Source organism: Ovis canadensis, chromosome 12, assembly GCF_042477335.2.
Source record: "Ovis canadensis isolate MfBH-ARS-UI-01 breed Bighorn chromosome 12, ARS-UI_OviCan_v2, whole genome shotgun sequence".
Lineage (NCBI taxonomy): Eukaryota > Metazoa > Chordata > Mammalia > Artiodactyla > Bovidae > Ovis > Ovis canadensis.
Window position 1 is genome coordinate 19,996,513 of NC_091256.1, and position 144,179 is coordinate 20,140,691.

Genomic DNA, 144,179 nt, shown 5'->3' on the forward strand with positions numbered 1-144,179 from the left:
CCAAATATTAATATATGGAAATATTGTTTTATGATAAATCGCTTTTGTCATTTCTTTGCTGTATTAGTTATGATTTTACATTTATGCTCAAAAATGTGTTGGGGGATTATGTCGTCTATGCCTTTCATTTCAGAGTCATTCTAACTTGATCTGATATAGCTGATATAGTTGAGGACTGATGGCTGCAGATTCTCCCACTCTGTTCTCTCCATTAACATATTTACGCAATGCTTCACCAAGACGTTCCCTCCCTAACTTTACTTTAGCCTGAAGTTATTGTATTTGGCCCATTTTTATCTCAGTTTGAGTTCAGGAGGTGTGGCAAGTGATTCAAGATCACAGAAAGAGAAAACTGTAATTCAGAAAGATACACGCACCCCAGTGTTTTGTAGCAGCACCATTTACAACAGCCAAGACATAGAAGCCGCCTAGATGTCGTTTACAGATGAACGGATAAAGATGTGGCGCATATATATAATGGAATATTAGTCACAGAAAAGAACAAAATAATGTCGTTTGCAGCAACATGGATGAACCTAGAGATTATACTAAGTAAAGCAAGTCAGAAAGAGAAAGACGAATGTCATATGATATCACATACATGGAATCTAAAATATCATGCAAATGAATGTACTTACAAAACATAAATGGACTCACTCACAAATATAGAAAATGAATGCATGGGCACCAGAAGGGATGTGGAGGGATAGATTAGGAGTTTGGGATTAACAAATACACACTACTATAGATAAAATATCTAACAAGGACCTACCATACAACAGAAGGAACTATACTCAACATTTTGTAATAATCAATAAGAGAAAAGAATCTGAAAAAGAATACATATGTATATATTTACAATTTATATATACATAATAATGAATCACTTTCCTCTATACCTGAAAACGAACACATTGTAAATAAATTCTACTTCAATAAAAAATTAAATAAATATTTTCAAAGAATTGAAAAATAAAATATAACCGCAAAACAGTGATGGCACAATGAGAATGGTGAAGTAAGAAGAGTTGAATAGAGGGTCTTTCTGCACAAGGTAAAATATTTCAACAAGGGAGATACAATACCCCAGGAGCAAGGTTAGGTAGTCATAACACCTGATTCTTATGCGTGAACTCCTGACCTATGATGGGTGGGCTAGACTCAAGGGTTCAAGCTGATTTTTGTTGTTTTTTCCCATATATATGATGCTTGGTGGCTATATTAGTTTCCTAGCTCTGTTGTAACAAAGGACTACAAACAGAGAAGCTTAAAATGACAGAAATGTATTTAAAGAAGGCTAGGAGTCTGACAGGGCCATACTTTCTTTGAAATATGTAGAGGAGAATCCTTCTTTGCCTCTTACAGGTTCTGGTGCTTGCTGTCAATCATTTGCCTTCTTGGTTTGCCGATACATTATTCCAATCTATGCCTCCTTTGTCGCATGAATGCATGGATGTTTCCTCCTGTTTCTTCATATCACATTGTCTTCCTATAAGGATAGCAGTCATATTGGAATAAGGGCCTACCCACTCCAGTAAGATCTTACCTATTTACATCTGCATCTGCTGCTAAGTCACTTCAGTTGTGTCCGACTCTGTGCAACCTCATAGATGGCAGCCCAACAGGCTCCCCCGTCCCTGGGATTCTCCAGGCAAGAACACTGGAGTGGGTTGCCATTTCCTTCTCCAATGCATGAAAGTGAAAATTGAAAGTGAAGTCGCTCAGTTGTATCCTACTCTTAGCGACCCATGGACTGCAGCCTACTACACTGATCCTATTTTCACGTAAGCTTGCATTCTGAGATGCTTAGAGTTAGAATTTCAACATATTTTTTTGGAGGAAGGACTCAATTTAATTCATAACTATGAGGATGGTTGGAAGCATGGGCTTAGTTGGACTATTTACATTTTCGGCACTCTCAGCGTGGCCAGACTTATTACATCTGAGCTGGATTCCTCCAGAGTAAGTGTTCTAAGAGACAGGAGGTGGAAAATGCCAGGCTTTCAAAGTCTAAGTTCAGACTGGTGCTATATTTCACCCAGCGTCTATTGATCAAAGTTGTTAATATCTCCAACTGATTCAAAGGAAAGGCAATTTCTAGTCAAAGGCATAAGTGAAAAGTAATTTAAAGTCATCTTATTTTACTACAGACCTCAGTTAATCTAACCCAAATTTTCATTCCTGGGTCCAAGATCACAGTGGTCTTATTCTTAATGGACTACCACAGATTACATAGACCAGTATTACTGAGCAAGGGAATGCTAAGAAGTGCTGATGGGAAGCCTCTAGAAACTTCAGAGATAGAACTTCTTATTCTATGAGGCATCAATTCAAATTATTCTTTGTAAGTGGAATCAAGCAACCGATTGATGAGTCAACTCTTCTGACCACTGGGCAAGGTGAGTGAAGAATTCAGAATAACTTTGTGCCGTGTTAGCTCTAAATCAATGCAGTCGTCACTGTGTTCTCTGGTATAATCATCCCCTGCTTTGATTCTAGGCCATTGAAACCTATTGATTCTAAGTTCACTCTAACGGCAAACATAATATCCTCAAAGGAATCACTGGGCATGGTCATGAAAGTGGACACTACTTGCCTCTCCCTTGTTCTCTAAAAAAGTCATGCAGAAGATTCCAATCATATCAGTCAATGGTTAAGGGAAAATATATTTACATCCTATAGGAAATAACTCTAATCTCAAACACATTGCATTTCACCTGGCATGCTATTCCACTATTCCACCAAGTCAGTTACTTCTTGTTGATAGGCACATATTAATCTTTATAAATTCTGTATGGTTATACTTTGTCATAAAAATGAGTTTGTTGGTCAGAAGTACTATTATGTAGAATATGAAACAAGCAAGGTAACAGAGTGCAAGAAAATTGATATATAAAAATGTTCTTTGCCACTTGAATATATATTGCTTCTGATTACTTTTGGTGATATAAACGGAAAAGAATCCATTTACTAGCTTAAGATGTACATACCAGATGTCTGGGTTTATTGTGATTTGCTACTGCAAATATACCCCATATGGAACTATGATTGGAATCAGAGTCAATTCCAGATTTATGATATAATAATACACAGTTATTTTCCACAACCTGTTTGACTTTTGCACAGGCAAAAGGTGAAGAGATATGAAGTAAAACTTGTTAATCCTGCATTTTTAAAATCATTGATTTTTGCATTAATTTCTGAACTCCCCTCAGAAATCTCTCATGGATACTGTAGTGCTTCCCCCACTTCCACCCTTTTGAATATAAGGGGATATAGATGAGAAGATTTCAATGAACATTAATTTGAGTAAACTTGGGGGAGATAGTGAAGGACAGGAAAACCTGGCGTGTTGCAGGGCATGGGGTCACAAAAGTCAGACTTGACTTAGTGGCTGAACAACAGCAACAGAGATGATAGGCACTTCCAAGGATTTACTATTTGGTTCTTCCTTTCATAATATCACTCTATGGATCAGGGATCATTGTTGGAGATTTTCCAGTTTTTAAATTAGACCATTTTTTTATTGTATGGGTTGGAACTAAAGAAACACTCTTAGTAGTAGTATGGGTCATGGCCCCCACTGAGCCATCTGGGAAGCGGGCTCAGAACCACACTCCATAAATCATGAAACTTCGTGTGTGACTGGTGTTACGGTTTTCAGGAACTGGCATCAAAGATACTTTTTAACTGAGTGGAAATTCAAAATATGTCCCTTTTCTTAATAACTAGTCACTATATAAATCACTACAGGTCCTACTGTAAGACACTTGAAAAGACACATTGTGGTTACATTACAGAGTCCTCCAAAGAAATTTTCTAGCCTCTCAGTCAAGAGGATGCAGGTACAAATTAACTTCAACTTGGCAATGGAATAAGAAAATATGAAATGCCTGTATAGACAACTGAACCAATTCACCCCAACAGATCTAGAATATTTTTCTGTTTATGTATGTGACATAGCACTTTAATATACTACCCTGTGATATATGGACTCCATGACAAATCATACACAAGAGTCCATTAATAGTACCCAGCCCATCAATGTCTCTTATTAGTAACCAAGTTCACTCCTCTTATTCCCTCAGACACCCAGTGGTCACATTGACCAAACCAGCCAGAAGGTACAGAAATCAGCTTGACACAGAATAAAGAGATTTGTTTCTCAGGCTAAATAACATTGAATAGTGAAATACAAAAATGCAAAAATAATAATAATGATAATAATATCCAGCTCAGATGTAAGAATTATCTCGACAACTACATTTTCCATTTTAATTAAAACAACTTTTCAGTGATTATTTTATATTGTATTCACAATGCTTTGGCTATAGTAGAAAAGGTAAAATTATATCTTTTGTTTCATATTCTATACTGAGAAGTCTAATCAGGTAAAAATACATTTGTTTTATGCTCTATACTGAGAAGTATTATCAGATCTGTTTGATAGGAATGAATACCACACAAAATACCAACATCATAGTTAGATATCCTGTCCTGGATATGATTTTAAATTGCATAGGGGTAGCAAGATATTTTTTGACTCAACTCCTAGAGTTATGAAAATGAAAACAAAAATAAATAAATGGGACCTAATTAAACTTAAAACTTTTACACATCAAAGGAAACCATATGTGTTCATTTGTGTCCAACTCTTTACAGCCTCATGGACTAAAGCCCACCAGGCTCCTCTGCCCAAGGAATTCTTCAGGCATGAATACTTGAGTGGAGTGCCATTTCCTACTCGAAGGGGATCTTTCCAATCCAGATACCGAAACTGAATGTCTTACATCTCTGGCATTGGCAGGTAGATTCTTTATCGCTAGTGTCACCTGGGAAGCCCACAAGAAAACCATAGCTAAGATGAAAAGAAAACCTTCAGAATGGGAGAACATGTCTGCAAATGAAACCACTAACAAAGAATTAATCTCCAAAATATACACAAAGAAGACAAATAGCTCATGCAGGTCAGTATAAAAAATTTTAAAAAAAAGGGGCAGAATTTGTAAATAGACATTTCTCCAAAGAATACATACAGATGACCAACAAACACATGAAAATATACTCAACATCACTAATTATTAGAGAAATGCAAATCAAAACTACAATAAGGTATCACCTCATACCTGTCAGAATGGCCATCATCAGAAAAATCTACAAAGAATAAATTCTAGAGATTGTGTGTAGAATAGGGAGGGAATCCTCCTACACTGTTAATGGGAATGTAAATTTATACAAAATTGACAAATTCTGTACCAGTGTAAATTGATACAGAACAATATGGAGCTTCCTTTCTAAAAAAAAAAGAAAAAACTAAAAATAGAATTACCAGCAATCCCACTTCCAGACATATACCCAGAAAAGAACATAGTTCAAAAAGTTACATGCACCCCAATGTGCATTCCAGCACTCTCAGAAGCCAAGACATGAAAAAAACCTAAATGTCCATCAACAAATGAAAGGATAAAGATGTGGTAAATGTATACAATGGAATATTACTCAGCCAAACAATATATGAACAAAATTTTGTCATTTACAGAGACATGGATCTACCTAGAGACTATCATACAGAGTGAACTAAGTCAGAAAGAGAAAAATATCATATATTAATGCATATATATAAGGAATATAGAAAAATAGTCTGGATAATATTATATGCAAATCAAAAATAGAGCCACAGATGTAGAGAATAAATGAACTGATACAAAGAGGGAAAGAAGGAATGAATTAAGAACTTGGGATTCACTATATACATATATATATATATATATATATATATATATATATAAACTGACACTAAATATAAAATAGATAATGAGAACCTACTGTTTAGCAGGAACTCTACTCAACACTTTGTGGTGACCTAAATGGCAAGGAAATCCAAGAGAGACAATATACGTAAACATATAGCTGATTCACTTTTCTGTGGAGCAGAAACCCAACATTTTAGAGCAACTATACTCTAATAAAAATAAGAAAGATAAATTGCATAGAGGATAATTGAACTTGACTATGTGGGACATTTTCAAAATTGAATTTGAGAAGGAAATAAATGCATGGGAATGCATATTTCTATGCATAAATGTGTATATATATATGAATAAGCAAAGGGTAAATAGAGATAGACATCTCTAATTTAATTGTTTTTTTAAAATGTAAATGTAAAAGAAAAATAAATAAATAAAAATTTAAATGTATACAAAATGGAAACTGCTGACCTAATGATAATAACATGGAAATATGGGCCTAAGCACTATATAGTGAAAGTCGCTCAGTCTTGTCCTACTCTTTGTGACCCCATGGAATATATAGTCCATGAAATTTTCTAGGCCAGAATATTGGAGTGGGCAGCTATTCCCTTCTCCAGGGGAAATACTGTATGATTTCTACCATATTGAGATTACCAGTTGAGGAAGTGAATGAAGCCACAATATAAATGGGGAAAATACAAAAGATGGAGATAATTTGTTTCTTTATTTTTCTCCCAAGTGCCTGCTTCCAGTAATCACTGTGGCCAAATGATCCCATGCAGTTGTCTGGAATAAATATTCATTCTAATTAAATCTCCTGTTCAACTGAGCTAAATATGAACATGTGCCACTTACATATAGAGAGCAACAAGTAATTTTTAGGAGGTAATTTAATCAATACTCCTAATTGCAATTGCTCAACATTATTTCCACAGTTCTAGGGAACTCACAAATATAATCTATTCCTTCTAATAGATCTCCAAAGAGAAGTGACAATTAATAAGACTTTGCCTCTGATTCTTAAATAAGTATTTTTAATCTTTGATTTGGTGCATTTTGTTAACTGCTACTTCTAATTAAAGTGAAAGATTATAGCACTTTAAGTTAATACTGAGTAATCAAAAAATGTATTTACAGAGAAACTAAATTAGTCTCTACAGGACTGAGTTTCACAAAAAGCCTTTTTTCTTTTCTTAAATTACATTAATATATGCTATATTAGTTTCAGTAATCTTCACAATAGGAACACAGATATAGCAGAAGGAAAAGTACTACTTCTGGCACTTCTGTATGTAGAAATTGATTTGTTTATCTCATTAGTAAAATCAACTGAGTGAAACCAAACTGGATGTGCCTGAAAGATTCTGTTGGTGCAATGCTCATGGACAGTACATACATGGCAGTGCAGTAGATGAAACAATTAAATATTTCACTTGTATGAGATTTTCTTAACGTGTCTTAAGAACTGTATATAGATCTAAACTGTATCATTCATTTGGGCCTCATGAAATCCTTCCTAAGTTGTAAAACTATATTAAAATATATTATTGATTCTACCGGGAAACTAAAAAGACTGTATCTGTGAAATAAAAAGTAATATCTTCATTAAACAAAGTGTCGTAGGGAGATAAATCTTGAATCTTTACATATTTTGCAAATTTTAACAATTTTATCTACTTTTAAATTAGTATTAGGTAACAGAATTGCTATGTCTTCCATAATTAAATGGGATTTAATGTTTATATATATAGTTTTTATATTGATGAAACTGCTATAAATTAGGATAAAGGTACTTATGTATTTATATACACATATGTTTACATGTTTATATTATACAGGTTGATATATGTGTATGTGTTTGCTTATAGTAATTTAATTAATAATTATATAATTAAAATTACTTTTGTAACTTTTACATCTAGATAGGAATATCTTGTATTACAAAACTTCTAATGAATGCAAGAAAAACCAAAACTAATACCCTGATTTTTAAAATTTCTATAGGGAACATCCTCAGAGATAACTGTGAAATCAATTTGCCTAAAGTCCATAAGTGCTGTCCAGGGGGCAGGAGGTGGCATGGATGTGGGAGGGGCCAGGATATGATCTCTGTCACAGTTATAACTATTATCATTATTAAATATCTACATATTATTTTTGAAATTGAATAATTAAATTCCAGCAAAGAAACACCAGTCATCCCTACTGACAGTAGTACAGGTGACAATGGATTCATGATTGTGAAACTTTGAGCATTTCTGACATAACTTAGAGACTTATTTTAAAAGGGGAGAAGATACTTAAAGACTTGGTAAGACAATAGTTATTGGATTTTAGATGAAATATTGGTTATGAAGTGATGATGAGTCACATAAGGGCTTAGGTGTATTCCAAAGCATGTATGTTGAAAATGCAGAACTAACAAAAAGGGGTCACATTTAGAAACTGTCATATACAATTTTATAAAAAATGCAGAGATTAACCACAGATTAAGAATAAAGTAGATGTCCACATATAAGTAAAGCCAAAGGAGAGAGATTCAAGGAGCACTGAAATAATATAAACATTTCTAGAAAAATTTTAAAAATAGATATTACTTTTAGGAAGTGTCACATAAATTGGGGGAGATTTGGACTTTTTCCCTGTAAAATTATAATGGTTGTGGTTATAACTCAGTATCTTGTGTAGTTTTGTGACTGAAGTGTAGAGGCAACAGATACGTAGAATGAGGTACTAGAGAAAAGAAAGAGTCTATAGAAATCTCACACCAAAATCTTGCTTTAGAGATAACCTGGGGATATGTGATGCAGAGAACACATAGGTAACTGTGTGTGGAGAAAGTAACTGAATGTAAGGAAAGAGGATTGAAAATGTGATCCTTGTCCCAGAGCACTAGAAAGAAACAGAACATTAAGGAAGTTTACATACGAGAAATCAGATTGTTCCAACTGATAACTGAAACATCAATGGGAAATGTGCTATTAGGTCATTTTCAGAATATAAGATGAGCATTAGGAAATTCACATAACAACAAGATTTAAGAAACAGAGGTAGATATCAGGGTTTAGATCTGAGGGCTCAGCATCTAGCAAAGACACAGTCCTGAAAAACTAATATTGCACACTAAATAATACATATACAAATAGACATCTGGTTACATAATGTCAACTATAGAACACGCATCCAAACATAAATAAATAAATAAATAACCCTGTTTGTTAGAACGAAGTTGCCAGAACAAAACTGAAAGGTAAGATTTTGCTCTTTCCAGCCCCAATTCTTCCTGTCTATAATCTATTTCCCCCAACATCAAAGTCTCACTGTCTGAAAACAGGATTAGGATTGGCTGAGCCTGGAGGCCCACAGGGAATGCCTTAGGGTGAATAAGAGGGTAGCATCAGGTCTGCTATCAAGTTACAGAGCATGAACTTGAAGTGAGCCAGCTTTTAAAAGTCCTCTTTGTTCTTGTTATTTGTTTGTAACTTAAGATCTGGGTTGAGAGGCCAGATGCATGTTTATTCACTTACTTTGGAATTAATTACTTCATTTTAATTGGAGGATAATCACTTTACAATATTGTGGTGGGTTTTGCCATACATTGACATGAATCAGCCATGGTACACATGTGTCCCCTCATCCTGAAACCCTCAACTCCATCCCCACCGCATCCCTCTGGATTGTCCCAGTGCACCAGCTTTGAGTGCATTGCTTCATGCATCGAACTTGCACTGGTCATCTATTTTATACATGGTAATATACATGTTTCACTGTTATCCTCTCAAATCATCCTTCTCTCACCTTCTCCTACAGAGTTCAAAAGTCTGTTCTTTACATCTGTGTCTCTTTTGTTGTTGTGCATATAGGGTCATCACTAACATCTTTCTAAGTTCCATATATATACATTAATATACAGTATTGGTGTTTCTCTTTCTGACTTAATTCATTCTGTATAATAGGCTCCAGTTTCATTGACCTCATTAGAACTGACTCAAATGCATTCTTCTTCTTCTTTTTTCTTTTTTTAAACAGCTGAGTAATGTCCCGTTGTGTATATATACCACAACTTTCTTACCTGTTCATCTGCTTATGGACATCTAAGTTGCTTCCATGTCCTAGCTGTTGTAAACAGTGCTTCAGTGAACACTGGAGTACATGTGTCTCTTTCAATTCTGGTTTCCTCGGTGTGTATGCCCAGCAGTGGGATTGTTGGCTCATCAGTTCAGTTCAGTTCAGTCACTCAGTCATGTCCAACTCTTTGCGACCCCATGAACCACAGCACACCAGGCCTCCCTGTCCATTGCCGGAGTCCAGCTCCAGCAGCCAGGGATTCAACCTGAAGGGGTGGGTGGTGTCAGCGAGAAGCCGAGGAAAGCCTCTCATTTTTCTTGGACTGCCTGTTTATTTCAAGCTTATGATTCTCTTTTATACTTTTACAAAAGCATTAGGTCAGAGGTTTGATATTTTTAGTTCCCATTGACCCAGATTTATTTTTTTCCAAAAATCATTGTTGCCCCTCAAAAGGAGTTCCTTCCTCAGCGATTCTTTTATCTACTTTTTCTCATGTGTCCTTGTGAATACACTGTAACTCATGCTAATGTCTGGGCTGCATACCACATTCCTCAGTTTAATTCTTATCTTTCTAAGTTCTGTTTGCCCCTAGTATCCTAAGCTCACTATTTCTTAGAAAGGGCTTCTAGCTAATAATATCTCTAAAGTCCCTAATTTCTATAAGCTAGAGTAGAATATTGTAATTATAGCAATACTTAAATCTTTAGCTTCTAACTATTTTAATTATTCCTAAGCCCTAAATTCAGCAAACTCCTTTGCCATAAACACTTTTCTCACAAATGGGCTTTGGATAGCAATCCCTCCCATGGCCTCAAGCTGCAGCCTGTGTGCTCACCCTGGAACGCTTTTTTGTAAAAGTCCTTGAGCAAACGTCAGTGATTAACTTTATGTATTATTCTTTGAGCACAGCTGCAGAAAGCTTTATGCCTTCTCATGCTCCTCTGAAAAACAATAAGTACCTTAATATTCTCTTCAGTCAACTCAACTGAGGAAAGGAAAAGACAAGTCAGAATCACAAAGCCTAACTCCCTCATTCCGGGTCTGTGCCTATGGAACAAAGGGAGGGGGTATAGGGCTGTGCCTCTATTTTGTCAGTAACACCTAATGCGTCTCCTGACAGTCCATCACCAACTCCTGGAGTTCACCCAAACCCATGTCCATTGAGTTGGTAATGCTATCCAACCATCTCATCCTCTGTCATCCCCTTCTCCTCCTGCCCACACTCTTTCCCAGCATCAGGGTCTTTTCAAATGAGTCAGCTCTTTGCATCAGGTGGCCAAAGTATTGGAGTTTCAGCTTCACCATCAGTCCTTCCAATGAATATTCAGGACTGATTTCCTTGAGGATGGACTGGTTGGATCTCCCTGCAGTCCAAGGGACTCTCAAGAGTCTTCTCCAACACCACAGTTCAAAAGCATCAATTCTTCAGCACTCAGCTTTCTTTATAGTTCAACTGTCACATCCCTGCATAACCACTGGAAAAACCATAGCCTTGTCTAGATGGACTTTTATTGACAAAGTTATGTCTCTGCTTTTCAATATGCTATCTAGGTTGGTCATAACTTTCCTTCCAGGAGTAAGTGTCTTTTAATTTCTTGGCTGCAATCACCATCTACAGTGACTTTGGAGGCCAGAAAAATAAAGTCAGCCACTGTTTCCACTGTTTCCCCATCTATTTGTCATGAAGTGATGGGACTGGATGTCATGATCTTAGTTTTCTGAATGTTGAGCTTTAAGCCAACTTTTTCACTCTCCTCTTTCACCTTCACCAAGAGGCTCTTTAGTTCTTCTTTCTGCCATAAGGGTGGTGTTATCTGCATATCTGAGGTTATTGATATCTCTCCCAGCAATATTGATTCTTGCCTGTGTTTTCTCCAGCCCAGCCTTTCTCAGGACATACTCTGTATATAAGTTAAATAAGCGCGGTGACAATATACAGTCTTGACGTACTCCTTTTCCTATTTGGAACCAGTCTGTTGTTCCATGTCCAGTTCTAACTGTTGCTTCCTGACCTGCATATGGTAGTTCTATTTCCAGATTTTTAAGGAATCTCCACACTGTTCCCCATAGTAGCTGTAACAGATTGCAATCCTACCAACAGGGGATGTTTAAAGAGCTAAGGTAGGGAGTTTCCTTTGTCCAGTAGCTAAATCTCCACACTCTTGCTGGGGACCCAATTTTATCCCTGGTCAGGAAGCTAGATCCTACATACTTCAAGTAAAAGATCTCACATGACACAACTAAGAAACAATACAGCCAAATAAATAAATATTTTAAAAAATAATAATAAACACTTAAGGGAGGGTATTTCTGGAAGAATGCAATAGTCCTAGTAACAGTTTTAGGTTTTTCTGATTATCACATTAAAATAGGCAAACAATTAGGTAGAAAAATCAAAACCTCCTGGACAGCATCTATAATAACCATTAATATCCAGGAGACCAGCGTAATATTCATGTTGGTTTGGTGAAAGCAGACAGAAATGATGGGGTATCTGATGAGAATTGTTGTTATTCAGCCATTAAGTCATGTCTGGCTCTTTCTGATCCCATGGACTGCAGCACATTGGGTTTCCCTGTCCTTTGCTATCTCCTAGAGTTTGTTCAAACTCATATCCATTGAGTCAGTGTTGCCATTCAGCTCTTTTATCTTCTGTTACCCCTTCTCTTGCTCTCAATCTTTCCTAGCATCAGGGCCTTTTCCAATGAGTTGGCTCTTCACATCAGGTGGCCAAAGTATTGGAGCTTGGGCATCTGTCCTTCCAATGAATATATATGGTTGATTTCCTGTAGGAGTGACTGGTAGAATAGGCAAACAATAAAATAGCTTAAAGATAATCACAGGAAGGCACTATGGTCTCAAGGAAAATAGTCTGAAATCAGAACGCACTTCGCCTGCTCTGATAGTAGAGTTTAGTGCACTTGCAGTGAGAACTCATGAGCTGGAATAGTCTAGCTATCATGAACTTCCAGGGCTCAGACCTCCTATCTGCCAGTGGGCCTCAGAGAAAAAAAGTAAAACTCTTGTGAGTGCAAACAAAATTGTGTGCCATCGAGGGAATAGAGTCAATTTTTAAAAATAGTCCAGATAAAAGTGATAAAGAGATGCTTTCACATCTCAGAAAGAAATTTACCTAAGAATGACTGACTAAATTCATTTAAGAATGAGAAACCTAAGAGCATCAAGGTCAAATCCATTTGAAAAATTATCAAAATAAAACAAGAATAGAAAACACCTCTACAAAGAACTTGTGTTTGAAAAACATACTAAAAGAGGGGATTAATTTTGAAATAAAATATTAAATTACTCAAAATATACCAAAGTTTTTTCAGAATTGTATCCTGTCAATTACATACTTTTATTTTGATTAAATGAATGAGATAAAATTCAATATGATAAGTGAATAGTTTCAACATTTCTTTATATCTCATTTAAAAAAATACTGATAATTCATGGGGAAGACAATATGCTAATCTCATTTTGTCTGGCTGTCTTTTTCGTCAGTAGCTAAGAGTATGGAGATATTGAGTTAAATTTCCAGCCATTAAAAAGAATTCATTTGAATCAGTTCTGATGAGATGGATGAAACTGGAGCCGATTATACAGAGTGAAGTAAGCCAGAAAGAAAAACACCAATACAGTATACTAACACATATATATGGAATTTAGGAAGATGGCAATGATGACCCTATATGCAAGACAGGGAAAGAGACACAGATGTGTATAACGGACTTTTGGACTCAGAGGGAGAGGGAGAGGGTGGGACGATTTGGGAGAATGACATTCTAACATGTATACTATCATGTAAGAATTGAATCGCCAGTCTATGTCTGACGCAGGATGCAGCATGCTTGTGGCTGGTGCATGGGGATGACCCAGAGAGATGTCATGGGGAGGGAGGTGGGAGGGGGGTTCATGTTTGGGAACGCATGTTAGAATTAAAGATTGTAAAATTTAAAAAAAAAAGAAAAAAAAATAAATTTCCCTAGTACAGTGAGAATAGTAGATGCTTCTTTTTTTGTGTCTGATGCTAATTTTAACTTTGTGTATGACACAGAGACATGACAACCTTATAGTATGTTCAAACAACATTTAAATTATTTGTTATATTATGGAAGTACAAAAGTAGTTAAATGCCCCAAAGTTAAGAATCAAGAAGGAAAATGAACAGGAAATTATTTCACTTATTTTAAAATTACACAAGCAGCATTTCTATACGAGCCTGAAGTATTACTGCATATTAGCAAGTGACATCTCATCTTTAAAGAGGAAGATTTACACTAAGCTAGAAATCTTTTTCTTGTAATAAAACCTGCAATTGCTTAAATAAGTTACAAAGTGCAATTCTAAGCCTTACATGGTATCAGACCATTGTGCTGGCTTGAAAATATTCGTCATAATCTTAGGTTTTAGAAGTAGAATTTATATGATGATCTCTATCACATTTAAGAGTATTGTATCTTTTGTTCTCAAAATTAAGTATTTTTTAATTGCATTGTCACTGTATTTTCTCACCAATAAAATAAAGCTCTTCACTTTTATGAGGATTTTCCCTCTCTCATTAGTAAGTACTTTGTATACCTCTTAAGATAATAAACAAATATGCATCATTTTCTCTATCTTTGAAACATTTTAATGACAAAGTTAGTGCAGACTGCAGAAATCATATATATAATTTCATATGTGTATGATTATATATATATGTATATGTATGTATGCCATGACTACAATTGCAAAGCTTATTTTAACTTTCATTTTGTGTGATTTAAGAATGACTTCATAAAGATAATTCACCTAAACACACAGGAATGCACTGGGATATCTGAATCACTAAAATGGATTAGGATTATTTATTGTGTGAATATAGTAATATCCGTAAAAGAGTGGGACATAGTTTAATAGTTTTCCATGCTTCCAAAATTCTCCAGAGTGGTTGCAGAAAGTGTATCTTTGAAGAATAGAGGAAATATACCTTGTCTCATAGAATGACAAAGGAAAGAAAAATCACTGCCTAGCCTGCTGATTTTCTCATTCTGGCTCTGGAGTAAACAACCACAGGAACAAAGAAATTGCATGGTTTGACAATTTAGTAGAGCTGATTCATCAATAAACACCTTGACAAAAGTATAACTGCAGATTTTTTAACTCAGTCATAGGCAGTGATTTTCTTCCCTTCAGAAAATCTGAGATATCAAAGAAAGCAGCATCTGTCTTCTTTTAGAAAACACTGCTGTGATCGTCTCTCTCAATGAACCCACAGGACAAAAATATTCCGAAAAGCATTTGGTTAAAACTAATGCAAACATATTTTGTAAAGTTTTTGGAAAATCGGTAAATTATCAAAATGACATAGGAGATGGTTAAATCATTACTTTTGCCAAATAATGTATATTCATATTTCTAAGTATGTTCAAGATATAAATTCATGATAGTTTTGTCCTTTCTGAGTATTCTCTTCATGTTAACTTTGACAATATACTTCATGATAACTTTTGGATACATTAGTGCTAACCAAATGCTTTTTGGAATATGTTTCTCCTGTGAGTTCATTTGGAAAGAAAATCATAGCAGTGTTTTCCAATCTTCTTTTTCATTTGTCCTTTCTTTTAAATTTTTTTGTAGATTCTCCTGATCCAATCGCTCATCATGTCTAACTGTTGAGAATTTCATTGTGACTTCAACGATATACTTTCTCATTTGCAATCCATATATTTCAATAAAAATTATCGGTTATATACAATTTGGGTATAAATCCTCATTTACAGGTTCACACCTCTTGTCCAGGCACAATTACTAATAGTGCCATATTTCATTCGGAAAGTATCCCAGTTTCATGGGTAAATTATATGGTCAACCTCATTCAAAATCAAGTATATCACTCCCAGACTAAATTTCTGAAATTCCACCACGTTTTTTCCAAGTGCAAAATCTACAATTATATTCAATAGTTTGAATGGGTTTTTCTTTTGTATACTGCATTATATATAAGAGAGATATTTAAATCATTCTGATTTTAAAGTATCTTCCCATTCTCTAGTATTTGTTCGTGGTAACGCAATAAAACTAGACTAAGCTTCCACATATTTAAAGGACTATTTATTCACTAAACAATGCTTAAATCTTTCCTCATTTATAGCTTTGATTCTCTGAAGCAGACATACAAATATGTGGTTTTCAGGAACTCATCTGAAATCTTTATACCACTTTCCACCATGATAGTGATTTTATTTAAGCCTGTGCCACTATGATGCTTATATCTGTGCTTCTGATTTCTTTTAGAGTATTTATTTTCTCTTAAATTTTATTTAGACAAAAAATTTTAAATATAAGAAATGAATCACCAGTCCAGGTTCGATGCAGGATACAGGATGCTTGGGGCTGGTGCACTGGGATGACCCAGAGGGATGGTACAGGGAGGGAGGTGGGAGGGGGTTCAGGATGGGGAACACGTGTACACCCATGTCGGATTCATGTTGATGTATGGCAAAACCAATACAATATTGTAAAGTAAAAAAAAAAAAAAAAAAGAAAAAGAAAAGAAAAGAAAAGAGGATACCAAATAGAAATAACCATATTCCTATCATCCAGAATTGAAAAGCTTAATAATACTTGTTTCCTTCAAGTAACTATTTAAGTCAATAAGGTAAAATATTATAGAAACATTTGAAGTAAACTTTGACCAATTTTTAATTATTTTTACTTCATCCTCAAATGATCTTTAATATTTTTCTCAAAAAAAAGAAAAACTAAAATAAATCTGGGGTATAAACTCATTTTTAATATATGTGTATCTAGATAGAATATATAACATTATGTAACTGAGATTTTTTAAGATTTTTTTTAATGAGGACATTTTGAAACTCCTTTTGAATTTGTTACAATATTGCTTCTGTTTTATGTTTTGGTTTCTTGGCCACGAGACATGTGGGATCCTAGCTTCTCAACCAGGGGTCGAATCTGCACCCCCTACATTGGAAGATCAACTGAGCTTTTATGACTCTTTCCAAAATACAGTTGAGGAAATGTGCCCTTTTTACTCACAATGTACTTTTGAGCTGTATCTTTAGTTGATGGATGCTGGAGCTGGCTAGTGTTGGCTTGAAAAAGCTCATTGATTCATTTTCACATCAGTAGCCTGAAATCAGCCAAAGCTTATTTACAGCGTGGTAATGGCAAAACACTATGAACCAGGACTTTATTTTTTTTATGAACTGACTATATTTCTCATGTATCTCATTTTTCATTTGACTATTATGCTTTTTATAAACTTGCTAAGTTCAATGAGCTGCTGCTTTATACATGGAATTGTTTTCTTTCTTTCATCTCTCTCTTTCTCTCCCTCTCTCATTTGGCATCATACATAATGTCACCTTGTATATACTCCTGGAAACTTGAACAGAAAGTGAAACTGCTGAATTCCTGAGTGTGCTTCTTGGGTTTCAACCTGACTGCAGCTAAAGCAGCATGGGTACACTGGTTCTCATTTCTCCTCTCCTTGACAAAGCCTGACAGTTTTCATCTTCCTGTATTCTGATAATCTTATGGGTGAAATAGTATATCATTTTTGTTCATTTCTATTTCTCTTATAACTTTGATCTCTTCATTCAGTTATTTTAAATATTTTTCTTCTGTTGCATGGAAGAAAACAACTTTCCTAGTATAATAATAGTTTCATTTTCTTTAAGCATATAAACCTTAGCTGTTCCCTTCCAGGATTAAAACAATTGCTTGCAATCAAGAAACATGCTTTTAGTTTAGCTTTGTTTTTCATCAAGAGATGGTGCTAGTACACGAATTTAATTTCTCTTATTCACTCTCTGTGTCACAGTGATTTATCCCTTCTCAGTCTACTCATTCATTCAGTGAACATATAATGAGAACTTTTTATATCAGGCACTATTCTAGATTTCAGGGATTTAACTAAGAACGACAAAAAAAGAGAAAATAGACTGAATGAAGCTTCCAGTTTTGTAGTGGAAATCTATCTAGAAGTAAGACGTATCAGAAAAAATGCTTTGTATTATAAACAATGGTGAGGATTTTAAGAGGAACATAAAGTGGGAACAAAGTCACTAGGGAGGGCTATAATTTTAAGTTGAGTGGCCCAAGGAAGGTCTCACAACAAAGGTTACATTTGGGCAAAGCCTGGAAGGATATAAGTGAGCAAATCATACAACTGATATAGTACCTGCTAATATAGGAATTAGAATTCTTGGAGAAGGAAATGGCAACCCACTCCAGTATCCTTGCCTGGAGAATCCCCAGGGACAGAGGAGCCTGGCAGGCTACAGTCCATAGGGTCACAAGAGTAGACACGACTTAACAACTAAACCACCACCACACAATATAATATGATCAGCAAGTTCAAAGGCATTGTTTGCAAAATCTAGTAGAATTTTCAGCAGTGATAGTACAATAGCTCCCTTTTAAGATGAAAGGGAAAAATAAGTCATAAAAAAACAAAATTACTTCAAAGAGACCAAAAACCTATCCCTATGGAGACTTATTCATCATTACTATGACATGTTTAGAAAAAAAAAAAAAAAATCCCTTTGTGCCCAAGCCCACATTTCTACTTCATATTGCTTTACCAAGAGATGATTCCTTTAGAAGGATGAAGTTATTATAATAAAACTAGTATAAAATTAAAATATAATTTTAGTCCATGCTGGTTAAAGTCAAATGGAATATAAAGTGTTATTCTTTCAGAAAGTATTACTATAGGCATTTTCACCCATGCCAACCAATCTGATTTGCCATTAATAGACATTTATTAGGGACATTTATATACAAATAAAAATATGAGAAATTAAACTCCCTAAACTGTTGTTACAATAAGGGAAGAGGAAAATTCCTTTCCTCCTGCATATCTACATGTTCCTCTCATTTCTGACCACTTAGTGAAGTTGCTCAGTCTTTCCTGACTCTTTGTGACCCTATGGACTGTAGCCTGCAAGGCTCCTACATCCATAGGATTTTCCAGGCAAAGTACTGGAGTGTGTTGCCATTTACTTCTGCAGGAGATTTTCCTGACCCAGGGATCAAACCCAGGTCTCCTGCCTTGCAGGCAGACTCTTTACCATCTTAGCCACCAGGGAAGCACTTATTTAAATGTTTGGACCTTGTTTTTCCCAAATCTCTGAGAGTAATTGTCCAAAGGTAAGAATGTCAAGGAAATGAGTAATCTCTGCTCTGACCTTATACTCTGAAGACCCAGAAGTCAAACATCCTTGCCCATAATTCTGTTCTGAATGTGTAACTTCATTTGATGAAAATGACCTTCCCCTAAGTGCACTAGTCATTGCGTCTGTGTCTGGAAACCCTAATTTGTACTAGAGTTTTCTGGGTTCTTAGTGCTCTTTTTGCTGCTGCTTCTTTAGTTGTGTGGCTCCATTCTTACCAATAAAATGTGACAAAGGTCTCTCTAGTCAGAGCTATGATTTTTCCAGTAGTCATGTATGGATGTGAGAGTCGGACCATAAAGAAACCTGAACACTGAAGAATTGATGCTTTTGACCTGTGGTGTTGGAGAAGACACTAGAGAGTCCCTTGGACTGCAAGGGGATCCAACCAGTCCATCCTAAAGGAAATCAGTCCTGAATATTCATTTGAAGGCCTGATGCTGAAGCTGAAATTCCAGTACTTTGGCCACCTGATGTGAAGAACTGATTCATTTAAAAAGACCAAGATGCTTGGAAAAATTGAAGATGGGAGTAGAAGAGGACAACAGAGGATGAGCCAGTTGGATGGCATCACCGTCTCTATAGACATGAGTTTGAATAAGCTCCAGGAGTTGGCAATGGACAGGAAGGCCTGGTGTACTGCAGTCCATTGGGTCACAAAGAGTTGGACGCAACTGAGTGACTGAACTGAACTGACTGAACAGAAGGTACTCCTGCTGGTTGCATGGGGCTTCCTTGATGGCTTAGTGGTGACGAATCCACATGCTAGTTCAAGAGATGCTGATTCAATCCCTGGTTCAGGAAGATCCCCTGGAGAGGTAAAAGGCAACCCACTCCAGTATCCTTGCTTGGGAAATCCCATGAACAGAGGAGCCTGGTGGGCTACAGTCCAAGGGGTTGCAAGAGTCAGACACAAAATAGCAACTAAAAAACAACTGGTTGCTTGAGTTTTTACCTGCTGACCAGCCTTCACCTGTACTGTAATGCCCCCAGATAAACTAACTACTAGCAAGAGTTCTACTGTCTGATGTCTTACTTTCCAACAGATGGTCTTGACCCTAAACACATTATTTCCCCATACCCTGAGACTCATCTAATTTTCAGGACATGGAGCTATTTTTGCCCTCCTTAGATCATATACAAGATATTATACCATCAATGGTACAAATGAGCTTATTTACAAACTAGAAATAGAGCCACAGATTTAGAAAACCAACACGGTTTCTAGAAGGGAAGTGGAGAGGGGGATAAATTGAGAGACTGTAATCGACATACACACACTACTAAATATAAGAGAGATAAATAATAAGGACCTACTGTATAGTACAGGGACATTTACTCAATACTCTGTAATAATCCACATGGAAGTGTGAAGTGTTAGTCATGCAGTTGTGCCCGACTCTTTGTGACCCCATGGACTGCAGCCCACCAGGCTCCTCTGCCCATGAGATTTTCCAAGCAAGGATATTGGACTGGGTTGCCATTTCCTTTTCCAGGGGATCTTCCCGAACCAGGGATCAAACCCATGTCTCCTGCACTACAGGCAGATTCTTCACCAACTAAAATCTACATGGAAAAATGAATCTAAAAAAGAGTGTATATATATATATATAGGTATGACTGATTCACTTCTCTGTACTACAGAAAATAACACATTGTAAATCGACTATACCCCAATAAAAATTTTTTAAACTATTATACTGTTGTCCTATAAATAAGGCATATATAAATTTAAAGGATATAGTAAACATTAAATATTATTCATAAGGTTTATTCTTATATTTACCTTTACAAATAAAAATATTATATTAGTTAATTGATAAGTCTGTTTTGAGTGTATACAGCACTGGTTGGTTCTATATGAGACTGTAGCCCATTTTCGATTGCAAATAATATAGTTTATGAAATAAAACATGTACACTAGAGATAATGAAAGAGCAATATAAATCAGTATACAATTTTGCAATTATGAATGCATTAATAATTAATTGACTCCTTATTATATATTCAATATTTTTCTGAGTTTTGAGGTGACTACAAATAAAAGAATTATTCATCAAGGAGCTTAGGAGAAAAATAGCAATCAGACAGGTTCAGAATGGTGAGTAAATTGATGCACCTAGATGTACTCATATACCTAGAAGACTTTGAGCAGGGTAAGGTTAGGAAGCCCTCCCTGGGTAAGAGTATCAAAGCCAATGCAGAAAGACTTAAGGCAAAGAGGATTTCAGGCATTTGAATGTGCAAAAGCTGACGGTGCTAAGTTCATGTATAAATTCTACAAATACTGAAGACGTGATGTTCATTCAATCTTACCTTCTAGATCAGCTCAGACATTAATCAGTTATACAACCTTGGGAAAGTTGGTTGAACATTTTGAAACTGATGTTATTCAACCATATAAAAAAGTGATTAGACTCAGCTGTTTCTTCAATTCTTTCCAGTCCTCTGTGGTTCACTTTTCCAAAACAAGGAGAGAAAAACAGATATTAATGAAATGGAGCAGGACCCTATGGTCCTTGCCCCCGATGCCCTCTATCTGTCTTCTGTCTGTGGAAAAACCTTAGCCAAAGGCTAAGTTTAATCAGAGAAATGAGAACATGCAGAAACAAAGGAAAGTAATCAAATAATTGCTTAGTCATTAGCAAAGGACATTTAGTTTATTCTCAAGGGCTACAGATAATATTCTGAGCCATATCCTGTGAGCTATCTTCTAGATACTAAAACCCCCACCAGCTGGAATGAGTTAACTACACAATGACCAGATTGTAGCCATGGCATAAGCTGCCACAGTTACAGAAATGGGCCTTGGAGAAATGGAAACAAACCAGTCCTGGGACTGTGAATTAACTGTACCTAAAACAATGAAGATGATGCTGGTCAGATTATTAGTTTCAAGATGACTATCAGAGCTGCCTGTGCTCTTTCTGCACATAGCTCTCTCCCTCTGTCTTAAACACTCTTGCCCACTGGCTGTCCAGGGTGGAGGGTGCAGGAGTCAGACTTTGGATGGGCATTCTCCTTCCTGCACTGGTTGGCAGCATTCAGAATAAAGAAACCCTTCTTTGCCACCAACCTGGCCTCTTTATTGGCCTTTGAACGACGAGCAGCCAGACTTGGTTGGTTACATTGGACTAATGAAATTAATTTTAGCCTCTGTCTTGACCTTAGATAACCAGACACAACTATAATGAGAGTCTCCTGGTTCTGCATTCACCTCTCAGTTTCTGAAAATAAATAAATAAATAAATAATAAAAATTAAAAAAAGAAAGGAAAAAAAGCTTTCTTTGTGATACTCTCCATGATCCCAAAGTCTGCTATAACCTTTCCACCCTCGAGTCTGTGTGGGTTTCATTCCCACTCTCTGTAAGACATTTCTCACTCTCCCTTGCATTACAGTCATTTTCAAACAGGTCTTTATTTTCCTGGAGAAGATTAGACATTTCCCTTGAGTACACTACTAAGGGCCTGACTCACCTTAAACCTTGTTTGAAAAAAAAAGAGAAAGTCCTAAACAGTGCTTTTAGAATAATGGCAAACTGTCACCAGACCAAGCCTATGCACAGCAAAGCCACTCTAATGACACTGGATTAAAGTGAAGGAGTGCAGGTCTATTTTGTGGCACCAAGCAAGAAGCGCAGGCAGCTAGCACTGGAAAAAAAACAAACTTTCCTAAGCAGCTCAGCAAAGCATTTATAAAGGCCAGGTAGGGGTGGGACATCCCAGAGCACATGATCAGCTCATGCACAGTTCTCTGATTGGTTGATGCTGAGGAGATAAGGTTGTTGTCACAGGTGTTAACAGTATCAGTCCTTAGGAGGTGCCACTAGGTCTGGGGACTTGTGATCAAGTAGTTAATTTCTTCCATCTAGTGATAGTCTTAACCACTGTAACACAACTCTGGAAGTATATATCACATGCCATTATCTGGGTACTTCAGAGAGAAACTAAAGCAAAAGATATGGGGCAGGGTCTGTCTCCAGAAGCACCCAGAGGGTACTGCTTATATACACTACTTCATAATACATTTATAATTAATCATTTAACAAAAAGTGAATTATAATATATATTCTTGATATAAAATGTATCTTTAAAAAAGCAAAATAACACTTGTTCAATCAATGATTTAATAAGATTTGTTAGTGCCATTTTGAGAAATGTTTTTACTATAGATTTTTAAACTATCAAAACAACTTTCTGTAAACAGATTCAAACAGTGTAATTAGTTAACTTACATTAGACGGAGCACATATTCAATACCGTTTCTCCAGTACTTCTTCAGATTAATTTTTTCTTTTCACATGAAGCATGATGATAATTTAAATCAGTTGTTTTATTGCTGCCTTATTTCCAATAAAATTCTAGGGGTCATATGAATATAGATTGGATAAATATAATTTTAAACTATTATGTGTATTCATACTAAAAGGCAGGGGATAAGAAGGAAATTTTTAATAATTATACTCCATCCATTACAAAATTTAAATTGATTTGACTTCAGGATGAAGGCTAAAAGCATATTCAATATATTAAAAAGCACAAATCTACACTCTATTGTTCAACACACTGTTATTACTACTAGTACATCATTTTCTCTTCAGACTTTCACTGCAGAAAGTTTTAAGAAAATGATTGCAATCAATCTTTTAATAAGCTGAGTGCAGTTCTCCTAAAGTTCTATTATCTATGGCTAAGGGAGTTTTAGTCATTCTTTGCCTCAGTTTTCTTATGCAAATAGATAAAGATCTTAACTAAATCACAAATTCAAAGTCCCTTTTTTTTTTTTTCTCAAAGTTGTTCTCTGGCCCTCAAAATAGCACTAGTAGAAAAGAAAGAGGAGCCAAAATGGTAGTAACTTACTAACCTTCTGGCTTGAACATTTTAAACTCAGATGTTTTGATACTTTTATTTCATTGTAAGTATATGTAGCGTTTATTGTAAGTACTGATTTCTGTTAAAAGAAAGACAAAGAGGAAAGAGGAGAAAAAGAGGAAAATAAACCACAAAAATGAATCATATCTTACATTTAAGACCGTTATTTAATTATTAACAAATTAGCAGTTTTAGTTTTACTTCTGTTTCTCAAAAGAATGTGTTAGTTGACAAATTACTCGTTTTTTTCTTTTTAAACCATTTTTTTAAATTGACATATAGTTAATTACAATATTGTGTTAGTTTCAGGTATACAATAAAGTGAGTAGATATATATGCATAAATATCTGAATACAGGTATTTATTTTCTGATTTTTTAATTATATGTTATAACAAGAAAATGAATCCCTGGCATTTCTATACATGAACAATGAGAAGACAGAAAGAGAAATTAAGGAAACAATCCCATTCATTACTGCAACAAAAAGAAAAAATACAAAAGAAAGAAAAAAAAAAGAAAAAAATAGGAATAAATTTATCTAAAGGAACAGAAGACCTATATATAGAAAACTATAAAACATTGATGAAAGAAATCAAAGATGGTAGAAATTGATGGAGAAATATAACATGTTAATGTATCAAAAGAATCAGTATAGTGAAAATGAGTATACTACCCGAAGCAATCTATAGATTCAGTGCAATCCCTGTTAAGCGACCAATGGTATTTTTCACAGAACTAGAACAAATAATTTCACAATTTGTATGGAAATACAGAAAACCTCGAATAGCCAAAGCAATCTTAAGAAAGAAGAATGGAACTGGAGGAATCAACCTGCCTGACTTCAGACTGTACTACAAAGCTACAGTCATCAAAGCTACTGGCACAAAGACAGAAATATAGATCAATGGAACAAGATAGAAAGCCCAGAGATAAATCCACACACCTATGGACACCTTAACTTTGGCAAAGGAAGCAAAAATATAGAATGGAAAAAAGACAATCCCTTTAGTAAGCAGTGCTGGGAAAATTGATGAATCACCTTTAAAAAAATGAAACTAAAACACTTTATAACACCATACACAAAAATAAACTCAAAATGGATTAACAATCTAAATGTAAGATCAGAAACTATAAAACTCTTAGCGGAAAACATAGGTAGAACACATGCTGACATAAATCACAGCAAGATCCTCTATGACTCACCTCCAAGAATAATGAAAACAAAAGCAAAAATTAAAAATTGAGACCTAATTAAAATTAAAAGCTTTTTCACAGTGAAGGAAACTATAAGCAAGGTAAAAAGACAGGGTTCAGAATAGGAGAAAATAATAGCAAATGAAGCAACTGGCAATGAATTAATCCCAAAAATATACAACAAGCTTATTTAGCTCAGTACCAAAAAAATAAATAACCCAATCAAAAAACGAGCCAAAGAACTAAACAGACATTTCTCCAAAGAAGACATGCAGATGGCTAACAAACACATGAAAAGGTGCTCAACATCACTCATTGTCAGAGAACTGCAAATCAAAACCACAATGAGGTACCATCTCACACCGGTCAGAATGGCTACTATCAAAAAGTCTACAAATAATAAGTGTTTGCTGGAGAGGATGTGGAGAAAAGGGAACCCTCTTACACTGTTGGTGGGAATGCAAACTAGTTCAGCCACTATGGAGAACAGTGTGGAGATTCCTTAAAAAACTGGAAATAACTGCCATATGACCTAGCAATCCCACTGCTGGACATACACACTGAGGAAACCAGAATTGAAAGAGACACATGCACCCTAATGTTCATCACAGCACTGTTTACAATAGCCAGAACATGGAAGCAACCTAGATGTTCATCAGCAGACGAATGGATAAGAAAGCTGTAGTGCATATACACAATGAAATATTACTCAGCTATTAAAAAGAACACATTTTAGGCAGTTCTGATGAGGTGGTTGAAACTGGATCCTTTTACACAGAGTGAAATAAGTCAGAAAGAAGAACACCAATAGAGTATTTTAACATATATATGTATATGTGTGTGTGTGTGTGTGTGTGTGTGTGTGTAATTTAGAAAGATGGTAAAGATGACCCTACATGCAAGAGAGCAAAAGAGACACACATATGAAAATGTCTGAAAATGTACATATATACTAAGATATTATTACATACACATAAATATCACCATCTTCTTTCCCAGACACACAAGCTATGCCTTTTATTATATTTATATTTTCTATGCATTAATCTTACAAGTTTAACAATTATGCTAACCCTCTATGTCTTGATCCATTCAGTTTAGACTTTATACATTTGGTAATTAATAATCACTTGTGCATGTCCAACTCTGTGACCCCATAGACTGTCCACCAGACTCCTCTGTCCATGGAATTTTCCAGGCAAGAACACTGGAGTCAGTAGCCATTCCTTTCTCCAGGGGATCTACCCAACCCAGGGATCGAATGTTGGCCTCCCGAATTTCAGTCAGATTCTTTACCATCTGAGCTACCAGGGAAGCCCAATTCAAGATTAAGAAGTTGAATGTTTATTACATTTTTATTCCCATTTCCCCATATTTTTCTGTGTTAGAATGTGACATAATTTCCCCTATGATGATTTTTTTTTTTAGTCCAACCTCTTATCTAGGCCTTAATTAACTGAAGAATTGCATTTAAACAGAGAAAAATTGGAGAAGGTAATGGCAACCCACTCCAGTACTCTTGACTGGAAAATCCCATGGATGGAAGAGTCTGGTAGGCTACAGTCCATGGAGTCTCGAAGAGTCAGACATGACTAAGCGACTTCACTTTCACTTTTCACTTTCATACAATGGAGAAGGAAATGGCAACCCACTCCAGTGTTCTTGCCTAGAGAATCCCAGGGACGGGGGAGCCTGGTGCGCTGCGGTCTCTGGGGTGGCACAGAGTCAGACAGGACTGAAGCAACTTAGCAGCAGCAGCAGAGAAAAATTATGATATATGTTTTCCAAGCTTTGTCCTTTAAAGTCATCACATTTTAATTCTCTAAACTCCTTGGACATGAACAAGTGTATTTGAAACCAGGGTTTGAACGAAACATAGTTTGAGGTGGGCACGCATGTAAGTGGAATGCATGAATTCATTATTTCTTATATCAAAATCATTTCTCTACTTATACGAATCAGTTCAGTTCAGTTCAGTTCAGTCGCTCAGTCGTGTCCGACTCTTTGCGACCCCATGAATCGCAGCACTCCAGGCCTCCCTGTCCATTACCAACTCCCGGAGTTCACTGAGAGTCACTGCAATTGCTTTGTGGTGACATTGGAAGAAAGGAAGATGGCATAAACTGGTAGCGATGTTGAACTATTTCCAGGTCTCGTTGAAATGCATACTTAAGAGCAGCATGTGGGCATTTTCAGAAAAAAAAAAAAAATTGACATGCCATCACACTAGTGGTAAAAAGATCTATAGCTTTAAAAGTATTGCATTGGAAAATTTGTTTTCCATGATCATAACTAATAGATAGTGGAATATAAATCCTGGCTAAGGAACTAAACTATTTTAATGGACTTAGTGACATAGTCTGCTTCCTACAAGTTTAAACTAAAAAATAAGGAAGATGCTTTTTCAACAAGTATATCTGTAGTTTAATAACATCATTTCTAAAATGTATCCTTATTGCTATGCTTATTTTCATTTTTTAGGAAATTATTTATTCTTTATAATCTTTAGCAAGATAACATTTTCTTAAATCAAAATATCAAATCATATATTAATATTTTCCTACTGTAAAATGTTGAATAATCTTTAATATCACCATACATTTTCACCATAAATATTAAATTCACATATATATACTGAAAAATTTTAATATGAATAGAGTATTTATAATGAATCACATTAAAAGCAATATTGTTTTATGTAATTTTAAATTATACCCTATCATATTTATTTTACTTTGTACTTTGGTGATATAAACTCCCTAGCTGATTTTTAAAATTCTAAACATTAAGAAACATGTTTGCAGTATAATTATGCATGAAATTTTAGTACACATTTAAATCATTTATAAATGTTTATAAAATGCACATTTCCATTTCTGATGTTACTGAGTTTTACCTGCTTGAAAGCAAAGAGTATGCATTTTTTAAATTTGCAAACTCAAAGTGTAGCCCCTAGTGAATGGCCAATGATGTTTATGGATGAATATACATTTCTCAAACCTCATTAATAAAAAAAAAAGTAAACAGAGCTCCTGTTTTCTAGAATTGTAAAATGCTCTCAAATATAATTTTGCATGGATGTGTTAAAACAATATGAGCATTATACAAAATTATTTATAACATATTGAATAAAAATAATGCTTTTGATTAGTTTAATAGGGAGGAAAACAAATCACAATGATAAACCTCACTGTTCTCTAAAATACAAATATTTACTAGAAAGCAGATAATCTCAGATTAGTGGCACTGAAGGAGCCTCTCAGAGAAAATTATTTTAGAGACCTGGGTTACTAGAATTATTGGAGTGAAATTAAGAGACTGCTCAGTGAGAGAACTCTTCTCTGCCATATTTCAAATAACTTTAGAAAGAAGAAACAAGCATTTCAAAGTGCATTTTCTTGTAAGAAATTCAAAATGCATTTTTTCTAAGAATGGGCTAGTTCATTTTTGCATGAGAAAAAAATTGATTTTCCTTTAATAGCAGAATCACTGAACAGCAGTGCCTAAAGATAATAACAACCAGCATTTCAAATCTTTTTAGTGTCCCTAGGCAGATGGCTACTAACAAGCAAATGGAACTCTGTAATTAATAAGCATAGTGTTCTGGCCAAATTGTATTTTTAATAAAGTCCATCTTTCATTCACTCACATTTATTTGACCCCTAATCTTAGACAATAGGCTACTTACTAAAATGGATAAATACAGAGATATACAGTGTGGTGAGAAAACAGGCACATATAAATAATTATACAAATAAATGCAAAATAAATATCAGAAAAATGTGACAGATGATAGTAATAAGCCATCACAAAAATTTAACAAATGAACAATAAGATATTATATGACTTACTTAGTCAAAGGTGTCCTTGTAAAACCTGATAGCAGAGTATGTTTTATTTCTTAAATATGGTAATAGCTATGCTTATATGCCCATTAATTTGTTGATTATTCAGCGCTCCAAGTACATCTGAGAATCAAAGATAATTTGAAATACACACAGTGCATCAAGTTTCACACTAGAGGTAACTTCATTGCTGGAGTTCACATATGTGAGTACTCACTGCAAACTACTGTCTTGATATAAACCTATATTCATGAAACAGATTTGATCCCCAAAAAAGCATTTTGCATTTTTCAAAATAATGATGATTTTAAATGCAGTGTCATTCTGTTGGGGCCAGTGTGAAGAAAGCAGGAGAAATTCCACCTTGAAGCCTGCCATCCATCTTAAAGAAAGGATGTGAACTGGTCCTGAACCTTGCCCAAGAGTGAGGAAACTGTTGCTAGGGAGAACCAGGTCTCCTGGAGACTCCCTTCCCTACAGATGGCAAGTGGAGATTGGTCAGGCTGCCCTTGTTAGATTAACTATGGAGACATCCCACCTTGATGTGTAATCATTGTCCCCCTCCCTTTAACATTAATTGTTTGTTCTCCTAGCACCTACTTGTTGTAAAACTCAATCATATACAACAAAAAGGTTGTTAACATGTCACGTATTAGAGGGTATAAAACTGGGCCTCTCAGAAACATCAGAGTCCTTGTTGGGAACTGATTCCCCTTGGACCCACTGGCATAATAAACTGTACTCCACTGTCCTGAGTGTTCTCCAAGGTATGTTTTGAGACTCTGCATTCAACAATTCAAATTTGTCTTCAGGCTAAATCTTTAAAAGTATACACAAGCCTGGTGGGAGGCAGTGGAGTATGAGAAACAGAAAGAAATACTCTTATTGATAACTAGTGAAATACCTCAAACTAATTGACATTTATGATCCCATGTCATACAAACTCAGGGGTCGAAAAGGATGCCATGATTTCTGTTATCTCTGAAAAATTTAACTATGTGTAAATACAGGAATGATCTATCAAACATTTAAAATGCTTAAAAACTATTTTGCTACCTCCTCATCCCTTTTCCAAATCACATCTTCTCCTGAATGTACCAGAAAATTGAGTATCCCACTATTCACTCAATTACAAGAACTCAAAACTTGAGCTTCATGCTTTTCTTTTCTTTTTTTAGTCAAATATTGATTAAGTCACTGGTTAAGTTTCTATGTACTAATACTACTCCAAATATCTTATTATACTTTTAAAAATATTCTATTTGAATTCTGAAATTTTCACCAAGCTCAGCATTTTCCAAACCATCTAGGATCAGTCACTCCGCTTCCTCCACCCCTTGCATAATTCAGTGTGGAAAAATAATTTTGTAACATGAAAGAGATATAAAGTACTAGACAAATATAAGCAATGAAGACATATAAAATGCAAATTCTACTTTTATTAGATACAAGAGAGAGAAAATAGCATTATAATAAATATATTCAGGATTAATATTATAAGAACAAAGTATAAACATTTTATACATTGTTTATGGAAAATACACAGGGGGACTAATATAGATAATTGCTTTTAAAATTGATATGCTTTTGCTCCTGCAGTCATAAATGAAGAAAACAGTGATTCCTCATATAAAACACCTATATGCAAACATTAAACAAGCCCATTTGTCATATTAAAACTCAAAGATATACACAGTATTCATCCAATGTGTGCATATAGTTTGACAACTCTAACTCAAAAAAGTATAAAGCCTTGCTTGTTAAGTTCTATGTTAGGTTGAAGACATTATTCCTGGAAAAAGATGCCTATTCATCTGCTAACTATGTTTTGTTTTAGTAACTCATATTATAGCAATCAGTCTCACAGAAATGTATTGATGAATCATGAAAGTGGCTTTAAAGCACCTTTAGTGAGCTTCTGATACTCATTTTTAATGCTGTATGCAAAGAGTCTGTCTGACTCTTTGCAACCCCATGGACTGTAGCCTGCCAGGCTCCTCGGTCCGTTGGATTTTCCAGGCAAGAATACTGGAGTGAGTTGCCATTTCCTTCTCTAGGGGTTTTTCCCGACCCAGAGATCAAATCTATTTTTCCTGCATCTCCTGCATTGGCAGGCAGATTCCTTACTACTAGCACAACATGGGAAGCCTATTTTTAACTTTTATGCAAAATGAAGTGTTGTATTTTCAAAGTTCATCTTTAAAATTTTATCCAGCTTCAATTATGTTTCTTACATGACTATAACTGAAGAATCTTTCTCTAGAAGAAATAAACACTATTCCATATGCTTTTGAGTTATACTTACTGAATTGAGCTTTGACTATTAAAAATTAAAACATGATTCTGCTTCTAGCAACTAGCAAGAATATCTCAGCACACGCAAATGTCAAATATCAACAGAAGTTTCCAAATGGTTACTCTCAGTTTCCATGCTTATGTTGTTAAAAGAAAAAAATCATTTATGGACTAGCAACAGTAACCCATGACCCATGGATCAAACCTCATCTCAATTCCCAAGAACGGTAGTATTAATAATGTGCTAATTATCAGGCAATTGCTCTCATTTTCCATGCTTGTAAGGTAATGCATAAAATCTTGCACGGTAGGCTTCAGCATTGTATGAATGAAAAATTTCTAGATGTCCAAGCTGGATTTAGAAAACAAAGAAGAACCAGAGATCAAACTGACAACATTCACTGGATCATTGAGAAAGCTAGGGATTCCCCCTCAAAAAAAAAAAAAAAAAAAGAACAAACTACCTGTTTCATTGATACCATAAAGCCTTTGACTGTGTGGATCATAATGAAACATGGAAAGCTCTTGAAGAGATGGGAATACCAGACCATCTTGCCTGTCTCCTGAGAAATATGTATGTGGGTCAAGAAGCAAGAATTAGAACTCTGTATGGAACAACAGATTGGTTCAAGATTGAGAAAGAAGTATGACAGGGCTGTCTGCTGTCACCCTGTTTGTTTAATTGATACACTGAGCACATTATGAAAATGCCTGGCTGGATGAGTTACAAGCTGGAATCAAGATAGATGGGAGAGACAACAACAACCTCAGACATGAGGATGATGCCACTCTAATGGCAAAAAGTGAAGAGGAACTAAAGAGCTTCTTGATGAGATGGAAGGAGGAGAGTGAGAGTGCCAGCTTAGAGCTAAGTATTCAAAAAACTAAGATCATGGCATTCAGCTCCATTACATCTTGGAAAATAGAGGGGAAAAATGTGGAAGTAGTGACGGATTTCCTCCTGCGCTCTAAAATCACTGCAGATGGTTCCTAATGCCAAGAAGTCAGAAGGTGTTTGCTTCTTGAAAGGAAAACTATGACAAACCTAGACACTGTGCTGGAAAGTAGAGACATTGCTCAGGCAACAAAGGTCCATATAGTCAAGGTTAGGGTCTTCCCCATGATCAAGCACGATTGTGAGAGCTGGACCATAAAGAAGGCAGTGCAATGAAGAATTGATGCTTCTGAACTATGGTGCTGAGAATACTCCTGAGAGTCCCTTGGACAGCTAGGAGATCAAATCAGTCAAGCTTAAGGGAAATCAACCCTGAATACTCATTGTAAGGACTGCTGCTGAAATTGAAACTCCAGTATTTTGGCCAGTATTCGCATCATCTGATGTGAATGATTGATTTATTGGAAAAGTCCCTGATGCTGGGAAAGATTGAGGACAGAAGAAGAAGAGGATGTCAGAGGATGAGATGCCTGGATGGCATCACCGATGCAATGAATATGAACTTGGGCAAACCTCGGGAGATGGTGAGGGAGAGAGAGCTCTGGCAGTGCTGCAGTCCATGGGGTCGCAAATAGGTGGACACTACTGGGTGACTGGACAACAAAAAATGACTCATGAACCACACTTTGAAGAGCACTGACCCAGAATATCTCAGCTTTAGTTAGTTAGTTTGTTTCTTCACTGTACAAGTTTGAGTGATCAAATGATTAGAATATTCATTCTGTTAGAGTTTCCTCTTCACTTCCCAACTGAAATCTTTCAGTGATTCTGTAGAGAATTTATTGTTGCTCAGTTGTATCCAACTCTTTATGACCCCATGAACTGCAGCAAAGCAGACTTCCCTGTCTTCACTATCTCACTGCATTGCTCAAAGTCATGTCCATTGACTCAGTGAGGCCATACAATCATCTCATTCTCTGTTGCTCCCTTCTGCTTTTGCCCTCAGTTTTTCCCAGCATCAAGATCTTTTCCAGTGAGTTGGCTTTTCCCATCAGGTGAACAAAGTATTGGAGCTTCAGCTTCAGCATCAGTATTCCAATGAATATTCAGGGTTAATTTTATTTAGAAATGACTGGTTTGATCTTGCTGTCCAAGGGACTCTCAAGAGTCTTCTCTAGTACCACAGTTTGAAAGCATCAATTCTTCTGTATTCAGCCTTCTTTATGGTCCAACTCTCATATCCATACATGACTACTGGAAAAACGATAGCCTTGACTAGATGAATATTTGTTGGCAATGTGATATTTCTGCTTTTTATACTGTGAATGGCTTTTCTGCCAAGGAGCAGGCATCTTTTTGTGGCTGCAGTCACTGTCCACAGTGATTTTCTAGCCCAAGAAAATAAAATATGTCACTGTTTCCACTTTTTCCCCATCTATTTGCCATGAAGTGATAGGACCAGATGCCATGATCTTCGTTTTTTGAATGTTGAGTTTTAAGTCAGTTTTTTTTTTTTCACTATCCTCCTACACTTTAATCAAGAGCTCTTTAGTTCCTCTTTGCTTTCTGCCTTTCAAGTGGTATCAAACTGCATATCTGTGTTTGCTGATCTTTCTCCCAGTAATCTTGATTCCATCTTGTGATTCATCCAGCCCAGCATTTCACATGATGTACTCTCTTTGCATATAAGCTAAATAAGCATGGTGACAATATATAGCCTTGACATCCTTCTTTGCCAATTTTGGATGCGTTCATTATTCCATGTCCTGTTCTAACTTGCTTGTCCTGCACACAGGTTTCTCAGGAGCCAGGCAAGGTGGTCTGGTATTCCCATCACTTTAAGAACTTTCCACAGTCTGTTGTGATCCACATAGTCAAAGGCTTTAGAGTAGTCAATAAAGCAGAAGATTTTCTGGAATTCTCCTGTTTTTTCCTGTGTTCCAAAGGATGTTGGCAATTTGATCTCTGGTTCTTCTGCCTTTTCTAAATCCAGCTTGTGCATCTGGAAATTCTCAGTTCATGTACTTTAGAGAGTAAGTAGCATCTATCAAGCACAGCATATACGTATAAAACTGGTAGAGTTTAACCCTAGGTTAAAAAATGTTAACAAATACAACAGAAACACCGTGTTTTGTCTACCTCAGTGTCATTCCAATTCTTGACCAGGAAGAGAAGTAAACCCCTGGGGAAGATAATTTCTTGCAAAAAGACATCTTTGGATAGTGCTGAACTTTTTTCCTAAGTGTAGAGAGGAGGCATCTAAAAATGAAAAATATCTGGCCAGTAATAGTCACTAATTATTCATTGTGATATGTATGCTCTGATTATCAACTCTCTTACATTCTTGTGTTATTTTCATGTTCATATTGCATGCTCAGTCTCAGTTTGTGTATGACGCTTTGTAACACCATGGAATATTATCCACCAGGCTCCTACGTCCATAGAATTTTTGAGGCAAGAATACTTCAGTGAGTTACCATTTACTACTCCAAGGTATATTCCTGACCAAGGGATCAAATCTGTGTCTGCTGCATTGGCAAGTGGCTTCTCTAGCACTGAGCCACCAGGGAAGCCATTACAGAAAATGAATAGTAGGTGTTCTAAGAGGTCAGTGGTGGAACCCAAAAAATGAAACAATCATTTTCATACCTGTGTATTAACTGCTTAGCATTAGTTCAGTTCAGTTGCCCAGTGTGTCTGACTCTTTGTGATCACATGGACTGCAGCACGCCAGGATTCCCTGTCCATCACCAACTCCCGGAGTTTACTCAAACTCAAGTCCATCTAGTCGGTGAAGCCATCCAACAATCTCATCCTCTGTCAGCCCCTTCTCCTCCAGCCTTCAATCTTTCCCAGCATCAGGGTCTTTTCCAATGAGTCATTTCTTCACATCACATGGCCAAAGTATTGGAGTTTCAGCTTCAGCATCAGTCCTTCCAATGAATATAAAGGAATAATTTCCTTTAGGGTAGACTAATTGTATCTCCTTGTAGTCCAAGGGAGTTGCAAGAGTCTTCTCCAACATCACAGATCAAAAGCATCAGTTATTTGGTGTTCAGATTTCTTTATAGTTCAACTCTCACATCCATACATAACTATTGGAAAAAACATAGCTTTGACTAGATGGAATTTGTTGGCAAAGTAATGTCTCTGCTTTTTAATATACTGTCTATGTTTATCATAGCTTTCCTTCTATGGAGCAACCATTTTTCAATTTCATGGCTGCAGTCACCATTTGCAGTGATTTTGGATCCCCCCAAAGTAAAGTTTCTGTTGTTTCCTTATCTATTTTCTCCTTTGCATTTTGCTTCTTTTCTTCTCACAGCTATTTGTAAGGCCTCTTCAGACAACCATTTTGCTTTTTTGCATTTCTTTTTCTTTGGGATGGTCTTGATCACTGCCTCCTGTACAATATCATGAACCTCTGGCCATAGTTGTTCAGGCATTCTGTCTATCAGATCTAATCCCTTGAATATATTTGTCACTTCCACTGTATAATTATAAGGGATTTAATTTAGGTCATACCTGAATAGTCTAGACGATTTCCCTACTTTCTGCAATTTAAGTCTGAATTTGGTAATAAGAAATTGATGATCTGAGCCACAGTCAGCTAACAAGTCTTGTTTTTGCAGACTGTATAGAGCTTCTCCATCTTTGGCTGCAAAGAATATAAACGATCTGATTTCGGTGTTGACCATCTGGTGATGTCCACGTGTAGAGTCTTCTCTTGTGTTGTTGGAAGAGGGTGTTTGCTATAACTCCTGTGTTCTCTTGGCAAAGTTCTGTTAGCCTTTGCCCTGCTTCATTCTATACCCCAAGGTCAAATTAGCCTGTTACTCCAGGTGTTTCTTGACTTTCTACTTTTGCATTCCAGTCCCCTATAACGAAAAGGGCATCTTTTTTGGATGTTAGTTCCAGAAGGCATTGTAGATCTTCATAGAATCATTCAACTTCAGCGTCTTCAGCATTACTGTTCAGGGCATAGACTTGGATTACTGTGATATTGAATGGTTTGCCTTGGAAATGAACAGAGATCATTCTCTCATTTTTGAGATTGTATCCAAGTACTGCATTTTGGACTCCTTTGTTGACTATGATGGATACTCCATTTTTTCTAAGGGATGCTTGTCCATAGTAGAAGATATAATGGTCATTTGAGTTAAATTTACCCATTCCAGTCCATTTTAGTTCACTGATTCCTAAAATGTCAGTGTTCATTCTTGCCATCTCCTGTTTGTCCACTTCCAAGTTGCCTTGATTCATGGACTTAACATTCCAGGTTCCTATGCAATATTGCTCTTTACAACATCAGATCTTGCTTCCATCACCAGTCACACCCACAACTGGTTGTTGTTTTTTCTTTGGCTCCATCTCTTCATTCTTTCTGGAGTTATCTCTCCACTCATCTCCAGTAGCATATTGGGCACCTACCAACATGGGGAGTTCATCTTTCAGTGTCCTATCTTTCTGCCTTTTGATACTCTTCATGGGGTTCTCAAGGCAAGAATGTTGAAGTGGTTTGCCAATCTCTTCTCCAGTGGACCACGTTTTGTCAAAACTCTTCACCATGACCTGCCCATCTTTGGCGGCTCTACGCAGCATGGCTCATATTTTAACTCAGTGGTCCATGTGATCATTTTCATTAGTTTTCTGTGATTGTGGTTTTCATTCTTTCTGCCCTCTGATGGAGAAAGATAAGAGGCTTATGGATACTTTCTGATGGCAGAGACTGACTGTGGAGGCAACTGGGTCTTTTTCTGATGGGTGGGGCCATGCTCAGTAAATCTTTAATTCAATTTTCTGATGATAGGCGGGGCTGTGTTCTTTCCCTGTTATTTTAACTAAGGTGAAACTATGGTGGAGGTAATGAATATAATGGAGATCTTCTTCAGAAGGTCCCAAGCACAGACTGCTGCACTCAGTGCCCCCACCTGCAGCAGGCCACTGCTGACCCATGCCTCTACCAGAGACTCCTGGATACTCATGGGGAAGTCTGGGTCAGTCTCCTGCGGGGTCACTGCTCCTTTCTCCTGGGTCCTGGTGCACACAAAGTTTCGTTTGTGCTCTCCAAGAGACTGTCTCCCTAGTCCTGTGTAAGTTCTTTGGCTCTCTGGTGGGGTTAATGTTGATCTCTGAGAGGGCTTATGCCATATGCAGGTCTACTGCACCCAGAGCCCCTGCCCCAAGAGCCATCCACTGTTAACCAGTACCTCCTCAGGAGACACTCAAACACAGTTCTGTTTCAGTCTCTGTGGGGTCTCTGGGTCCCAGTACGCACAAGGTATGTTTAAGCTCTCTGAGCATCTCTGGCGGGTGTGGAGTTTGGTTCTAAAGGTGATTTTTCCCCTCCTACTCTCTTGCTGGGGCTTCTTTGCCTTTGGACGTGGTGTGTGTGTGTGTGTGTGTGTGTGTGTGTGTGCACAGGTGTGTATGTAAACACATATATAACAAACTATATATTATATGTAGCGAACATAGGTGAAAAAAGTTTACATATAAAAATACTTTTGGAAACAATATAGGGAATATATTTATTATCTTTGGATACGAGGGAAAACTGATAGCAGACATGCCAATCATAAAGATGACAGATAATGACACATTTGACTAAATTAAAATGAAAACATTTTATTTAGTAGCAATAAAAGCTTCAATAAAAGAGAAAAACAACCCCTAAAGTGGGAGAATTATTTGGAATTCACATAACTAGCAAAGACTTTTGTTGTTCTTTAGTCACTAAGTCATGTCTAACTCTTTTGCAACCCCATGGACTGTAGTCTGACAGGTTTCTCCATCCATAGGATTTCCCAGGCAAGAATACTGGAGTGTGTTACCATTCCCTTTTCCATGGGATCTTCCCAATCCAGGGATCAAACCTGCATCTCCTGCATACTAGATAGATTCTTTACCACTCAGCAACCTGGGAAGCCCAAACAAAGTCTTAGTAGTAGCATATAGGAACAAAGATTTTAAATTAAAAAAAAAATAAAAATTAAAAATAGAAAAATGTGGGGGGGAACTTGATCCAGGATTTAGAGAAGAAAATTTTAAATGATCATGACCATATGAAAAAGTTATTATCATTACTAATGATAAGGAAAATACAGACTAAAAGTATAGAGAAATATCATTTGACACTTAACGAATTGGTGAAACAAATCAAGTCAGACACCACTAAGCGATGGCAGAGAAACAGAGCACTAATATTCCACTCATTAGTGTTCTGTTGTGTGTGTGTGGTGGTCCAAGTGAATAGGAAGATAATTTAGCCCAATCCAGTTTTATAAAACTGAAAACATCACCCTATGATGCAGATATTCAGTTATGAGCTATTTGCCAAATTGGTTTTACACATGTAACACAGGGCTTCCCAGGTGGCACTAATGGTAAAGAACCCACCTGCCAAAGCAGGAAACATAAGAGATGTGGGTTCAATCCCTGGGTCGGGAACATCCTCTAGATGAGGGCACAGCAACCCACTCCAGTACTCTTGCATGAAGAATCCCATGGACAGAGGAGCCTGGCAGGCAACAGTCCACAGAGTTGCCAAGAGTTGGACATGACTGAAGTGACTTAGCACACACATACAACAGTATGAGATATGATTAAAAAAAATGAAAAAGCATATAAAATCTCTCAATATATTTGGTAAAGCCTAAATTAATAGTAAACTAATTTTCAATGCAAAATTCAACCTAGTGGGTACCCCTGAGAGGATCAGAAAAGAGGATTGGTCATCTGAGTCAAGCAAATGATAGCAAGGTAAGCATCATATTCTATTCTTAGACTGAGTGGTGAGTCTTTGAAAAGATAATATGGATTCCTTTCATTACTTTTTCTTCTCTGATTGTTGTGGTTAAAACTTCCAAAACTATGTTGAATAGAAGTGGTGAGAGTGGGCACCCTTGTCTTGTTCCTGCAATCAGAGAAGAAAAATAAATAAAAGGGATCCAGATTGAAAAAGAAGTAAAACTCTCATTGCTTGCAGATGACATGATCCTTTAAACAGAAAACCCTAAAGATACCACCAAAAAATTACTAGAGCTAATCAATTAATACAGTAAAATTTCAGGATACAAAATTAATACACAGAAATCCCTTGCACTCCTATACACTAACAATGAGAATAAAGAAAGAGAAATTAAGGAAACAATTCCATTCACCATTGCTACAAAAATAATAAAATACTTAGGGAAAAAATCTGCCTAAAGAAACAAAGGCCTATATATAGAAAACTATAAAACACTGATAAAAGAAATAAAAGATGACACAAATAGATGGAGAAATATACCATGTTCATGGATTGGAAGAATCAATATAGTGAAAATGAGTATTCTATACAAAACAATCTACGATTCAATGCAATCACTCTCAAGCAACCAATGGAATTTTTCACAGAACTAGAACAAGTTCAGTTCAGTTCACTAGCTCAGTCGTGTCTGACTGTTTGTGACCCCATAGACTGGAGCACGCCAGACCTCCCTGTCTATCACCAACTCCTGGAGTCTACTCAAATTCCTGTCCAATGAGTCAGTGATGCCATGCAACCATCTCATCCTTTGCCATCCCCTTCTACTTTTGCTGTCAGTCCTTCAAAGTATCAGGGTCTTTTCCAATGAGTCAGTTCTTCACATCAGGTGGCTAAAGTATTGGAACTGAACTTCAGCTTCAGCATCAGTCTTTCCTTTAGGATTGACTCCTTTGATCTCCTTTCAGTCCAAAAGACTCTCAGGAGTCTTTTCCAACACTATAGTTCAAAAGCATCACTTCTTCAGTGCTCAGATTACTTTATGATCCAACTATCACATCCATATATAACTATTGGAAAAATCATAGCTTTGCCTGTAACTTTGACAGCAAAGTTGTATCTCTGCTTTTTTTCCCCCTTTAATTTCTTTGTGTTTTTTTTTTTTTTCTTTTGAAGAATAATAGCTTTACAGAATTTTGCTGTTTTCTGTCTGTTTTTTAATATGCTGTCTAGGTTTGTCATAGCTTTTCTTTCAAGAAGAAAATTTCTTTTGATTTCATGGGTGCAGTCACCATCTGCAGTGATTTTGGAATCCACAAAAATAGTTTGTCGCTGTTTCCACTGCTTCCTCATTTATTTGCCATGAAGTGATGGAACTGGATGCAATGATCTTTGCTTTTTGAATGTTGAATTTTAAGCTGGATTGTGCTTTCTGCCATAAGGGTGGTGTCATTTGCACATCTGAGATTAAAGATATTTCTCCTAGCAATCTTGATTCCAGATTGTGCTTCATCCAGCCCAGCATTTCACATAATGTACTCTGCATAGCGGTTAAATAAGCAAAGTGACAATATACAGCCTTGGTGCGCTCATTTCCCAGTTTGGAACCAATCCATTTTTCCATCTACAGTTCTAACTGTGGCTTCTTGACCTGCATACAGATTTTCTCATGAGACAGGTAAGGTGGTCTGCTATTCCCATCTCTTGAAAAAATTTCCATAGTTTGTTGTGATCCACACAGTCAGAGGCTTTGACATAGTCAATAAAGCAGAAGTAGTTGTTTTTCTGGAAGTCTCTTGCTTTTTTGGTGATCCAAAGGATACTGGAAATTCGATCTCTGGTTCCTCTGCCTTTTATAAATCCAGCTTGGACATCTGGATGTTCTCAGTTCACATACTGTTGAAGCCTAGCTTGGAGAATTTTGAGCATTGCTTTGCTAGCTTGTGAAATGAATGTGCAGCAGTTTGAACAGTCTTTGGCACTGCATTTCTTTGGGATTGGAATGAAAACTGAACTTTTCCAGTCTTGTGGCCACTGATAAGTTTTCCAAATTTGCTGAAATTTTGAGTGCACCACTTTCACAGCATCATCTTTGAGGATCTGAAATAGCTCAACTGTAATTCCGTCAGCTCCACTAACTTTGCTCAGAGTGATGCTTCCTAAGGCTCATTTGATTTCGCTTTCAAGGTTGTCTAGCTCTAGGAGAGTGATCACACCTTCATGGTTATCTGTATCATGAAGGTATTTTTTGTATAGTTCTCTGTGTATTCTGCCACCTCTTCTTAATATCATCTGCTTTGTCCATGTCATTTCCGTCCTTTATTATGCTCATCTTCACATGAAATGTTTCCTTGGTATCTCTAATTTTCTTGAAGAGATCTCTAGTTTTTCCCATTCTGTTGTCTTCCTCTATTTCTTTGCATTTCTTTAATAAGTTTAACTGTACAATAATTGTTCTTTACTAATCTCCCCTTTTTCAATAAGAAAATGTTATATTTCATTGCATATATTTAGTATATATTATAAACATATGTATGTATATATTCATATCATGTATATGTACATATATATATATATATATATATACACATACATACATAGGCTAGGAACCATTAATTAATTGAATCAACTGATAGAACACTAAACTCAGGAAGACCAATTTCTTCTCTAACAGTGTCTTCCATTTCCTCTCTCTTTCAACATGTAAATCAGGCAATTTTATATGGAAGTCACATTCTAGATCAAAGTGTCCATCATTTTAGCCAGAGGATGTTCAATATTTTTGACACAAATATCCTTTCACTTCTACAGATGGTTGCACACTGATGTTATTCTTTGTTACAGTCTTGGAGTCAGTCATTATAGTAAACAAACTGGTAACATGTATAAGATATCTTATTATTCAATAGTTTGCATTAGATGTATTCAAAGTGTATTCGTAGTCATCAAAGACACTGAGGCCCTTGAAACAATGGATAGACATTTCCATAATCTCTAGTGACAGGATGAGACAGCATTTACTGAGAAGCTGTCCTGGTGCACCCTACTGCCTTAGTGACACATCACAGTAGCCCTGAAAAGTAGACAGGATTTTCCCAGTTTTAGAGATTAAGAACTGTGAATTAAAAGACATTAAAGGGCCTGCCTTTGATAAGCAATCACAAATAACATTGCTGAGACGTTTATCCAGCTGTACTTTTGAGTTTGACATTGTATCAGCTTGATTGTTTCAAGCTGTTTTAAACTGACTAGAATATTACTCAAAATATGTTTTCAGCAGGAATAAGAATGTCCTTGCCATATCAGCTGTTTTTCAGCTGCATGTGATGGTATTTAAATGAACTCTTGAAAGAAAGTTCAATGAAAAGCACAGGAAGACATTTTCTTTCTTTTTTCTTCTTTCATATAACTTAAGATTTAAATATTTTATTCTTGAAAGAAGTGTGGTAAAGTATTTTAATAAATATGCCACTGATTTTATGGTAAGCTCTATGCTTCTTATATTCTCCATGGATTCATTTAAATTCATGTTCTGGTATGCTTATGACTTGTTCTTATTTCAGCCTTCAGACATAAGCCATGATTCTTAAAGTAATAATTGTTAGAAAATTGGCCTCAAGTTATAATAAAATAGGAACTGCAAAACACTCTGCCCTTGATCTTTCAGAAAAGTTAAAAAGCTTTGAGAATAAATCTGAATGCCGGTATCAAAGGGATGCCATTTTGATAAAAAATTTATACCAGTGTGCTTAATCTAGTATTAAGATAATCTTGATTTCCTCTTTAGATATAATGTTTCTCATTATCAGTAATTAAAACAAATTTTGGGATGTAGCTCTTATTAGACAAGACAAATGCTGCATGAAAAGTGGTGTGACTTTTTCATTCTTGATTTGTCAGGACATTTCTCCAGAAATATTTATTCATTTCCAAAGATTTCTATGTCTTCAAAGAGCTCAGTAAGGTATGTTTCTGGTGTGAATGCAAGTTTCCACATTTGAAAAGAAGATTTATAATTTACTATAAACAGCAAGATTTTGAAGTGTGAGTTAAACAGTAAAAGAGAATTTATATTGTAGAAAGACAAATCATACCCACTTGAGAAGAATTTTAAAGGCAGGAAGAATTTTATGTGTGTAAAAATTTGGGGTTATATCCCACTATATATGCTCAGGATATTTATATATCAATATTTCAGAACTCATCTGATATAAAATGTCCTAGGAGAACATTCATATTGAATCAGGATTGGAGAATTTCCCACAGCACGGAATGGGAAAAGTGTGTTTGAAATTCACCATCACATTCCTAGGAATAACTGCTTAATTTTGGGGTCCCTGCTTAAACCTCAGACCAACAGAGGTAGCTAGTGTGTCCAGCAGTATATTCAGGCCTTTCTCTTAATTCTTTTCTTTAAGTCATTGTCACCTAATTCATAATGATAATTTAGAAAAACAATGTTAAAAATGGAGTGAATTACCTTAATCAGAAATAGCTTAAAGGATTATAAATGAAAGTGTGTATAATACCCAGGATGTGCTTTCAACTCAAGTGAATCTTGCAGAAAATTATGTAATGATATTCTTAAATGGGAGGAAACATGGCTGGGAAGAAGAATAAACTTTAGCATTCTCTGCCTATTCTTATACACTACTTTCTTGATATAATTTGGCAAGACAGAAAAGTAACCCCATAAGCAAAAACAATAATAAGAACTCAGTTCCTAGAACCTCAAAAAAGGCTTTCAAGTCAAGGTACCATATACATAAAGACAGCAATCATTGAATAAATTTGAAAAGGTATGAGGTTCAACTTCATTCCCTTGCCACTGATTTCAATCACAAGAACTTCTGTTTTTCTCCCAGCAACAGGATATGGTGGGCCAGTACCACACTTAGTCTCCAAGCAAGCCCTGAGCTCTGAATTTCTGACACCCCAGAGAGACATATTTAGTTCAGTTCAGTCACTAAGTTGTGTCTGACTCTTTGCAACCGCAAGGACTGCAGTGCACCAGGCTTCCCTGTTCATCAACAACTCCTGAAGCTTGCTCAAACTCTTGTCCATTGAGTCAGTGATTTCCTGCAACCATCTCATCCTCTATCTGCCACTTCTCCTCTGGCTTTCAATCTTTCCCAGCACCAAAATTTTTTTCCAATGAGTCAGTTCTTCACATCAGGTGGCCAAAGTATTGGAGATTCAGCTTCAGCATCAATCCTTCCAATGAATATTCAGGACTGATTTCCTTGAGGATTGATTGGTTTGATACCCTTGCAATCCAAGGGACTCTCAAGAGTCTTCTCCAACACCACTGTTCAAAAGCATCAGTTCTTCGATGCTCAGCTTTCTTTATAGCCCAACTCTCACATCCATACATGACTACTGGAAAAACCATAGCCTTGACTACACGGACCGTTGTTGACAAAGTAATGTGTCTGCTTTTCAATATGCTGTCTAGGTTGGTCATAACTTTTCTTTCAAGGAGCAAGTGTCTTTTAATTTAATGGCTGCAGTCACCATCTGCACTGATTTTGAAGTCAAAAATAGCAAAGTCTCTCACTGTTTCCATTGTTTCCCCATCTATTTGCCATGAAGTGATGGGACCAGATGCCATGATCTTCGTTTTTTGAATGTTGAATTTTAAGCCAGATTTTTCACTGTCCTCTTTCACTTTCATCAAGAGGCTCTTTAGTTCTTCTTCACTTTCTGCCATAAGGGTGGTGTCATCTTCATATCTGAGGTTATTTATATTTATCCTTGCAATCTAGATTCCAGCTTATGCTTCATTGAGCCTGACATTTTGCGTGATGTACTCTTCATAGAAATTAAACAAGTAGGGTGACAATTTCCAGCCTTGACCTACTCCTTTCCTTATTTGGAACTGTCTGTTGTTCCATGTTCAGCTCTAACAGTTGCTTCTTGACCTGCATACGGATTTCTGAGGAGACAGGTAAGGTGGGCTGGTATTCCCATCTCTTGAGTGTTTTCCACAGTTTCTTGTGATCCATACAGTCAAATGCTTTGGCAGAGTCAATAAAGCAGAAAAAGATGTTTTTCTGGAAATCCCTCACTTTCTAATGATCCAACAGATGTTGGCAATTTGATCTCTGGTTCAATGCTTCCTAAGGCCCACTTGACTTCACATTCCAGTATGTCTGGCTCTAGGTGACTGATCACATCATTGTGGTTATCTGGGTCATGAAGTCTTTCTTGTATAGTTCTTCAGTATATTCTTGCCACCTCTTCTTAAGATCTTCTGCCTCTGTTAGGTCCATACCATTTCTGTTCTTTATTGTACCCATCTTTGCATTAAGTGTTCCTTTGGAATCACTAATTTTCTTGAAGAGATCTCTAGTCTTTCTCATTCTGTTGTTTTCCTCTATTTCTTTGCACTGATCACTTATCTTGACAAATCTGTGAACAGTATGAAAAACCAAAAAGATAGAACACTGAAAGATGAACTCCCAGGTTGGTACATGCCCAATATATTACTGGAGAAGAGTGGAGAAATAGTTTCAGTAAAAATGGAGAGATAGTGCCAAAACAACAACAATGCCCAGTTGTGGATATGACTGGGGATGGAAGTAAAGTCTGATGCTATAAGAGCAATATTACATAGGAACCTGGAATGTTAGGTCCATGAATGAAGGTAAATTGGAAGTGTTCAAACAGGTAATAGCAAGAGTGAACACCAACATTTTAGAAATCAGTGAACTAAAATGGCCTGGAATGGACAAATTTAACTCAAATGATCATTATATCTACTACTGCAGGCAGAATCCCTCAGAAGAAATGAAGTAGCCCTAATAGTCAACAAGAGTCCAAAATGCAGTAGATAGATATAATCTCAAAAATGACAGAATGATCTGTGTTCGTTTCCAAGGCAAACCATTCAGTATCACAGTAATCCAAGTCTATGCACCAACCAGTAATGCTGAAGAAGCTGAAGTTAAATGGTTCTATGAAGACCTATAAGACTTTCTAGAACTTACACCCCAAAAAAGATATCCTTTTCATTATAGGGGACTGGAATGCAAAAGTAGGAAGTCAAGAGATACCTGGAGTAACAGGCAAATTTGGACTTGGAGTACAGAATAAAGCAGGGCAAAGGCTAACAGAGTATTGTCAAGAGAACACACTGGTCATAGCAAATACCCTCTTCCAACAACACAAGAGAAGAATCTACACATGGACAAATGATCAATACCAAAATAATATTGATTACATTCTTTGCAGCCAAAGATAGGGAAGCTCTATACAGTTGGCAAAAGGAAGACTAGGAGCTGACTGTGGCTCAGATCATGAACTCCTTATTGCCAAATTCAGACTTAAATTGAAGAAAGTAGGGAAAACCACTAGACCATTCAGGTCTGACCTAAATCAAATGCCTTATAATCATAAAGTGGAAGTGACAAATAGATTTAAGGGATTAGATCTTGTAGCAGAGTGCCTGAAAAACTCTGAATGGAGGTTCATGACACTGTACAGGAGGCAGTGATCAAGACCATCACCAAGAGAAAGAAATGCAAAAAGGCAAAATGGTTGTCTGAAGAGGCTTTAGCTGAGAAAAAAAGAGAAGTGAAAGGCAAGAGAGAAAAGCAAAGAGAGATGTAATATTTCCAGCCATATCAGTAAGCAAGGATGTCACAGTCATCAGCAATTGCAGCCGTCACAGATGGCAGCTGGGAGCCCTAAAGGCACTTAGAAAGGGGAAGAATTCAGTTATCAGACTGTAGCCACTCCCTATAGTGAGCCTTAAGAGAGCTCAGGATATGGAAAAGATAGGAGACTGGCCCCAGAATAGCTGGGATGCATATCAAATGAGCAATTTCAGTGAGTCCAGACTGCTATGTCTTCTCAAACACAGAATAATACACACTAAATTCCTTGACTTGAGATATCTGGTTTTCTTTAATTAACAATAACTTTTCAGTGTTAACAGTACCTGCCCTTTGTTGTAAAACTTCCATGTAACCTGACTCCTCCCTTCTTATCCTTCAAGCTCTTCTCTCTGGGTCACTTGAGATGCTATCTCCTCCTCTTAAGGTCCTAAATTTCCCACTGAATAAAACATACCTCTCAAATTTTAGGAGGTGAATATGTTTTCATTGAGCAGAGCTTTCCCACTGGACTAGCTTACTGAATTTTTAAATTTCAGAATATCCTGACTTCAATACCATGTAATTTTACCTTTTCCTATAAGGTGAAAACATTAAATATATAATTCACAGTATTGCCATTAAAAAGGGAACATGATAACCATAGTACGCATAGCATGATGACTTTTGTGAAAATAAAAAAAGCATATGCATAGTTTATTTCTTATGGAAACAGACAGGATGAGGATTTGCCTAATGGTCCAGTGGTTATGACTATGTGCTTCCAATGCAAAGGACTCAGGTTTGATCCCTAGTGGGGAAACTAAAACATGCTGTGAGGTGTGGTCAAAAAGGGGGAAAAATTTATATAAAGCAAATTGTATGCAAAATGGAGCACGCTATAACTAAGAGTAATTGCTAAAATTTAATTATAAAATTAGTTGTAAACATCAGAAACATTGAAAATACTATCCTATGCTTATTTGAATACAGAAGCATGACTCCTACTTCATTTTTGTTCTATAAAATGAAATCCTTGACATACAGTGTTTGATTTTTTTTCCTCTCTCAGAAATATGTGTAGGCACTATATCTAAACAAACCAAATAAGTGCTTATGAACTACATCTGTTTCAAATTTCACAAATTCCTTAATATTAAAAAGCAAAAGCAATATGAAAAGAGCTTTAAAAATCAACCAGAACATTGATTTTGAGACTGCTCTACTAAAAAGTTTAAAAATAATGACCTGATCTGAATCTTTTTTTGTAAAGTTTAGCTTCCAAGGCCTTCAGCTGAAAGAATGCAGCTCTTACCTTACTACTGACAACATTCAAATTCCCAGGAAAATGGGAGAGATGCTATTACATAGATTTTTATTCCCTTCAGAGAAAGTCTTCTGACATTTTTCTCTTACTGTTATTCTTGTCCAGTAAAAAAACAAAATGATTATTTATATTAAGGGTATTTGCTTTGTTACTTGTCTGTTTTGGAGTGCTACATTACTAAATGGATCCTGATTTTGCTGAGTCTTCTTTGTGATTAAACTGTAAAAATTCTCTCACTAAGGCCACAGTATTTATTTCTATGCATGGAAGTTTCTATAATTAAAGATAGCAAACTTTATTTTACAATTTAATCAAAGAAATACCCTTAAGATATACAAATATATATAGATATATCTGTGCATCTTAAGTTAGATTGGAATTTGGGATGTTCATGTGTATCTCACCATTTATATATCTACATCTAAATCTGTGTTTATTTCCCTATATCTCCTGAAGAGGAAAAGACCACTGAAAGTAGGCATTGAAAGTTATTTTTAAGTTGACATAATATCAGGAAGTTATTAAAGGCCTCCCATCTCTCAAAGTAACTAATCTTATCTACTGGACAGAATCAAAATTTTTCCTTTTGGTCTACAATCATTTAATGAAAGTCCTGTTTCAGTTAATACAGAAATACTTACATACACATACATGCATACACACCTTTTCTTAGGCCAGTATTTATCCCATCAATTTTGTGATCTTTTATATTATTGCTATATTTTGTCTTTTCAAAGAAAAGTAACAGGGGATTTCTACAAGAAGCACTTATAATTTTAAAATGACATACAGGTACAAAAATGAAAATATAGATCAATCGAACAAGTTAGAAAGCATAGAAATAAACCCACATGCATATGGTCAATTAATCTACTACAAAGGAGTCAAGAATATACAATGGACAAAACACAGTCTCTTCAATAAATGATGTTGGGTAAACTAGATAGCTACAAGTAAAAGAATGAAATTAAAACCTTGTATAACAATACACACACATACACACAAATAAACTCAAAATGAATTAAAGACCTAAATGTAAGACTGAATATTATAAAACTCCTAGAGGAAAACATACACAGAACACTGTTTGGTAAAAATCACAGCAATATATTTTTATGAATTTGACTCCTAGAGTAATGGAAATAAAAATAAACAAATGGAACCTAGTTAAACTTAAAAGCTTTTTCCTAGAAAAGGAAACCATAAACAAAATGAAATTACAACCTACAGAATGGGAGAACATATTTGCAAATGATGTATTAATCTCCAGAGATTAATCTCCAAATGCACAAATGGATTAATATATATATATATATATTAAAAAAAAACTAAAAGTGAGCAGAAGATCTACATAGGCATTTCTCTGAGGAAGACATACAGATAGTCAACAGACACATGAAAAGAGAATGCAAATCAAAACCACAATGAGATATCAAGTCACACCAGTCAGAATGATCATCATCAAAAAATGTACAAATAATAAATGCTGGAAAGGGTGTGAAGAAAAGGAAACACTCCTAAATGATTGGTGGGGATGTAAACTGGCACAACCAATATGGAGAACAGTATGGAGGTTCTTTAAGAAACTAAAAGAGCTACCATGCGATGCAGCAATGCCTATCCTGGGCATAAATCCAGACAAAACCATAATGTACAAAGACACACACACCCTGATGTTCACTGAAACACTTTTATGACAGGTGAAACATGGAAGTGACCCAAATGTTCATCAACAGAGGAATGGATAAAGATGTGTTACATATATACAATGGCGTATTATTCAATTATAAACAAAGAATGAAATAATGTCATTTGTAGCAACATAGATGGATCTAGAAACTATCATACTAAGTGACGTAAGCTTGAGAGAGAAAGGCAAATATCATACAATATTGCTTGCATGTTGATCTTTAAATTAAAAAAAAAGAGAGAGAGAAATACAATTGAACGTATATACAAAGCAGAAACATACCCACAGACATGAAAAACAAACTTTCAGTTAAAAAAGGTAAAATCAGGAGGGAATTAATTAGGAGTTTGGGATTAAAATATACACAGTACTATATATAAAATATACAACTGACAAAGACCTACAGTATAGCAGAGAACTATGATATTTTGTAATAACTTCTAAGGGAAAAGAATCTGGAAAAAAATACGTACGTGTGTCTGTGTGTGTTTAATAGATATGTGTGTGTGTGTGTGTGTGTGTGTTTAATTGCTAAGTCATGTTCAATTCTTTGTGACCCCATGGACTGCAGCCCTGCCAGTTTCCTCTGTGAGATGTCCTGGGTAAGAATACTGGGTCCGGTTGCCATTTCCTTCTCCAGAGCACCTTCCCCACCCAGGGCTTGAATCCTCATCTCCTGCATTGTCAGGCTGATTCTTTACTGCAGAGCCACCAGGGAAGACCACAGTTACATATGCAGATATATATATATATATATATATATATATATATATATATATGGGTCGCAGAGAGCAACCACTACTGAGCAACTGGACAACAAGTTCAGTCTTCAGAATGTGACTACCCTTCCCACCTCCACCTCTACCAATTCTGTTTCAATTCTCCCCTGAATTATTTTAATAGCATTAGCTGTTAATTACTATAATAGATACACAACTGCTACTGCCCTTACCCTCTTTCCCACCGCTTTCTTATATTATGTTCTTTGCAGCCCTTGAACCAGGAACCCTACAAGGGATCAGACCACCAGCAAGTGAGCTTTGCCTCACAGGGCGGCCTGGCCATGTTTTCTCCATCAATTTCCCTGATGCAGATTAAATCCACACTTGATCTCTGTCATCTCTAATTGAAGGTGGGGAGAAGAAAGGAACTGATGTTTATTATCTACATCTGGCAATTCTAGGCTAGCTATCTTTTTACTACTGTGAGCCACCCATGCACCTCACATTCAGTTGTGTCCACCTCTTTGCAACCACATGGACTGTAGCCCACAAGGTTTCTCTGTCCATGGAATACTCCAGACAAGAATACTGGAGTGGGCTGCCATTTGTTTCTCCAAGGGATCTTCCAGACCTAGACACTGAACCTGAGTGTCTTGTCTTCTGCATTGAAAGGCAGATTCTTTACCACTGTGCCACCTGGGAAGCCCATCTTTACATACACAAAATTGTTACATTCCTTTCACAGGCAATGAAACCAGTGCATGTCTGGAAAACTTGTGTAACTCTGTGAACAAGTGTCAACCTAGCCGATTAGCACTGGGATTCAAACCCAGATAAATCTGGGGCCAACTTCCACACCCTATCTACACCATGCTGCCTTGAAGTCATGCGTTACCACTTCTCGCTGGCCTCCCTGGGATCCCAGAATGACTGTTTTGACAAGTAGTAAGAGGATGTGTTTCAGAAGCGGGGGGGGGGGGGGGGGAAAGAATTTAGGACCATATTTTACATATAAAATAGAAATAAAAAATCCTAATATGGAGAATTCTTTAATTAAATCAAATAATCCAGATAAAGAATTTAGCACTGTTATTAGAAAAGAATAACAACACAGATACACACTTTGCTGCTTCTTTTACCCTCTTGCTCATTAAACAAGTCTAAATACACACCCAGTAAGTTAGGTCGGGCCACTCGTTCTCTTGTTGACATCTCCGATTTCACCACCTAATACCTGACTTTATGTCTACTATATTGATTTCCCCACTGTTTCTGGCAGACACGATGCCTAGTGAGGGCCTTTCCTTTAGGCTTCTTCTCTGCCTGCCAAGTTCATCCCCGAGGCTTGACTTGTTCATTTACTTTCTTCTGATGCCTGCTCAAGGTAACTCGATTAGATAAGCCAGCCTTCATTACTCTATTAAGACAGCTCACCGTGTCTCACCATAGGCACTGGTACCCTAATTTAGGTTTGTCTCCCTACCTTTTATCGCAATCTAACAAACAATGCAGTATGTTTACTTTTTTCCCTATAATATCTGCCTTCTCAAAAGAATTCTAATAGAATGAGATTAAAGGGGTCTCTATGTTTTGTTTACTTCTAGATTCCAAATGACTAGTGATTAACACCTATTATCTGATAAATAAATATTCATTGGATAAATTTAATGAACTAGTTGAATACCTGTTATTGTGTAAATAAAGATTTTAGAATCTGGCCATTTCTTTGGCCAATTGAATCTTCTTCTGTCGGTCATATTAAGAGATTTTAGTGTAAGTCTCAGTTGATTGATTACTGACAGTAGAGGTCAAATTGCAATTGTTTAATTCCACAGATTGCCTTGGAGGGCAATAAAATAGAAAACTTATAGTGTTTGATCTTTTCCACAGTTGTTTATGTAAAATAAACCTTCAAAATGGCATTGTGGAATATACTGAAGTGATCTGTGTATTTACAACACAAGTATACGAAAATGTCCAAGAATGGTGTGCATGGCAAGTATTGCTAAGTTGTACACAATTTGTTAAAAATTAATAAAATGCCATTTGTTATCATTTTAAAGAGAAAATATTCAAAGAGTTGTTTGTAATTGTTCTTAATCTCCATGCTTTCAATAGTTTGGAAACTATGGTCTTAAAATTTAATATGATAAATATAATAGCATTTAAGGAATGACTTTGACATAAAATACGAAAGTATGTTTCACTCTATTTTTATATTAATTAGTTCAATATGGAAAAAGAATTACTGACTGTTTGGCTCTAATCAATTAGATAAATTCTGACTGCTTATTTTGTAATTTACTAATTTTTGTATGAAATGGTGCCAATCAGGTTCTCTCACCCCACACTCTCATGCTGTCTAGCCCCATGTTCTATAATCAATGAGCTTGCAGGTTATGGAACAGTTGAGATCACGTATGGCACTGTGCATGCATATCACATTGTACCCACTTGGCCAGGGACAATTTTTGTTCTATACAAGCATATAAGCCCCACCTTAGGAAACCGTTTCTGCTATTTCTCAGCTAGAATAAACATATCTGAAGCTCCTACTGCTCCTCGAGTTTTCTTCAGCTTCCCCACTTCCACCTTGCTTGCCTACCCTGAGAAGTGAGACATATGATAAGGCAAAATTTAGGGCAATATTTATCTTAAAGATATTTGAGCTGTTAAAATTACCACTCTTCTTAGAAATGTGTTTTCCACTGCCAAGAAAGGCACACGGAGTAGGACAGGGAATTTTTATTTTATTATTTCACTCATTTTTTTTCCCAAGGGCATTTCTCAGCATAGTTGGAAATTCCCCAGATTTATAAGACATCAGTATCAAAAATATATAATAACGCTTATTATTATATAGTCAGTGTTTCCTGACACAGTATGCCTTCTACACTCAACATGAGTTTTCTTTTAATCATAAAAAAAAAAAATTTAAAAAAAAAAAATCCAATTACATAGAAATTGAAAAATATCCTCTTGATTAAAACTTGTTTTAGGTATGGAGAGTTTTTAGGGGATTATCTCTTCAATGCAGGAGAAAATTCATAACCAAAAATAGCATTATCAAAGGCAAGCAGCATTACTCAGTGTAATGATGATAAGGCTGACAATTCACAGGACAAATTATATGAAAAATTAAAACATTTATATATATATATATAAAATAAATATCTCAGCCAGACATTTTGGAAAACACAGCAGTGGCCACAGGACTGGAAAAGATCAGTTTTCATTCCAATTGCAAAGAAGGGCAATTCCAAAGAATGTTCAAAGTACCACACAACTGCACTCATTTCACACACTAGCACAATAATGCCCCAAATTCTTAAAGCTAGACTTCAACAATACATGAACTGAAAACTTTCAGATGTTTAAGCTGGCTTTAGAAAAGGCAGAGGAACCAGAGATCAAATTGACAACATCTGCTGGATCATCAAAAAGCAAGAGAATTCCAGAAAAATATCTACTTCTGCGTCATTAACTGCACTAAAGCCTTTACCGTGTGGACTACAACAAACTGTGAAAATTTTTCCAAGAAATGGGAATATCAGACCACCTTAACTGTCTTCTGAGAAATCAGTATGCAGGTCGAGAAGCAACAGTTAGAACTGGACATGAAACAGACTGGTTCCAAATTGGGAAAGGAGTATGTCAAGGATGTGTATTCTCACCCTGCTTATATAACTTCTATGCAGAATACATCATGCAAAATGATGGACTGGATGAAGCACAAACCGGAACCAAGATTGCTGGGAGAAATATCAATAACCTGGGATATGCAGATGATGCCACCCTTATGGCAGAATGCAAAGACAAACTAAAGAGCCTCTGGAAAAGGTGAAACAGGAGAGTGAAAAAACTGGTTTAAAACTCGATATTCAAAAAATGAAGAGCATAGCATCAGGTCCCATCACGTCATGGCAAATAGATGAGGAAACAATGGAAACAGTGACAGGCATTATTTTATTGGATTTCCAAATCACTGCTGATGGTGACTCCAAACATAAAATTAAAAGATGCTTGCTCCTTGGAAGAAAAGCTATGGCAAACATAGACAACATATTAAAAAGTAGAGACATTACTTTTCTGACAACAGGCTGTACAGACAAAACTATGGTTTTTCCAGTATTCATGAATGGATGTGAGATTTGGACCATAAAGAAGGCTGAGCGTTGAAGAAATGATGCTTTTGAACTGTGGTTTTGGAGAAGACTCTTGAGAGTCCTCTGAACTGCAAGAAGATCAAACCTTGCCTGGAGAATCCCAGGGATGGTGGAGCCTGGTGGGCTGCCGTCTATGGGGTGGCACAGAGTCAAATATGACTGAAGCAACTTAGCAGCAGCAGCAGCAGCAGCAGCAGAATATTAAAACAGAAGACATACTGTTTGTAATAATTAAGTCTACGAACTATGTTGCCTCCTAGGGTCAGGCCACAGGAAAATCAATTGTGGTAGATGAATTAGAGGAAAATAACAATTTGCTTGTATATTGAGATTAAGATCATTAATCTTAATGCTTAATAAGATTAAGATGCTTAATCTTAGCATGTGGCATGTTCTAGAAATAATTGAAGTTTTAAGAATGCAGTTTATTTGAATAGTTAATCCTAAATATTGGACTTCTCTGGTAGCTCAGCTGGCAAAGAATCCACCTGCATGAGACCCTGGTATGATTCCTGGGTCAAAAGAAGGGATAGACTACCCACTCCAGTATTGTTTGGTTTCACCGGTAGCACAGACGGTAAAGAATCCACCTGCAATTTCTAGAGAGAATTGAAATTTTAAGAATCCAGCTTATTTGAATAGTTAATAATAAATATTGGATCAAAATCTTGAACTTTGTAATTTCATTTATTATACTGAACTCAGTTTCATCAAATCAAAATCATGACAAAACTAAATTATAAAATAGCAGTGGTTAAAACATACTTCTCCCTCTCATTAAAAAAAAAAAAAAAAAAAAAACACTAAACTTAAAAATTCCTTAGGCTGCCTTTCTCAATATGGAAGGTTTGTGAAAAGACCTACAAATATGAAGTTACTGATTTTCAATTTAAATATTGTACAGAAAGCTGAATATGGTAATGATGCAGCAATGGAGGAATGCTATCATCATGTGAATAAGTTTTCCTAAAACTTCACTTAAAATAAAAATAATCACCATTACTCTATCAGTATTTGGAATTATTTACATTCTAAATTGCTTTCTCATAATAAAAAATGTATTTTATACAATTAAAGAATAAAAGAGTTTAGTATAGGCCAAATATGGCTTCCCAGGTGACGCTAGTGGTAAAGAACCTGTCTGCCAATGCAGGAGATGCAGAAGATGCTAGTTTGACCCCCAGGTTGGGAAGATCACCTGGAGAAGGGCATGGCAGTCCACCCCAGTAGTCTTGGCTGGAAAATCCCATGGACAGAGGAGCCTGGTGGGCTACAGTCAATAGGGTCACACAGAGTTGGACATGACTGAAGCAACTTAGCACAGCATGGCTAATATGTTCCTTGATAATTTAACTTAATTTTCATAACAACTCTCTGAGGTACATCGTGCCTGTAAAGTTACTGAAAAAGCAAAAGTCACTCAGTCTTGTCCAACTCTTTGTGACCATAGTCCATAGAATTCTCCAAGTAAGAATACAGGGGTGGGTTGACTTTCCATTCTTCAGGGGATCATCTGGACCCAGTAGTCAAACCCAGTTTTCCTGCATTGCAGGTGGATTCTTTACCATCTTAAATAAGAGGAAAATTCTTTAGCATCTTAAACCTGAAAACATATAGTCAGGAAGAAACAACAATAACTAGAAACTATATGAACTGAAGCTTGGAATATCTGGACATAGAAAGGGTCTATCCTCTTTTAACAGGTTTTTCCAGGTAACTCAATGATAAAGAAACCTCCTACCAATGCAGCTGACATGGGTTTGATCCCTGGGTCAGGAGATTCCCTGGAAAAGAAAATAGCAACCCACTTCAATATTCTTGTCTGGAAAATTCCATAGACAGAGGAGTCTAGCAGGCTACAGTCCATGGGGTTGCAAAAGATTCAGACATGACTTAGAAACTGAGCATGCATACACCCTCCTTTAAAGGCCTTTTGACCATAAATGGATGTTGAATTTTGTCAAAGGCTTTCTCTGCATCTATTGTGATAATCACATGGCCTTTATTTTTCAATTTGTTAATGTGGTGTATTATATTAGTTGATTGGTAGATATTGAAGAATCCTTGCATCACTGGGATAAAGCCCACTTGGTCACGGTATATTTTCTTTTTAATGTGTTGTTGGATTCTGAGTGCTAGAATTTTGTTAAGGATTTTTGCATCAATGTTCATCAGTGATATTGGCCTGTAGTTTTCTTTTTTGTGGCATCTTTGTCAGGTTTTGGTATTCGGTTGATGGTGGCCTCATAGAATGAGTTTGGAAGTTTACCTTCCTCTGCAATTTTCTGGAAGAGTTTGAACTGCAGGAGTTGCTTGTATATTTTTGAGATTAGTTGTTTGTCAGTTGCTTCATTTGCTATTATTTTCTCCCATTCTGAATGCTGTCTCTTCACCTTGCTTATAATTTCCTTTGTTGCACAGAAGCTTTTAAGTTTAATTAGGTCCCATTTGTTTATTTTTGCTTTTATTTCCAATATTCTGGGAGGTGGGTCATAGAGGATCCTGCTGTGATGTATGTCAGAGAGTGTTTTGCCTATGTTCTCCTCTAGGAGTTTTATAGTTTCTGGTCTTATGTTTAGATCTTTAATCCATTTTGAGTTTATTTTTGTGTATGGTGTTAGAAAGTGTTCTAGTTTCATTCTTTTACAAGTTGTTGACCAGTTTTCCCAGCACTACTTGTTAAAGAGATTGTATTTTCTCAATTGTATATTCTTGCCTCCTGTGCCTCAAAGATAAGTTCTCCATAGGTGCATGGATTTATCTCTGGGCTTTCTATTTTGTTCCATTGATCTATATTTCTGTCTTTGTGCCAGTGCCATACTGTCTTGATGACTATGTCTTTCTAGTAGAGCCTGAAGTCAGGCAGGTTGATTCCTCCAGTTCCATTCTTCTTTCTCAAGATTGCTTTGGCTATTTGAGGGTTTCTGTATTTCCATACAAATTGTGAAATTATTTGTTCTAGTTTTGTGAAAAATACTGTTGGTATTCTTCCAATCCATGAACATGGTATATTTCTCCATCTATTAGTGTCCTCTTTGATTTCTTTCATCAGTGTTTTATAGTTTTCTATATATAGGTCTTTAGTTTCTTTAGGTAGATATATTTCTAAGTATTTTATTCTTTTCATTACAATGGTGAATGGGATTGTTTCCTTAATTTCTCTTTCTATTTTCTCATTATTAGTGTATAGGAATGCAAGAGATTTCTGTGTGTTGACTTTGTATCCTACAACATTACTATATTCATTGATTAGCTCTAGTAATTTTCTGGTGGAGTCTTTAGGGTTTTCTATGCAGAGGATCATGTCATCTGCAAGCAGCAAGAGCTTTACTTCTTCTTTTCCAATTTGGATTCCTTTTACTTCTTTTTCTGCTCTGATTGCTGTGGCCAAAACTTCCAAAACTGTTGAATAGCAGTGGTGAAAGTAGGCACCCTTGTCTTGTTCCTGACTTTAGGGGAAATGCTTTCATTTTTTCACCATTGAGGATAATGTTTGTTGTGTGTTTGTCATATATAGCTTTTATTATGTTGATTTATGGAAAAAAGGGAACCCTCTTACACTGTGGGTGGGAATGAAAACTAGTACAGCCACTATGGAGAACAGTGTGGAGATTCCTTAAAAAACTGGAAATAGAACTACCTTATGACCCAGCAATCCCACTGCTGGGCATACACACCGAGGAAACCAGAATGGAAAGAGACACATGTACCCCAATGTTCATCACAGCACTGTTTATAATAGCCAGGACATGGAAACAACCTAGATGTCCATCAGCAGATGAATGGATAAGAAAGCTGTGGTACATATACACAATGGAGTATTACTCAGCCATTAAAAAGAATACATCTGAATCAATTCTAATGAGGTGGATAAAACTGGAGCCTATTATACAGAGTGAAGTAAGCCAGAAAGAAAAACACCAATACAGTATATTAGCACATATATATATGGAATTTAGAAAGAGGGTAACGATAACCCTGAATGTGAGACAGCAAAAGAGATACAGATGTATAGAACAGTCTTTTGGACTCTGTGGGAGAGGGAGAGGGAGAGGGTAGAATGATTTGGGAGAATGGCATTGAAACGTGTAATATCATATAAGAAACTAATCGCCAGTCCAGGTTCGATGCAGGATACAGGATGCTTGGGACTGGTGCACTGGGATGACCCAGAGCGATGGTACAGGGAGGGAGGTGGGAGGAAGGTTCAGGATGGGGGACACATGTACACCCACGGTGGATTCATGTTGATGTATGGCAAACCCAATACAATATTGTAAAGTAATTAGCCTCCAATTAAAAAAAAAAAGAGTCACATAAAAAAAAAAAAGAGAGAGAAAGGAAAAGGAAAAAAAAAATAGGGGGAGGGAAAGATGGCGGAGGAATAGGACGAGAAGACCACTTTCTCCCTCACCAATTCCTCAAAAGAACATTTCAACGCCGAGCAAACTCCACAAAACAACTTCTGTAGGCTGGCAGAGGACATCAGACAACCAGAAAAGCAGACCATTGTCTTCAAAAACAGGTAGGAAAAAATATAAAAGACGAAAAAGGAGACAAAGGAGGTGGGGAGGGAGCTCCGTCCCAGGAAGGGAAGCCCGTCCTGGGAAGGGAATTTTAAGAAGAGAGGTTTCCAAACACCAGAAAACACTCTCCCTGCTGAGTCTGTGGCGAGCCTTGGAAACACAGAGGGCAACATAACAGGAAGGAAAAATAGATAAATAATTAAAACCAAGAGATTACAAGCCCACCAGTAACTCCCCCAGCGGAAAAGCAGCACAGACACCTGCATCCACCATTGGGAAGTGGGGGCAGGGCAGGGACGTGCCGGAGGTGTGGGCTGCAGAGCTTTGTAAGAATCGGGCAGGAACACCCCCACGCACAACCAGAACGATCTAACTTGGGCTAGCAAACCAGACTGTGGGATAGCTACCAGACGAAAAGCTCGAACATAAGACACCACCAGGACCGAGCACAGAACAAAGGACAGAACGGAAAAAGCTGGCTGCAGACCATCCCCCGCCGGGGACAGGCAGCCAGAGCCGTAAGGACTGGAAAGGGGCAATTGCAGACCCGGAGAGACTTTACTTACCTAACTGCAAGCAGGCTCCTTTGCTAAGACTTCTGGGGGTGCTGGACAGTCACAATCTGCCTCACGGGGTGCGCCAGCGGTCCACCCAGAAAGCTGAGAAGCAGCGGCAGAAAAGGTGACAAGCCGCGGCGATCGCTCTCGCCAAACTCCTGAGCTACTAGGACCTGGGAAGGGCACAAAGCGCAGTCCCAGCCGAATTTGTGCCTCTGAGGGCTGGCTGAGCGCCGAACCTGAGCGGCTTGGACCGGGGAAGTGCACGCAGCCTAGGGCCGGCCCCAGACGGTTCCCGGCTGAGCATCGTAGAGCCGGAGCGGTTTGTGCGCCGCGAGAAAGGACAGGTCAAGTGGGGGCAGAGATACTGTGTGCACACGACAGTGCTATTTGTTTGCAGCATCCCCCCTCCCCACAGTGCGACTGAACTAGTGAGCCTAAAACACCAGCAAACAGAAGAAGTTAAACAGAGGGAACCACCTTGGAAGTGATCCCACACGGCCCATAACACCAGAGAAGGGCCAGATATATTTTTAATATTTTTAAAATCATTCCTTTTATTTTCTTGCTTTTTTGTTTTTTGTTTTCTTTTCTTTTTTCTTTTTTTTTCTAACTTTTTTTAAATTGTTAACTCTTCTATTTCTCCTCTAATTTTTATTTCTATAACCTATTATTACTACTTTAAAAAAAAAGACTTTTTTTTTTTTTTTTTTAAGGCAAACACCATATATAGTCCTTGGATGGTTGGTGGTGTTTTTTTTTTTTGTTTGTTTGTTTGTTTTTAATATTTTTTTTCCTTTCTTCCTTTTTCCTTCTGCTTTTCTTTAATATTGTATCTTTGAAAATCCAACCTCTACTCTAGATTTTTAATCTTTGCTCTTAAGTTTTTGTTTTCAATTTTCTACATTTAAAAACCCAAAAATCACTACCCAAGTTTACCTGAGAGCGAGATTACTGGCTTGACCACTCTCTCCTCCTCTGGACTCTCCTTTTTCTCCACCGGGTGGCCTCTGTCTCTTTTCTCCCCTATCTCTTCTCTATCCACTCTGTGAATCTCTGTGTGTTCCAGACGGTGGAGAACACCTAGGGAACTGGATACTGGCAGGATTTGTCTCTCTCCTACTCATTCCTCTCTCTTATCCTCCTGGTCACCTCTGTCTACTTCCTCCCTCTCCTCTTCCCCGTATAACTCTGTAAATACCTCTGAGCAGTCCAGACTATAGAGTGCACATAACGAAGTGACTACTGGCTACCTTGCTCTCTCCTCTTTTGATCTCACCGCATCTCATTCCAGTTACCTCTAACTACCCCCTCCATCTTCTCTTCTCCTTGTAACTCAGTGAACCTCTCTGAGTGTCCCTCAATGTGGAGAAACTTTTCATCTTTAACCTAGATGTTTTATCATCAGTGCTGTATAGATGGAGAAGTCTAGAGGCTACTGTAAAAATAAAACTGAAAACCAGAAGCAGGAGGCTTAAATCCAAAGCCTGAAAACATTATAGAACTCTTGAATTCAGGGAACATTAAGCAATAGGAGCTCATCAAATGCCTTCATACCTACACCGAAACCAAGCTCCACCCAAGGGCCAACAAGTTCCAAAACAAGACATACCATGCAAATTCTCCAGCAACACAGGAACACTCCCCTGAGCTTCAATATACAGGAAGCTCAAAATTATCCCAAAACCTTTGATGTCTCATAACCCATTACAGGTCACTCCATTGCACTCCAGAGAGAAGAAACCCAGCTCCACCCACCAGAACTCCAACACAAGCCTCGCTAACCAGGAAACCTTGACAAGCCTCTGATAGAACCCCACCCAAAGTGAGGAAGCTCCATAATAAAGAGAACTCCACAAATTACCAGAATATAAAAAGGCCACCCCAAACGCAGCAATATAACCAAGATGAAGAGACAGGAATACTCAGCAGGTAAAGGAACAGGAGACTTGCCCACCAAACCAAACAAAAGAAGAAGAAGTAGGGAATCTACTGGAGAAGGAATTCCGAATATTGATAGTGAAAATGATCCAAAATCTTGAAATCAAATCGGAATCACAGATAAATAGCCTAGAGACAAGGATTGAGAAGATGCAAGAAAGGTTTAACAAGGACCTAGAAGAAATAAAAAAGAGTCAAAATATATTGAATAATGCAATAAATGAGATCAGAAACACTCTGGAGGCAACAAATAGTAGAATAACGGAGGCAGAAGATAGGATTAGTGAAATAGAAGATAGAATGGTAGAAATAAATGAATCAGAGAGGAAACAAGAAAAACGAATTAAAAGAAATGAGGACAATCTCAGAGGCCTCCAGGACAATATGAAACGCTCCAACATTTGAATTATAGGAGTCCCAGAAGAAGAAGACAGAAAGAAAGATCATGAGAAAATCGTTGAGGAGATAATAGTTGAAAACTTCCCTAAAATGGGGAAGGAAATAATCACCCAAGTCCAAGAAACACAGAGAGTTCCAAATAGGATAAACCCAAGGCGAAACACCCCAAGACACATATTAATCAAATTAACAAAGATCAAACACAAAGAACAAATATTAAAAGCAACAAGGGAAAAACAACAAATAACACACAAGGGGATTCCCATAAGTATAACAGCTGATCTTTCAATAGAAACTCTTCAGGCCAGGAGGGAATGGCAAGACATACTTAAAGTGATGAAAGACAATAACCTACAGCCCAGATTACTGTACCCAGCAAGGATCTCATTCAAATACGAAGGAGAAATCAAAAGCTTTACAGACAAGCAAAAGCTGAGAGAATTCAGCACCACCAAACCAGCTCTCCAACAAATTCTAAAGGATATTCTCTAGACAGGAAACACGAAAAGGGTGTATAAACCCGAACCCAAAACAATAAAGTAAATGGTAACGGGATCATACTTATCAATAATTACCTTAAACGTAAATGGGTTGAACGCCCCAACCAAAAGACAAAGACTGGCCGAATGGATACAAAAACAAGACCCCTCTATACGCTGCTTACAAGAGACCCACCTCAAAACAAGGGACACATACAGACTGAAAGTGAAGGGCTGGAAAAAGATACAAAACGCAAATAGAGACCAAAAGAAAGCAGGAGTGGCAATACTCATATCTGATAAAATAGACTTTAAAACAAAGGCTGTGAAAAGAGACAAAGAAGGCCACTACATAATGATCAAAGGAACAATCCAAGAAGAAGATATAACAATTATAAATATATATGCACCCAATATAGGAGCACCACAATATGTAAGACAAATGCTAACAAGTATGAAAGGGGAAATCAACAATAACACAATAATAGTGGGAGACTTTAATACCCCACTCACACCTGTGGACAGATCAACTAAACAGAAAATTAACAAAGAAACGCAAACTTTACATGATACATTAGATCAGTTAGACCTAATTGATATCTATAGGACATTTCACCCCAAAACAATGAATTTCACCTTTTTTTTCAAGTGCTCATGGAACCTTCTCCAGGATAGATCACATCCTAGGCAATAAATCTAAACTTGATAAATTCAAAAAAATTGAAATCATTCCAAGTATCTTTTCTGACCATAATGCATTAAGATTAGATCTCAATTACAGGAGAAAAACTATTAAAAATTCCAACATATGGAGGTTAAACAACACGCTTCTGAATAACCAACAAATCACAGAAGAAATCAAAAAAGAAATCAAAATATGCATAGAAACTAATGAAACACAACAACCCAAAACCTGTGGGACACTATAAAAGCAGTGCTAAGAGGAAAGTTCATAGCAATACAGGCATACCTCAAGAAACAAGAAAAAAGTCAAATAAATAACCTAACTCTACAACTAAAGCAACTAGAAAAGGAAGAATTGGAGAACCCCAGAGTTAGTAGAAGGAAAGAAATCTTAAAAATTAGGGCAGAAATAAATGCAAAAGAAACAAAAGAGACCATAGCAAAAATCAACAAAGCCAAAAGCTGGTTCTTTGAAAGGATAAATAAAATTGACAAACCATTAGCCAGACTCATCAAGAAGCAAAGAGAGAAAAATCAAATCAATAAAATTAGAAATGAAAATGGAGAGATCACAACAGACAACACAGCAATACAAAGGATCATAAGAGACTACTATCAGCAGTTATATGCCAATAAATTGGACAACGTGGAAGAAATGGACAAATTCTTAGAAAAGTACAATTTTCCAAAACTGAACCAGGAAGAAATAGAAAATCTTAATAGACCCATCACAAGCATGGAAATTGAAACGGTAATCAGAAATCTTCCAGCAAACAAAAGCCCAGGTCCAGACAGCTTCACAGGTGAATTCTACCAAAAATTTCGAGAAGAGCTAACACCTATCCTCCTCAAACTCTTCCAGAAAATTGCAGAGGAAGGTAAACTTCCAAACTCATTCTATGAGGCCACCATCACCCTAATACCAAAACCTGACAAATATGTCACAAAAAAAGAAAATTACAGGCCAATATCACTGATGAACATAGATGCAAAAATCCTCAACAAAATTCTAGCAATCAGAATCCAACAACACATTAAAAAGATCATACACCATGACCAAGTGGGCTTTATCCCAGGGATGCAAGGATTCTTCAATATCCGCAAATCAATCAATGTAATTCACCACATTAACAAATTGAAAAATAAAAACCATATGATTATCTCAATAGATGCAGAGAAGGCCTTTGACAAAATTCAACATCCATTTATGAGAAGAACTCTCCAGAAAGCAGGAATAGAAGGAACATACCTCAACATAATAAAAGCTATCTATGACAAACCCACAGCAAACATTATCCTCAATGGTGAAAAATTGAAAGCATTTCCCCTAAACTCAGGAACAAGACAAGGGTGTCCACTTTCACCGCTACTATTCAACATAGTTCTGGAAGTTTTGGCCACAGCAATCAGAGCAGAAAAAGAAATAAAAGGAATCCAGATTGGAAAAGAAGAAGTAAAACTCTCACTGTTTGCAGATGACATGATCCTGTACATGGAAAACCCTAAAGATTCCACCAGAAAATTACTAGAGCTAATCAATGAATATAGTAAAGTTGCAGGATATAAAATCAACACACAGAAATCCCTTGCATTCCTATACACGAATAATGAGAAAGTAGAAAAAGAAATTAAGGAAACAATTCCATTCACCATTGCAACGAAAAGAATAAAATACTTAGGAATATACCTACCTAAAGAAACTGAAGACCTATATATAGAAAACTATAAAACACTGATGAAAGAAATCAAAGAGGACACTAATAGATGGAGAAATATACCATGTTCATGGATTGGAAGAATCAATATAGTGAAAATGAGTATACTACCCAAAACAATTAACAAATTCAATGCAATCCCTATCAAGCTACCAGCCACATTTTTCACAGAACTAGAACAAATAATTTCAAGATTTGTATGGAAATTCAAAAAACCTCCAATAGCCAAAGCAATCTTGAGAAAGAAGAATGGAACGGGAGGAATCAACTTGCCTGACTTCAGGCTCTACTACAAAGCCACAGTCATCAAGACAGTATGGTACTGGCACAAAGACAGACATACAGATCAATGGAACAAAATAGAAAGCCCAGAGATAAATCCACACACATATGGACACCTTATCTTTGACAAAGGAGGCAAGAATATACAATGGAGTAAAGACAATCTCTTTAACAAGTGGTGCTGGGAAAACTGGTCAACCACTTGTAAAAGAAAGAAACTAGATCACTTTCTAACACTGCACACAAAAATAAACTCAAAATGGATTAAAGATCTAAATGTAAGATCAGAAACTATAAAACTCCTAGAGGAGAACATAGGCAAAACACTCTCCGACATAAATCACAGCAGGATCCTCTATGATCCACCTCCCAGAATTCTGGAAATAAACGCAAAAATAAACAAATGGGATCTAATTAAAATTAAAAGCTTCTGCACAACAAAGGAAACTATAAGCAAGGTGAAAAGACAGCCTTCTGAATGGGAGAAAATAATAGCAAATGAAGCAACTGACAAACAACTCATCTCAAAAATATACAAGCAACTTATGCAGCTCAAGTCCAGAAAAATAAATGACCCAATCAAAAAATGGGCCAAAGAACTAAATAGACATTTCTCCAAAGAAGACATACGATGGCTAACAAACACATGAAAAGATGCTCAACATCACTCATTATTAGAGAAATGCAAATCAAAACCACAATGAGGTACCAATTCACACCAGTCAGAATGGCTGTGATCCAAAAATCTGCAAGCAATAAATGCTGGAGAGGGTGTGGAGAAAAGGGAACCCTCCTACACTGTTGGTGGGAATGCAAACTAGTACAGCCACTATGGAGAACAGTGTGGAGATTCCTTAAAAAATTGCAAATAGAACTACCTTCTGACCCAGCAATCCCACTTCTGGGCATACACACCGAGGAAACCAGAATTGAAAGAGACACATGTACCCCTGTGTTCATTGCAGCACTGTTTATAATAGCCAGGACATGGAAACAACCTAGATATCCATCAGCAGATGAATGGATAAGAGAGCTGTGGTACATATACACAATGGAGTATTACTCAGCCGTTAAAAAAAATTCATTTGAATCAGTTCTGATGAGATGGATGAAACTGGAGCCAATTATACAGAGTGAAGTAAGCCAGAAAGAAAAACACCAATACAGTATACTAACACATATATATGGAATTTAGGAAGATGGCAATGACGACCCTGAATGCAAGACAGGAAAAAAGACACAGATGTGTATAATGGACTTTTGGACTCAGAGGGAGAGGGAGAGGGTGGGATGATTTGGGAGAATGGCATTCTAACATGTATACTATCATGTAAGAATTGAATTGCCTGTCTATGTCTGACGCAGGATACAGCATGCTTGGGGCTGGTGCATGGGGATGACCCAGAGAGATGTTGTGGGGAGGGAGGTGGGAGGGGGGTTCATGTTTGGGAACGCATGTAAGAATTAAAGATTTTAAAATTTAAAAAATAAAAAACTAAAACTAAAATAAAATAAGGAAAAAAAATAAAAATAAAGGCCTTTTGATTAATTAAGTCAGGCCCACCCAGGATGATAAATCTTTTAATAAAATTGACTGGTTAGGACTGGTAAATTAAATCAATTTAATTACAGCTGTGAATTTCCTACACAGCAATGAATAGATGAGTGTGCAACTGACTCATTGGGTGGTGTGTGTGTGCACTATTAATTAGTTATTTCACTGCCTCCTTGACATTTCACAGGAGTGCAGCTCTTGAAGTCTACCTGGTGTAGAAACACTAGAAAGGGAATTCTGGAGGATTTAGTTCAGAAGCAAAGCTGTGTGGGAAATCATGACTGTAGATATAGCAGTCATGGTAGTCTAGGAGGGGAAGCACTGTGGACAAGGAAAGCAAATTCGTTTTCTGGGTGAGTGTATCTTCAAGTAAAAGCAAGATCTTATCCAATTCCAGAAAGAAAGGGATTTAATGTTGTCAACCTGCCACCAGGTAACTGGCTGATCACCTCAGAGAACTCAGCGTCAGTCTCCATTGTTGGGATATAGACATTCAACAATGTCTATAGCCAGGCCAGCCTTGGGGGTGGAATTCAGCGTTGCTGAGCTCACGCTGACCCCATCCTTGTTACCAGGGCTTCTTTATTCCTGAATAATTAGGCAAAGAGAGAGGTGGCTGAGCAGGATGCTGACAGACATTCACAATAGAGGTCATCTTAGTCACTTGATTGCTAATGTCTCTCTCTCCCTTCCCCCCCCCCCCAACTAATTCACATGGAACACAAATATCTTCCTATCCTGTTTCCAAAGATATCTATTCACATACCACCTTCAAGACTCTTTTTTTCATGAAACCTACAATTGTGCCCCTGATCATTTCACCAAACCATTGGCCACATTTCATGAACTGGTATCAAGCTGGTCATTTGGCACCTCTCCTTCTAGGCAAAAACAAACAATTACCCTGACTGAAGCTCTGCCTTTCACTGAAAAACAAGTCCCTATGTTCAATACAGGGAGGCTAAACAAGAACGAAAGGTCAGGGTGTGGAGCCCAGAAAGATGTACTGAGGGCCCTGCAAGGAGAGGAGTGGCTCATGCTTTAAAAACCCCAAACTCCCTGAAAGTTCTCAGCGAAGCCCTTTCCTAGAAAGCTGAGGCAGGGGGGTGATGAGTTGTTTAAACATTTTGGTATCAGAGCCTTGGTTCTGGGGGTCAGGTCAAGGTCAGATAACTGTTCCCATAAATATCTCATGAGTATTAGTCTCTGTTCCTACAAGAAAGGCAGGTCCTGAGGCAAGACTTACACACCAGGGTCCAGTCCTGGCTGAGTCAGAGCTCAGCTGGCAGCTCCCTCAGGGCCGGGTCCTCTGACCCTGCTCAGCAGTCATTGCTGAGGGAGCTGGGCACACAACTCAACTGGCCATGGCTCCTCAGCCTGGCCATGTGGTGGGGGGTGTGGGAGCAGGTCCTGCAGATGGCATCCGAGGCAGATAGGGCTGCCAGGAGGTGGCAGAGGCAGGGAGAGGGTCACTGCCTCCTCAAGGCCTGGGGCCAACCAGTAGGGGCCACAGTGAGAGCTCTGGAGGTCAGCAGGACACAGCCTCCCACATGTCCTCTGGACCCCCAGATCACCGCTGGTCCGAGGCTGGATGAACTGGAGCACCCTGGGGGGAAGGCCAGGACTGACCTTACCTCACTGTCCTCCTTATGATCCCTGCTCCACTGACCTTGCCTGAATGTTGCCACTAATGACAGTTGCTTCCTTGGGAGAGGAGCCCATTGCAAATGGCTGAAGAGGACTTGTTGTCTGGTGACAGAGTGCAGAGTAATAGCTCACAGGTACAGCTGTGCTGAGGTCTGCACTCGGCCTTAGTTCTGTTACATACCTACTAGGAGCGTCTCCATTCACAGAAACTAGGTGGCCAGAGCTGTCAGCTTTGGATGGTCTCTATATCACTCAGTACTGTCTTTATTGGGTTCAAGAGTGTGATATATGAGTACGATCCATGGGGATTTGAGCTACCTCCTCACACAAGCTACCTTTTCCCTCAGCACCTGCTCAAGCCCCATCTCCTCCATAGCACTTCCATTTGATAAAGGAGCACTGTCACACATGCCTGACTTTGTGCCTTAGTAGGTCAGAAAACCCTGCCTCATGATGGATGGCTCCAAATGCATGGCAACTTGGTGGCCCACAATTAAGCTTTAGTCTTTAATGAGACCCAGAAACAAGCCAAAAGCTATGTTCAAAAGGAAACTAGTTTTCCACAGATGATGTCTGGGCTTTGTTCCAAAACCCTAAGGGTGGGAGATGTGATTTACCTAGACCTGTCAATGGCACTGAACAACCTCTCTATCTGCCAAGAATGGTTAGAGCACCATTAGATCTGCTGACCCATGTGACGTAAGTGGCAGAGCAGTTTCAGCTGGTGTCCCTGGGCTCCCAGTCTGCTGCAGTCGTCCCATTCCTGTTGCCTGTAGATAGTAACCTCCAGCCCAGTGTTGAATATTCTCTGACTCTTAATGAATATTTCTTATATATGTGAGTAGACCTAGGATATTGAAATTAATTTGCATATTAGTATTACTATGTAGTTTTCAATGCCATCCTCAAGCAACTGCTTCTTTTTCACCCACAGTTTACAACCATCTAATTAATGCTGGGCTTCCATGGAGACTCAGTAGTAAAAATTCTGCTTGGCAATTCAGGAGATGCGGTTTGATCCCTGAGTCACAAAGATCCCCTGGAGGAGGAAAATGGCAATCCTCTCCAGTATTATTGTCTGGAGAATCCCATGGACAGAGAAGCCTGGTAGACTACAGTCCATGTGGTTGCAAAGAAGCATGACACAACAGCAACTAAACAACAACAATATTAATGTCTGTGGTATAGTAGGCACTTGAAATAAATATATTGAATTCATTTGAGTTTAATATATGTTTTCTGATAAAAGTAATCATGTAAATTCCAAGATGCACTTTATAGGCACGTGTGTGCACATGTGTGCACATTAATATACACAGGGTTCTGAAGAAATAAATTACCAAATTATAACCTCTTCATTCATTACCTCTTAATGAAGATATATCCAATACTCTTTCTTTAGGACATATCCCTGACAATTATTTTTGTGTGTGTGTGTGTTTATTAAATTTTTATTTTTACTTTATTTTACTTTACAATACTGTATTGTATCCTTGACAATTAAAATTTTTAAAACTCATTTAATCTCACTAATTTTGGGTCTACTTATCTATACATGTACTTAAAATGTCCTATTCCATCTGATTCAGTGGATCATACATGGATTTCATTTCCTCTTTGAACTAAGGTCATTGCAAAACCATAATGTTAGACATTAGCAGTTTCACAGGAACATATTTTAGAGGATTAATATAATTAGTCTGAATAATTACAGGATTGGTACAGTCACAGATTGCTCTAATTAGCCTTTGAACAGACTGATGACTCAATTTAAAAGATAATCAATTATCTGGCTGATCTCCACACACCTTTTATGCTTGGTTTGATTAATACCCAAGCCTTTGGCAAAGGGCTAAAACTTTGGGTGAAGGGCTAAAACTTAGCTGATCGATTTTCAATAATCACATTCTTTGGATGGGTATATACTGCTCTTGAGTACTTGATTCCTTTTGTTTTGATACACACACACACACATATGTAGTGATGCTTATATCAATGATCAATATTTTCCATTTATTTTCATATAGGCTATTTATTAGAAGGCTTCTGTGAGACTGTCTGAATGATATAAGTGAATAATTTTAGGAAATCTAGAAATACCGAATAAAAATGCATGAAATTAAACTATAATTTATTTTCTGTCATCTAGAGATTTGCTAGAGAATTCTGAACAAACTTCTTTTGCTTTTGACAAATAATGCTGATTTCCTCCGAATCTTCATTTTTACCTAATTTTATGTATGCTCTGCTGTGTGCTCAGTTTCTCAGTCGTGTCCAACTGTTTGTGACCCCATGGACTGTAGTCCACCAGGCTCCACTGTTTATGGAATTTCCCACGTGAGAATACTGGAGTGGGTTGCCATTTCCTTCTCCAAGGAAATCTTCCCAAGCCAGGGACTGAATCTGAGTCTCCTGTGGCCCCTGTTGTCAGCAGCTTCTTTGCCAATGAGCGACCTGAAGCTCAATTCTATGTTTAGGGAGCGTGATAAATAAGGATTGCTTTCAGAGTTATTTGCATGTCTTTGAATGAAATAGGTAATAATAATATAATAATATTAATACATGTGTAACTTCTGGTATTGTTTCTATTCCACAGAATAGTGGAATATAATATTCCACAGTCTACTTAAGCTGTATTTACATTTAATTAATTAATTATTTTTAAATGTACAGAAGTCTCCTTGACATTATGATTTTTTATTGTGATAAATCTGCTGATGCATACATTCAGGCAGTAAATTGAAACTATGAATGTGTTCAGTTCAGTTCACTTCAGTGACTCATTAGTGTCCTACTCTTTGGGACCCCATGAATCGCAGCATGCCAGGACTCCCTGTCCATCACCAACTCCCAGAGTTCACCCAAATTCATGTCCATTGAGTCGGTGATGCCATCCAGCCATCTCATCCTCTGTTGTCCCCTTCTCCTGCCCCCAATCCCTCCAGCATCAAAGTCTTTTCCAATGAGTCGACTCTTCGCATGAGGTGGCCAAAGTACTGGAGTTTCAGCTTTAGCATCATTCCCTCCAAAGAACACCCAGGGCTGATCTTCAGAATGGACTGGTTGGATCTCCTTGCAGTCCAAGGGACTCTCAGGAGTCTTCTCCAACACCACAGTTCAAAAGCATCGATTCTTTGGTGCTCAGCTTTCTTCACAGTCCAACTAGCACATCCATACATGACCACTGGAAAAACCATAGCCTGGACTAGATGGACATTTGTTGGCAAAGTAATGTCTCTGCTTTTGAATATGCTATTTAGGTTGGTGATAACTTTTCTTCCAAGGAGTAAGCGTCTTTTAATTTCATGGCTGCAGTCACCATCTGCAGTGATTTTGGAGCTCAAAAAAGTAAAGTCTGACACTGTTTCCCTATCTATTTCCCATGAAGTGATGGGACCAGATGCCATGATCTTCGTTTTCTGAATGTTGAGCTGTAAGCCAATTTTTTTCACTCTCCTCTTTCACTTTCATCAAGAGGCTTTTTAATTCCTCTTCACTTTCTGCCATAGGCTAATTATAATGTGAGAGCTAGTGCATGATCAGAGCTCATTTACCAGGTGGTGAGTAATACATATTTTTATTAATTCCTATGTTACATTAAACCTAACTAAACCTGTACCTAGTCTAAAATATATTCTCATAATATATAAATTGGTATTTAGCTGCAGAAAGTATTGATCAATCATAATCATACACTATGTTTTATGTTCTTTCAGAAACATTGTAATTTGATGCTATAATAAGTGTCTCCTCAATATAGAAATAATTGTTAGTGGTCCAGGTGCATGCTTGGTAGAATTCTCGTTAGCAACTTGCCCTTCTCATGGACATTATAAACCAAAGACTTATTAAATGTTGCCAATCACACATTATTTCACTTTTAAACACTTAATACGGACTAGTAGTCTCGTCCCACTATCCTTTCTCCTACCGACTAGGAACCACTAATCTACTTTTTGTCTCTGCACTCTGGGCTGTGCTCAATTGTGTCCTATTCTGTGCCACTCTCTGGACTGTAGCTCTCCAGGCTCCTCTTTCCATGGGATTTCCCAGGCAAGAATACTGGAGTGAGTTGCCATTTCATACTCCAGGGTATCTTCACAACCCTGGAATCCAGCTCACCTCTCCTGTGTCTCCTGCACTGCACGTGGATTCTTTACTGTTGAACTATCAAATCAGGGAAGCCCTGTCTCTGCAGGCTGCTTTGGATAACCCCTATTGATATTTTTCAAATGTGTTCCTCTTCCTTTTACTGCAGTATCTAATCTGCTTTCAGTATCATCAAATAACTTCTCTTTGGTAGTGTCTTCTTTATAGCTCGACTTCCCTGGTGGCTCAGTTGATAAAGAGTCTGCCTGCAATGAAGGACACCAGGGTTTGATTCCTGGGTTGGGAAGATACCCTGGAGAAGGGAATGGCTACCCACTCCAGTATTCTGCCCTGGAAAATTCCATATAGTATAGTCCATATAGTATAGTCCAAGGAGTCACTCATGATTGAGCAACTTTCACTCTTTCACTCTTTACAGCTAGATTTTCAGTTTTCTATTTTTCCTTTAATTTATTGAATCCTATAACACACAAATATGCAAAGTAATTTTTGGTATTTTCATCCTTACTACCAGTTCTATTAATACTTTTACTATTGAGCATTATTCTTTTGCTAATGAGTCACATTTTCCTGATTCTTGGCATGTCTAGAAATTTTCTTAATTGGATGGTGTGGTGGTTTATTTACTAAGTCATGTCTGACTCCTCTGACCCAGTGGAATAGGTTGCCATGCCCTCCTACAGGGGAATCTGCCTGACCCAGAGAACAAACCTGCCTCTCCTACATTGCAGGCAGATTCTTTACCTTAGAGACACCAGGGAGTTGGACATTGTAACTAGTACACTGCTGAATGACTATAACTTATTTTCTTCTTTAAGAGTTATTGTTCGGTTGCTGAGTCATGTCTGACTCTTTTCGACCTCATGGACAGCAGCACACCAAGCTTCCCTGTCCACCATTTCCTGAAGCTTGGTCAAACTCATATCCATTGAGTTGGTGATGCCAGCCAACCATCTCACCCTGTGTCATCCCCTTCTCCTCCTGCCTTCAATCTTTCCCAGCATCAAGGTCTTTTCTAAGGAGTTGGCTCTTTGCATCAGGCTGCCAAAGTATTGGAGCTTCAGCTTCAGCATCAGTCCTTCCAAAGATATTCAGGATGGATTTCTTTTAGGATTGACTGGTTTGATCTCTTTGCTGTCCGAGGGACTCTCAAGAGACTTCTCCAACACCACAGTTCAAAAGTATCAATTCTTTGACATTCAGACTTCTTTATGGTCCAACTCTCACATCTGGACAAGACTACTGGAAAAAACATAGATTTTACTATATGGTCTTTTGTTAGCAAAGTAATGCCTCTGCCTTTAAATATGCTGTCTATGTTTGTCATAGCTTTTCTTCCAAGGAGCAAGCATCTTTTAATTTTATGATTGAAGTCACCATCTGCAGTGATTTTGGAATCCAAGAAAATAATGTCTGTCACTGTTTCCATTGTTTCCTCTTCTATTTGCCATGAAGTGTTGGGACTGGATGCCATGATCTTCATTTTTTAAATGTTGACTTTTAAGCCAGTTTTTTCATTCTTCTGTTTCACTGTGATTTAGAGGCTCTGTAGTTCCTGTTCATCTCCTGCCATAAAGGTGGTGTTATCTGCATATCTGAAGTTATTGATATTTCCCCTGGCAATCTTGATTCCAGCTTGTGCTTCATCTAGCCCAGCATTTCATATGATGTACTCTACATAGAAGTTAAGTAAGCAGACAATACACAGCCTTGACGTACTGCTTTCCCGATTTTGAACCAGTCTATTGTTCCATGTCCAGTTCTAACTGTTTCTTCTTGATCTGCATACAGATTTCTCAGGTGGTCTGGGATTCCTATCTCTTGAAGAATTTTCCACAGTTTGTTGTGATCCACACAGTCGAAAGCTTTGACATAGTCAATGAAGCAGAAGTAGATGTTTTCCGGAACTCTCTTGCTTTTGTAATGATACAACAGATGTCGGCAATTTGATCTCTTGTTCCTCGGCCTTTTCTAAAAACAGCTTGAACATCTGGAAGTTCATGGTTTACGTACTGGTGAAGACTGACTTGGAAAAATTTGACATTTCTTTGCTAGCGTGTGAAATGAGTGCAGCTGTGCAGTAGTTTGAACATTCTTTGGCATTGCCTTTCTTTGGGATTGGAATGAAAACTGACTATTTCCAGTCCTGTGGCCACTGCTGGGCTTTCCAAGTTCACTGGCATATTGAGTGAAGCACTTCAACTGCATCAACTTTCCATCAAATGGAATTCCATCACCTCCACTAGCTTTGTTCATAGTGATGGTTCCTAAGGCCTACCTGATTTCACACTCCAAGATATCTGTCTCTAGTTGGGTGATCACACAATTGTGGCTATCTGGATCATTAAGATCATTTTTTAATAGTTATTCTACATATGCTTGCCATCGCTTGTTAATATCTTCTGATTCTTCTAGGTTCATACTGTTTCTGTCCCTTTTTGTACCCATCTTTCAATGAAATGTTCTCTTGGTAACTCTAATTTTCTTGAAGATATCTCTAGTCTTTTCCATTCTATTGCTTTCCTCTATTTCTTTGCTTGTTCACTTAGGAAAGCTTTCTTATCTTTCCTTGCTATTCTTTGGAACTCTGCATTCAATTGGGTATATATTTCCTTTTGTCCTTTGCCTTTAGCTTCTCTTCTTTTCTCAGCTGCTTGTAAGGCCTCCTCAAGAGACCATTTTGCTTTCTAGCCTTTCTTTTTCTTTGAGATGGCTTGATTACCACCTTCCATACAATGTTATGAACCTCTGTCCATAGGTCGTTTGACACTCTGTCTATCAGATCTAATTCCTTGAATCTATTTGTCACTTCCACTGTATAATTAGCAGGGGTTTGATTTAGGTCATACCAGAAAGGCCTATTGGTTTTCCCTACTTCAAATTAAGTCCGAATTTTGCAATGAGGAGTTCATAATCTGAGCTACAGTCAGCTCCTGGTGTCCTTTCTTTTTTCTTTGCCAACAGTATAGAGCTTCTCCATCTTTGGCTGCAGAGAATATAATAAATCTGATTTCAATATTGATCATCTGGTGATGTCCATGTGTAGTTTCGTCTCTTGCATTCTTAGAAACAGGTGTTTGTAATGACCAGTGTAATCTCTTCTTTGAGAAGAGAATTTACCCTGCTTCATTTTGTACTCCAAGGCCAAACTTGCCTGTTACTCCAGGTTATCTTTTGACTTTCTACTTTTTCATTCCAGTCTCCTATGATGAAAAGGACATATTTTTAGGATGTTAGTTCTAGAAGGTCGTTTATGTCTTCATAAAACCATTCAACTTCAGCTTTTGGCATTAGTGCTTGGGACATAGACTTGGATTGCTATGATATTGAATAGTTTATCTTGAAAATGAACTGAGATTATTCAGTTATTTTTGAGATTGCACCCAAGTACTGAATTCTGAACTCTTTTGTTGACTATGAGGACTACTTAATTTCTTCTAAGGGATTCTTGACCACCATAAAAAATATAATGGTCATCTGAATTAAATTCACCTATTCTGGTCCATTTTAGTTTGCTGATTCCTGAAATGTCAATGTCCACTCTTGCCATCTCCTCTTTGACCACTCTCAATTTACTTTCATTCGTGGACCTAACATTCCAGGTTCTTATGCAGTATTGTTCTTTACAGCATTGGACTTTACATTCACCACCAGATACATTCACAACTGGGTGTTGTTTTTCTTTTACTCTGGCTCTCCATTCCTTCTGGAGCTATTTCTCTGCTCTTCTCCAGTAGCATACTGGGCACCTACTGACCTGGGAAGTGCATCTTTAAGTGTCTTCTTTTTGTCTTTTCATACTGTTCATGGGTTTCTCAAGTAAAGAATGCTAATGTGGCTTGCCATTCACTTCTGCAGTGGACCTCATTTTGTCAGAACTCTCCACCAAGACTCATCCATCTTGGGTGGCACTACACTGCATGGCTTATAGTTTCATTGAGTTAGACAAAGCTGCAATCCATGGGATCAGTTTGGTTAGTTTTCTGTGATTGTGGTTTTCATTATGTCTGCCCACTGATGGATGAGGAAAAGAGGCTTGTGGAAGCTTCCTGATGGCAGGAACTAGCTGTGGGGAGAACTAGGTCTTGCTCTGGTGAGCAAGGGCATGTTCAGTAAATCTTTAATGCAATACACTGTTGATGAGTTCTAGAAAGCAATTAAATTATCCTTACATCAGGTTGATTTTTCTCTAGACTTATTTTTAAGCCTTTATGTTTTGATTGTAAAATTGATATTTTTCTGAAGAAAATTTATACATATTACAACTAGTAACATTTCATCTCAGTTCAGTTCAGTTGCTCAGTCCTGTCCGACTTTGTGACTCCATGACTGCAGCATGCCAGGCCTCCCTGTCCACCACCAACTCCCAGAGTTTACTCAAACTCATGCCCATTGAGTTGGTGATGCCATCCAATCACCTCATCCTCTGTCATCCCCTTCTCCTCCTACTTTCAATCTTTCCCAGAATCAGGGTATTTTCAAATGAGTTAGCTCTCTGTATCAGGTGGCCAACATATTGGAGTTTCAGCCTCAACATCAGTCCTTCAAATAAATATTCAGGACTCACTTTCTTTAGGATGAACTTGTTGGATCTCTTTGCAGTCCAAGGAACTCTCAAGAGTCTTCTCCAACACAACAGTTCAAAAGCATCAATTCTTTGGCACTCAGCTTTCCTTATAGTCCAACTGTCAAATCCATACATGACTACTGGAAAAATCATAGCCTTGAGTAGATGGACCTTTGTTGGCAAAGTAACTTTGGCAATGTAATCTTACATCTAGGCTAGACAAATAGGCTTACTACTGTCATTGTTTTCTGTTAAAATATTAACCTCCTGGGAACCTTACTCAATGCCCAAAATTATTGAGAGTTGACTCTCCAGTAATGTTGTTTGGGTCTTGAATATTTCTGCACCTCATGCAGTCTCTGAGAATTATCCAGTTTATATCATCATCCTATCACTTTTTCCTAGTCTCATAAACTTTCATTGTACACATATATAGCTTAGTATTCTGTGAAGACTCAGTGCACTTACTATGCAGTTTGCGTGCACTTTTTCTGTATAGGTTCCTCTTAGGTTGAACTATGTCTTGCAATTTACAACTACCTCAGTGTACTGACACTTTAATTTCTATATGCTTTGTGCCCATGCTCAGTCACTCTGGTCATGTTCACTCTTTGCAACTCTATGGACTGTAGCCTGCCAAGCTCCTTTGTCCATGGGATTCTTCAGGCAAGAATCCTGGAGTGGGTTGCCATGCCCTCCTTCAGGGGATCTGCCTGAAACAGGGATTGAAACCATGACTCCAGCATCTCCTGCATTGCAGGTGGATTCTTTACCTATATGCTTGCTTAGATCAGTTATATTACTATGCTCTACTTGGGATCTCTGTCTCTGCACTGTCATTTGTAATATGTCTCTGCTACTGCTGCTGCTAAGTCGCTTCAGTCATGTCTGACTCTGGGCAACCCCATAGACCATAGCCCACCAGGCTCCCCTGTCCCTGGGATTCTCCAGGCCAGAACACTGGAGTGGGTTGCAGTTTCCTTCTCCAGTGAATAAAAGTGAAAAGTGAAAGTTAAGTCACTCAGTCGTGTCCAACTCCTAGCGACCCCATGGACTGCAGCCTACCAGGCTCCTCCATCCATGGGATTTTCCAGGCAAGAGTACTGGAATGGGTTGCCATTGCCTTCTAGGCAATTTTATTTCTCACGTTATTCAGTTTCCCACTTCAGGGGATCACAGTCCAATGCCATGAATTATCTAATGTCTATTTTTTTTTTGTTTGTGTTTTTACCCTTCTTCTCTAATTGTTCATGGTTGAGGTTAATTCTGGACATTTTTCTTGATTATTGCCAGAAGCAGAAGTCTAGTTCATAAATTTTAATTAGTATATTAATGCAAAAATCAATTTCCTCATTCTTTTTCTCTTGCAGTTATAATAAGTAGTTCAGTAGTTCAGTGAACTTTACATTTTATTGTTAATCATATGACTTGCTGATAGGTTTTAAATCCATATGTTTTATTTGTTTTTTGTATTTGTACAAAAGTAGTTATTATATGCACATAAAATATAGTTAGGAAAATACAAAACAAAATGATTCCTATGAATTTTTCCATATTTAATGTATTCTTCTGAACTTCCTTTATATTTTGAAAATCACTTAAATTTAACTATTTTAAGGTGAAAAAGTAAGTGCAATGTCAGCTGTTTGAAAAAAAATTTTGTTTTTAATTTTATATAATATACAATTTTAATGAAGAAAGTAGTAAAAATATTATGTGGGATATAAAATACATTTAAAAACATGAACTCTGAAATTAGATTTGCTTGAGTATAAATCCTTACTTTGCCATTTATTCTGTCTGCAACCTGCTGCTGCTGCTGCTACTGCTAAGTCACTTCAGTCGTGTCCGACTCTGTGCAACCCCATAGACGGCAGCCCACCAGGCTCCCCCATCCCTGGGATTCTCCAGGCATGAACGCTGGAGAAGGGTGCCATTTCCTTCTCCAATGCATGAAAGTGAAAAGTGAAAGCAAAGCCGCTCAGTCGTGTCCGACTCCTAGCGACCCCATGGACTGCAGCCCACCAGACTAGGAATGGTTAATTATACTTTTCATGCCTTATCATCCTAACCTGAGATATACCACTACAATATTGTAAAGTAATTAGCCTCCAATTAAAATAAATAAAAAAAACAAATAAGCAAAAAGTTCTATTTCATAGAGTTGTTGTAAAGATAAATTATGTGTTTGTGTTTAAAATAGTTGGTACATCTAACAGCTATAAAGGTAATTATTATTCCCATACACAAGAGAAAATATAAAAAGAAATAATACAGAATTAAATTTCATTACAGAAAATATCTGAGCAAGTAATAGTCGTGTCCAACTCTTTGCGAACCATAGACTGTAGTCCACCAGGCTCCTCTGTCCAAGGAATTTTCCAGGTAAGAACATTGGAGTGGATTGGCTTTTCCTTCTCCAGGGGATCAAACCCGACCCAGGGATCAAACCCTGGTCTCCTGCATTATAGGCAGATTCTTTACCCTCTAAGCCACCAGGGAAGCCCACAACTTTATAAGTATAATTAAATGCATTTTTACAATGAAATATAAAATAACTGATAAAGCATAATAAATATCACTTCTGTTGATCAGAATATGAACCAAAACTTTCTGATATAAGACAAGAATGTGACCAAGAAGAAGAACAGATTATCACTTGTTATTCTCTACAAAGAAGAAGGAGTGTATTTTTCTGTAAAATAATTGTATCTGTGTTATAAAAGGTCAGGACTCAAACACAGATGAAAGAGACACTGAAAGTCCTGATTGAGAAATGGTGCAAACCACATTAATTCTCTGAGAAGGAGTTAAGAAAGAAAGTGAAGTCGCTCAGTTGTGTCCGACTCTTTGCAACCCCATGGACTGTAAACTGCCACACTGCTCCATCCATGGGATTTTCCAGGCAAGAATACTGGAATGGGTTGCCATTTCCTTCTCCAGGGGATCTTCCTGACCCAAGGATTGAACCCAGGTCTCCCACAAGGCAGGAAGACTCGTCACTGCCTGCGCCACCAGGGAGTAAGGCAAGTATCAAAGAGCAGAAGATTTTAAGACAAGGTATTTCATATCTGTCTTCTGATATGAAAAGAACTGAATAAAACCTTTATTTAAGAGCACTTATATAATGCAGAAAATAACCATTTTATGGGGTGTTTTTAAACCTTTTCTTTTTGAAATAGCATAGTCTAACCAAAATAAAACAGGTTATTATTTACTGCTTGGTAAGTCGGCTCTTCATTGCTATCCCACCTGATTTCCCTAATAAAGGTAAAAGTTGTTATTCAGGAGACTTCATGGCTGACATTAGTTTAGGATAATGAGGGCATGTAATTTGTTTTGCATAGACAAGCACTGTTATAAGTAATGAAAAATTATGATAATAGCAGAGTCAGCATAACTGACATTGCAGACAAAGAGTAAAGAAATTTATGTACCATCAAGCTATCATTTTGATAAAGTAGGTTTTACTTCCAGAGACTTTTAAATGCCTTAGTAAAATAGTACATTTGGCTTCCCAGGTGGGTCAGTAATAAAGAATCTGTCTGCCAATGCAACAGACAGGAGACTTAGGTTCCATTTCTGGTTCAGGAAGATCCCCTGGAGGAGGAAATGTCAATGTACTCCAGTTTTCTTGCTAGAAACTTCCTTGGACAGAGGAATCTGGCAGATTGCAGTCCTTGGTGTAACAAAGAATCAAACATAACTGAGCACACATTCAAGCAAAATAGTACACAGAGGCAGCTATTATATATTCGACTGTTACCAAATTATGTTTTCTTAAAACTGAATTATCTAATGGAAGTAACCCAATTATAGGACATTGTATTATGTAAGAAATAATCAGGTTAAAATTATAACATTTCTTAAATTTGAATATAAGCTTTAACTGTTACTGTAGAAGTTTTGCAGCTTATCTACAATGCTTAATGTCAAAGAATTTTATCAGTTTACTTATTTTTAGTGTCTCAGTAGTGCATTCCAACTTGCTGTGACATTTAATTAAAAATGTCATAAGTCTGCTCCTTGTTTTTCTTAGTTGTAAGGTAAGGTATTTGACTAGGTAGTTCTTACTGTTAAACAAACATCAGAATTCATGAATAATTGAATACACTTATCACATGAACACTAATGACAGCTAAAAGCATAAGCAGTCATCCCCATGATTATTAGTCTCTCATAGCATTTCAATCTCCAGTGGTGTCTGTATATGCCAAATGAGAGACACCAATTTTGTGTTTCTTTAGAAAAGGCAGAGGAACCAGAGATCAAACTGCCAACTTCTGATGGAACATCGAAAAACCAAGAGAGTTCCAGAAAAACATCTATTTCTGCTTTATTGACTATGCCAAAGCCTTTGACTGTGTGGATCATAATAAAATGTGGAAAATTCTGAAAGGGATGGGAATACCAGACCACCTGACCTGCCTTTTGAGAAACCCGTATGCAGGTCAGGAAGCAACAGTTAGAACTGGATATAAAACAAGTGAATGGTTCCAAATAGGAAAAGGAGTACATCTAGGCTGTATATTGTCACCCTGCTTATTTAACTTATATGCAGAGTACATCATGAGAAATGCTGGGCTGGAAGAAGCCCAAGCTGGAATCAAGATCGCTGGGAGAAATATCAATAACCTCAGATATGCAGATGACACCACCCTTGTGGCAGAAAGTGAAGAGGAGCTAAAAAACCTCTTGATGAAAGTGAAAGAGGAGAGTGAAAAAGTTGGCTTACAGCTCACCATTCCGAAAACGAAGATCATGGCATCTGGTCCTGTCACTTCATGGCAAATAGATGGGGAAACAGTGGAAACAGTATCAGACTTTATTTTTCTGGGTTCCAAAATCACTGCAGATGGTGACTGCAGCCATGAAATTAAAAGATGCTTACTCCTTGGAAGAAAAGCTATGACCAACCTGTGCGTGTGTGTTTGTGAAGTCACTCAGTCGTGTCCGACTCTTTGCGACCCCATGGACTGTAGCCTACCAGGCTCCTCTGTCCACGGGATTTTCCAAGCAATAGTACTGAAGTGCATTGCCATTTCCTTCTCCAGGGGATCTTCCTGACCCAGGGATTGTACCTAGGTCTCCCGTATTGTAGACAGATGCTTTACCGTCTAAGCCACCAGGGAAACCTAGATAGCATAGTAAAAAGCAGAGACATTACTTTGCCAACAAAGGCCCATCTAGTCAAGGCTATGGTTTTTCCAGTGGTCATGTATGGATGTGAGAGTTGGACTATAAAGAAAGCTGAGCACTGAAACATTGATGCTTTTGAACTCTGTTGTTGGAGAAACATCTTGAGATTCCCTTGGACCTCAAGGAGATCCAAGTAGTCCATCCTAAAGGAGATCAGTCCTGGGTGTTCATTGGAAGGACTTATGTTGAAGCTGAAACTCCAATACTTTGGCCACCTGATGCAAAGAGCTGACTCATTGGAAAAAGACCCTGATGCTTGGAAAGATTGAGGGCAGGAGGAGAAGGTGACTATAGAGGATGAGATGGTTGGATGGCATCATTGACTCGATGGACATGGGTTTGGGTAAACTCCAGGAGTTGGTGATGGACAGGGGGGCCTGGCATGCTGAGGTTCATGGGGTGGCAAAGAGTCAGACATGACTGAGTGGCTGAACTGAACTAATGACTCATTTTGTAAATTAAAGTAAATCTATTTTTATATCACCATAAATTTCCCCAGGAAGAAAAAAGAAATAAAATATATGTAACAGAAATAGTTCAAACTAAAAAATTTGCTGATGTAATATGCATACTAGTATACATGACTATATTATTGAGAAAGTTATCCACAAACCTAGACAATATAAAACTTTCTAATCTAAGTAATTAAATTATCCTAGATTAAAATGTTATCAATGCTAGATAAAAATTCTCAGTGGTTCCTTGAAATCATAAATTTGAAGGCAGTATGACATAGAATGTCCCTTTGTATACTGTCTTCAGTTACCTATTATATTGTCAAGATATATTGAACTTTTTTCCAATAATTGCTTATTGAAAATTTACTTTTTCTATCTCATTCTAAAGCAATATTGAAACTCAGCCAAACAACCAGGACAGTACAGCAAGTTATTTCCAGCTTTAATGTTGCCCTTTGTTTCAAACTCAGAACAGCTATAAATATGAAGAAAACTAAGAAAGACAATTGAGTTCATATATGAGATAAATGCTAAGAACAGGGACTTTGTCTATAACATGAGTATTGCTCCACCTTGGTTGGTGCCCTGACTTACTGGTATGATTATGGCGACCTGAGTTTAGCTCAATGCTTGAAGTCAGTGTTTCTATTTCTATCAGTGAATAAAAGAAGAAAAATAAATGGTACTGAGCACACAAATACATTAAATTCAACATAACTCCTTGAATTGGGAAGATCCCCTGGAGTAGGAAATGGCAATCCATCCTGATATTCTTGCTTGGAAAATTCCATTGAAAGAATTGGAATTTTGCCAGGCTACATACAGTCCATGGGGTGCAAAGAACCAGACATGACTGAATGACTGAGCCCTCACACACTCAAGCATATCTTAAGGCTATAATTTTTCATGAAGTAAATAATTTCAAAATGCTAAACAGAAGAAAAAATAGAGAGAAAAACTCAAAATCTCTTGCTGAAAATGACCTCTCAACAAAAGTTAAAACAAAAACAAAAAAAAATACAATACTAAAAATGCCAATAAAGTTGACAGTTAAAAATGTATTTCTGATAAAATTAATCTTTAAAGAATATAATATTTCAAAGTTTTGAAATAAGTGTGAAAAAGATGTCCAAAATTATATCTGAAAGCATAATTTACATTTAAAAAGCAATAAACTAAGAAACAAAATAACATGAAATCAAATTATACTGGAACAGACATCCAGATTCAAAACTAATGATGCTTTTGTAGGTCTTGAAATTACTGATAAATGTTCATTTTCTAACTGGGCTTCATTATTTATGTATATTTATATTTAGTAATATAAATATATTATATCTAAGTTAACAAAGTACTCTAAAAGAAACAAACACTGTTTTATTAATTTATGCTTACTGTTTACCACAAATAAAGCTTATTAAAAACATGTCAGGTTAAGGATTTCCCTGGATATCCAGTGGTTAGGGTTCTGAGTTTCCACTGCAGGGCATAGGTTTTATCTCTGGTTGGGGAAGTAAGATCCCACATGCAACTTGGCATGGCCAAAAGAGATATAGAGAAGGCTTATTTTAAGGAATGCAAAGATATATTAAATAAATTAATTAAATAAACATGCCATGTTACTTTTCTAAAACTCTGAATATAAAAACTGGAAAAAAGAGATGAGGAAATGAAAAACTGCAAAAATAGTATAACAAATAAGATTAAAACATTAACATACTAATTTTAAAATGCTCAGAAGTAACATTAAAGTCAGAAAAAAAATGTTTTCAAGCAAAAAATAGTAGGGATAAGTGATATAGTAACAATAACATGATATAATTGATTTTTCCTAAATAATTGTTATAATAAACATAATTCCAATCAACAAGAGAGAAGAGGGACCTACTTTGTCTACTTCAAAGGGGTCAAAGTACAAAGTCATTTGACCTACTATACTTTACATTTAAAACATAAAATAGCATTATATAAGATAAAAATTTACTTTTAAAAAATGACCTTAAATGCTATAACAAATATGCACTATACATAATCACCAGTGTGAGTCTCAAAGATACACATTAAACATGTACACACAAAAAAGTGAAAAGGCCAATAACACAACTGATAAAATATTTGGGTTGGCAGTGGATATGCAGAAAAATAATACAAATATTCAGAAAACAAATTAAAACAATCAATCCCATTGATGATCATAAATATTCAAATAAAAGATTATATAATACCATTATGCACCTATAATATTGATTTTAAATAGTCTAAAATACTAATATTTTTATAAAGATGTAAAGAGAACTCTAAGACACTGCTGGCATATAAATGGAAATATTTTACAGTACTTTAGATTAGATTTAGCTAATATGAGAAACTTTAAGATGCCCTTATACATGACCCCAAAACTCCATTTCCATGTATATACCCTAGACTTGCTCTTATGTAAAGACTTAAGTACAAAAATGTTGAGAAAAGAAAAATCTTAGGTCAGAAAAAGTAACTTAAAAATATGTGTTACATTGCAATAAATACTGAATATCCATTAAAAAGAATAGTGTGGAATGCTTCCATTGAAATCTTATTTCTCTCTAGTTCCCCAGAATAATTATTACCTCTTTTCCTTTCACAGTATTTGAAACCTAGTCTATGTGTTCACAGGTCATTATCAGAAGAGATGAAGAGTGATTTAAACTAACCAGATATCTGTAGACATTTAATTCACTTCTTTCTTTCCTTCTAAGTCACAGCCAAGCAGCTGTGTTACCTTCACACTCAACTTAATGAAGTTGGGTTTATTCCAGGAATGCAAGGATTCTTCAATATGATGTATCATATTAACATCATCGTAGTAACAAATTAAAAGATAAAAACCATATGATCATCTCAATAGATGCAGAAAAAGCCTTTGACAAAATTCAGCACCCATTTCCGATTAAAACTCTTAAAGAATGGGCATAGAAGCAACCTACTTCAACTTGCTGCTGCTGCTACTACTGCTGCTGCCAAGTCACTTCAGTCATGTCCAACTCTGTGCGATCACATAGATGGCAGCCCACCAGGCTCCCCCTTCCCTGGGATTCTCCAGGCAAGAACACTGGTGTGGGTTGCCATTTCCTTCTCCAATGCGTGAAAGTGAAGTCGCTCAGTTGTGTCCAACTCCGAGACCCCATGGACTGCAGCCTACCAGGCTCCTCCATTCATGGGATTTTCCAGGCAAGAGTACTGGAGTGGGGTGCCTTCGCCTTCTCCACGACCTGAACACAGAAAAGGCCAAATACGATAAGCCTACAGCAAACATTATTCTCATTGGTGAAAAACTGAAAGCATTCCTTGTAAGATCAGGAACAAGAAAAGGGTGTCCACTTTCACTACTGTTATTCAACATAGTTCTGGAAGTCCTAGCTACAGTAATCAGAGAGGAAAAAGAAATAAAAGGAATCCAGATCTGAAAGACTAACTACAGCTCTCACTGTTAGCAGATGGCATGATACTGTACATAGAAAACTCCAAAGATAGTATAAGGACATTACTAGAGCCAATCAGTGAATTTAGCAGATTTGCAGGATACAAAATCAATACACAGGAATCACCTGCATTTATGTATACTAACAGTGAAAATCAGAAAGAGAAATTATATCAATCCCATTCACTATTGCAACAAAAATAATTAAATATCTAGGAATAAAATTACCTAAGGAGACAAAAGAACTGTACACAGAAAATTATAAGACACTAATGAAAGAAATCAAAGACAATATAAAAAGACGAAGCAACATTCCAACTTTCTTGGTAGGAAGAATCAATATTATGAAAATGACTATACTACAAAAGCAAGCTACAGATTCAATACAATCCCTATCAAATTATCAATGGCAATTTTCACAGAACTAGAACAAAAAATTCCACAATTCATATGGAAACAAAAAAGACCCTGAATAGACAAAGCAGTCTTGAGAAAGAAGGATGAAGCTGGAGAAATCAACCTTCCTGACTTCAGATTATACTCCAAAGCTGCAGTCATCAAGATGGTATGGTACTGGCACAAAAACAGAAATATAGGCCAATGGAACAAGATAGAAAGCCCAGAAATAAACCTATGCACCTATGGGTACCTTGTTTTCAACAAAGGAGGCAAAAATATACAATTGGGCAAAGATAGCCTCTTCAATAAATGGAGCTGGGAAAAATGGACAGCTACATGTAAAAGAAAGAAATTAGACCACTTCCTAACACAATCAACAAAGATAATCTCAAAGTGGATTAAAGACCTAAATGTAAAACCAGGGACTATTAAACTCTTAGAGGAAAACATAGAATAGTAGATGACATAAATCAAAGCAAGATCCTCTATGCCCCACCTCCTACGGTAATGGAAATAAAAACAAAAGTAAACAAGTGGGACCTGATTAAACTTAAAAACTTTGCATAGCAAAGGAAACTATAAACAAGGTGAAAAGACAACCATCAGTATGGGAGAAAATAATAGCAAATTAAACAACTGACAAAGGATAAATTTTCAAAATATAAAAGAAACTCATACAACTCAATGCCAGAAAAACAAACAACCCAATCAAAAAGTGGGGAAAAGATATATACAGACATTTCTCCAAAGAAGACATACAGATGGCTAACAAACACATGAAAAGATGCTCAGCATCGCTCATTATTAGAGAAATGCAAATCAAAAATATAATGGCATATTACATCACACCAATCAGAATATCTATCATCAAAAAGTCTACAAACAACAAATGCTGGAGAGGGTATGGAGTAAAGGAAACTTTTTTGTACTGATGGTAGGAATGTAAATTGATACATCCACTATGGAAGACGGTATGGAGATTCCTTAAAAAAAAAAAAAAAAGGAATAAAACCAGCATAGGACCCAGCAGTTCCAGTCCTAGGCATATTCCCTGAGGAAATCAAAAGTGAAAAAGACACATTTACAATATTTACAACAGCTAGGACATGGAAACAACCTAGATGTCCATCAACAGATGAATGGATAAAGAAGTGTGGTACACGTGTTCCCCATCCTGAACCCCCCTCCCTCCTCCCTCCCCGTACCATCCCTCTGGGTCGTCCAATACAATACTGTAAAGTAATTAATCTCCAACTAAAATAAATAAATTTATATTTTAAAAAATTGTGGGACATATACACAACGGAATATTCAGTTCATTTCAGCCGCTCAGTTGTGTCTGACTCTTTGTGACCCCGTGAATCGCAGGATGCCAGGCCTCCCTGTCCATCATCAACTCCCAGAGTTCACTCAAACTCACATCCATCGAGTCAGTGATGCTATCCAGCCATCTCATCCTCTGTTGTCCCCTTTTCCTCCTGCCCCTAATCCCTCCCAGCATCAGAGTCTTTTCCAATGGAATATTACTCAGCCATATAAGGGAACACATTTGAGTCAGTTCTGATAAGGTGGATGAACATAAAACCTATTATACAGAGTGAAGCAAGTCAGAAAGAGAAAGATAAATACCGTATTCTAACGCCTATAAATGGAATCTAGAAAAATGATACCAAAGAACTTATTTACAGGGCAACAATGGAGAAGCAGGCATAGAGAATGGACTTATGGACATGGGGAGAGGGGAGGAGAGGGTGAGATGCATGGAAAGAGTAACATGGAAACTAATAATACCATATTTTAAATAGACAGGAATTTGCTGTATGGCTCAGGAAGCTCAAACAGGGGCTCTGTATCAACATAGAAGGGTGGGATAGGTTGGAAGATGGGAGGGAGGTTTAAAAGGGAGGGAATATATGCAAACCTATGGCTAATTCATGTTGAAATTTGACAGAAAACAGCAATATTCTGTAAAGCAACTATCTTTCAATAAAGAATACTTTAAAAAGAAAAAAAATATACAAAGAAGAGAAAGGTTTACAGAGGATGAGATGGCTATCACTAATTTATGAACGGATATGATTTTGAGCAAACTCCAGGAGATTGTGAGGGACAGGGAAGCCTGGTGTGCTGCAGTCCATGGGGTTGCAAAGAGTTGGATATGACTGAGCAACTGAAAAACAACATAGTTGCTCAGCAGGTAAAGAATCCAGCTGCAATCCAGTAGATGCAGGGGATAGGGGATGCAATTTCAATCCCTGAGTCAGGAAGATCCCCTGGAAAATGTAATGGTAATCTACTCCAGCATTCTTGCCTGGAAAATCCCATGGACAGAGGAACCTGGAGGGCTACAGTCCAAAGGGTCACAAAGAGTACGACATGACTGAATGATTAAGCACTAAATTTGTTTTACCATGTTATGTTAGTCTCTAATGCACAGAAAAATGAATCAAGTATACATATACATTTATACCCTCCATTTTTTAAAATTTAATTTCTATATAGGTTACCACAGAGCGTTGAGCTGAGTTCCCTGTGCTATACAGTAGATTCTCATTAGTAATCTGTTTTATGCACAATATTAATAGTTTATATATGCCAATCTCAATTCATCCCACCTAGATAAGCTCTCTGAAGCAACAACAAAACATGATTGTCCTTTAAAACATGAAAGACCTTCCATGACTGCCATCCAAATACCTTTCTTCTTTTCCCATTCCTTTGATAAAGATGCATCTCAAAGACTACTATCACCATCACTACCTTATTCTAACTACCTCTTAGTTTGTCAGCATTTCTCCCAAATGAATCATCTGTAATGAATTTAGTATTTTGAATAGCTACTAAAGAATGGAGATCATTACTGTTTCTAATCTTTTTTTTTTTTTAAGTATCTTCTAACACAATAAGACCTTGATATGACTCATAAAACTTCAGTTTTCAAAGAAGCAAATTTCAACGTGGTGACCAAGACAAAGATCTAGTAAATTAAATGACTTTACCTGGACAAAGCATACTATCATTCTACATGTTGAAAATAATCTTTTTGCAAAATACTTTTTGGCTTGAGTATAAAGATTCATTGGTACTGGTGTGCTAGGTGAGGGGAACCTGTTAGAAGTAGATTTACAACCTGGAATATGAAAGGACTTTGTCATCAATGTAGAAGATAAAGTTTACCTTATTTGCTATGATAGAGAAGCATTCCTTTGTATCACTGCAAAGCTATATCATTTATTCAGGTGAAACTTTAAAAAGCTAGTTGACTACAACAGAGCAGTCTTTTTTTTAAAAAAAAAAAGTGGAACTGAAATTTACTCTGTCAAGAGTTCTGCTGCTGCTGCTGCTGCTGCTAAGTCACTTTAGTCGTGTCCGACTGTGTGCGACCCCATAGACGGCAGCCCACCAGGCTCCCCCATCCCTGGGATTCTCCAGGCAAGAACACTGGAGTGGGTTGCCATTTCCTTCTCCAATGCATTAAAGTGAAAAGTGAAAGTAAAGTCACCCAGTCGTGCCCTACTCTTAGCGACCCCATGGACTGCAGCCTACCAGGCTCCTTCGTCCATGGGATTTTCCAGGCAAGAGTACTGGAGTGGGTTGCCATTGACTTCTCCGATCAAGAGTTCAGAGTTACTAAATATCTTCAGATGGTTTTACAACAAAGGCTTTAATGAAAATTAAGACATTTTAAAATTTTTAAAAGAGGCTCTTTAATTCCTCTTTGTTTTCTGTCTAAGGGTGGTGTCATCTGCATATCTGAGGATATTGATATTTTTCCCAACAGGCTTGATTCCAGCTTGTTCTTCATCCAGCCTAGCATTTCACATGATGTACTCTGCATATAAATTAAATAAGCAGGGTTACAATATACAGCCTTGACATACTCTTTTCCCAATTTGGAACCACTCTGTTCTTCCATTTCCAGTTCTAACTGTTGCTTCTTGACCTGCATACAGATTTCTCAGGGTGCAAGTAAGGTGGTCTGATATTCCCATCTCTTGAAGAATTTTCCACAATTTGTTTGATTCACATAGTCAAAGGCTTTAGTGTAGTCAATGAAGCAGAAGTAGATGTTTTTTCTGGAATTCTCTTGTTTTTTCTATGATCCAATGGATGCTGGCAATTTGATATAAAATGTAACTAGATTTAAATTTAAACTAGAAGAGATATGTACTAGTTAGGGCCTTGCCTGCAGCTGTCTCCCCATCCACAATTTTAGAAAACAAAGCTGATATTCAAAAGGGTGTCATGCATCTGAGACTGTGACAAGTATTGAGGTAGACATCAGACTGCTCAATAATAACTTTTGATATTGAAAAATAATATAATATTTCATGTATTTTAAAACATAACTAATAAGAATATAATGTACAGCACAGGGAATTCTACTTAATGCTCTGTAGTGATCTGAATCAGAAGGAAATACAAAAGGGAGGGGATATATATATATATATATATGTATCCTGATTCATTTTATTATATATTAGAAACTAACTCAACATTTTTAATCAATGATACTCCAATAAAAACTAATTTTAAACAATCATTAAAAAAGAATGCTGGAATTAAAATTTTATCAACTAGATCACCTTCAAATATGAGAGGCTAATTACTATATGTGTATATACACATATATATATATACACATAAATATAGTAATTAGCCTCTCATATTTGAAGGTGATCTAGTTGATAAAATTTTGGAAAACTCAGCAGTAGCCACAGGACTGGAAAAGGTCAGTTTTCATTCCAGTTCCAAAGAGAGGCAATGCCAAAGAATGCTCAAACTACCACACAATTGCACTCATCTCACATGCTAGTAAAGTAATGCTCAAAATTCTCCAAGCCAGGCTTCAGAAATATGTGAACCGTGAACTTCCTGATGTTCAAGCTGGTTTTAGAAAAGGCAGAGGAACCAGAGATTAAATTGCCAACATCCACTGGATCATGGAAAAAGCAAGAGAGTTCCAGAAAAACATCTATTTCTGCTTTCTTGACTATGCCAAAGCCTTTGACTGTATGGATCACATTCAACTGTGGAAAATTCTGAAAGAGATGGGTATACCAGATCACCTGACCTGCCTCTTGAGAAATCTGTATGCAGGTCAGGAAGCAACAGTTAGAACTGGGAATGGAACAACAGACTGGTTCCAAATAGGAAAGGAGTACGTCAAGGCTGTATATTGTCACCCTGCTTATTTAACTTCTATGCAGAGTACATCATGAGAAATGCTGGGCTGGAAGAAACACAAGCTGGAATCAAGATTGCTGGGAGAAATATCAATAACTTTAGATATGCAGATGACACGACCCTTATGGCAGAAAGTGAAGAGGAACTAAAAACCCTCTTGATGAAAGTGAAAGAGGAGAGTGAAAAAGCTGGCTTACAGCTCAACATTCAGAAAACAAAGATCATGGCATCTGGTCCCATCACTTCATGGCAAATAGATGGGGAAACAGTAGAAACAGTGTCAGACTTTATTTTTGGGGGGCTCCAAAATCACTGCAGATGGTGACTGCAGCCATGAAATTAAAAGACACTTATTCCTTGGAAGAAAAGTTATAACCAACCTAGATAGTATATTCAAAAGCAGAGACATTACTTTTCCGACTAAGGTCCGTCTAGTCAAGGCTATGGTTTTTCCTGTGGTCATGTATGGATGTGAGAGTTGGACTGTGAAGAAAGCTGAGTGCCGAAGAATTGATGCTTTTGAACTGTGGTGTTGGAGAACACTCTTTTTTTTTTTTCTCTCTCTCCTTTCAATTGATTTTTTTTTTAATTTTTACTTTATTTTGCTGTACAATACTGTATTGGTTTTGCCATACATTGACATGAATCAGCCACAGGTGTTCATGAGTTCCCAATCCTGAACCACCCTCCCACCTCCTCCTCCCACCCCATATCATCTCTCTGGATCATCCCCATGCACCAGCCCCAAGCATCCTGTATCCTGTATCAAACATAGACTGGCGATTCATTTCTTACCTGATAATATACATGTTTCAATGCCATTCTCCCAAATTATCCCGCCCTCTCCCTCTCCCACAGAGTCTAAAAGTTCGTTCTATACATCTGTGTCTCTTTTGCTGTCTCGCATAGAGGGTTATTATTACCATCTTTCTAAATTCCATATATATGTGTTAGTATACTGTATTGGTGTTTTTCTTTCTGGCTTACTTCACTCTGTATAATTAGCCCCAGTTTCATCCACCTCATTATTCAAATGTATTCTTTTTAATGGCTGAGTAATACTCCATTGTGTATATGTACCTCAGCTTTCTTATCCATTCATCTGCTGATGGATATCTAGATTGTTTCCATGTCCTGGCTATTATAAACAGTCCTGCAATGAACATTGGGGTACACATGTCTCTTTCAATTCTGGATTGTTGGTGTGTATGCCCAGCAGTGGGATTGCTGGGTCATAAGGCAGTTCTATTTGCAATTTTTAAAGAAATCTCCACACTGTTCTCCATAGTGGCTGTACTAGTTTGCATTCCCACCAACAGTGTAGGAGGGTGCTCTTTTCTCCACACCCTCTCCAGCATTTATTGCTTGTAGACTTTTGGATTGCTGCCATTCTGACTCGTGTGAAGTGGTACCTCATTGTGGTTTTGATTTGCATTTCTCTGATAATGAGTGATGTTGAGCATTTTCCATGTGTTTGTTAGCCATCCATATGCCTTCTTTGGAGAAATGTCTATTTAGTTCTTTGGCCCATTTTTTGATTGGGTCGTTTATTTTTCTGGAATTGAGCTGCATATGTTGCTTCTATATTTTTGAGATTAGTTGTTTGTCAGTTGCTTCATTTGCTATTATTTTCTCCCATTCAGAAGGCTGTCTTTTTTCTTTGCTTATAGATTCCTTTGTTGTGCAGAAGCTTTTAATTTTAATTAGATCCCATTTGTTTATTTTTGCTTTTATTTCCAGAATTCTGGGAGGTGGATCATAGAGGATCCTGCTGTGATTTATGTCGGAGAGTGTTTTGCCTATGTTCCCCTCTGGGAGTTTTATAGTTTCTGGTCTTACGTTTAGATCTTCAATCCATTTTGAGTTTATTTTTGTGTATGGTGTTAGAAAGTGATCTAGTTTCATTCTTCTACAAGTGGTTGACCAGTTTTCCCAGCACCACTTGTTAAAAAGACTCTTTAATCCATTGTATATTCTTGCCTCCTTTGTCAAAGATAAGGTGTCCATATGTGTGTGGATTTATCTCTGGGCTTTCTATTCTGTTCCATTGATCTATATTTCTGTCTTTGTGCCAGTACCATACTGTCTTGATGACTGTGGCTTTGTAGTAGAGCCTGAAGTCAGGCAGGTTGATTCCTCCAGTTCCATTCTTCTTTCTCAAGATTGCATTTGGCTATTCGAGTTTTTTTTGTATTTCCATACAAATCATGAAATTATTTGTTCTAGCTCTGTGAAAAATACCGCTGGTAGCTTAATAGGGATTGCATTGAATCTGTAGATTGCTTTGGGTAGTATACTCATTTTCACCATAATGATTATTCCGATCATTTTCACTATATTGATTCTTCTTGTCCATGAACATGGTATATTTCTCCATCTATTAGTGTCCTCTTTGATTTCTTTCCTCAGTGTTTTATAATTTTCTATATATAAGTCTTTAGTTTCTTTAGTTAGGTATATTCCTAAGTATTTTATTCTTTTCGTTGCAATGGTGAATGGAAATGTTTCCTTAATTTCTTTTTCTACTTTCTCATTATTAGTGTATAGGAATGCAAGGGATTTCTGTGTGTTGATTTTATATCCTGCAATTTTACTATATTCGTTGATTAGCTCTACTAATTTTCTGGTGGAGTCTTTAGGGTTTTCTAAGTAGAGGATCATGTAAGCTGTGAACAGTAAGAGTTTTGCTTCTTCTTTTCCAATTTGGATTCCTTTTATTTCTTTTTCTGCTCTGATTACTGAGGCCAAATCTTCAAGGACTATGTTGAATAGTAGTGGTGAAAGTGGTGAAAGCACCCTTGTCTTGTTCCTGACTTTAGAGGAAATGCTTTCAATTTTTCAACATTGAGGACAATGTTTGCAGTGGGTTTGTCATATATAGCTTTTATTATGTTGAGGTATTTTCCTTCTATTCCCGCTTTCTGGAGAGTTTTTATCATAAATGGATGTTGAATTTTGTCAAAGGCCTTCTCTGCATTTATTGAGATAATCATATGGCTTTTATTTTTCAATTTGTTAATGTGGTGAATTACACTGATTGATTTGTAGATACTGAAGAATCATTGCATCCCTGGGATAAAGCCCAATTTGTCATGTGTTGCTGGATTCTGATTGCTAGAATTTTGTTAAGGATTTTTGCATCTGTGTTCATCAGTGATATTGGCCTGTAGTTTTCTTTTTTTGTGGAATCTTTGTCAGGTTTTGGTATTAGGGTGATGGTGGCCTCATAGAATGAGTTTGGAAGTTTACCTTCCTCTGCAATTTTCTGGAAGAATTTTAGTAGGATAGGTGTTAGCTCTTCTCTAAATTTTTGGTAGAATTCAGCTGTGAAGCCGTCTGGACCTGGGCTTTTGTTTGCTGGAAGATTTCTGATTGCTGTTTCAATTTCCGTGCTTGTGATGAGTCTGTTAAGACTTTCTATTTCTTCCTGGTTCAGTTTTGGAAAGTTGTACTTTTCTAAGAATTTGTCCATTTCTTCCACGTTGTCCAATTTATCGGCATATAATTGCTGATAGTAGTCTCTTATGATCCTTTGTATTTCTGTGTTGTCTGTTGTGATCTCTCCATTTTCATTTCTAATTTTATTGATTTGATTTTTCTCCCTTTGCGTCTTGATGAGTCTGGCTAATGGTTTGTCAATTTTATTTATCCTTTCCAAGAACCAGCTTTTGGCTTTGTTGATTTTTGCTATGGTCTCTTTTGTTTCTTTTGCATTTATTTCTGCCCTAATTTTTAAGATTTCTTTCCTTCTACTAACTCTGGGGTTCTCCAATTCTTCCTTTTCTAGTTGCTTTAGTTGTAGAGTTAGGTTATTTATTTGACTTTTTTCTTGTTTCTTGAGGTATGCCTGTATTGCTATGAACTTTCCTCTTAGCACTGCTTTTATAGTGTCCCACAGGTTTTGGGTTGCTGTGTTTTCATTTTCATTTGTTTCAATGCATATTTTGATTTCTTTTTTGATTTCTTCTGTGATGTGTTGGTTATTCAGAAGCGTGTTGTTCAGCCTCCATATGTTGGAATTTTTAATAGTTTTTCTCCTGTAATTGAGATCTAACATTAATGCATTATGGTCAGAAAAGATGCTTGGAATGATTTCAGGTTTTTTGAATTTATCAAGGTTAGATTTATGGCCCAGGATGTGATCTATCCTGGAGAAGGTTCCGTGAGCACTTGAGACAAAGGTGAAATTCATTGTTTTGGGGTGAAATGTCCTATAGACATCAATTAGATCTAACTGGTCTATTGTATCATTTAAAGTTTGTGTTTCTTTGTTAATTTTCTGTTTAGTTGATCTGTCCATAGATGTGAGTGGGGTATTAAAGTCTCCCACTATTATTGTGTTACTGTTAATTTCCCCTTTCATACTTGTTAGCATTTGTCTTACATATTGCGGTGCTCCTGTGTTGGGTGCATATATATTTATAATTGTTATATCTTCTTGGATTGGTCTTTTAATCAGTATGTAGTGGCCTTCTTTGTCTCTTTTCACAGCCTTTGTTTTAAAGTCTATTTTATCAGATATGAGTATTGCTACTCCTGCTTTCTTTTGGTCTCTATTTGTGTGGAATATGTTTTTCCAGCCCTTCACTTTCAGTCTGTATGTGTCCCTTGTTTTGAGGTGGGTCTCTTGTAGGCAGCATATAGAGGGGTCTTGTTTTTGTATCCATTGAGCCAGTCTTTGCCTTTTGGTTGGGGCATTAAACCCACTTACGTTTAAGGTAATCATTGATAAATATGATCCCGTTGCCATTTACGTTATTGTTTTGGTTTCAGGTTTATAGGCCCTTTTTGTGTTTCCTGTCTAGAGAATATCCTTTGCCATTTGTTGGAGAGCTGGTTTGGTGGTGCTGAATTCTCTCAGCTTTTGCTTGTCTGTAAAGCTTTTGATTTCTCCTTCATATTTGAATGAGATCCTTGCTGGGTACAGTAATCCGAGCTGTAGGTTATTTTCTTTCATCACTTTAAGTATGTCTTGCCATTCCCTCCTGGCCTGAAGCGTTTCTGTTGAAAGATCTGCAGTTATCCTTATGGGAATCCCCTTGAGTGTTATTTGTTGTTTTTCCCTTGCTGCTTTTAATATTTGTCCTTTGTGTTTGATCTTTGTTAATTTGATTAATATGTGTCTTGGGGTGTTTCGCCTTGGGTTTATCCTGTTTGGGACTCTCTGGGATTCTTGGACTTGGATGATTATTTCCTTCCCTATTTTAGGGAAGTTTTCAACTATTATCTCCTCAAGTATTTTCTCATGGTCTTTCTTTTTGTCTTCTTCTTCTGAGACTCCTATAATTCAAATGTTGGAGAGTTTCATATTGTCCAGGAGGTCTCTGAGATTGTCCTCATTTCTTTTAATTCTTTTTTCTTCTCTGATTCATTTATTTCTACCATTCTATCTTCTATTTCACTAATCCTATCTTCTGCCTCTGGTATTCTACTATTCGTTGCCTCCAGAGTGTTTCTGATCTAATTTATTGCATTATTCATTATATATGGACTCTTTTTTATTTCTTCTATGTCCTTGTTAAACCTTTCTTGCATCTTCTCAATCCTTGTCTCCACGCTATTTATCTGCGATTCCATTTTGATTTCAAGATTTTGGATCATTTTCACCATCATTATTCGGAATTCTTTCTCAGGGAGATTCCCTATCTTTTCCTCTTTTGTTTGGTTTGGTGGGCATTTCTCCTGTTCCTTTACCTGCTGGGTATTCCTCTGTCTCTTTATCTTGGTTATGTTGCTGCATTTGGGGTGGCCTTTCTGTATTCTTGGAATTTGTGGAGTTTTCTTTATTATGGAGTTTCCTCACTGTGGGTGGGGTTCTATCAGTGGCTTGTCAAGGTTTCTTGGTTAGGGAAGCATGTGTCGGAGTTCTGGTGGGTATAGCTGAATTTCTTCTCTCTGGAGTGCAATGAAGTGTCCAGTAATGAGTTATGAGACATCTATGGTTTTGGAGTAACTTGAGCTGCCTGTATATTGAAGCTCAGGGGTGTGTTCCTGTGTTGCTGGAGAATTTGCATGGTATGTCTTGCTCTGGAACTTGTTGGCCCTTGGGTGGTACTTGGTTTCAGTGTAGGTATGGAGGCGTTTGATGAGCTCCTATCAATTAATGTTCCCTGGATTCAGGAGTTCTCTGATGTTCTCAGGATTTGGACTTAAGCCTCCTGCTTCTGGTTTTCAGTTTTATTTTTACAGTAGCCTCAAGACTTCTCCATCTATACAGCACCGATGATAAAACATCTAGGTTAAAGATGAAAAGTTTCTCCACATTGAGGGACACCCAGAGAGGTTCACTGAGTTACATGGAGAAGAGAAGAGGGAGGCGGTAGTTAGAGGTGACTGGAATAAGATGAGATGGGATCAAAAGAGGAGAGAGCCAGCTAGCCAGTAATCACTTCCTTATGTGTGCTCCTCAGTCTGCTACTGAGAGATGTTCATAGAGTTATATAGGGAAGAGGAGAGGGAGAAAGTAGACAGAGGTGGCCAGGAGGATAAAAGAGGGAAATGAAAAGGAGAGAGACAGATACAGCCAGTAACCAGTTCCCTAAGTGTTCTCCATCGTCTAGAACACACAGAGATTCACAGAGTTGGGTAGAGAAGAGAAGAGAGAGGAGGAGACAGAGACAATCTGGTGGAGAAAAAGGAGAGTCCAAAGGAGAGAGTGGTCAAGCCAGTAATCTCACTATCAGGTAAAATTGGGTAGTGAAGATTGGGTTTTTAAATGTACAAAATTGACAACAAATACCAAAAAGCAGAGATTAAAAATCTAGAGTAGAGGTTGGATTTTCAAAAATACAATATTAAAGAAAAGAAGAACAACAAGAAGAGAAAAAAAAAAAAAAACTCACGAGAATTATTGAAAAACAATAACAACCAGCACACACACACACACACACACAAATATATATATATACAGCATTTGCTTTAAAAATAGGGTCTTTTTTAAAAAAAAGTGATAGTAGGTTGTAAAAATTAAAATTAAAGGAGAAATAGAGTACTTAAAAATTTTAAAAAGTTAATAAAACGGAGAATAAAATGAAAAGAAGAAAAAAACAATCAAACAACAACAACAAAAGAGAATGGTCGTAAAAATAGCAAAGATATTTCTGGGACTTTCTCTGGTGTTGTTGGCAGTGTGGGGTCACTTCCAACGTGGTGCACACCACTCAGGCTCTACATTGCTCCACCGGGAACCGTCTGAGGCCAGCCCTAGGCTGCATGCACCTCCCCAATCTAAGCCACTCAGGCTCGGCTCTCAGGTAGCCCTCAGAGGCTCAGATTCAGTTGGGCATGCGTTTTGTGCCCTTCCCAGGACCGAGTAGCTCAGGTGTTTCACGAGCACGGTCTCTGCGATTTATCAACTTTCCCTGCTGCTCAGTTTTCTGGGTGTACCACTGGGGCCCCTTGTCAGGCAGATGCTGACTGTCCAGAACCCCAAGAAGTCTTAGTTAGCAAACAAGTCTGCTTGCAGTTTGGTAGGTAAAGTCTCTCTGGGGCTGCAATTGCCCCCTTCCAGCCCTTACGACTCTGGCTGCCTGTCACCGGCGGGGGATGGTCTGCAGCTGGCTATTTCTGTTCCATCCTTTCTTCTGCGTGCGGTCCTGGCAGTGTCTTATGTTAGAGTTTTTCGCATCATAGCTATCCCACAGTCTGGTATGCTAGCCCAAGTTAGTTCGCTCTGGTTACATTCGGGGCATTCCAGCTCAATTTTCAAAAAGAACTGCAGACTGCACCTCCCTGCCCAGCCGCCACTTACTAGTGGTGGATGCAGGCATCTGTGCTGCTTCTCCACTGGGGGAGTTACCTTTGGGCTCGTAATCTGTTGGTTTTAATTATTTATTTATTTTTCTTCCCTTTTATGTTGCCCTCTGTGCTTCCAAGGCTCACCACAGACTCAGCAGTGACAGTGTTTCCTGGTGTTTGGAAACTTCTCTCTTTTTAAGACCCGCTTCCCAGGATGGGACTCCTTTCCCAGGACAGAGCTCCCTCCCTACCACCTTTGTCTCTTTTTTCATCTTTTATATTTTTCCTACCTGTTTTTGAAGACAATGATCTGCTTTTCTGGGTGCCTAATGTCCTCTGCCAGCATTCAGAAGTTGTTTTGTAGAATTTACTCAGCGTTGAAATGTTCTTTTGATGAATTTGTGGGGGAGAAAGTGCTCTCCCCATCCTATTCCTCTGCCATCTTAGGACCGCCACTGAAAAGACCCTTGAGAGTCCCTTGGACTGCAAGGAGATCCAACCAGTCCATTCTGAAGGAGATCAGCCCTGGGATTTCTTTGGAAGGAATAATGCTAAAGCTGAAACTTCAGTACTTTGGCCACCTAATGAGAAGAGCTGACTCATTGGAAAAGACTTTGATGCTGGGAGGGATTGAGGGCAGGAGGAGAAGGGGACGACAGAGGATGGGATGGCTGGATGGCATCACTGACTCGATGGACGTGAATCTGAGCGAACTCCAGGAGTTGGTGATGGGCAGGGAGGCCTGGCGTGCTGTGATTCATGGAGTTGCAAAGAGTCAGACACGACTGAGTGACTGAACTGAATACACATATATATGTAGGAATTACATATATATATATATATATATGACTTATATATATACACATATGTGTATATATGCATATATATTTTTTTCTTATACACTTTCCTCCTCAGAAAAGTTACCACAAAAATATCTACATTTAAATGACAAATACATGAACATTAAGTTATACAGGAATTAATGTGATCAATTATATAACACTTTGTTTTCTTGAAAAAGTAATCATGGACAAAAAGAGACAAAATAGAAAGTATTTGCTATAGAAGTGGTTCCAGGAAAGAGGCCCTTAAAGCTGGGAATCTGGAATTGGTTGTCTGATTTGGTTAGATTAGAAGATGGTAATGGCTTATTCTTCAGGGAACTGTGAGAAAGTGGAAGTAAATGTAATCCAGTGGCAAAAAAAAAAAAAAAAGCTTAAATTATCACATATAGTGTTCTGGAATAAAGTATCTATTGATGCTACAGAGTCTGAAGAACAAGAGCTATTGCAAAATATTTTGGTGAAACTAGACAGTCAGAATTTCTAGATCAGATGTCCACTCCTTACTAACTTTAAGATCTCATAGTGAAGCAAATGAGAAATTCAGTGCAGGCCAAAGAACCGCAATACTCTTATGGGCACACTGAGTGTCTTATTTCTTGGAAATGCAGAAAATACTTCTACCTGGACCCAAATTCTCCAATTTTGTCATTGGAGTAGCAACAGTATAATGTAATTTAAAATGGTCTTTAGTTTGAAATTTCTAGTTTTGTTTGGGAAAGAAGAAGGCCCTGAAAATTAAGAGCTGTAATTTCGTAGACTCCTATCAACCTGATTACCTCCCATCTCTCTTCCACTCCTTCTCCCTCTTTGGAGGAGATTAAAGGACTCTTTGTTGTGTAGTTGCACAGTCGTGTCTAACTCCTTTGTGACCCGGTGGACTGTAGCCCACCAGGTTGCTCAGTCCATGGAATTTTCCAGGCAAGAATACTGGGGAGAGTTGTTACTTCCGTCTCCGGGGGATCTTCCCAAGACAGCGATTGAACCATGTCTCCCGCATTGCAGGCTGCTTCTTTACCTTTGAGCCACCTGGGAAGCCCTAGAGGACTCTTACTTCGGTCTCTATAATGCCCTTGCCTGAGGCAGAACTTTGCAAAAAGATGCCGATCGCTTCTGAAACCACTAACTCTCACTGCTGCAGACTCATGACTAGAACATGATTTCAGTGGAATGCATAGCATTGAATACAAATCCTGTTCTAGGGAGAGTTAGTATATACCATGAACATTTTTTGATATTTTAAAAAGTGAGTTTATAAATTGGATGCACTACCTTGAATCCATGGGTTCATGTGCCCTCACTCCAGTGGTAGGATGGCTCTAGACAGTTGATGTTCTAAATCTGAAGGGCAAGGTGGATACACAAGCTGAGACACATGCAAAAAGACAAGGTTGTAGGCTCTGAAAAAGTGTTGTGCCATGACAGAGTGATTTTTCACTCTAATTTTTATGCTCTTTGAGTGTTTTGGAAAACAGTATGGCATCTCCAGTACAATAACTAAGCTATTGTTTTGAAGAATGTGTATGTGCTTAGTCTAAGATAGCAACTATTACAAGGAAATAGATAAGCATCTAAACGCCCTGTTCATTTCCCTATATACCCCCCACCTCTAAATCATAGGATGATTTCCTGTCTTATCTCTACTCACTTGTTCATTTGTCTTGGTCATAGAGTAAAAAAGGGGAGATGGGTCTATGTGTGTGTGTGTATGCACACATGTGCGTGTGTGTGTGAGGAAGTTAGAAAACACATTGTTATTTTAAGTGCATCTGTGTTTCCTGTTTATGCAAACAGCTTTAGATGGTAAGAGATCCTTCAACTTCTACTACTGCTCCTTCCCAGAACTTCCCCCCCCCCACACACATAAATCACTCCCTTGCATTAATTTATATTGAAATTTTTTCTCAAGTTTCAAGATAAAAACCATTCTTATTTCCTGTCGAATACTTTATTCCTTCAGTTTGGCTCACACTTTTAGTTAGGGTTCAGAAACACTCAGGCATAACATTTATCATCATTCTATTCAAGTTTTATGTATGAAATCCCTCTCTCCATTTACCTCTGCTCCATTATCCCCTGTGGCCAAGGAATAACTCTGTACTTCTGAGAAGTTATGGGTTCTGACAGAATTGGCAACCATTCCACTCACAATATGTTTTATTTTTGGCTTCCTAATTTCCAAATATTTAAATTTTAAAAAGTATGATTAAAATAATGGCTAAGTTATCTACATTTAACCTAAATATAAAATGAACCCTGCTAAACTAAGAACTATGACTTATTTTTCTTAATCTTCCACTATTTAAGACTAAGTGTTAATTTATGATTCTGTCAAGAAACTAATTCCAAAAGAGAATAAAATTAGTAAGTCTATGTATTTTAGAACTATATTCAGCACAGATCCTGAGAATATTTTAATACTGAAAATGTATTCTACCATCAGAAGGCTGATACATAGTGATATAACTGTATTTTATTGACTATTAGAAATACATAACTATGAAATATGTTATAACCAGAAATTTAAAAGTGGTTTTGTGGCCCCCAATGCTTTTCTTTTTAAAATAATACCCAATGTATCTAATATTTATTAAATAACTACTTTCTACATGTTTCATTAACTTAGTATCACTTTCTTTAATTCTATAATATTTTCTTATCATGGTGATTAAATAATATATAAAATAATATTTTTTTCTGGGTATGAAGGGGTATGAAGCCAAGTAAAGATATAGATCACATTAAATGCTTTTTTTCTAATTAAAAGAAAATATAAAGAGCACATCTGGTAGATATGGTAGCCAAAGGTAAGAAACCAGAGAATAATATAAAATAAAAAGTAAACATACCACCTGCTCACAATTTCTTTCTCTTTTTCCAGCAGTAGTTTCATAAAGCCTTAAGAATTTGGCACAAAAATCTACTTTATGTATTTTGGACAGTAGTGTTGCCCTGGATATCTTCAAATATATTAGTCATATAGTCATTACATTTTTTTACTTATATAATTTTCTTGGTATGTAAAGTCTCGGTAATGCTGTATAAGTGGTAAAATATAAATACATTAACTCTGTTTGAAAATTTTGACTGCATTATTAAGATACCTAGTGCATATATATATATATATATATATGAAGGTGAAGTCGCTCAGTCGTGTCCGACTCTTTGCAACCCCGTGGACTGTAACCTACTAGACTTCTCCATCCGTCGGATTCTCCAGGCAAGAATACTGGAGTGGATTGCCATTTCTTTCTCCAGGGGATCTTCCCGACCCAGGGATTGAACACAGGTCTCCCGCATTGGAGGCAGACGCTTTAACCTCTGAGCCACCAGGGAAGCCCCATATATATGTTTTTTCAATAAGTAAAATGGTTGAGCCTCACATTAACAGCTTTTAGTACTTTGAGAAAATGTTTTCTGAACTCTCTTCTCACCAATACACATTCTCATTTTACTAATACCATATTAAATATGGCTATTTCATAATTATAAATGTGATTTTTATAATTATGAAATAGCCATATGTGATTTTTATAATTATGAAATGGCCATATGTGATTTTTATAATTATGAAATAGCCATATGTGATTTTATAATTTAATCACATCACCATTAGTAATAGTAGGAAATAAGGACTAAATGCAATGCCACAATCTGACAACAGAATCCAAAATTCCATGGAAAGGCACACTTGGTTTATTTTTGTGCCATGGAGGACAAGGTAGAGGATAAATATGAGAATATGAAGAGTGAAACACAAGCTGATTCTTGAAGTGTCACCAAGAATTCCATGCAAAAGTGGTGAGAAAGACATTGAAAACCAAAAAGCAACTCATACACAGGTCTAAGATAAATGATGTGTTTTAAATGTAATCGCTTGGTATGTGGTACAAGTAACTTCTCTTTACAATATGTGCAAAAACATGGTGAGAGTGGAGATGAAAATTTAAAGTACATCAAGTTTTAGGAATGGAAGATGTGCATTTACAACCAAAATTCACAGAACTTGGTGACTAATATGAGAAAGATGAGAATCTTAGAATTATTGTTATATATTTTATTGTCAATTTATCTACCTATAAAAGTGATATAAAAACATTCTTCCATTTAACCTTAATGTGATTTCTCCTTGACTTATAGTAATGCTGATATTTTAAAATCCAATATAGTATGCATATTATTAATAATAACATATTGAGCAGGTTTTTAGCATACATTTAAAGAGTTGGAATCCCAGATGTCTAGTATCCTTGACAGCTATAAGTAAAACAACAACTCAGAGCCTTATTTTACCTTTCTCCCCAAGAATAGGAATAATTTCTCAAAGATGGGCCTGAAAATAATATAATGATGCCATTTTTTACCAAACAATACAGCAGTAGCAAGTTCTTCTCTTACAGATATTAGATACTGCAGAAATCCCATAAGAAATATTCTGAAGACAGCATCACAACATGTCAGATGTAAGCAGATATCTGGGATAATTGGTCACCACTCCTGAATGACCTGGTTTCATATTGTGACCCATGGTACTGTACCTTCAATAAAATTTTCCACTCAAATAACTCTCTCATCCTCAGGTTGAGATCTATTACTTACTGGTATTGTTATCTGATTTGGGGAGGGTAAAAGGATCCTCCTTTGTGGGCCTCAGTTCTTACTAAGGACACAGAAAAGAATCTGAGGACTTACTCATGACTAAAACAAGCTTATTAAGGAAAGAACCCAAAATAACACCTCAAGGGACAGGTGGGCCAGGCTGAGAAAGGCCCTGGTGATGGACTGATGAGATAAGAAGGGATTTCAAGACAGGGCTTTTGCATATTCTAGGTGGGCATGGACTGGCAGTTTTGATTGACAGTTGTAAGTTACATAACAATATGCTGTATTGCACATCTTTTCTATAATTCAGTCTGTTATAATCAGATGTATGTATGTATAGAATATTTATTAACACTTAATAGGCTCCAGCTGCCTAAGATCACTTAAGGACACAGCTGTGCATCAAGGGCAAGTGTCTAGGAATTGAAGAAGCCCCTGTGGATAGTCTGTATTCACTGCATGCCTAGGGCACATAGGTGGAGTTGGAAGAGTCTCTGTGGTTATTTTGAAGCATATCTTTGAGCTCTCCTGGGCCACACTGTGGCTTGTCTGGAGTGGGATTTATAGTGACCAGCTTAAATCTTTTTAAGCTAGGCCAACCCTCATTGCTCACATCTAAATTCCTACCTAACAATATCACATAGGGAAGCAATCAGTGAAGGTGAAATTAACTTTACAGCAAAAAGTTTACTAGTGAGATAGACAGCTTCCGTTTAACGGTAAAATGTTAGCAAGAAGATCAATACCTGGTGTCTGAGACAGTAAAGAATTTGCTTGCAAAGTAAGAGACCCAAGTTCTATCCCTGGGTAGGGAAGATCCTCTGGAGAAAGGAAAGTCTACCCATTCCAGTATTCTCACCTAGAGAATTCCATGGACAGAGGAGTCTGATGGAGTCCGTGGGGTCACAAACTCAGGCAAGACTGAGCAACCAACACTAACTAATACTAAAATAATTCTACCACTTAATAACATAAGACAAAAAGTATAAAGCAAAAACATTTTGTATTACAATTACTGGTATTGTTATCACTTACCACCAAATATCAAGGCTCTTATAAAGTGAAAGAAAGTGAAAGTGAAGTTGCTCAGTGGTTTTGGACTCTTTGCAACCCCATGGACTGTAACCTACCACTCCTCCATCACTCCATGGTACTTTCTAGGCAAGAGTACCAAAGTGGGTCACCATTTTTTTATCCAGGGTGATCTTCCCGACCTAAGGATCAAACCTGGGTCTCCCACATTGAAGACAGACGCTTTTACCATCTGAGCCACCAGGAAAGTCCTCTTATAAAGTATTGGTAAATAAGATAGTGAAGAATTAGTGTAAAAATAGAATAAGAAAAGAAAAAAAAATAGGCCAACAAAACAGAATAAAGCAGAAGCCAGACGAACATACATTAACACTTTACAGTTATGTTATGTGTTAACAAATGTTCCACTGCAGTGAAGTGAGAGGAAATAATAGTATTTTTAAGAAATTCTATGGGTTTATTTAAATTGGTACATAGAAAAATAATAATCATGTGACCTCCTACACCTCATACTAAGGGCTTCCCAGGTGACTCAGTGGTAAAGATCCACCTGCCAAGCAAGAGACATAGGAGATGCAAGTTCAGTCCCTGGGAAAGTTTCCTTGAAGGAAGAAATGGCAATCCATTCCAGTATTCTTGCCTGGAAAATTCCATGGACAGAGAAGCCTGGTGAGTCCATAGGGTCACAAAGAGTTAGACTTAGCAATTAAATAGCGACAACAACCTCACACTAAACACAGAAATATATTCTAGACAGATTATAGGTATAAGTTAAAATAAAAATACAATCATCTCATAGAAGCTAAAGTATAGAAAATATTTTGACAATCTTAGAGTAGGAATTATTTCTTAACCAGGATTTGAAAAATAATAACCACACAGGAAAAGATAGGAAAATGGACTATATTACCAACAAGAGCTTCTCCTTACCAAACGCATTTTATAAGAGTCAATACACAGGCCAAAGCGTGAATAAATTTATTTGAAATAAATATTTTTCCAAGAAAAGACTAATATTCCCAAATATAAAGAAGTCCAAAGTATTAATAAGACAAATAACCCAATAAAAGTTGGCAAAAGATAGAGATGACCCAAAAACTTACATGCATGTCATCATTAGTCATCAGGAGAAAATATGTATTAAAGCAAAATTAGGATGCATTACATATTCAACAGCATAGCTAAAATGAAAAAGACCAAAAATACCAAAACACAATGTATGTACTGAACAACTGGGATTCATATGCATTACTGTTTGGAGTGTAAATTTGTAGTACGCCTTTGCAAAACAGAGCAGCAAAGTATCTTTTTCTTCATGAAACAAATTCAGATTCTTCTATTCAATCTGATAGTATATATAAGGGTTAACAGTTACAAATCTGACTCTCAAAATCTTTCAACAGGTGTGGATGTGTGTCTATTTTAAAATAGCCATACTGCTAGCTGAAGAGTAGTATCAATTTTCAGAGAAATTCATATAACAATTTCAGTTTTTTGTTTAGGAAAGGTTGTTAATTATAAAAATGCATTTAGTTATTTTAGAGAAATATTGGTAACAAGTGTATATATTCTTATAATCCTTTTAAAAGACCACAGAAACAGTTTTCAAACCAAACCAAAGAAAATTGCACTTTGAAAATTAATCTGTGGAACAGGATCACCTAAGCTTCAATAAACTCATATGATAAAATACTGGAAATGTGATAAGCTGTAAGGAATATTACTTATAAAAATCTTTAGTTATATTCCAGATTGGAAAATTATAGTCATTTAAAAATAAATATATATATTTAATATCTAACAATTTAATAGCTTTTATTATTTTGTGGGTTTCATGATACAAATGGATACTCTGATTTATGATCATTGTTACAGTATTTATTAGGAGTCAGGAGAAAGCAAGGAAAACTCTGTGAGCCAAGGGCTCCCTGTTTTCCCCCAACATATTCTTTCAGGACAAAAGTTAAGGCTGAGTCACAAGGACAAGAGGATCAATAATGAAGACTTTAGGATTGAGGGTGTCAAAGGAAGAGTGGGTATAACCAAACATGAGACAGAAAAAAATGAAACATTTCTGCAGTTGAGAGCAAGTGCCAGGCCAAGCAGGGTGCTCACACCCATAACCCCACAAGATGCCAAAGAAGTGGTAAACATTATATTTGATGCCAAACATCAGTGACATATTCATGAATCAACAGAGATATGAGATATGACTTGGAACCTTTTCAAAGTACAATTTTAACAAAAAAGGCATTAAATCCTAGACCAAACAAGCAAGCAAATGCCTTCCAAAATGTTTCATGTTATTATAACTTATTTCCAGAAATTGTTTCTTTATATTCACATACATATATTCTGCACAAAACACAACACCTTGTGACCTTACAGTCATTCAAGAGTCATTTTGATCACAATTCTAACTTAACTGTAATTTTAGTCAATAATTAAGAGTATAAGTTGAAGACTTTACTGAATATAATCCAAAAATTATTCACAATTTTTCAACTACAAAATTTTTTGAGTATTTTCTACTTCTTCCTTGAAAATATAATGTCTTATCAACTTGGTTAACAATGGAATGATGCAATTAGTTGCAAAAAAGTTTACCAATCACTTTGTTATATCTGAGCAAATAAAACTTTATTGATATAAACTATGCCAGATAAGTCTTAATATTTATTCTTCCAAGAATAAAAAAACAGAGGCAGAAACACATTTATAGGTTTATTATGTGCCATGTTCTAAGTTGCTTCAGTCATGTCCAACTCTTTGTGACCCTATGGACTGTGGCTGCCAAACTCCTATGTCCATGGGATTGTCCAGGCAAGAATACTGGAATGGGTTGCCATTTCCTCCTCCAGGGGATCTTTCCAAACCAGGGACTGAACCCATGTCTCTCATTGACAAGCAGGTTCTTTACCACTAGTGCCACTTAGATAGCTGGGATTAAATTAAATCTCATATATTTTATTAGGGAAAATACTCTTTCCACTAAACTCTCCAGCATTCTGTTCTTCTTCTTTGGACAAATTAATGTTTCCGTTCTGCCTTTGCAGAGATATTGTAACAGTGAAGAACCCTGACTCCGTATTGAATCTGTTCCTTTAAGACTTATGCTCTGTTGCCCGTGCTTAGAAATGCTAGCTCTGCACCTTTTGTAAAAGAATGTTGCTCATAGCCTGAAATATACATTCTCAAGGCTCTGACCTATACAGGTATAAGACTTCAATTCATATAGAGATCAAAAGTTGCAGAACATAATATCTGAAAACTTCCCTAACATTGGAAGGAAAATAGTCAACCAAGTCTAGGAATCATAGAGAGTCCCAGGTAGGATAAAACCCGAGAAGAAACACACCAAGACACATAGCAACCAAATCGACAAAAATTAAACACAAAATATTAAAAGCAATAAGGGAAAAACAACAAATAACATAAAGGGAACTCCCATCAGGCTGATATCTGAAAAGAAACTCTACAAGTCACATGAGAATGGCATGATATAGTTAAAGCGATGAAAGGGAAGATCCTACAGCCAAGCATACTCTACCCAGACAGACTCTCATTCAGATTTGATGGAGAAATCAAATGCTTTCCAGACAAGGAAAAGTTAAGATAATTTCACACCAGCAAACACCTTTACAACAAATGCTAAAGGAACATCTCTAGGTAGGAAACACAAGGCAAGGAAAAGACCTACAGAAAATAAACCCAAAGCAAATAAGAAAATGGCCATAGGTTTCTAATTAGCAGTCATGGTTGAAAACAACTGGACTGTATGATGATCTTTCACTTTTATCCAGTTTGTTTCACTTTTTCTATTTCATATTCAATGGTCCTATTTCTTTTTATGTTCTCCAATTTCTCTTATTTTTTGGTGTTGTTTCTCAACCGTTTATCAAGTGTGGTAGAAATTACTTTGTATACATATATGTATAATATGTGCAGTATATATATATACTAGGAAACATGAATTTCTGCCTAAGAAGTTTATGACACTTTGATTCCAGTTTCTTGATTTAGCATGAATAGAATGCTAGATTTCTGATTATAAAATAGATATGCAACAAGCAACAAAGGTTCACTGTATGGCACAGGGAACTCTAGTCAATAACTCATAATAACTTTTGATGGAAATAATATCAAAATTAATATATTTGTATATGCATAGCTGAATCACCTAACTGTGCACCTAACCACTGTAGGTCAACTATACCTCAATTATATATATATATATATACATATATATATATATATATACACATATATATATATACACACACACACACACATATACATATATATATATATATATAAAGTTGCAAAATAGAGAATAACATTTGTCTTTGTGGAGGTTTATAAGAACACTGTGACCAAATCTACATGTACAGCTGCAAGAACAAAGGATTCTGGTACCAAGAAGTTTGCAGCAAGTGATATTCCATCCCCTTTTAGTATAAAATAAGCTTGAATTATCAACGGAGTAAGATGGTTCTTTGGGGCTAAACTAGTTCATCACCTTCTGGGTCAGCTAAATTTCTGAATAAAGTTGCTATTCCTCACTGCAACAGCTTGCCTCTGGATTTATTGTTCTGTTTCGTGGTGAGCAGGAGGAGCTTAGTCTCTGTAGCAAAATCTACACTTTTGTGCATTCCCACACTTTCTGTGTCTTTTTCTCCATAATTCAGAATTCCAACCTTTATCCTCCCAACTGATCCAATAACAAAGAACCAAATTTGCTTTCTAATCAAAATGATTTTGTTAAAATTGCTTCTATAGTGTTTAGAGGTCTCCAAGTGTCACTCTAAATAATTCAGTTACAGAAAATATGAACTATAGAAATTAGGATGCATTATTTGGTAATAGCTTAAGTTATATACACTAAATATGGAGCTTTCCCCAAAAATTAAAAATAGAAATAGCATATGATCCAGCAATTCCACTTATGGGTATTTTTTCAAAGTGTGTATCACATGACTGTTATTATAGTGGCATTTTAACTCTTCATTAAAGCATATATTAGAGGAAAAAATACCATCCCAATCACATACATTTCCTAAAAAGTATATTATGAAATGAACGGTGGAGAATGTGATAATACTGGTACCACACAGCTGTATCTTGGAGCAAGGTTACTTTCATGACTTCAAATGGAAGTGTAAGATCGAATTTAATTATAATGAAATTAGTGAATGCAGTTTTCCTTTGAGTTTATATCATTCTCAGGACTTCCCTGTAGCTCAAATGGTAAAGAATCTGCCTTCAATTCAGGAGACCAGAGTTGTATCCCTGGGCTGGGAAGATTCTCTGGAGAAGGGAACAATAATCCACTTCAGTATTCTTGCTTGGAGAATCCCATCGACACAGAAACCTGGTGGGCGACAGTCCATGGGGTTGCAAAAAGTCGGACACAACTGAGCAACTAATACGCACACACTGTATCATTCTCATTGGAAAGATTGCTGTAGTTTTCATTTAGATGAATCATTATTCTATATAGAATGATTAAAACTTGACTGGATGCTTGGGGCTGGTGCCCTGGGACGACCCAGAGGGATGGTATGGGGAGGGAAGTGGGAGGGGGGTTCAGGATGGGGAACAGTGTATGCCTGTGGTGGATTCATGTTGATGTATGGCAAAACCAATACAATATTGTAAATTAATTAACCTCCAATTAAAATAAATAAATCTATATTTTTTAAAAAAGAGATGAATGAATAAGATGTGATCTACATGGATTATTGCTCAGCCATAAAGAATGAAATCTTGTCATTTGTGAGGATATGGATGGACCTAGAGGGTAATATGCATAAGATATTCCTGACTTATACCTGAAAATAAGTAAGACAGAGTGACAAGTAGAGTATGATGTCACTTGTATGTGGAAACTGAAAACCAAAACAAATCAACCAACATATCCAAACAGTAATGAAGTCACAGATACAGAGAACAAATAAGTGGTTACCAGAGAGGAGAGGGTTGTGGTAATGAGAGAAGTAGTTGAGAGAGATTAAGATTTACAAACTTGCCTTACAAAACAGATTAGTTCAGAGAACAAAATATACACCATGAGAATATAGTCAATGAAAATAATTTGGTTACAAATGGTACCTAGTCTTATTGTGGTGATCATTTTGTAATATATAGAAATATCAAATCACTATATTGTGCACCTGAAGCTATCAGTGCTGTAGTTCAATTAAATTACAATTATACTTCAATTAGAAAAGACTTGGGAATAAGTAAACTTTACAGAAATGCTTAGCAACTTCTCCATAGATATAAACATTCTCATTTTATGCATGATGATGTGCTTAATAATTAAAAAAAATTAAAAAAATAGAGAAAAAAATCAAGTTTTGAAAGGACATCATACTTCAGATTGAGAAAACTCATAAATCAGTGTGCGGGACTCAGAAAAGAATAAGAAAAAAATTGAAAAATTACTTTGTAAGTAAAAGTAGGCAAAACATATTGAGAAATAATGCTTATAAGAAACAGCAGATGAAAAGAAGAATCTTTTAAAAACAATTAAAAAAAAAAAACCTCCTGGCAAATAACTTAAGGAAAAAGCTGTAAAATATTTGATGAATATGTTAATAGTGGAAGTCATCACAAGAGATCTGATGAATGATTGTGGTTGTTCAGTTGTTCAGTCGTGTCCAACTCTCTGCGACCCCATGGACTACAGCACACTAGACTGCCCTGGCTGTCTCTGAAAGTGTAAAATCACAGCAGAGACGCAAAGCAAATGCTAAATATTGTGATGCAAAGTTTTCTGGAACAAAAGGCTTTGAAATTTTTTATTAAAAAGAATAATGAGCATACACTTGTAATGACTACTAGCAAATGATACTGTAGTAAAGCTACTAGGTTTCAACAGTAAAAGTCCTTTGGGTAGCTAGAATAAAAGAGTGGGAGAAATATAAAGGAATAAAAACTAGAATTTTAAGAGCATTTTCGGAAAGAAATTCTCTGTGTTAGAAGAAAAGAGACAAACATATTTAAGCTACACAAGGAGAGAAATGATGAATCAGGAACTTTCTCCCAGACAAGCAGAATGAGTTTTGAAAGTCCTGACATGCAAATCATGAAAGATCTTGGGTAATATTGATCTTCTATGACCAGTAGAATGAGCAGACATGAGAAAACAGAATCCTTAAAGACAATGTGTAAGGAAAGATGTAAGGACTAAATTTGCAGTTCCTTGTTCAACGAGGACTGAGTTGTGTGTGAGGCGGGAGATCTTGGTGGTGGACAAGAGGGTGACTGCCTTACAAAAATTCATTAAGTTCTACCTCTGTTGAGGGTGCTTTTCTGTACATGTGTGTGTTTTTACAAAAAAAAATTATTTTAAGAGTAACAAGATAGATTAAGCATTTTAATGAAAAACCTTACATATAAATATTGAACATATAGATACATACAAAACATATAGATAAAATTAATACTAAATCTATACAGCAAAACAATTGAAGCTGTACTAAATGAGGACCTCAGGAAAGAAGCAATGAGGCCTCACCTGATCTGGTCCAGATGAGGCTCCTGGTGCCGTGGGGGCTCCATCCCCTCTCGGGTCCGGGATGGAGTCCAGGTCCAGGTCTTCAGGGATTTGGATCAGAGACTGCAACGGCAACACAGGTGATGGAGTCCCTGGGAAGTGCAGAGTCAGGCAGAGGAGGGCTCCCTGGGGAGGGTGTGCAGAACCCAGAAGACTTCCCAGGATCTAGAGCTGGCTTTGGGGCTCAGATCTGCAAGGCACTGGGTATGTTTGCTGCTCTTTGCTGAGGGTGTTGTCTGTTAACACATAGTTTAGAAATGTCCCACAGGAGCAACGACTCGGGCATCTGGCCAGCATTGTTCAACTGATGGGTCCCCTTGACAGTGAGATTCAGGCAGAGGAACAGGGGACTCTGGGATCCAGGACTGAAAGCTTGGATCCCCTCTTCCTTCTAGGCCCCGAGAGGAGCAGGAGGTCAGATGACACAGCGGGTAGGAGAACCTGCCCACCCACGCTACACTCAGTACAACTGCTCCTGAGACATGAGCCTTGGAAATGGACAGATACCTGGAGTCTCAATATTCCCTAATAATTGTTCCTAACCCCTCGCCAAACTTTCCTGAAGATTATGATCTTAAACTGATATTATGTTGTTGTAATAAAAAGGTACATTTTACCTGTCTAGCATATTGCAACACTAAAATTTGACAGAAGACACAGCTTTTTAAATTGTAATAAAACAAGATGTGTTATTAATGACAGAATTGAAAAAAAAAAAAAAAAGGAACATGAGTAACTTGAATCCTGCCACTCATCCCAAGTCAGTCGCTCAGTTGCTTCAGTTGTGTCTGACTGTGCAGCCTTATGGATTATAGCCCACCAGGCTCTTCAATCACTGGGATTCTCCAGGCAAGAATACTGGTGTGTGTTGACAGTTCCTTCCTCCAGGGAATCTCACCTACCCAGAGATCTAACCCAAGTCTCTTGTGTCTTCTGCATTGACAGGTGGTTTCTTTACCACTAGCACCACCATCCCAAGAGCACACTGCACTGTATTTCTTTCTGTTGTTTCTTTAGTTGAAGTTGGAAACATACACAGAAAAAAACTACAGAAGCTCCAATTTCAGGTTGAGAAATGGTGCCCTGAGCTGGCCCAGGATCCCAGGGTTCCAGAACCTGAAGGACCCCAGACTTGGGCATCCCCCAGTCTGGCTGGGACCCTCAGGACCAGGGGGCACCCACAGGGATGTGGAGTTGCCGGATGACTCATGCCTGCACGAGCTTTGGGCGCCTGTGTCTCCTTCACTCTGTTCCCAGGAGCCAAGGACTGGGGAGGGCGGAGCCACCTCAACCTCTCTCTGCAGCTGGTGATGGATTAGGGGTGTGCCCTGCTGCCTTTAGGGGGTTTGGAGGGCAGAGCTGGGTCCTGCAGAGGGAGATGAAGAAGACCCCAGTGGGGATCTTCAAAGAGAACACGCTGGAACAGCAGCTCCTGGACTCCTGCACACAGTGGCCTCACAGTGCCCCCAGCCTCCCTGCAAATGTAAGAGTTGCCAGAGGAGCTAGCCAGCAACCTCTGGGGCATCTGGGCACGGGACCCATGCCCTGGGGAGAAGTGCTCAGGGCATCCTCCACTCTTCTGCACAGATTGTTACCACCCTCTTCTCTCCACTTGTGTGGTGTTTTTGCTGGTGATTCTGAAGCACCAACAAGTGAGTTGGGATCATGATGGAGACACATGCCCTTGTCTGCTTCGCCTTCCGTGTTCACACTTGCTCTTCCTGGTCTTCATCATCACCATTGACATTCCTCAAGAAAGTGAGCAGAGGTTTTTCTGACATCTGGAAGTAAGAGGTCAGTCAGGCAGGTCTAAGCCCTCCCAGGGCAGGAAAGCAACCATATGGGGTAGCCCAGGTCAGTGCAGACATCATGGGGGCCCTTCAGCCATGTGGGTCCAGACCTGCTGACTCCAGCCTCAATTCCTCCTCAAGACATTCATGGTGACAAAGGCAGGTTCAAGGGTGCAGGCTTGTTGTCAGGAGCTGGCGTGAAGCTAAGAGAGTAGGAGAATAGGGCTGCAGACAGATTTGTAGATTTTATATAAGCTCCTAGAATCTACAATGCCTACAAGAGACCAGGTCCTCCAGATAATCATAAAAAGATGGAAAGAGGAGATAAGGTAGGGTTACAAGGAAAAGTCTATGGATCAAAAAAAAAAAAAAAAGAGAGAGAGAGAGAGAAAATGTTAAAAGATATGAAAGAAGAAATAAATGACCTCCATATTCTTGCTCTCCTCTGAATCTTCATTATCTGCCATGCAGTTTTCTGGTGTTGAGGGAAGCAGTCATGTGAAGAGTCTGTGGGAAAGCAAAAGGGAGATTTAGAGTCAGGATGTGATTGGGGGACCCTGGTGCTCCTCAGAGCCTGACCCTGGGACCCCTGGTGTCCTTGTCTCCAGGGACTTCCCAGAGCCTCAGTGTTTCACCTCTTTATTGAAAAAGTGGGTCTCTGATCTGCAGCTTCCTGTCACCATCCTCAACTTGTCTACAAGTGACAAGGAATGAGCATGACCATCTGTTCCTCCTCCAGGTGGTCACTGTCTCCATGCATCTGTGCCCATGACCTTCCTTGCCTCCTCCTCCTGCTGCTGCTTCTCCACTTTCTTCCTCATTGCTCTCCTTTAGTCACTGTTCCTTTCTTTCCTCCTTGAAGCTCCACCAACCCTAGAGTTCTCCAACATGAGCACATTGAAGAAAGACCATGGGTGTATGACCACTGTTTCCAATCAGCCCATTATTTAATTAAACAATCCATCCCTCCCAGAGAAGACCTGGCTTGGACCTGAGAGTGTTTTGAGCCCTGAGGGAAGGAAGGATAAAAATTACTTATAACAGCAATTCTCCCATTGCCTGGGATGACCTTAGTTACCTGGGAGGTACTTAATACTCACAGCAACACCTTCAGTTTCCCAGACCCTTAGAGAGGATAGAGGCAAACACTTCCAATTTCAGTTAGCCAGAATGATGAGACAAGGGTCCTCCATAAACACCTCATAGCTGCCAGGTTTGCACTGAGACTTGGAAAATTGGAAGGAATGAGACCTGGGAAAGTGTAAGGAAAAGGCAGAGGATGGGGCAGGCCTGGGGTTGGAGAGAAGGGGCAGGACTCTCTGGATGCAGCAGTGGGTTCTGAGAGCAGCAGTGACTCCAGGACCTGCTGCCCTGGGACTGCTCAATCCCAGGAGACCAGGTCAGCAGGGCTGTGAGAGCAAGTGTGTGAAGAAGCCCAGGTGGCCCCTTCACAGAATCTAGAATCTCCAGCCATGGAGGGTCTCTAGGAGCAGCTGGACTGGATCTCTCACATGGAAGCACCTTCAGCACATCAGCCTTGATGTGTGGAGGCTGAGATAAGCTTCAGGAGACCAAGCCCAGGCAGGGACCCAGAGCCTGTGTGCTGTGACTCATACACCCCTGGGGGCAACCTCTACATGAGGAATTAACAGTGAAGGCAAACATGAGAAGAAGTCACAAGTCCTGAAATGGCAGAGTCTCCAGTGTCAAGTGACTGAGAGTTTTGTGCCCACTAGGATATGGCCATCATAGTTAAACATACAATAGAAAACAGTCTGCAGTGCGCAATACCCGAGATGTGCTGACCAGAGACCAGGCTTCCATACTAGTCAGTGACAGAAGCAGGAAAGAGCAGCTCTTATGGGAAAAATTATCTTTGAAGAGCAAAGCAAGAAAAGGTGATTATAGACAGAGCACAATGCAAGACCAGGACAAAATTTCTCTATCATATCATTAAAATATGAAAAATACTACACACATTTCCTCCTTCCTAATTTCATGTTCTCCTTCCTTAGCCTCCAAGCAGAGTGTTTAACCCTAAAGTTCCAGGAGCCCTCTCCCATCAGATCCCAACTGAATGTTGTTTCCTGCCTATTTCTTCACCACTCTATCCAATGCTTTCCACAATACATTCCATAGAAACACAACCATGAGCAACAAGGTGATTAGAACGAGTGACCCGCCAACTTCTGCTGTTGGCTCTCACAGCATCACCTTGATCTTTTTCCCAGGGTCCTGAAGAGACACCCCACTGTGGATAGCAGATGGCAGTCATCTGTGCTCTGTGCAGTGAGAGCCCTTCAATAAGACACTGATCTCAGTTGCAAGCCTAAAGATAGAGATGCTGAAAGAGTCAGTTCTCAACCTCTCACTTCTACAGGCCCATTAGAGCTCTCACCTTCATGCTAAGCAACCTGAAATTCCAAGTGTTTTCAACACATGCAAAACATGCCTTTACCCAAATTATAACAGTCACATCTGGCTAGCGGCTACCAAACTATAATACACAACAACCACTATATATGTTTATATATGTGTGCATGCTTGTTCACTCAGTCATGTTCAACAATTTGCGACCCCATGGACTGTAGCCCACCAGGCCCCTCTGTCATGGAATTGCCCAGGCATGAATACTGTATTGGGCAGTCATTGCTTTCTTCAGGGGATCCTCCTGACTCAGATTTTGAACCCAGTCTGCTGTACTGCAGGTGAATTCTTTACCATCTGAGCCACCAGGGAAGATTTAATGAATCTTAAGATCAGTACCGCTTGTTCTAACACTTCTGATAGATTATGGCAGAACAGTTTTAGGAATACCAGGAGACTTCAGTACAAAGGAAGGTGTAGGGTTTCCCAGGTGGCTCAGTGGTAAAGAATCTGCCTACCAATGCAGGAGACATGGGTTCGATCCCTGGGTTGGGATGATGCTTTGGAGGAGGAAGTGGCAACCCCCCTCAATATTCTTATCTGGAGAATACCATGGACAGAGGAGCCTGGTAGGATATAGTCCATGGGATTGCAGAGTTGGACACAACTGAGTGGCTGAGCATGCATGAATATATGCAGGATGTTACCACCCCTTTCTTGTTTATTCCCTTTGCATTTTCTGGCATTTTCAAGATGGCTGTTTGTTGATAGATTAACAATGTACGAAAGTATTTAGCCTCAGGGGCTAAGACAGGGATGTTGCCTTTTATTATTTTCCATGGTAACCAATATAACCAATGAGCCAATCTGCCATTAATTCCCCCTATAACTGGTAGACTCCCTATCCCCCCAGAATGAAGAATGCTGCAGCTGCTGTGTTCTGCCTGTCACCTGTTATCCACAGTGGGTGTCTCTCCAGGACCCTTTTACTTCAGACATTTAAAACATCCCATCTGTTAAACCCTCTGCTATCTCTGTCAACTCCAGGATCTTTCTATGGTCTCAAGTCCAGGTAAGTACAGGGCTTCCAGGCCTGTGCAGTGTAGCCCAACAGATTCTGCAGAGGATTTGGCTTGTCTGATTTGATGATTCATTTACAAGTATTTCCTGGGCTCATGCACACATCCCAGGTACTCATGAGCCTTTGGGACACTAAAACAGCAATTTCAGCAACCAGATCTTGGAGAAATTCCCAGAAGGTGTTCCACTTGAGGGGACAGGTATGGACACAGGGCGCCTGTGCTGAACATTATCAGAGAAGAGGAGAGGAGGGAGGGAGAGACACTGAATCTTTTCATGAAACCATCCCTCCACCACTGACTCTGAGATCAGGGAGGGAGAGACACAGGGCCTTCAGAGAGACACGACCAGCACACTGAATACTACACACCACACTGAGAGAGTGAAACAAGGCATACAGAATTGAGAAGACATATTATGCTCATAGACTGGAGATTGGTACTCTTGACATTTCTGCACTACCCAAAGCTAAGTAAAAATTCATGCAACACCAATCAAAATATTAATGTCATTTTCATGGAAATGGAAAAAGCAAGTCCACTATATGGAACCACTAAGGACTCCAATAGACAAAATGAGAACAAAGATCAGTTTCTCACCTGCTGATTTCAAAACACATTACAAAGATATAGGAATCAAAGCTGTATGATACTGACATGGAAACAGATTCATAGCCCTAAATACCAGAATAAAGACCCCCAAGTAAACTCAAGGATACATAGTCAAATGAAATTCACCAAGTTTCTAAGACAACATAGGGAAATGGTAGTCTGTTTAACAATCAGCAGGATGAAAAGATAACCCACAGAAAAATAACAAATCATATATCAGATAAGGAGCTCACACTCACAATATATAGGAAAATGCCACAACTCAAATGCAAAACAAAAAAGGTAAAAAAAAAAAAAAAACAAATTGACAAATGTGCAAAGATGGTGATAAAAACCATCTGGAGCTTTTGTCTGGAGGGTGTATTGTGTTCTAAGAGGAGCAGTGACCCTGGGTCCTTCTGCTCTGAGTCTCTGACCTAGGTCACGTCAGTCCCAGGAGACCAGGTCAGCAGCGCTGCGAGAGGAAATGTGTAAAGAAAGCCAGTGGCCTCTTCACAGTCTCTAGAATCTGTGGCCATACTGGTCTCTGGGGGCAGCTGGACATGGACTGCTCTCACATGGAAACACCTACAGCACAGCATTCTTGGGGAGGTGTAGTGCTGAGATGAGCTCCAGGAGACTCAGCCCAGGCAGGGATGCAAGAGTACATGTGCTTTGACTCATCCAACCCTGAGAGCACCCTTTCCATGAGGAATAAACAGTGAGGGCAAGCATGAGGGGAAGCCACACATCCTGAAAATGCAGAAGGAGAGGGTTCATGTCTCACCCACCACCTGACACTCAAGAACTTGATCTCCAGTGTCAAGTGACTATGAGATTTTGTGCCTGCTAGGATATGGCCATCATAGGAGAATTAAACATGAAGCGAAGGTTCCCTGTACATAATACCCAGCAGGTACTAACCAGAAGCCAACCTTTCATATTTGGCAGTGAAAGGACTGAGAAAGGACATTTCTAAATGGAAAAGCAAGAAGAGATGACTATAAGTAAATAATAAAGCACATGAGACATAATTCTATTATTTCATTAAAATACGAAAAGAACAAATCACAATTCTATAAATATGTCCTTCTTCTTCCTCAGTTTATATTCACCTTCCTTCATCTCCAAAGAAGCAGGTGTAACCCGCGTGGTCCTGGAACCCTCTCCCTCTAAATCTCAACTGAGAATTGTTCCCTACCCGAGTTCTCTTCCACATCACTGCTGCTAATGCTCTCCAGGAAGCAGTCTGTAGAAAGACAACCATGGGCAATAATACAGTTATTATACAAGTTGACCCACCCATTTCTCCTCCTCCTTTTGGCTCACACAGCATCTCCCTGGTCTTCCTTCTAGGTTCACGGACCTCCCCTGTTGTTTGTGGAGTCAGAGCCCTTCAACAAGATGTGATCACAGTTGTGAAATTTACATGAAAGGCAGATGCGGAGAGAATCACCCTTCAATCTTACACTTCTACAGGCCCAATATAGCTCTAACCTTCAAGCTTATGAAGCTAAATTCCAACACTTGTGGACACACTTTAAATATGGCTAGTGTGATCAAACAACTGTGTGATATTTTTAATATAACAAACTAATTATTGTTTGAAATATGTTAATTATAGATAGGCAGGTCTAACTCATGGCTACTACACCGGAAAGTTCAGTTATTACAGCTCCAAAGACAAGGAAAAGTCAACTAATTGACCGTTATGGTTTTTCTTTATTCCAGATGATTTTATGGCCTAATAAGATCATTCATGTGTAGGCATACCTGGAGCTCTTGACCCAGGCCAGGCATTGGGAGTGTGCTTGTGGACATTCCAATAGTAAGGTGAACACTCACATTCAAAGAAAATTCTCAATAAGTGGCTCACTTGTAGGCAGAGGAGAAGGGCATGGCCCTACACACCTGTATTACAAGTAACCAAAAAGTAGCTGCAGAGAGGAGGGAAGGGACAGTCACTGTCTTCATGAGCCCATCTTTCCCATCCCTGACTCTAGAGGTCCCAACAAGGCAACACAAAAGTCTCCTTAGGAAGGGAAAGATTTGTGCACTGAAAATCATACAACACTTCCGAAAGAAAGGAGAGACAAGTAATTGGAATGATATAACATATTCATAGACTGGAATATTTAGTGTTGTTGACCTTCCTATACTCCTAAAAGTGAGGTAAATATATATTGAACCCACTCACAAAATTCCATATCATTTTTATAGAAATGGAAAAAAAAATCCCCAAATACTAAGATTTATGTAACCCAAAAGAAACCCAGAGAAAACAGTCTTAAGAGAGAAGAACAACAATGGGGCCTTCAGGCTTCCTGAATTCAAAACAGATAAGAATTCCACAACAGTCAAAACGGTATTCTACCAGCAACAAAATAGGCAGAGAGAGCAATGAATCTTAAGGAGGGAATCTTGAATAAATTGACACAGGTGTGGCCAAATGATCTTTGCCAAGTTTCTAAAATTACCAAGTGAAGGATGGACACTCTCTTCAGCAGTCAATAGAAAGGCAACCTATAGAATGAGAAGAAATATCTGCAAACTTCATATCTGAATAAGGGGCCAATATCCAGAGTAAATAAGCAACTACTACAATTCAACTGCAAAACAACAGCAGGCAAATAACTGCCTTTAAAAAATGTGTAAAAATCGTTAATAGACATTACTTCATAGAAGACATAGACGTTACCAATATGCATAGGAAATGTGCTCCTCCATCCATGGAATTTTCTAGGCAAGAGTACTAGAGTAAGTTGTCATTTCCTTCTCCAGAGGTTCTTCTTGACCCAGGAATTGAACCCAGGTCTCCCTCATTGCAGGCAGACACTTTACCCTCTCAGCCACCAGGGAAGCCCCAGCATCACTAAGTATTAGTGAAATGGAAACCAAGACAAAAGGAGATATCAAGAAAATAACAGATGCTGGCAAGGAAGCAGAGAAGTGGAACTTTTGTGCCCTGTTGGTAGGAATGGAAAATGGTGTAACCATTAAAGAACAGTTTGGAAATCCTTCAAAAATTATTGAGAACATAAGATCCAGGAATCATTCTTTTGAGTTTATGTTGAAAGGAGATAAAATAAGAATGTCCAGGAGATTTCTACAGTCTCATATTCACTGCTACATTATACACAACAACCAAGATAAAAAAAAAAACTGCCCAGAGTTCATGGGCAGATAAATGAAAAAAGAAAATGTTGTGTATACGTACACTGGAATTTGTTTTAGTGTTTAAAAATGAAGGATATCTTATCATTTGCAGAAATATGAATGAAGCTGGAGGATATTGGTAAGAGTGAAATAAGCTAGTCACAGGAGGACTTACCTGAGGTATCTTAAGGAAAATTCAGAGAAACAGAGAGTAGAAAGACTAGAAAAGGTCAGTTTTCATTCCAATCCCAAAGAAAGACAATACTAAATAATCTTCAAACTACCACACAATTGCATTCATTTCACATGCTAGCAAAGTAATGCTCAAAATTCTCCAAGCCAGGCTTTAACAGTACATGAACCGGGAACTTGCAGAGGCAGAGGCTGGACTTAGAAAAGGCAGAGGAACCAGAGAGCAAATTGCCAATAAATCATCAAAAAAGCTAGAGAGTTCTGGAGAAAAAAATCTACTTTTGCTTTATTGACTATGCTAAAGCCTGTGACTGTGTGGATCACAACAAACCGTGGAAAAGTCTTAAAGAGATGGGAATAACAGACCATCTGACCTGTCTCTTGAGAAATCTGTATGCAGGTCAGGAAGAAACAGTTAGAACTGGACATAGAACAACAGACTGGTTCCAAATTGTGAAAGGAGTATATCAAGACTGTACATTGTTACCCTGCTCATTTAACTTATATGCAGAGTACATCACGAGAAGCGCTGGGCTGGATGAACCACAAGCTGGAATCAAGATTGCCAGGAGAAATATCAATAACTTCAGATATGCGGATAACACCACTCTTGTGGCAGAAAGTGAGAAAGAACTAAAGAGCCTCTTGATGAAAGGGAAAGAGGAGAGTGAAAAAGTTGGCTTAAAACTCAACATTCAGAAAATGAAAATCATGACATCTGGTCCCATCACTTCGTGGCAAATAGTTGGGGAAACAATGGAAACAGTGACAGACTTATGACAGAGATATGAATTCAATCCCTGGTCTGGAAGGATTCCACATGCCGTGGAACAACTAATCCCCTGTGCCTCAATTACTGAGCCCAAGCTCTGTAATCGGGAGCCACAACTACTGAGTCCACGTGCCAAAACTACTGAAGCTAGAGAGCCCTAGAAGCCATGCACTGTAACCAAAGCCACAAAGTGAGAAGCCTACACTCCAAACCTGGAGAGTTTCCCTGGCTCTCGACAAGCAGAGAAAAGCCTTCGCAGCAATGAAGACCCAGCAGAGACAATAAAAAATTTAATACAAAAAAAGGAATCCTGTAAACATTTCCCTGGGTAATGATGGGATTGGTCTTCCAGGTTAAAGGATTTCACTTGGTATAAATTTAAACGCAGTGAAGGTGTATACTTTGTTTAATCTTAATATGCATACTCATTCATGGTGCATGGTGTTAGGAAATTTATTAGGGAAGTTGACACCAGTAATAGTGATGGTTAGGGTGACAAATATCGAAGAAAACACAGCAGAAAAAAATCACACACAAAGAATCACACTATTCATTATACATAGAGATAAACCCAGTCCCATGGACACTAACCTATGCTGTTAACCATAATACAGCTTCTTTCTGGAACTACAGTAATCAGCCACATTTCTCTACTTGTAAATCACTTTTTATTACCAGGGCCCCTATACTCATTCCCAACACAAGTTTAGAAACAGTTTGCCCTCTACATTAAAACCAGCAAGAAAGCCCCAGCTCTCTCATCTACAAATTTTTTTTCTCCCAGAGTAATGATACTAGAATACATACTGTTTTCACATTATGGAGAGTCCACCTGCAAGTACAGAAGAGAAGACACTATGAGGATAAGATCACAAAGATGCACAGTCTTTGGTTCATTTGGTGACAATAGAAAACATAATGAAGGGCAGGGGTGGAATCCAGGGAACCCAGCAAGATCAGAGCACACATACTCAGGATGAAAGGCAAGACCTTTGCCTGGAGGATGGAACTTTGAAGACCTTTTCGGTTGCAAATTGCAGAATCCTTTTCCTAAAGGGAAGGTTGCTGCAGGAGAGAGAATGCTGTACCCTACAGGGTGTAATCAGTCAGTTCAGTTCAGTTCAGTCTCTCATTCGTGTCCAACTCTTTGCGACCCCATGAATCGCAGCACGCCAGGCTTCCCTGTCCATCACCATCTCCCGGAGTTCACTCAGACTCACATCCATCGAGTCAGTGATGCCATCCAGCCATCTCATCCTCTGTCGTCTCCTTCTCCTCCTGCCCCCAATCCCTCCCAGCATCAGAGTCTTTTCCAATGAGTCAACTCTTTGCATGAGGTTGCCAAAGTAGCATCATTCCTTCCAAAGAAATCCCAGGGCTGATCTCCTTCAGAATGGACTGGTTGGATCTCCTTGCAATCCAAGGGACTCTCAAGAGTCTTCTCCAACACCACAGTTCAAAAGCATCAATTCTTCAGGGCTCAGCCTTCTTCACAGTCCAACTCTTATATCCATACATGACCACAGGGAAAACCATAGTCTTGACTAGATGGACCTTAGTCGGCAAAGTAATGTCTCTGCTTTTGAATACACTATCTAGGTTGGTGATAACTTTTCTCCCAAGGAGTAAGTGTCTTTTAATTTCATGGCTGCAATCACTATCTGATGGTAACAATTTTAATATCCTGTGGACTGAGGCATCATGAGTAGGTAATAAGACTCTCACTCCACAATATTTCAACCAAGGGAATTGTCTCAATCTGAAACAAACAACCTCAAAGACTCATAACTTAATTCTACTGAAAAAGAAATGAAACAATATTTCTATCTAAGATCAGAAGGAAAACAAAACAAAACAGCTTGCCTTGGAGAAACACCCAGTCACTTCTGTGTTGTCACATGGTGGGTTGACTGGCAGGTCCTCAGTGGAGTCTAGAGGGTCACAGAGTAGCTGTTAGAACACTGGTGAGGCTGTGCAGGAATCATTCAGGGGTTTTTCTCTTTGTGTGGACACGGGGTGGTGTGTATGGATGTAGGAGGTTAATAAGCATGGGCTGACACTGTATTCATCCATCCTTTTTGGAGGAGAAAGGAAATGAAAACAGAGCTTTGACTTTCTAGCTAAGAGGAACCTAATCAACAGGAAATAGTCTATCTAAAAAAAAAGGAAAACTCTAAAATATGTATACTGTTCACTGAAAGAGAACCATGACTCCTGCTTATTTTGAGCTCTTGCTAAATTGCCACGGTCTCTTGATTTTTCCCAGATCACTCTTCCTCCAGGATCCACAGTTGCTGCTACTAAATCATCTTTTCTATGGGACTTTGTACTTGATTAAAAGTGAACTCTTAGAGGACTAAATTCAAGCTTGGGCAATGTATGCTATTCTATTAATTCACTCATCACTTGTCTTAAAATCAAATATGCAAGATTTGATAATACTAAATTCCTACCATATAAAAACAGCCACTATGATTAATGCTATATTATTCTATCAATATTTGTTTTCTATACAATGCATGCATGTCCACTGAATCAGGTGCTGTCCACACTCACTGGGGTCTTACGTTTAGTGGGACAATTGATTATAGACAGCACAGTTCCTCCACAAGGCCTTCCTGGGGAGCTAGATGGACACGTGGTAGCTGTCAGGACACTGGTGAGGCTGCTCAACAATCACTCAGCATTTCTTTCTTTCTTTCTTTCTTTTTTGTTTTCTTTTGATGGGGACACAGGGTGAAGTGCATGCATGAGGGAGGTTGTAACTGTGGACTAAGCTGTTGTTGAATCATCCTCTTTGCAAAGGAGAAGAGCAGGAAAGAAATGAATGAGAGCTTCTATGCTTTAACTAGCGATAACATAACCAATGGGGAAAAAATAAATATCAAAATGCATGCCAGCATTCAATGACAGAGATCATGACCCTCCTGCTTATTTAGAGCATCTGCTAAATTGGCCCTGTCTTCTGGATTTCTTCCCAGAGAACTGTCTCCCCAGGATCCACATTTTTAGCTATTGTACTTATTAAGTCTTCTATGAAACTCTGTTCTTTATAAAAAGCAAACTCTGCTAGAGGACTGAATTCAACCCTACCTTTCCAAATAGCTATTATCAATCATGTGATATTTTTTCCCAGTCTTCATTTTCCAAACAATTTTTGTGTGTCCACTGACTTAGTGGCTGTCCACACTCACAGAAGTCATACATTTAGTGGGACATTTCATTATGCAGAGGAAGCATAGGGTGAATGCTGACTGTCTCTGACCCAGCTGATCAGGAGATTATAACAAGAGTAATGGTCTTTAGACTAAGGACCAAGTGCCATTATGAGATTTGACACCTTCCATTGAGTATGGCAACAAAGATCCATCTAGTCAAAGCTGTGGTTTTTCTAGTATTCATGTATAGATGTGAGAGTTGGAATATAAAGAAAGCTGAGTGCCAAAGAATTGATGCTTTTGAACTGTGATGTTAGAGAAGACTGTTAAGAGTCCCTAAGACTGGAAGGAGATCATACCAGTCAATCCTAAAGGAAAACAGTCCTGAATATTCATTGGAAGGACTGATGTTGAAGCTGAAACTCCAATACTTTGGCCACCTGATGCGAAGAGCTGACTCATTGGAAAAGACCCTGAAGCTGGGCAAGATTAAAGGCAGGAAAGGAAAGGGATGACAGAGGACAGGATGGTTGGATGGCATCACTGACTCGATGGACATGAGTTTGAGTAAACTCTGGGGGATGATGAAGGACAGGGAAACCTGGCGTGTTGGAGTCCATGGGGTCACAAAGAGTCAGACATGACTGACTGTACTGAACTGATTGAAAGTGTGCTACAGGGTTTAATCAATGTAAGGCTTATGTTAATGTCACCCAGTACAATGAAATATCTCCCTAACGATAATCTGCTTTTGCCCTTGCTTAAGCAATGATGCTAGCATCAATACATATGACCTACAGTTTCTACATAAGGCCACACAACTCTCAGAATCTGAGAGCTGACTAGAAGAATGTGAAGAATGTCACTAGAAGAATGTGACCCCGTGTGCTTTTCACACTAATAACTGTGTCACATTTGGCTGTTAATCCACCTATGCTTCCCCTGGGTTCCATGACCGCTGAGCCCACCTTATAATGATTGGCATGGTCTGGACCTATGGAGCTGCTAGTACCTCCAGGCATAAATATAGAGGCAGGGACCACTTTCTCCATGACTAAGATTCCAAGGCTGAGTGATCAGTGCAGGTCAGGGGTCCAGAGCTGTCACACTGGGACCACCCTAGGTTCTCAGTTGGGCTTTTCCACTTGAAGGTCAAGAGCTTGGGCCATTTTTCTCAGTACCATCTCCATATGAGGAAAATAAATATTAACCAAAGTTGAGGAATGGCTGAATTGAGGAAAGAATCAAGTAATATATAGCCAGTGTGCAGTGGTGATAAGAAGTGTTTAGAATGTTCTCAGTTGACTTGTGCTGTGTAAGAGGGAAACATGACAGGGCTTCAAAATCACACCACCTGGGCTCACGCATGGGGCCCCAACCCTGATTCACACACACCCACAGCATCTAAATGATGCAGTTGTTTCCAGGGACCATAGGACACAATACAGACATTGTTTTTCCTGGGAGATCAGTCTCTTCTCTGCACAGCCAGCTCTCAGCCCTCTAGGAATCCAGCATGAGCATCTATACACAATGGAATATTACTCTCCAATGGCACCTCACCAACCAGAGCTGGCAAGACAGCCCCACCTTCAACAACTAGATTCTCAGCAGAGGGATGATCCCTGAATATTTACCGTGTTCACAGACTGCTCCATGTGCCTGTGAATAGAGAGAAGCAAACAGAGTGAGGGTGTCAGTAACATGTGTTCTTTGTGGTAAGTCTTCTTTTAGCTGATTTTGGTCCTCAGATAACTAAAAGTTATTTGGTTCCTCAGATAACTAAAACTCTTTAAGTCAAAGCCTCCCTAAGAAAACAAAGAGGACCCCTGTTGAAAAGCCTGGAGTATTTCACACAAGATCTCTCAGTTTCAATTTGAACAATTACCAAGTTGTTTATGAAGCAAGGAAATATTTCTACTGAGGAAACTACCTACAGTAGTAATTGATGCTTTTTTAAATGAAATTTATTTATTTTTAATTGAAGGATAATTGCTTTACAGCATTTTGCTGTTTTCTGCCTAACCTCAACATGAATCAGCCACAGGTATTCATATATCCCCTCCCTTATAAGCCTCCCTCCCTTCACCCTCCCCATCCCATCACTCTAGGTTGATACAGAGCCCCTGTTTGAGTTTCCTGAGCCATACAGCAAATTCCCATTGGTTATCTATTTTACATAAGGAAATGTAAGTTGCCATGTTACTCTTTCCATTATCTCATCCTCTCCTCCCTTCTCCCCATGTCCATCAGTCTATTCTCTATGTCTGTTTCTCCACTGTCGCCCTGTAAATAAATTCTTCAGTACCATTTTTCGAGATTCCGTATACAGTCATTAGAACATGATACTTATCTTTCTCTTTCTGATTCAATTCACTCTGTATAATAGGTTCTAGATTCATCCGCCTCATCAGAACTGACTCAAATGTGTTCCTTTCTATGGCTGAGTAATATTCCATTGTATATATGTACCACAAATTCTTTACCCATTCATCTATTGATGGACATCTAGGTCGCTTCCATGCTCTAGCTATTGTAAATAGTGCTGCAATGAACGATGAGATACATGTGTTTTTTAGAATTTTGGTTTCCTTAGGGTATATGCCTACAAGTGGGATTGCTGGGTCCTGTGGTGGTTTTATCTCCTGTTTTTTAAGGTATCTCCATACCATCTTCCATACTGGGGGTATCAATTTACATTCCCACAAACAGTGCAAGAGCAGGCCCTTTTTTCCACACCCTCTCCAGCATTTATTGTTTGTAGACTTATTGATGATGATCATTCTGTTTGGTGTGAGGTAATATGTCATTGTAGTTTTGATTTGAATTTCTCTAATAATGAGCAATATTGAGCATCTTTTCATGTGTTTGTTAGCCATCTGCATGTCTTCCTTGAAGAAATGTCTGTTTTGGTCTTTTTCCCACTTTTTGATTGGATTGTTTGCTTTTCTGGCATTGAGTTGTATGAGCTGCTGGTATATTTTGGAAATTAATCCTTTTCAGTTATTTCATTTGCCCATTATTTTCTCCCATTCTGAGAGTTGAATTTGCACCTTGCTGTGCAAAACCTTTTAAGTTTAATCAGGTCCCATTTGTTTACTTTTGTTTTTATTTCCATTACTCTAGGAGGTGGGGCATATAGGATCTTGCTTTGATTTATGTCATCAACTGTTCTGCCTATGTTTTCCTCTAAGAGTTTTATAGTTTCTGGTGTTACGTTTAGATCTTTAATCCACTTTGAGTTTATCTTTGTGTATTGCGTTAAGAAGTGTTCTAATTTCATTCTTTTACATGTAGCTGCCCAGTTTTCCTGGCACTATTTATTGAAGAGTCTGTCTTTGCTCCATTGTATATTCTTGCCTCCTTTGTTGAAAGTAAGGTACCCATAGGTGCATGGGTTTATTTCTGGGCTTTCTATCTTGTTTCATTGGTCTATATTTCTGCTTTTGTACCAGTTCCATACTGTCTTGATGACTGGAGCTTTGCAGTATAATCTGAAATCAGGAAGGTTGATTCCTCCAGGTCCATCCTTCTTTCTCAAGACTGCTTTGTCTATTCTGGGTCTTTTTTGTTTCCAAACGAATTGTGAAATTTTTTGTTCTAGTTCTGTGAAAACTGTATTAGTAATATGATAGGGACTGCATTGAATCTGTAGAGGCATTTTGTAGTATAGTCATTTTCACAATATTGATTCTTCCTACGCAGGTACTTGGAATATCTCTCCATCTGTTTATGCCATCTTTTAATGCTTTCTTTAGTGTAATAGTGTTTCACTATCTATGTCATTCTGTGTACAGTTCTTTTGTCTCCTTGCTGCTGCTGCTGCTGCTAAGTCGCTTCAGTCATGTCCGACTCTGTGCGACCCCAGAGACAGCAGCCCACCAGACTCCCCCGTCCCTGCGATTCTCCAGGCAAGAACACTGGAACGGGTTGCCATTTCCTTCTCCAATGCATGAAAGTGAAACATGAAAGTGAAGTCACTCAGTGACTCTCCACGACCCCATGGATGGCAGCCCACCAGGCTCCTCCATCCATGGGACTTTCCAGGCAAGAGTACTGGAGTGGGATGCCATTGCTTTGTCTCCTTAGGTAAGTTTATTCCTAGATATTTAATTATTTTTGTTTCAATGGTGAATGGGATTGATTCCTTAAATTCTCTTTTTTATTTTTTATTGTTAGTATATAGAAAAGCAAATGCTTTTGTGTATTAATTTTGTATTCTGCAACTTTGCTAAATTCCCTGATTAGCTCTAATAATGTTCTTATACTATCTTTAGGGTTTTCTATGTACAGTATCATGCCATCTGCAAACAGTGAGAGCTTTATTTTTTTTCTGACCTGGATTCTTTTTATTTCTTTTTCTTTGATTGCTGTAGCTAGGACGTCCAGACTAGGTTGAATAATAGTGGCAAAAATGGACACCCTTGTCTTCTTCTTGATCTTAGGGGAAATGCTTTCAGTTTTTCACCACTGAGAATAATATTTGCTGTATTCTTATCATATATAACCTTTACTATGTTGATGTAGGTTGCTTCTTTGCTCATTTTTGGAGAGTTTTAATCATGAATGGGTGCTGAATTTTGCCACATATTTTTCTGCATCCACTGAGATGATCACATGGCTTTTATATTTCAATTTGTTAATATGGTATATCACATTGATTGATTTGCATATATCAAAGAATCCTTGCATCCCTGGAATAAACCCAACTTGGTCATGGTGTATGAGCTTTTTGATATCTTGAATTCTGCTTGTGAAAATTTTGTTGAGGATTTTTCATCTATATTAATTAGTGATATTGCCCTATAGTTTTCTGTTTTTGTGTTGTCTTTGTCTGGTTTTGGTATGAAGGTGATGGTAGCCTCATAGAATGAGTTTGGAAGTGTTCCTTCCTCTGCAATTTTTTGAAAGAATTTTCAAAGGATAGGCATTAGCTTTTCTCTAAATGTTTGATAGAATTCTCCTGTGAAGCCATCTGGTCCTGGGCTTTTGAATTTTTGGAGATTTGTTTTTAATCGCAGCTTCAATTTCAGTGCTTGCAATTGGTTTGTTAATAATTTAAATTTCTTCCTGGTTTAGTCTTGGAAGATGGAACTTTTCTAAGAATATGTCCATTTCTTCCAGGCTAACTTATTTATTGCCATATCAGTTCAATTCAGTCGCTCAGTCATGTCCGACTCTTTCAGAAGCCATATCCGCAGCACATCAGGACTCCCTGTCCATCACCAACTCCAGAAGTCCACTCAAACTCATTTCCATTGTGTCAGTGATGCCATCCAAGCATCTCGTCCTCTGTTGTCCCCTTCTCCTCCTGCCCCCAATCCGTCCCAGCATCAGAGTATTTTCAAATGAGTTAGCTCTCCTCATCAGGTGGCCAAAGTATTGGAGTTTCAGCTTCAAGGTCAGTCCCTCCAATGAACACCCAAAAATAATCTCCTTTAGAATGGACTGGTTGGATCTCCTTGCAGTCCAAGGGACTCTCAAGAGTCTTCTCCAACACCACAGTTCAAAAGCATCAATTCTTCTGCATTCAACTTCCTTCACAGCCCAACAGTCACATCCATACATGACTACTGGAAAAACCATAGTGTTGACTAGATGGACCTTTGTTGGCAAAGTAATGTCTCTGCTTTTTAATATGTTATCTAGGTTGGTCATAACTTTCCTTCCAAGGAGCAAGCATCTTTTAATTTCATGGCTTCAATCACCATCTACAGTGATTTGGGAGCCAAGAAAAATTAAGTCGGTCACTGTTTCCACTGTTTCCCCATCTATTTGCCATGAAATGATGGGACCGGATGCCATGATCTTAGTTTTCGGAATGTTGTCCTTTAAGCCAACGTTTTCACTTTCTTCTTTCACTTTCATCAAGAAGTTCTTTAGTTCTTCTTCACTTTCTGCCATAAGGGTGGTTTCATCTGCATATCTGAGGTTATTGATATTTCTCCTGGAAATCTTGATTCCAGCTTGTGCTACCCCATGTCCAACATCAGGAGCAGAGAATGAGAGGAGTTACCCTATGTCCAAGATGAGGACCGGTGGCTGCACATTGCTGGACTGGCTGTGAAGAGATACCCCATGTAGAAGGTAAGAAAAACCCAAGTAGGATGGTAGGCACTGAGAGAGGCCATCAGAGGCCAGACAGACTGAAACCACAATCACAGACAGCTAGCCAATCTAATCACATGGATCTTAGCCTTGTCTAATTCAATGAAACTAAGCCATGCCATGTGGGGTCACCCAAGACAGACAGGTCATGTTGGAGAAGTCTGACAGAAAGTGGTCCACTGGAGAAAGGAATGGCAAACCACTTCAGCATTCTTGCCTTGAGAACCCCATGAACAGTATGAAAAGGCAAAAAGATAGGACATTGAAAAATGAACTCCCCAGGTCAGTATGTGCCCAATATGCTACTGGAGAATGGTGGAGAAATAACTCCAGAAAGAATGAAGGGATGGAGCCAAAGCAAAAACAATACCCAGTTGTGGATGGGACTGGTGATAAAAACAACCTGGAATGTTAGGTCCATGAATCAGTGCAAATTGAAAGTGGTCAAACAGGAGATGGAAAGACTGAACATCGACATTCTAGGAATCAGAGAACTAAGATGGACTGGAATGGGTGAATTTAACTCACATGACCATTATATCTACTACTGTGGGCCAGAATCCCTTAGAAGAAATGGAGTAGCCATCATAGTCAACTAAAGAGTCTGAAATGCAGTACTTGGATACAATCTCAAAAACGACAGAATGATCTGTTTCCAAGGCAAACCATTCAATATCATGGCAATCCAAGTCTATTCTCTGACCAGTAATGCTGAAGAAGCTAAAGTTGAACGGTTCTATGAAGACCTACAAGACCTGCTAGCATACCCACCCCCCACCAAAATATATATATATATATATATATATATATATATATATATATATATATATATATATATCCTTTTCATTATAGGGGCCTGGAATGCAAAAGCAGGAAGTCAAGAAACACCTGGAAGTAACAGGCAAATTTGGCCTAGGAGTACGGAATGAAGCAGGGCAAATGCTAACAGAGTTCTGCCAAGAGATCACACTGGTCATAGCAAACACCCTCTTCCAACAACACAGAAGACTCTACATGGACATCACCAGATGGTCAACACCGAAATCAGATTGATTATATTCTTTGCAGCCAAAGATGGAGAAGCTCTATACAGTCAGCAAAATCATGACCGGGAGTGGACTGGGGCTCAGATCATTAACTCCTTATTGCCAAATTTAGACTTAAATTGAAGAAAATGGGGAAGACCACTAAATCATTCAGGTATGACCTAAATCAAATTCCTTATTGCCATATAGTTGTTCATAATAGTCTCTTATACTCCTTTGTATTTCTTCATTGTCTGTTATAACTTCACCTTTTTCATTTCTAATTGCATTGTTTTGATTCTTCTTTCTTTCTTTTTTTTTAATTGATGAGTCTAGCTAAAGATTTGTCAATTTTATCTTCTAAAAGAACCAGCTTTTAGTTTTATTAATCTCTACTATTGCTTTTATCAACTCTTCTTCACTTATTTCTGCTCATAACTTTATCATTTCTTTTCTTCTACTAATTTTTTTGTTGTTCTTCTTTTTCTAGTTGTTTTAGGTGTAAAGTTAGATTGCCCATTCAATGTTTTTCTTGTTTCTTGAAGCAAGATTGTATTGCTATAAACTTCCCTCTTAGAACTGCTTTTGCTGCATCCTATTGGTTTTGAGTTGTTGTGTTTTTATTATTATTTGTTTCTAGAAATGTTTTTATTTCCCTTTTGATTTCTTCAGTAGCATGTTTGTTGTTTAGAAACATGTTTAATCTCCAAGTGTTTGTGTTTCTTACAGTTTTTTTTTCCTTGTAATTGATACCTAGTCTCACAATGTTTCAGTTGGAGAAGATTTCTGATATGATTTCAATTTTCTTAAATTTTCTGAGGTTTGATTTGTGACCCAAGATATGGTCTGTCCTGGAGAATGTTCCATGTGTGCTTAAGAAGGTGTATTCTTCTGCATTTGGATGGAATGTCCTGAAGAGATCAGTGAGATCCTTCTCATCTAATGCATAATTTAAGACCTGTGTTTTCTTATTAATCTTCTGTTTTGATGATCTGTCTATTGATGTGAGTGGGGTGTTAAAGTCTTATATGATTATTGTGTTACTGTCAATTTCTCCTTTTATGCCTGTTAGTGTTTGTCTTTTGTACTGAGTTGTTCCTATGTTGGATGCATAGATATTCACAATTGTTATGTCTTCCTCTTGGATTCATCCCTTGATCATTATGTATTATGCTTCCTTATCTCTTACAACATTCTTTATTTTAAGGTCTATTTTGTCTGATATAAGGATTGCTATTCCAGCTTTCTTTTGCTACCTGCTTGCAAGGAATATATTTTTTTTATCCTCTCACTTTCAGTCTATATGTGTCTTTTGGTCTGAAGTGGGTTTCTTATAGACAGCATATATATGGGTCATGTTTTGGTATCCATTCATCCAGTCTGTGTTTTTTGGTTGGAGATGCTGGGTTTCTTTTTTTGTTGTTGTTTGTTTTGTGTTTTGTTTTTTTTTTAATGTCTTTTTGAATCAAGTCTGTGCTGATAATAGATTTATATTTGATATTTCCCCAGCCAAGGAACTGCATACATTGTGATAATGTACATTGTCAGATTACATAGATAGCTGTGTTTGACTGAATAAAAAATAAAGAAATGAAGCAACAGTCTTATCACAGATAAAGACAGGTGAACTTACCTTCAGAGTGCTCAGAGATTGTTCCTCAGCCCAGGCCTGGTGCAGTTTCACCCCTGGGCTCTCATGGGAAGCTATAGGGACACAAAATAGACACCAGGACACAGGTGAGTCTGCTCACCAGTCACTCAATGTTTTGTTTGTTTGATAGGGACATGGAGTGGAGTGTATGCATGAGGGAGGTTAGTAACTATGAGCTGAGTTGCTGTTGAATCATCCTCTTTCTTGAATGAAGGTGAGCATAGGAGAGGTTCAGGAAAAAAAAGAAAGAAACCTTTTGCATTTTAACTAGGGATAACCTAACTGTTTGGGAAAAAAACAAGTACTAAAATGCATGCCAGCTTTCAATGTCAGAGATCCATGATCCTCCTGCCTGTTTAGAGCTTCTGCTAAATTTCCCTGTCTCCTGGATTTCTTCCTAGATCACTGCCTCCCCAGGATCCACAGTTATAGCTATTGTACTTATCAAGTCTTCTATGAGACTCTGTTCTTTATAAAAAACAAACTCTGTTAGAGGATTGAATCCAATCCTACCTTTCCAAATAGCTGTTATCAATCATGTGATATTTTTTTCCCGTCTTTATTTGCCAAACAACGTTTGCATGTCCACTGAGTCAGTGGCTGTCCACACTCACAGAAGTCATATATTTTGGGGACAGCTCATTATGGAGAAATACCATGAGTTGAACGCTGACTGTCTCTGACCAAGCTGTGAGGAAGTTTACAACAAAAGTCATGGTCACTAGGCTAACTATCAAGTTAGCTATCAAATTCCACTGTGAGATCTATTTGACATCTTCTCTTGAGTGTGTGACACAGGGTTTAATCAATGTAAGGCTTATGTTAATGTCACCAAATACAATAAAATATCTCCCTGATGATAATCTGCTTTTGTCCTTGTTTAAGCAATGACAGTAGCACCAACAGATACGACCTACAGTGTCTACACAAAGTCACACAATTCTCAGAATCTGTGAGCTGACCAGGAGGATATGAGTCCCAAAGTGCCTTTCACACTAATAATTGTGCCAAAGTTGGCTGTTAATCCGCCTATGCTTGCCCTGGGTTCTGTGACCACTGAGCCGGCTTTATAATGATTGGCATGGTCTGGACCTCTGGAGCTGCTAGTACGTCCAGGTATAAATATAGATGCAAGGACCCCCTTGATCCATGACTAGGACCCCATGAGAGTGATCAGTGCAGGTCAGGGGTCCAGAGCAGACACACTGGGACCACCCCAAGGTTCTCAGTTTGGCTTTTCCATCTAGGAGGTCAAGAGCTTGGGCCATTTTTTAGCAGCATCTCCATCTGAGGAAAATGAATATTAACCAAACTTGAGGAATGACTGAGTTGAGGAAAGAATCAGGTAATGTATAGCCAGCGGCCAGTGTGATGAGAAGTGTTCAGAAAGTTCTCAGTTGATTTGTGCTGTGTAAGAGGGAAACATGTCCTGAAGAAACACATACACACAGCTTCAAAATCACACCACATGCACCCACACAAGGGCCCCTAGCTGATTCACACAAACCAGCATCATCTAAGTGATGTAGTTATTCCCAGGGACCATAGAACACAGACACTGTTCTTTCCTGGAAGATCAGTCTCTTCTCTGCACCCACAGGCCTCACCCCCATAGGAACCAAGCATCAGGGCACCTCTCCAACCAGAGCCAGCAAGAGAACCCCACCTTCATCAGCTAGATGAAGAACGTTCCCTGAATACTTATCGTGTCCATAGGCTGCTTCACATGCCTGTGAGTAGAGAGAAGAAAAGAGTGTAAGGGTTTCAGCATCGAGAGTACCATGCATTCAGGTCTTTCATTCTCATTTTGTTCTCATAAAACCAAATGGGAAAGTGTTGTTGAGTCCATAGCCCCAAAAGAAAACATAGAAGACACCTGTGGGGAAGCCTGGAACTTTTCCTAGAAGATCTCTCCAGCTCTTTTTAACCAGCAATTACCACATTTTATTTCAAGAAAAAAACAATTTCTGCTGAGGAAACTGTTCCTGGCAACAGTTTTAAATTTATATTGCCATTTTTGAAAAATTTCCTCTTGAGTAAGTTATCTGCTGGGTAAGACTCAACATTCATCCATTAAATTAAAAACTTATATATCAACTGTCTTGAATATTTTGAAAGTTTTTTCTGAATTCAGCTAAAAAAAAAAGTCATGAATCAACAGTTTTATCTCAGATAAATAAGGGCCACTTACCACAGATGTGCGCAGAGCCTCTTCCTCCAACTTTGTTTTTTTCTTTTTTCTTTTTTTTTTTAATTTTTATTTTTACTTTATTTTACTTTACAATACTGTATTGGTTTTGCCATACATTGACGTGAATCCACCACGGGTGTACATGCGTTCCCAAACATGAACCCCCCTCCCACCTCCCTCCCCATAACATCTCTCTGGGTCATCCCCATGCATTAGCCCCAAGCCTGCTGTATCCTGCATTGGACATAGACTGGCGATTCGATTCTTACATGATAGTATACATGTTTTAATACCATTCTCCCAAATCAACTCACCCTCTCCCTCTCCCTCTGAGTCCAAAAGTCCGCTATACACAACTATGTCTTTTTTGCTGTCTTGCATACAGGGTCATCATTGCCATCTTTCTAAATTCCATATATATGTGTTAGTATACTGTATTGGTGTTTTTCTTTCTGGCTTACTTCACTCAGTATAATCGGCTCCAGTTTCATCCATCTCATCGAAACTGATTCAAATGTATTCTTTTTAATGGCTGAGTAATACTCCATTGTGTATATGTACCACAGCTTTCTTATCCATTCATCTGCTGATGGACATCTAGGTTGTTTCCATGTCCTGGCTATTATAAATAGTGCTGCGATGAACATTGGGGTACATGTGTCTCTTTCAATTCTGGTTTCCTCGGTGTGTATACCCAGCAGTGGGATTGCTGGGTCATAAGGCAGTTCTATTTGCAATTTTTTAAGGAATCTCCACACTGTTCTCCACAGTGGCTGTCCTAGTTTGCATTCCCACCAACAGTGTAGGAAGGTTCCCTTTTCTCCACACCCTCTCCAGCATTTATTGCTTGCAGATTTTTGGATTGCAGACATTCTGACTGGTATGAAGTGGTACCTCACTGTGGTTTTTATTTGCATTTCTCTAATAATGAGTGATGTTGAGCATCTTTTCATGTGTTTGTTAGCCATCCATATGTCTTCTTTGGAGAAATGTCTGTTTTGTTCTTTGGCCCATTTTTTGAATGGGTCATTTATTTTTCTGGAATTGAGCTGCATAAGTTGCTTGTATATTTTTGAGATTAGTTGTTTGTCAGTTGCTTCATTTGCTATTATTTTCTCCCATTCAGAAGGCTGTCTTTTCACCTTGCTTATATTTTCCTTTGTTGTGCAGAAGGTAGATTTTTAATCTTCCTCCAACTTTGAATTGGATACCTCCCCAAGCTGGTGCTCAGGGAGCTCTAGGAGGACATAGAGGGACTGTCAGGACATTTGTGATGCTGATCCGGAAGACCTTGTTAATGCAAATATGTGGGGGGAGTGTATGGATGTGGGTGGTTAATAAGTGTGGGCTGAGATCTGATGGACAACATTCTTCATGGGTGGAGAAGGCAAAATAGATGAATGATTCAGAAATGAATCAGAGAGCCTTTAACGTTCTAACTAAGGGGACCCTGATTGACTTGAAATTGTCAGTCTGACAAAGGGAAACACTAAAAATCACACTAAGCTTCAGTAGTCATGTACATTTGTGAGACTTGGACCATAAAGAAGACTGAGTGCCAAGAACTGATGCTTTAGAACAGTAGTGCTGAAGAGACTCTTGAGAATTCCTTGGACAGCAATGAGATCAAACAAATTAATCCTAAAGGAAATCAACCATGAATATTCATTAGAAGGACTGATACTGAAGCTCCAATACTTTGGCCACCTGACGTGAAGGGCAGACTCACTGAAAAGCCCTGATGCTGGGAAAGACTGAAGGTAGGAGGAAATGAGAGGCTGCAGAGGATGAGATGGTTGGATGGCATCATCAACTCAATGGACATGAATTTGAGCAAACTCCAGGAGATACTGAAGAACAGGGAAGCCTGGTGTGCTGCTGTCCATGGGCTCACAGTCAGACACAACTTAGCAATTGAGCTATGTGTCAAAGATACATTGTATTTATTATTTTCATAACTTTTAAGAATTAAAAAGTTACATAGCATTTTCTATACTCACAATGCTGTGTACCTATCAACACCATCTACATCTAAATCACTTTCATCTGACCCAATAAAACCTCTGTACCTATCGAGTCATAATCCACCTTCCCTCTTGCCTCTTGGCTTTGTTCATTTCTATTTCCAGTTTCTGTGTGTTTGCCTGTTTTACATACATTAAACCAGTGGAATCATACAATATTTGTCTTTCTGTGCCTGCCATCTTTCACTAGCCATTTTTTTCAATAATACAATAATTGTTGTATTTTTTCAATAATACATTTTTGTATTATTTTGTGCATCCATGTCGCAGTGTATTTCAATCCTTAATTCATTTTTATGGCTGAATAGTATCCCATTATGAGTGTGTGCATATATATATACACATATATATATATGTGTATATATATATATATATCCATTCATCACATTATAGTCTTTGGGTTGTTTCTATCATTTGAGTACTAATAATACACTGTACATTAGTGTATGGATTTCTGTATGGTACCATAATGGTGACAAATAATGTGAATATTTAAAATATCATTGAGTGTAACAATAAAAACTGTGAATTTAAGGTGAACTATGGATTTTTAATTGCTAATAATATATTATCTCACTAATTGTAATAAACCTTCCACACATATGTTATCTCTGAGTAACATATGATTGCTGAAACTGAAATGATAGGATATAAGAATTTTCTGTACTATTTTTAAAACTTTTATGTCAATGTAATCCTGTTCTAAATAAAGTCTAATAATTTGAAGAAATCTTGAAACATGGCTTCAGGGAGGAACATATGACAGCTAATGTTAAAAAGTTAGCTAATGTACAAACCATAGCAAGAGACCATCTTCACTCTTAAACACGAACCAGATGTTGAATTTAAAGTGCATCTTTCTTTCCATAGTTAAAACAGTACGAACTGATGTAATAAGTTGCCATTTGAACACATATAATAAAAGGAGGAACATTGCTTAATATTTCAGCTTTTTTCTTAAATATGAGGAACTGCACAAACTACAATAATTATTCATGAGTGAATTTAATAAGAAAATGTCCAGAGTACCTCTAACTGGGTCAGTTATAAGGTGCACCCTATTTCGTGACCAACAATGAACCCTCTTCACCCAGCTGGAGACCGATGCTCTTGAACTGCTAAGCGATGGTTTTTCTGGCTTTCGGGGTGAAGCATCCTGGGAAATGCATTATAATGGAGAGAGCTGTTGACATCTTGCTGGCACAAGACCACAGGGAAACTAATAATAAATGATCCACAATTCAATCCCCTTCCTCACCAGATGCCTAGCAGGACCTCCTGGTCCAAGGTGGAGTTAGGAAAATATGTAGTTTTATGTACCCTGAAAACATCCAACAGACTGAATGTCCAGGTAAATATCTCTATTTAACTGAGATTTAGAAGCTCAGCAGAGCAGTGACCATACCTGATGGGCTGGATTCAAACCACATTCAGGAGAAACAAATATTTGGGAAACACATATAGATCCCTCTCTGATTCAGTTCCCTGTACTGAGTTGGAGAAATGTTAATATGGCCTAGTTTTAGTATTATGAGGCCAAGATTGACTGTATGCAGTTAAAATATTAGAAAAATAAAGGAGGGACTTCCCTGGAGGTCCAGTGTTAAGAATCTGCCTTGCAATGCACGAATGGGGATTTGATTTCTGGTCAGGGAACCAAGATCCCACACATGGCTTGTAGCAACTAAGCCCACATGTTGCAGCTACTGAGCCCAAGCGCCACATCTAGAGAGTCAGTGCACTGCAAAAAAAGATCTGCATGACGCAACAAAGATCCCATGTGCCACGACTAAGACCCAATGCAGCCAAATAAAAAAATAGATAGATAGACAAATAAATAAATAGAAAAGTAAAGCACTGTAGCTTCATAACCTTTCTATAAGTGTTCAGTCTTCAATGATGGTGAGAATAAGGTGGACCTTTAGTAGTGGTTGAAAACAGATGGGGTGTTTGGATGGCTCCAAGTAAGTGGGGACAGAACCATACTCCAGCTTTTTCACACAAACAAGGCTTTACAGCTCATGGAGAGTATTTATGATTGCCTCCTCTGACATCCAGCCCAGTTGGGGAGGAAGGGGGGACAAAGTGGGGGCTGTAACCTGTATGTGACATTGGAGGGTGTTGAAATTTAGAGAGGTCAAGTGACTTTCCAAGAGTTACACAATAACGAATGTCCCCATCTCTCAAATTCTCCTGCACCTAGTTTTCTGTGGATGAGAGCTGATGCCCTGGAGAAGATGCCTGAGCCTGAAACAGAGCTCAAATCCTCCTTCCACCATTTGTCTCTATATTTCAATTCCTGATCCAAAATACAAGCTTCTTCTGAGAAAAGCCCCTCAGAAAAACCACAAGATTCCAACTCTGTCCATCCTCCACAGACTCTTCACACGGTCAGCTGTGTCACAACATCCTCTCTAATGTCCAGGTCACCTTGCTGAGTAGCCAGTGGTCATTTGGCTGTCAGTTTGTCTCAGAGCCCAGGACCTTCTAAACCAAAGGCCACATGATGGCTCTACCAAGAATTAGCTTTGCTTCCACTGACCAATTCTGGATGAGGAGTTAATGTGCACCAACGGGGGAGGTGGTCGTTTGTGCTGGGCTCTGTTAGCTTAATTAAGTCTGTGACACTCGAAGTCTCACAGTTGATCTGAGCACTGATTTGAGCAGCCTGGACCAAGAGCTAGCTAAGAATAGGCAGAGCTCAAGTCTTTCCTCACTAAAATTCTGACTCTATTAACTCCTCGTCACACTCTAGACTCTGTAGTGGAAGACAACAGAGCCCATATTCTTTTTGAAAGTCATCTCCATACTCACAGCCTGGAGACCTCACCCCAAGATTCTCCTTGAGAATCAACAGACAGACCCTCCTTCCCTCAGTGGCTAAAGGTTCATTCTACTAACCCAACAGCACTGCCCCATTCCATCACACTCCCTGGCAACAACTTCACAGTGATACTGTCTAAATCCACCCAAGGAAATCCCACTAGTAAAACCTAGTTTCTTTCTTTTTTTTAAAGTCTTTGGATTTAGACAACATAAACCACTCATAAAATCTCATGACATTATTTTATAAATGGAAAAAAATACCAAAATACTAATATTTATATAACCCAGAAGAAACCCAAAGAGAAAAAACAATCTTGAGAGCAAAGATCAATGGGGCCTTAAGACTTCCTGTTTTCAAAACACATAAGAATGCCACAACAGTCAAAACAGTGTTCTCCCAGCAACAAAACAGGGAGACCAATGAACCATAAAGGAATCACAAATAAATTGACACATGTGTGGCCAAATGATCTTTGCCAAGGTCCTAAAATTACCAAGAGAAGAAAGGATAGGCTCCCCAACAATCAACAGAAAGACAACCTATAGAATGAGAGGAAGTATCTGCAAACTTTGAACAAGGCACCAAATTCAGAATATATAAGAAGATACTACAACTCAACTTTAAAACAACAGCAGGCAAGTAAATAACTGAGTTTTAAAAATGTGTAAAAAGCTTCATTAACATTTCTTCATAGAAATGATCAATATACATAAGAAAAGTGTCTAACATCACTAAGGATCAGTGAAATGGAAATCAAGTCAAAAAGAGATATCACTTTTCAGGATATGTATTATAAAAGGAAAATAACAGATGTTAACAAGGATGTGGAGAAGTGGAACATTCGTGCCCTGTTGGTGGGAATGGAAAATGGTGTAGCCATTATGGAACAGTTTGGAGGTCCCTCAAAAAATTAAGATCCAGCAATCATTTATTTGAATTTATGTACAAAGGAGATAAAGCAAGAAGGTCCAGAAGATACCTACAGTCTCATATCCATTGCCACATTGTACACAACAACCAATATAGAGGAACTATCCCGTGTCCACAGGCAGATAAATCAATAAAGAAAATATGGTGTATATATACACTGCAAAGTGATTCAGTCTTTAATAATGAAGCCAATCTTGTCACTTGAAATAATTAATGAAGTGGGCGGATATTGGTAAGACTGAAATTAGCCAGTCACAGGAAGACAAACACTGCTCGATTCCATTTACCTGAGGTATCCAAAGGAAAACTCAGAGAACCAGAGAGTAGAATGGTGGTGCCAAGAGCCAGAAGTAGGGTGACACAGGCAGGGTCTGTTCAATGGTTATACAATTTTAATAGAGAGATGAAAAAGTTCTAGAGCTTTGCTGAACAACATGGTGTATTGAGTTAACAGGACTGACTAGACACTTCAAAGTTTAAGAGGCAAAGCTGGACTGAACTTCCTCCATCTATGTTTGGAGGCTCCTCCTTTGTTAGATTCCTCTAGAACTGGGTGTGGCCTGTGGGTACCACTGGGGGCTCCCTGCAGAAGGAAGGAGCCTCCCCAGTACTGGGGGCCATAGGTGAGAGGGGAGGATTCATTAGGAGGCTCTAATAGGAAAGAGTTTGAATGAGGGAAGTGGCAGAGTGATGAATCATGATCAATCAAAACATTAGAAGACCTACTAAGAGATGAGATTTACTATTAAATGAAGGTGTGATTGACACAATAAGGGGGATTCTGAAACAGTTTTGCTCATTAACACTCCTGTAAGGCTTTCTTTGTGGCTCAGTGGTTAAGAATCTACCTGCCAATGCAAGAGATAAAGGCTGGATCCCTGATCTAGAATGATTCCACATTCTCCAGAGCACATAAGCTGGTGCACCACAACAACTGAGCCTGTACTCTAGAGCCCAAAACCTGTTAACTACTGAGCCCATGTGCCAAAATTACTGAAGCCCGAGAACCCTAGAACCCATGCTCTGCAGCA